This window comes from Mchenga conophoros, linkage group LG20 (genome assembly GCF_057382185.1).
Source record: "Mchenga conophoros isolate Kocher_MC1m ecotype Shallow Benthic linkage group LG20, M_conophoros_male_GT1.1, whole genome shotgun sequence".
NCBI classification, from domain to species: domain Eukaryota; kingdom Metazoa; phylum Chordata; class Actinopteri; order Cichliformes; family Cichlidae; genus Mchenga; species Mchenga conophoros.
In genome coordinates, this window is record NC_140545.1 from 30,844,822 (window position 1) to 30,963,472 (window position 118,651).

General features: G+C 38.8%; 4 protein-coding genes and 1 long non-coding RNA gene across 10 annotated transcripts; 2 read left to right on the plus strand and 3 right to left on the minus strand.

Moving 5' to 3' along the window:
- Positions 1-27,421: 27,421 nt before the first annotated feature.
- On the minus strand, positions 27,422-35,616 carry cbln4 (cerebellin 4 precursor). Of its 3 annotated transcripts, none has more exons than XM_085259980.1 (4): positions 35,213-35,616; positions 34,227-34,622; positions 32,831-32,947; positions 27,422-29,782 (listed from the first exon to the last, which is right to left on the minus strand). In XM_085259980.1, exons 2-4 carry the CDS (start codon positions 34,491-34,493, stop codon positions 29,585-29,587), a joined length of 582 nt encoding a protein of 193 aa, XP_085116106.1. In that variant the 5' UTR covers positions 34,494-34,622; positions 35,213-35,616; the 3' UTR covers positions 27,422-29,584. The 3 variants fall into 3 exon arrangements, with proteins under 3 accessions (XP_085116106.1, XP_085116105.1, XP_085116104.1); XM_085259979.1 differs by having other exon boundaries at positions 35,197-35,616; XM_085259978.1 differs by lacking the exon at positions 35,213-35,616 and adding an exon at positions 34,746-35,182.
- Positions 35,617-43,084: 7,468 nt separating this feature from the next.
- Positions 43,085-100,235, minus strand: LOC146551134 (uncharacterized). Its single transcript, XM_085259996.1, has 17 exons — positions 100,034-100,235; positions 99,256-99,372; positions 98,048-98,119; positions 97,255-97,428; positions 96,886-97,043; positions 95,486-95,659; positions 94,268-94,850; positions 93,810-93,972; positions 85,358-85,469; positions 82,652-82,742; positions 70,399-70,485; positions 64,322-64,474; positions 60,112-60,241; positions 59,960-59,992; positions 59,463-59,560; positions 55,868-55,951; positions 43,085-45,877 (listed from the first exon to the last, which is right to left on the minus strand). The coding sequence occupies exons 1-17, from the start codon at positions 100,103-100,105 to the stop codon at positions 45,776-45,778; spliced, it is 2,403 nt and encodes an 800-aa protein (XP_085116122.1). The 5' UTR covers positions 100,106-100,235; the 3' UTR covers positions 43,085-45,775.
- LOC146551135 (uncharacterized) lies at positions 74,641-78,413 on the plus strand. Of its 3 annotated transcripts, XR_014890172.1 has the most exons (7): positions 74,649-74,990; positions 76,485-76,616; positions 76,734-76,833; positions 76,952-77,011; positions 77,116-77,195; positions 77,362-77,519; positions 77,892-78,413. It is a non-coding gene; the product is annotated as an uncharacterized LOC146551135 (long non-coding RNA). The 3 variants fall into 3 exon arrangements; XR_014890171.1 differs by having other exon boundaries at positions 74,641-74,985; positions 76,952-77,195; XR_014890170.1 differs by having other exon boundaries at positions 74,647-74,990; positions 76,952-77,195.
- Positions 100,236-105,102: 4,867 nt separating the features above from the next.
- cd40 (CD40 molecule, TNF receptor superfamily member 5) lies at positions 105,103-111,732 on the plus strand. Of its 2 annotated transcripts, none has more exons than XM_085258692.1 (9): positions 105,103-105,258; positions 105,779-105,860; positions 106,962-107,081; positions 107,205-107,351; positions 107,450-107,543; positions 108,880-108,938; positions 109,374-109,463; positions 109,558-109,583; positions 110,594-111,732. In XM_085258692.1, the coding sequence occupies exons 1-9, from the start codon at positions 105,211-105,213 to the stop codon at positions 110,852-110,854; spliced, it is 927 nt and encodes a 308-aa protein (XP_085114818.1). In that variant the 5' UTR covers positions 105,103-105,210; the 3' UTR covers positions 110,855-111,732. The 2 variants fall into 2 exon arrangements, with proteins under 2 accessions (XP_085114818.1, XP_085114820.1); XM_085258694.1 differs by having other exon boundaries at positions 109,561-109,583.
- A 1,296-nt stretch (positions 111,733-113,028) lies between these two features.
- irx7 (iroquois homeobox 7) lies at positions 113,029-114,454 on the minus strand. The gene is made up of 2 exons (XM_085259598.1): positions 114,214-114,454; positions 113,029-114,028 (listed from the first exon to the last, which is right to left on the minus strand). The coding sequence occupies exons 1-2, from the start codon at positions 114,433-114,435 to the stop codon at positions 113,279-113,281; spliced, it is 972 nt and encodes a 323-aa protein (XP_085115724.1). The 5' UTR covers positions 114,436-114,454; the 3' UTR covers positions 113,029-113,278.
- Positions 114,455-118,651: the final 4,197 nt, after the last annotated feature.

Sequence of the window (118,651 nt, forward strand, 5' to 3'; positions counted from 1 at the left end):
GTGTCGCTAGCGATCGCGTAGCATATCATTATATACCACCTAGTCCAACTTCAGTAACCCTACAAACATCACTGCTGTTTAGTTTTCTGTCTTCATTTATGTTGGAAGTGATAGCAGAGCTGTACATTTTAATTCTTTCAGAAATCTCTCTGTCAGAACATGCTATATCATGTTTAGGTGGAAACTAGCGAGCTAACTTCCTGCTAACTTCTAACTCCGTTAAATTTAATAAATTCTGTTTTCATGAATGCCTGGATGTTAAACTTAATTGTTACACCTGGTAAAGCAGCAACACTGATCATTTTATTACAGATGAAAGAATTTAGACAGTTTTTCAACTCTCAGTAATGCTGCAGTGATCGTCTGACTTAGGGACCTGCAGCGGACTTTGGGCCCAGACATGGCTAATGACGTCAGACTTCAAGACCGGATTGGCTCCTGGATTCCATCTGACCGGGGCCTTTCTTTGTGGAGTTTGCATTTTCTCTCGTGTTTGTCGTGAGTTTTAATGCTTACTATAATCATTTAAAACTTCCCATTTATATATAAAAAAGTCACTTTTAATATATGACACAGTTTAGTATGTGCTGCATTACTAAAGGGGATAAATAATTATTCAAACACATCATTTGTTTTGCCAAAGAATTTGACAACTCTGGAATAAATAAAGTGTATTTGATATTGTTTGTGATAAATTGTATTTAGCAGGTCTTCTGTGTTGATCACTGTCAAAATCTGATTTTATTTAACAGTGTAATAGAACAAAACAGGAAAAAAGACTTTTCCAGCAATGTACAGAGATTAACCAGGGTTTTAAAAGGTTCACATCACAGAAAATGAAATGCATCCCGACGCAGTCTCAGCCATCCAGTGTACTCACTCCTGCGGGAATGGATTTAGTTGGATTTTTAATTATCCAACTGTGATTGCTAAATTAGTTTTTTATGCCAAAACTAATAATAACAATAGACAGTGATGGATCTTTGGAGATTTGAATATGCTTATAAGGAGACAGATTGTTCTCTCTAGCCAAGCCGTCAGAGATTACCACCCCCACCTAGAGGGCTACAAGCAAATATAAACACTTGTAAGCCAATTAAATGACACAATCAAACCAAGGTCTTAATTATTATTCTTGATCGTATAAGTTTAAGTATTGCATTTACTGACATCATTGATAGCCTTTGGTTTGAACTGTAGTTGAAATATTTTAGAGGGACTCTCCATGGTGTTTCCACAGTTCGATCTCAATATCAGAGGAAAATTTGCTTTTGTAATAACTAGGCTGCGTACTCACACATCAAGCAAATATGCTGACATGATACTGCAAAATAAATATGATGATTTCCAGAAATACAACACTGCAAGTGAAGCAATCCTGCATGGAGGAGACACTGTCTTCAAAATGCAGCAATACGTCTCCCTCTCCAACTGGGTGAAAGCCCACCCATCTATCCTCCCCCCCCCCCCCCCCCCCACACACACACACACACACACACACAGTCTCACTGTCACTCCTGTCACACACAAGACACACATAGATTTCTAGACAAACCTTCATCCTTCATTTACTGGCTCCGTTTCTGTCTGTGTCCCACTGTAAAGCTGTACCACCCCACCAATTTCAATTTAATTTGAACAAGCTACACCTCAACACTGTCTCCGCTGGTGCTCTGAGGTGAAAACACACGATTATTACCCAAAGACAACATACTGTAACCCAGCAGCCTGGGAGTCAGCTACAGAGAATAGACAGATTGATATTTGCAAATTCTGCGTGCTGCAAAGAGACCGCATTGTCTGCTCTGGATGTCTTCTTGTGTACCATCACTGGGTTTGAGTCCGAGCCGAGAGACCCTGAATAAGCACATCCTCCTGCTCACTTCTCAGGAGACTTAATTGTTGCCGGACATATTTTGTGATTCCTGCCAAGCTGCAAGAAAGTTTCCCTCTCTTGCAGCTTTTGTAACCTCCACACAGCAGGGTTCCTTTTCTGTTATTCTCATCCCATCATCTGATTCATGACTATGGAAAAAGCTGATCAGACTAAAATAACCACTATCTGAGGGGCATCATCAGTCACATTTCCTCCTCAGGGTCAAACACACAAACCACTGTACACTGGCCACACTTGCATCTTAAATTTGCTCTGTTTTTCTGCATGTCTGACTTTTATGCAGTCTATAAACCGGCAAAGGTTTTCTGAACTGCACAGAATTATGTAACGGAAGTGATTAGATCTCATCTCTTAGTGCTCTTTAGGATTTTTGTGAGGATTAGCAAATAATCAGGCAGTTTTGCCAAGAAAGCAAAATGTCCTCAAAATTAGGTTAAGATTAAAATCTATAAAACCTATAATGATTTAAAAAGAACAGCATGATGTGAACTATAGACTCATTGTGCCACTAAGAGTGAAATAAGTTTAAAATAGCCTACTATATGCATGTTGGGTTAAAATTAAGAGGCACACTATTAACGTAAATATTCTAGATCATACTGCAGTAACAGACTAAAGGGTCCATGTTACATTTATTTTCTCTCATATATACTGCTCACATTAAATATGGAAATGTTCAAAATTAGCAATATTTGGAGAGCTATTTGATGTTTTAATGTGATGACGTGCAAGCACTAAAGTTATCAGAGCTCATCATGTGAGGGAACATGAATATCTCTGTCAAATTAAATGGAAATACTACTATTAAGAAAGTTAGAAATTTTTAGCTGCAGGGATTTTAATTAAAAAAAAGAACTCAAAACTGGATAAGCCCAAAACCCTGATATGATTTGACCTATAAATTTCATGAGGTGCAAAGTAAGAATATTTGCAAAAACATGTCAAAGAAAGAGGAAAAAAAGACAATACAACTAAATTCCAAAATAATTCAGTAACTTCAAGCTTCATGTTGCGACGTAGCATCTTTACCACATATTAACATTAAAATGTTTTAGACAACTGTAACACTTATAATATTTCCTCTAACAAATAGCTCATTTGGGAAGAAATGTTATGTTTAAAATGGAAAAAAACAAAACAAAAAACTTGTTATTAGTAGAAAATAGCATTTCCCTATTTTTTAAAAACAAATCCCAAACTGGGGGAAAGACGTGCAGAGCATTTCAGTGACTGATAAGTGAAGGGGTGGTGTGAATGATCAGGTAAGATTAAACAGTGCTACAAAGTGTCCATCCTTGGATGTGGTACAAAGAAGAAAAGAGGAATTGACGGTGATGTTTATTACCTACTTAGCAAATACAGAATTGAGGTACTAAATGGTGTGCTTGTTGTGCATGAACACTACATGGACAAAACGATTATACCAGCGGTCCCCAACCTTTTTTGTTCCGACCGGTTTAATGTCAGACAATATTTTCACGGACCGGCCTTTCAGGTGTCGCGGATAAATACGACAAAATAAAATGATACAACCAAGACAAAAACTGTGGTCTTTTGCAAATATAATAATAAATGCAAATTCACTGAGTAATTGTGTAACTTTATTAGCAGCATCCTCCTGAAATGCGCCAACAACATTGAGAGTAACATCCTCCTCTCTGCCCCTTAATGCTCCCTGGTTGTTATGGTAATGCGTAAATAGTTCTTTCAAAATACGATACACAACTACAATACGGGAAAAGGCCCAGGGAAACAGAGTTAACAATAAAAATCCTGAAAACCATAAATTTCACACCCGAGCCTCAACTCTCGTGGCCCTGTACCAAACGATTTGTTTGTGGCCCAGGGGTTGGGGACCGCTGGATTAAGCTACACATTGGAATCATTGAATTTAGATGTGTTCAATCCCAATGCCACAAATGTATAAAACCAAGCACCGAATGATGCAGTCTGCCTTTACAAACATTTGTCAAAGACCAAGTCGTTCTAAAGACCTCACTGAATTTTAGTCTCATCCTATTCCCAGTGTTCACTTTTGTCACACCAACCATCTGCATTTTTTACTTCACTCCATCCCTGAACCTTCTCTGTGGTCGTCCACTTTTCCTCCTGCATGGCAACACCATAGTTAACATTCTTTGTCCAATGTATCCATTGTCCTTTTTCTGCATTCCAAACCATCTCAGCTTCCTGTCTGACCTCATCTGTCACCATGTCCATCACCATTGCAACCAAGAAGGGGGTCAGAGCAAATCCCTGATGTAATCCCACCCCCACTTTGAACCCATCTGCCACTTCTACCTTACACCTCACACTGTCTCGCTGTCCTCGTACATGGTCTGTACCACCTTCACATACTTCTCTGCCACTCTTCCACAGTTCTTGTCTTGGCACTATATCACATGCTTTCTCTAGATCCACAAAGGAACAGTGCAACTCTGATCTTCTCTGTACTTCTCCATCAACACTGTCAATGCTCGCATTTCATCTGTAGTGCTCTCTCTTGGCATGAAGCCACACTGCTGCTCACTGATTGTCCCCTTTCTCCTTAACCTACCTCCAACAACCATTTCCCTTCATGGTATGGCTCATCAATTTTATTCCTCTTTAGTTACTACCAGTGCTGGTCAAGTTACTTGAAAAAAGTAATAAGTAACTAATTACTGATTACTTCTCCAAAAAAGTAATCCCGTTACTTTACTGATTACTTATTTTCAAAAGTAATTAATTACTTAGTTACTTAGTTACTTTTTAAAAGCACGATTTACAACCTGAATAGGTGATAAAGCGATAGATCTTTCAGCCCAATTCTACTTTTTCTACATAATCCATCATACAAAATGTAATCAAATGGAAAAGTCTCTTTTTTTTAAAACTTGTTTTATCAGTTTTAATCTTTTAACTTTATGCATCAAGCAAAAATTTAATTATATGCAACATTCTCTGACTTAAATAAATTAGTTTAACATTTAAACCTATTTTCTGCACATTCCAGCACATAAAATAAAATATTTTTTGTGTTTACACTCACTCTTTCAAATAGATGCAAGTAAAACACAGCAGAAAATAAATAAAGTCAAAGACTCAGCGGTCCTGTTGCTCTATTTTCACCTGTAAAGCAGGACTGGGGGTAGGCGGAGGTTTACCCTGGTGCAGGTGTGCCGCAGTCAGTTGAAGAATCCGCGAGTTTCTCTGTGAATTTCCCATTACGTGGTAGCGCACTCGGTGCTTGCTTGGAAATTTAGGGGTTTTTTTCGCTGTAAAAAGTTTTCTTCCCACGCACAACAGACGCTAATGTTTTTGTCACTTTTTATGGAATCAAACTCAAAGTAAGGTCAGTGCTTCCACGCTTTAAACGCTGCACGCTCATACTCTCTCCCACAATCGACTTATGATCCATTGTTGATCTGCACACAGCTGTTGTCACCAACAGTGCACTCGCTTACGTCACTGTCATGAGACATTCTCGCAAAAAAATCACGGTTTTAGTAACGCAATAACGCAGCGTTCCTACGGGAAAGTAACGGTAATCTAATTACCGATTTTGCAATAGTAATCCCTTACTTTACTCGTTACTTGAAAAAAGTAATCTGATTACAGTAATGCGTTACAAGTAACGCGTTACTGCCCATCTCTGGTTACTACTACCCAGCACATCACCCTTGTTTTTGAAAATATGTACCAGTACTCTCCTGCTTCTTGTATCAAGCACTCATCATTACAGAAAAAGTCCACTGCTCTCTCTCCTAGACATCACCATACCTGGACCAACCACCTTTCCACTCTTCATCTTCATCTTCATAGCTGCCTTCACTTCCTCCTTACTAATCCTCTGCACTTCTTGATTCACTAACTTTCCTCCATCCTCCCTCCGCTCTCTGCTAGTTTCTTCATTCATGAGCTTCTCAAATCTTCTGATTACATTTCCTTTTCTAAAATGATATAATAGAATGCCACCTTTGCAACAAGTCAGTTCATGGACGTTCGTTCTTCCTGATTATTCCACAGTAACATGTATATTATTGCAAAGTGCAAGCATTTAGGAACCACAACCGCTTAGCCACAAAGTGGCAGATGATGTAAAGTGACAGAGTGAGGTCACCAAGAGCTCGGGCACATGCTCTGATGGCTCAATAACTGCAGTATTCCAAACCTCTGGCATTAATATCAGCACAGAAATTGTATGTCAGAAGCTTCATGGCATGGTTTCCATGGCCAAGCAGCTCCTGTAGGTGCAATGTGCAGGTGGCCTTGTACTTTTGTTCATATAGTGCATGTGTATCTAAACTGTGTAAAACATGGATGTAGCCACTGTTGTGTCACCTTTTTGTTTTAAGAAGGTCCAGTTCAGTGTGTTGAAATATAACAGAGATGTTACATAAAGCAGCTATGCCCCTAACTCTAGCACATGTCCATCTGCACCAGGCAGCAAACATCCTTTTTAATGCTGTGCAATGGGGTATGTTAAGATGTGAGTCTATGCTTTCTGAGCAAGTCTCAAGTGGCCACAAGGACTTACATTTTTGAGCCTTTTCTGGAAGCTTAATGTTTCAGCTTTGGAGGTTGGCACTGATGCATCTGTATCCACTGTGTCTTAACAATGTATCTTAGAACAATGCCACCACCATTAGGGTTCAGAGCAATCCATCCCATAGCTGCTAAAATTGTTTATTCTGCATAACTAAGTACAAATACATTTCAGTGTTCTCAATGTTAGTAAAACATTGCTGTGAAAAGCCTGAGAAAACATGTTGGGGTAAACAGTGCGATAAAAGGACTGAGGCGAGGCTCCTCAAAGCATTCCAAGCGTTTGAACTGATCTTGGCCGGTTTATCAGTCTGAAACAACAATAGAAACACATGCATACACTGTTATCTACCCTTATAAATATCTCTGTGGAAAAACAAAAGGAAATTAGCTCTCAACAGTACAGAAAATAACTGCATTCTGTGCCATAACAGACCTGCATTCCTGCTGCTTGTCTCTTAACAATAAGCTAGACTTTCACAGTGTCTTTTCTCAGTTTCCATCCTTTTTATGTGGCTGTATTGTATCATATGATATTCTGGTATTAGCTGATATTTCCCTTTTTATTGTGCCATTTAAGATATCTCACCACGAGCATGATATTTCTGCACAGGATGTTTTAATTTTATTATAAAGTTATGACAGCCTGGCACATACAGTAGGAGACCTCAGAGCTTGTGTTGCCATCCACTAGCACGCACCTCACGTTTGACATTGTTTTCATATTGTGTGACTCAGATCCCACTTGGGTTGGCAATTATAATAATAATGATCTGACGATGTGTTATTGGTCCCGATGGGGAGGTTCTCTTTTGTGCTCTCTTTTTAGAGACGTGCGAGTTTAGGATGCAATGTGTTGCTGAAGGACACTTCAACAGGATGGATTGATTCCTAATAACGAAGCCCAAATCTAGATGTTGAAACTGACGGGGCTCTGGACACCACTCAACTAACCTGCTTCTTTTCATGTGGTGCAATGCAGGGATAGAAGATAGTAGATGAGAGAGAGATCTGGTGCGGGGAAGTGCTTAATGTATTTGATCAAACACTGAATTTGTTTACTCACATTTTTAATTTAGTAATATGGTGAGGCAACAGCAAGGTTGCTCTAACCCTAAGCAGGTGAAGGAAGACACAGCAGACTTGCTTACTATATGACAAATTGATATTAACCTAAATTAGGAGTCACAGAGGCGATGTCATTGATCCTGGGGGCATGTTAGATTGAAGTGCCGTCGCAAATGGAGGGATATACTTACGTTGGATAGCTATCAGCCTGATGACTAAAGCCTTCAGTGTCAGAGATTTAGTAGTTGACAAGCCTGTCTCCATGAGGCTTTGCCGAAACCGCTAACAAGAAAGGTCTTGATAGTTATTCACTTTCTCATTTACATTTCTGCTTAACAAGAACATCCACATTAAGGTGAATTAGGTTAAACCCAAATGCAAATTCTGACATGTTTTAATTCAACAGAAGGTGCTGTATAATTGGGCTCTTATTGTATTAAAGTCACATTTTTAGCCCCCATCAGAGGAGAACACCACAGGAAGCAATAAAAACCTGTGAAAATGTGTGCTGTAAGTGACTGCCTGTGGTGGAGCGTTTCTTTACTTACCATTAAGATTATTGCTCCAGAAATCAAAATCCATGAACCACAACTCTTGAACGTCACTGGAAACTATTGTACAAGAGTCACGTCTGATTATTAAGTGGATGTTATATAAGTTACTTTAGAGAAATACATGTGTGAGCAATCTATAATATTCTATTTAAATTCAAAGCACTTTTCTTGAAAATGGTATGCTTTAAAATCGCACCTTTACAGTGTTGAACCAGCCTGCGGAGAGAGTTTGTTAACTGTAATGGTGTTCGTACTGATCAGCGCTAACGGGGAAAAAAAAAAATCAAGGTAAGAAAGATCTGCTTCGTTTGTGAGAATGTAAAGTGTCACTCCAGGATCCTAGAGTGAAGTGAAAGGCTGTCGGCATGAGAAATTGTAACCTTTTTAATTGAACTATTCAGTGTTGTTAGTGAGCTAAGTATGGAGTAGGCAAAAGGTTTGGTAATCAAGTTCAAAGAATTTATTTGGTCTTTTCAGCTCTGACAGCATCTTGTTCGTTAGTGTTCTTAAACATTAACCTCCTAAGACCTGGCATCCACATATGGGGACGTCACATTTTGGTCTAGACCACAATACCAAATTTTGCTCTTTCAAATGAGCCATATTGCTCTAAGGCAGCGGTCCCCAACCCCCGGGCCTCGGACCGGTACCGGTCCGTGAGTCGTTTGGTACCGGGCCGTGAGAGTTGAGGCTCAGGTGTGAAATGTATGGTTTTCAGGGTTTTTATCGGTTTTCAGCGTTATTTTGTTATCGTTTTTATCGTTAACTCTGTTTTCCTGGGTCTTTTCCCGTGTGTTATGAATAAATCTTCTTTTTTTTCAGTACTGGTACTAGTTTTATTTTGTTGTATTTATCCGCAACACCTTAAAGGCCGGTCCGTAAAAATATTGTCAGGCATAAACCGGTCCGTGGTGCAAAAAAAGTTGGGGACCGCTGCTGTAAGGGGCACAATTGTTGTTTCTTTCTAACATTATTAAGCCAAATAGCAAAGAGAAATTAAAAATGATTGCAAGAAATTGGGTCTTAGGAGGTTAAGGACTCTGCTTGGGCTGTTTTCCAGAAAACACTGTACCTCAGATCAAAGTATGTAGTTTTTTCATATTGGCATGATAGCATCTCACAGATGCTGCTAATTTGTCAGTTAACATCCTGTTTGTTGTGAAACCGCCACATCCCAAAGTTCCTGTTTTGGACTAAGATCTGGTGAGGCCATTTGAATGCAGTGATCTAATTGTCATGTTCAACAAACCAGTTTGAGAGCTTTGTGTTCTCCTGCTGGAAATTTTCACCCTGACCCTCGAATGTCAAAGCAGAAATCGAAGGTCATCAGACCAAGCAAAATTTTTCGATTTTGGGGAGCCTGTGTGAATTGCAGCAGTAGTTTCCTGTTCTTCACTGACAGATTTGGCACTCAGTGTGGTCTTCTGCAGCTGTAGCCCATCTGGTTCAAGGTTCAAAATGTTGAGTGATGCATTCAGAGATACTCTTCCACATGCCTTGAGTACAAGGCTTATTTTACTTATTCTTGGATTCCTATCAGCTCAAAGCATTCTGGCCATGGTTCTCTGACCTCCAGCATGATTAAGGTATTTTCACCCACAGTACTGCTGTTGACTGGATATTTTCTCTTTTTCAAACCATTCTCTGTAAACCCTAGAGATGGTTGTGTGGGAAAATCCCAGCAGAGCAGAGGTTTCTGAAATACTTTGGTTAGCCCATCTGGCACCAACAACCAAAGTCACTTAAATTTCCTTTTGACTATGTCTGCATATCTAAATGCACGAAGTTTCTGCCATGTATTTGTTGATGAGATATTTATGTAAACAAGCAGCAGAACAAGTGTGCCTAATTAAGCAGCTGATGACTGTACGAAGCCTGAAACAAGAGCCAGGTTAAAGCAGTCGGCTATTTTTTCACACTGAATTCCTGATTCCTGAGGTTCCAGTTTAAATAAACTGGTACCTAATTTACTGTCATAAGTGTAGACCTGAAAGAAAAATGAGTCATTTTTAATTCAGAATTTTGAAATTCTTTTTCTATTAATATTTAGAAATTAACCAGAGTTATTGTGTGCTCAAGTCAGTAGCACACAGTGCAGATGGTAAGATATTAACTGCTATCATGGGAAATATCCATCCTGAGGTTTGGAGCAAGATGTTGTTTCCACAACAGCTTAAAAATGTTGTAATTTTTTTTTATTATTATTGTTTTTTCTATTAAATATTGTTGTTAGGTTATGCAACATCTATTTATCCCTGCTCTGTCCACTCCGCTGCTGTAATAATGCGAATTTCCACTACTGGGGGACTAATAAAATCTCTCTTCTCTGATCTTATTTTACATTTCTATGATTTCTTTCACAAGTGAAAAAAAAAATTGTTTCCATTATATATTTTAGCTTCCTGCAAAATCGCTAGCCCGACGTCCCGGAGTCTCCAATAATACCAGAAAAATTTGCCAGATTTGTTGCTAGTCGCTTTTTAGAAAAACAGTCGCTAAGGGGGTCTGAAAACTCGCTAAATATAGCGACAAAGTCACTAAATCTATCTCAGCCTCGTCCGTCGGGCTATATGATAACCCGACGGACGGGGCTGAGATAGAGTTTGGTCGCCCGACCGGAGATATCGCTAGCTCTGGGACATCGGGCTAGCGATTTTGCGAGCCCTGCATTTATAAAAGCAAGTTCAGAGTGCAGATTCCAAACAAACACAATGGATGAAGGCAGAGTCAGGGGAAGAGGAATTCGATGCAGAGGAGGGAGAAGAGCTGGTCCTGGAAGAAGAGGAGCAGGCCAACGAGGAAGAGGAGTTCAAATCAGTTGTGCCTGTATTGTAACACATGTCAATTGACAACACATGTTTCTTTCTTTAGAGTTGAAAGAATGCCACATAGAGGTGGGAGGGTTGCCATACTTACAGCGGCACAAGAAACCCTCATTGTGGATATGGTTCGTGGGAACAACCTCATCAGACTCCGGGAGATCAGAGACAAAGTCATTGCCGATAATGTCAACTTTGAGAGCATTGACGATGTCAGCTTGGCCACAATATACCGAGTTCTCCGACGCAAAAAGACGCGGATGAAACAGGTCTACAGGGTTCCCTTTGAGCGCAACTCTGCGCGACACAAAGACCTACGTTACGAGTATGTGCAAGTAAATATACATCCATGTTCACAGTACAGTTAGTGGACATACTGTGTTGCTCAGTGGCCTACATTACTTCTGGACAATACTATGGTACCTGATTGACTGTTGTTCTGAACACCTGTGCACTTTCACATTTCCACAGAGGATGTTACAGTTGGACGCGATGGCCAGACCTCATGAGTACCTCTTCCCGGATGAGGCTGGCTTCAACCTGCAGAAATGAAGGCAAAGAGGCCATAACATCATTGGCCAAAGAGCCATCACTGAGGTCCCTGGCCAACGGGGGGTAATATTACCCTTTGTGCGGCCATGGGTTTGGAGGGGCTTGTCCACCGGCATGCTGTCCTTGGGTCTTACAACACCCAATGTCTCTTCACCTTCACAGAGGAGCTAAAAGACATCCTCCTGGACTGCCAACAACACTATCCTGGGCCCGCACATCACATTTATGTAATCATTTGGGACAATGTCCGCTTCCACAGAACAAACCAAATCAGCGAGTGGTTCACCACCAACAGTGACCACTTTTTAAACGTCTGTCTGCCACCCTACTCCCCTTTCCTGAACCCTATAGAGGAGTTCTTCCTATCGTGGAGATGGAAGGTTTATGACAGACAAACATACACAAGAGAGAACCTCCTAAGGGCAATGGAGCTGGCCTGTGTTGACATCTCAGCGGAGGCCTTCCAAGGATGGATTCGCCATTCCAGGGCATTTTTCCCGCGGTGCCTGGCAAGAGACAATATAGCCTGCGATGTGAATGAGGTGATGTGGCCCGATGCAGCTCAGCGACATGATGCCACACAGTGATTGTGATGTGTGTGTGTGTGGTGTGAATAACGTAAATAAAAAAACTTCACACCCTGATCATGTTTTCAGGAGTACTGTTGTGTGCAATAGATTCTGCTTTTGCATTGAGTTGTGTTACAGTAGTGTACGTACATGCAGGATTTTCTATAGATTTATACTCTTCATATGAAACTCACAAATCTAAATGCCTAATCCTCTGCAGAGATCTACGACGATCCGTTACTGTATAGTTTCTAAAAATATGCATTGGCAGTTATGAAACAAAGAACCTTCTCACAAATTGAGTATTGTGTTTTCAATTGTTTTGCTGTAGTGTGTAATGATGTGTATAGTGTTTACAGTTTTGAAAGCTTCGAGCTGCTCTTTTGGTGTGAAAGTCTGAGTTTTGCAGTGGGAAGGTGTGGTTGTGTTTATGTAGCTTTAGAAAAGGGTGCTGTGTTTAGACATTGGGGAACATGGTGGAAACGTTTGTGAAATGTGTTTCAGCATTTGAGAAAAACCGTAATATACTGCAACAACGTGGGAATAGAGCAGCTGCGAGAGAATTCAACATTAATGAATCAAATGAATCAATGGTACGGATGTGGAGGAAGCAAGAAGAATGAGTTGAGTAAAGTTTGACTTATCTGACTGTTTTGTTTCGCTTAATGCGTCTTATAATCCGGTGCACCTTATGGTCTGAAAAATACGATACTCTTGCTGCACAGTAGTTTGCATAACATTTACTTTTCTGGGAAGATGGATGTCAAACCATAGTGTAAGGTTAGATGGATTGCAATATTATTTTTTTAAAAAGATTGTTATAAAGAAAGGTGTCCTTTTTCTATTTCAAATGGAGTCCAGTGAGTAGGTTTTAAAGGGAAAAGTGGTTTTGTGCTAAACTTTCGGCCAAATCTATCGACTCAAGCTTTAGAACTTCAGTTCTTTTTCTTGGTTGAATTATTTTTGGAGGAAAAATGATTAATTGTTGGATTTGAAAACGTTACAGGAATCCATGTATGACTGCTTTTGAACTTTTTTTTTCTGTATTGATTTTCAGAATGGTTACAAGACACTTTGAGCTCTCAAACACAAGTGTGGGTAATTGCCAAGCCTAGGAGAATGAGTAATCTGTTATTGAAATTCAAAGAATACTTTCCTTTAAAGTAGACCATCTTTTACAGATTGCAGTAAAGGTTTCAGATGTTTACTTGCATGGCTCAAGTATTCTCAAGGCACATCATTAAAAGATCCCAAATCATGCTGTTCCATCAGACTCTCACATACTGTAGGTGCTGTGCCCTGTGTGATGCTGCAGTTATGTGTCAGAAAATCGTCGGCAGACTTCAGCAGCTCTCAGTTTTGAGTGATATTTATTCAAGCTGTAAAGGAATTTGAATTAGTATTGTAACCGTGATATGAGCTCCCCTAATCTAAACAAAAAACGTATTTTAACGTAATGGTAGCTTTACTTGGCAGAGTTTTCAATTGACCGGTTTGCTCGTAGCATTATTTAATCTTACATACAACACATATTTTAGCTTTTAGTCCATTCCATTTAACATCAGAAGTCTGAATTTTTGAGTTCCCAGTTGGAATATTAATTCAAAATGCCCCCTCAAGATGGATTTCCAACTCAGAAAGTCAGAGCACCACCAACCTCAACTTAACAATCCACGAGCATTGAGCAGCGGTAGTAGTTGTACGTCATGTACTACCACACTCATCAACTGAGAGAAAATAAAAATGTTATGAGAACTAGTTGGATAAGCCTTTTTAAATATTTGAAAATTGTAAAAATATGACCTTACATAAACTTGCAAACTAATGATCACCCAACATTTATCAGAAAAATGTTGATCAGTTGAGTGGGCATGGCTGCATATTTTGTTTCTAAGCCTAACCCATGAAACAATTGCCACAAATTTAGATTTTTTAAAATTGTATTACAGTATTTACTGAATCTTTTGACAAAAAAGCATATATGACTTTTTTGTGTTATATTAGTTATAACAGGCATTTTTGTGCAATTTATTCCTGTGCCATTTCATGATGACTAGAGAACTCACAAAAACTCAAGTATGATACACTTGGCATTACAATATTAAACTATACCACTTGTTCTATCTTATACTCTTGTGATCATGAAATTCGTTTTTTTGAACTGGCAATGCTCAGTGTGCCAGTTCATAATGGGAACTCAAATGGATGCAATGGATGTTCAGAACATAGTATCACTCTGCAATGGGAGACTGAGACTATGGATGAATTCATGATGCACAACCCTGTGGATGTAAAAAAGAAAAGAACCAGCAACCTGTTTACTCATAATGATTGTTTTTTGCTGCAAAATGAAAATATCAAGCATACAAACACTCTCACTAAAACTTAAATGTAGCCATAAGACAGAGTCATGCTGTTATCAGTCTGCAATTGATTGGGCTGAAATTGACAATTTCATGCATTTTTCTGATTATTCAGCAATTACAAGTGATTAATCATTGAAAATCAATTATCAGCAACAGACATTTAAGAGAAATTTGGCTTTAACTGTTGTATTTGCCTGCAACCTTCCTATTTTATAGGGAAATAATATTGTAGGGTAGGATAAAAACCCTACTATGATTCAAAGAAAACAGAGAAAACCATAACAATCATATGATCCCCCCCACCCCATGAGCAAGGACTATGGCAACAGTAGGAAGGAAAAAATCCCTTTTAACAAGAAGAAACCTCCAGCAGAACCAGGCTCAGGGAGGGGTGGCCATCTACCGCGACTGGGTTGGGGTGCGAGAGGGAAGACAGGACAAAAGACAGGATGTGGAAGATAGCAAGAAACTAATAATAGCTAATGATTCAATGCAGAGAGGTGTATAAACATATAGTGAGTGAAAAGGGTGACTGTAGAAGAAATACTCAATGCATCATGGGAATCCCTCAGCAGCATACACATATTACAGCATAACTAAGGGAGGATTCAGGGTCACCTGATCCAGCCCTAATTATATGCTTTAGAAAAAAGGAAAGTTTTAAGCCTAATCTTAAAAGTAGAGATAGTGTCTGTCTCCCGAATCCAAACTGGAAGCTGGTTCCATAGAAGAGGGGCCCGAAAACTGAAGGCTCTCCCTCCCATTCTACTTTTAAATACTCTAGGAACAACAAGTAGGCCTGCAGAGCGAGAGTGAAGTGCTCTAATGGGGTGATATGGCACTATAAGGTCATTAAGATAAGATGGGGCCTGATTATTTAAGACCTTGTATGTGAGGAGCAGGATTTTGAATTCAATTCTGGATGTAACAGGAAGCCGATGAAGGGAAGCCAAAACAGGAGAAATATTCTCTCTCTTTCTAGTCCCTGTCAGTTCTCTTACCATGAAGCATTTTGGATTAACTGAAGGCTTTCAGGGAGTTTTTAGGACATCCTGATAATAATGACTTACAGTAATCCAGCCGAGAAGTAATAAATGCATGAACTAGTTTTTCAGCGTCACTCTGAGACAGGATATTTCTAATTTTAGAGAAATGGCACAAATGTATTTGCAAAACAATTCGATTCAACTCTCGAGGCAGCAACCAATTTTATTGTTTTGTTTTTTTATTTGTTGTAGATGCAGAGAGGTTGTCGTCTTCTTCAACTTGTGTGACTGAGCCATTTCCTTGCTCTGAATTAGGAGTTAGCTTTGTCAAGCTAAGTGTGTCCAGTTTTGAAGGGTTTTGCTTTTGAGCTAATGTAAGTTTGCTGGTTATGTCAGGATGGTGATGCAAGAGATGAGCCCTCTTGTTCCTGGTATTCCCTTATTTTAATATATATATTTTTTTAAATCAACATTTAGTGTCTTTGTATTGATACATAACACCAAGTAAAGTATATATACTGTATCACTTTTCCCACCACCTCAAACAGGCACACGTGGTTTTATTTACAAAAAATGTTTAGGGGCAAAGCCTGTGAGATTCAGAATTGATCAGTTCATTAGAATCACTTGTGCTGGAACAAAATAAATGCTGCAAAACTATCAAGAGTTAATTTTTTAAAGACGACACTGGAACAATGACACTTGCTACAGTGTTGCATAAGTTTTTATCTCGGCGCGTTGCGAAGATCTGTTAAAGTAAAAAATAAATTGGTAATATGTATGAGATTACAGCTGAGACATGATCACTGCAATCAGCTCAAGTTGAAAGAGTGTCATCGAGATGCTCAGTGTGTCAGTACACTCTAAGCTCATCATGTCGAGGACCTGCTGCAGACATTCACAGCACGCTGCAATTAGGTCTGTGACACCATGTGGAAACACAGTCACAGGGCAAGAAATTAGAGGGCCTGTTTGCATCTTTGGATAACAGCTCTTTAAAATTCAGATTTAGTTTTACATTTTTAAGATTAAATGTGTGTCATTTGAGCAAGTAGGAGATGGTTTTCATCGATGATATGCAGCGCAAGGAATTGGAAATTAGTTGTTAAACTCTGGCCTGTAGTTTAGAAAGTTGTTAGGCTGCTTAAGGACAAACATCGAGCTCCACTTTTACTCGGCTGCATCCTGTTCAGCTTTGGTGTAGTCTTAAAGGTCATCGTTTGAATGCTATTGCTATTTCCTCATATATCCATCTCCAGATTGTCTGAATGTTGGTCTTTTCAGGCTGGCTGATGTATTCACCACCTTTCACAACTTTTAGTCTTATTGTCCATCAAAGCCATTAATGCACTTTTGACTTGAGTCATTACTGAGTCCCATGTCAGTAAGTACCCACCTCACCCCCACCTCAACTTCTACCACCCACCTACCTCAAGGGTTCCGGGTTTCACAGGAGACAGATGAAGAGACAATGGCAATTCATCTTTGTCGTGGCATCCACATTACCATTAATGCGCAGCTTCTTTCCTTATGAAATGCGGCCCGTCTTGCTCACAAATGCATTCAGAGGAAAAGTACAATATCCTGAGAGCTGGGCATGTCATCTGTGGTTATTATCATCAAGTCATCCAGAGGGAGTCAAGCGGAAGACGACGGAGCTGTTTTACCCAAAATCGTCCGTTTTATATGTGTATTTAACACAAGATTTCCAACTATATCAGCTAAATCATATTGCAATAAGATTTATAATATAATTTCAAAAATAGCCTATATAGAAACATGAAGTGTATATACTGTCAAAATGTAATAAAAAAAAACACAGAATATTGATTTATTCTGTGGGGACAATCCTCTGCGGCTGCTCTACTCCCACTCCAATTCAGGTGTCTGTGTGAGCCCACACAGTACACAACCTGGATTTCACAGTCTTTTAAACATTTTTTTTTTAGATAAACAGATGCTAAACATTTTTTTTTCATTGGTTTAGCAGGGGTATTTGCTTTGTTTCTTTCTGATTTATAGAAAATTTAATAGATGTATAACCATGACAAAGGCAGCATGTCTCATGTGTTAAGAATGTATTTGTATATCTTTGTAAAGCCTGAAATAGACGCAAAGAACAGTGGTATATAATGCAATATAGACAAAACTCTCTGTATGTTCTGCTCTCTGACATGGTAAATCATGGAGACTTCACAAATATTCACAGTTCTATAAACCCCTCCTGGAACTGATGGACATATTGTTATTTAGCTCTTCCATTCTTGCTTTCCGATTCCTGAGAAATGCCTCGCCAAAAATATCTAGCATCCTCTCCTCAGCACTCAGTCCCACTGGATACTGACAGCTGCCTGAAATACAAAGGTAGCAATGTGAGTAATGAACCAACTGAAATCTCATCATATAGAGCGACTTTGAGTTCCCCCGTGAAGCCCCCGTGACCCTAACCCCAGCCTCTGAGCCTCACCAAATGAGCTTTTCATTTGCTATTCAGAAATCAGAATGAGACATGTTGCAGGCACAGAGGTGCTCTGAAAAATTGCACTGCATGCAAACGTGGCTTTGCAATCTTTAAGCCCAACAAACTAGCAATTCTCTTCCAAGCTTATTTGCATACAGTATTCACATATTCTGCCTATGTGCACAGCATGAAAGTACAAATTTCACAGCAGCCTTGTTTGATGCCTATGAAATTGTTTGGAACTCAGTTTAGACTGAGGTTCTATACACACATTCATGCATATCTTGTCTGGATTTGAGGAAGGCAAAACATGTTATTATTTAATGACCATTACTTTGATTCGGCTAATGTATAATGCAATGGTATTAAAGACCAAGATTAGCAGATCTGATTAGAGTATGCTGGCAAAGGAATCCGCCGAACATTCATGCTTTGATTGAACAGTGCCACATTTTAAGGTAGTAAATATCGAAAAATTTTCTAAAGCTGATACAATTGGAAATGATTCCATTAATAATCGAGTTACAGAAACAAAAATGAAAGGTTAAATAAGGATAAGAAGTGCTGAGGTAGTTTGTTTAGATGAGGGAGGCATCACAGAATTATTCTGGTGAACATCAACAGGTGGAATTTATAATAATAAGTTAATTTTGCTCTTTTTTTATAATAAAGAATCTCTCAATAAGCACAACACATTTTAATAGATCTCGGAACTTGTTAGCAAACGTAATATTTGATGAACTTCTATTGGGTGTTTCTGATAAATGATACACTTTGCACTTGTATCCCACTTGTAGTCTACACCAATCACGTTTTAGCTGGCTTTCGCTGCAACACAATTTGTGAGTAAGAAAGCAAATTTTATCCGCATTAATAAAAATAAATGAAAAACTCACATGCAAGATGTTCACCTTCCAGAGATTTTTGGCTGTTGCCCCCAGAGGCCGAATCGTCAGATGATAGCCGATGGACTACCAGACTGGTCACAAAATCTCTGTTTGCCATCTGGTGCTGGTTAGGTAGTGCAAAGTGGGATATTAGAGTTTCTTCACTAAAAGCTACCATCTGCTATTGGGGGAGAATGGCACAGATGACAGCTGCAAGAGTGAACCAAATCTGCAGAGTTGTGAACCAAATAAGCAACGAACTGAAGTGCATCATAAAGCTCAGCGAAGCCTAAGGGAACTGCAGAGTCAGGTGTAATTCTCTGTGGGTTTATGAACACATAGTTAGTCATGAATGTGTGTTATACCTGCTTTAAATCTGGTTTGCCATCAACATTACTATTACTCAAATGACGCTAAAGCTGCCTCACTACTGCAGAATTGTAAAAACAATCTTCAGAATATTTTGCCATGTACTCATTTTCAAAGTTAGGTGGTAATGTGGTATTTTTCCTTCACAACAGTCAAGTATTTTACAGACTGATGCCATGACAACAGCTGTGCGGTGGTGAGTCTTTACTCCACCAAGGAGGAAATCAAAGCCTTCAAATCTCACAAGTGACCTGGCACCATTTCTAACAATGAACATTGGAAGGCTGGCTGGCTGCAGCTGATTTTTGAGCAGAGATATAAACTGCAGGCTTTTCTTTTCTTTTAGAATAGGTCATTTCATCTTTGAATTTTCTTAGATTTTTTTTAAAGCAATGAGGATTGTAATTTTGACTCCAGGAACAATTCTACAATATAATGCACACTATTAAAAAACAGTTTAGTGACACAGACATACTTTCTGCATCTCCATATTGGGAGATTATTCTGTCACAGTAGCTGAAGAGAAAACACCAGACCATTAACAAAACAGAGCATCTCGAAAAAGCAAAATGGCCCAATAAAATAACATACCTGTAGCATAGATAGTAAAATGGCTTAATGAGTAGTCCATCTATTTGTTTTCTTAAATAATAGTGCACGAAATACAATAGCATCATAAGCTTGACGAGTACTATATATTCTCTGTCTGACACATGTCTTTAGCTGTACTGAGCTGTGCTTCGCCGTAAGCAGTGGATAAGGTTTTTTAGGATTATCCGTGACGGATAACAGCTTGTTAGTGTTCTTCTCCGCCACAACTGCAAATGCATCTGGCTTTGAGTCATCAAAAAGACAGCCTTCTTGGTCAGTTTCTTAAGTCTATTGGTGTTGCCGGCTCTGATGCTGCTTCTCCAGATGACTGTAGGAAGTTAAACTCCGCTGGTCACGCAAAATCAAACACTTTACAATTTTTCTACACATGTAGATCTCAGTTTCTTAACAATTTGGTGTGTTAATAGCACACTAAGTTAATTTAAGTTGATATCTTTTCTATACTGCATTTTCTTTACTGGGCCAGACCAGTAAAACCAAACTCCTCTGTTCTTTAGATTTAAAAAAAAAAGAATTTTGAAGGTATCAATATCAGATTTTCATGTCATCATGTTGCCAGGCAACTGCCTAAAGTGACCCATTTGTAGCATTTATGCACATATAACATCTTATAAAGGCAGTATATAATTTCAAGTCATGACACTAACATCTAATTTAGATCCACCAAGCTTGAGTTATGCTTGATATATTATCACAGACCAAACAATGGGGTAGCAGCGGCACAAAATAAACAGCAGTGCATTTCATTAAAAAATGTAAAAAGAAATCATCCAAGGCCAGATACAACCTTTTTTTGTGGGTTGTTTCTGATGTCTGGGTCATATGTTTGACACCACTGCCTCACAGCTTCGGTGTTCTTACACTTTCATCTGTTGTTAAAGTGGATGCCTAGGTACTTGTAGTCCTTTGCCACATTAACATCGCCTCCCAGAATACACAACAACTATGTAGACATCCTTTTCCTTCTGAAGACAATCACCCTCTCCCTGGTCTTATCCATGTTCAGAGCAGACGATTTTCCCCAGACCACTCCTCAAAATCATCCAATACTAGTGCCCTGTACTCCACCTCCGAACCCTCCCACACTTATGCATCCTACAACTAAAGAGCCATCAGAGAACCTTCTGCAAATAGCATGGCCCTGAGTAACACTAAAAGTCTGAGGTATAAAAGGTGAACGGGGATGGGCACAGCACACTGTGTGCTCTGTGAAGCTCCTGTATTGCTCACTTTCTCAATCAGACAGAGCTCTGCCTAGTCAGACGACCCCACAGTCTGTCAAGTAGTTGACAATCCAGGGGAAGGTCATGTCTACTCTTATATTCTCAAATGAATGAGCTTCTCTATGGTAGTGTTTATTGTAGAGCAGTTGAATTGTATTGCATTAACAAGTTCCTTTATTCCTGCTATTGTATTCACCCCCCCCTTCAAATTGAGTCAGACAACACAAAGATTTAGATACTACTCATGACTCATGTAACCCTCATCTTCATCTCTTGCTACCTGAAGCACGTAGCTGTCTTATCTCCAAAGCTGTTTACTTATTCAAGAACTGAGTGATGCCTCCAGTCATAGAGAGGAGAAGATTATAAGGAATTAACACTTTTTTAAAAACACCACGGGATTGTCCTTTTTGGATTCAGTCAAGGATGTAAATGTATGTAACACGTTTTAAGCCTAACGTCATACCGCTGTACTGTCATACGGTGTCTTGAAGGTTCAAGGACAGAAAAGTCACCTTCAATAAAGGAACTTACCTATATTTCATTTGAGTCTCTGGCATCAAGAATATGCTAACTGACTGTCTGCTAAGACCCTTACCATGTAATTCAATTATTTAACAGCACGTAAATCTCTTAAAAAACTAGACGTGGACATTTCAAATTTCAACTGCTGATTAGATGGCTTTATATAATATTGATGAGGTGTCTCAGTCATGACATCAAAGAGCATAGGCTAAAAATGAGTTTGTTATGTAACCAGTAAGAATATTGTTTTTGATTTTACAGGTCAGACTAATTGTTTCCATTAGCACAGTGTGAGTATGTCAAGTAAAATAAAATTTGAATGTGCTTTGTTTTTAAAAACATACTTGGGAGGCACGGTGGTACAGCCCTAGGCTCTGTCGCCTTACAACAAGAAGGTTCTGGGTCCAGTCTTTTCCAGGCCTTTCTGTGTACACATTGCACGTTCTTCCTATCAATCAATCAATCAATCAATCAAAATTTATTTCTATAGCACATTTAAAAAGACCACAGTACATCAAAGTGCTTCGCACAAGTGCCGTAGTGCGGATTAAAACAATAGACAAAGAAAAGAAAATACAGTAATAGTTACAGTAACAATTACAGTTATGGAATACAGACCGGGTGGAAGTCCGAACTAATTCGCTTCAAAGGCTAGATTGAACAGGTGGGTTTTAAAGCATGATTTAAACGATTTAATGGATTCTGACATGCTGAGATCAGGTGGAAGATTATTCCAAAGTTTGGGTGTGGCGATAGCAAAAGCACGGTCTCCTCTGGTCTTTAGTCGAGGCCTAGGTTGCACTAATAGCAGTTGGTTAGAGGATCTAAGCGCTCTCTTAGGGCTATACAAGTCAAGGAGGTCAGTTAGGTAACTAGGTGCCATGTTATTTGGAATTTTGAGAGTATACAAAAGGATTTTAAAAACGATACGGTATTTGACGGGGAGCCAGTGAAGATCCCTATGCCTTCAAGGTTTTTCATGAGTCCTCGCCTCTTCGGCTCCATGACTGGGACTCTAAGTTGGATCGTGTTTAAAATGTTCAGAAGGAATCAGGGTGTGAATCAGATGATGCAGCTTACAATGTAAAGTACTTTCAGTGGTCAAGATGCTATGTTTCATTTATGCGGGGAACATATCACTTAGTCTCAGAAATGTACTGCTGTCCCAATTGAATAAAGCACATGACAGAGTGCACATGACAAATCTATATTTGTAGACTTTTCTTACTGCTATTTGTATATCAATAAAATAATGCAATTGGGCCATTTGAAAATTATTCTTTCTTCTGCTAAGATGGGCGTAAAAATAGAAATTAAGAGCCAGTTTTCCCATATGCTCTCCAAACTCCTCACATAACAAGTATAAGCTGCTGCTTGTTATAGGCCATACACATTGTTTTCTATGCCTGGTGAAAGCTGTGTCCAGGAGGAGCATTAAACAAACTGTCAATTGAATGCTTGTAGAACGTAAAAGAAGAAAAATCTGCTGGGCAGTATAGAAGAAGGAACTAAAGGTCTTTTGCAATGTCTGCACTTTGCTTTACTTTGATGCTCAATAAGGAAGGAAATCTTAGAGTAGCATACAGAAATGTTTAAAATGTGCACCGTTCTTTGTTATTGTGTGAAGCTATAAAAAGAGACCCGTACTGGAAAAAAAACCTATGAAAAATACTGTTTTGTAAAGGTTTTTCTCACACCTCTGATGATTTTTTTACGTTTAGAAGAAGCTCGTGTTTTGTTTTACTCGGGTTAATGCTGAGTTATAATTCAGTTCAGGGGTTATGTGTCCCAATGGATACAATCAAAGTGAATAGTGCTCTGCATATCTAAACCCAAGTGCTGAAAACAATCTTCTTAAAGTGCTACACTATTTAGAGACAGTATATTCAATCACATCTCAATATTGTCCTCTGAAATGCCGGTAAAGGTCAGAATTAGGTTTGAAATTCAACACAGCACACCTGCCACCATAGCTTTGAGCAAAGCAACAACTTGTGTTCCTTAAATCCTCTTTTCTGCAGCAGTTTTGTCCCACAGCTACACAAACATAAAATTACCATTTGGAGTGGATTTGAAGTGTAAAGTTCTCAGGATGGCCTTCTGTCTGCTGTTTAATGAAATTCATGTAATTCGAGACATATGCAGTTTACCTAAAATTGACTCTGTGGCAGGATATTTATTATCTAGTAAACAGTCAATCTAGAGCCTGAACACAGTCTGAAACAAATCAAGCTGCAGTGGCAGATAATCTCTCTGCAAATGATTTTGGGATCAGATTCATTAACAGAAGGTATTATTATTGTTTCAACACATAACACAAACGTTAGAGAGCAGGATTCAACATGTTTACCACCGCTTGAATTTCAAATAAATGCCCTTTAGATAAAAGGCCACTGAAACCTGTGTTTGGCCATTACTCGTACGACATAACAATTACAAATGACACGACTTGCACATCTTCTTTTAACTCAAACAGTTTGCTGTTCATAGAGATATAGCTGCACAGTTTTTCCTGCACCAAACAACACTGGCTGACAATGTAACTCATGTCAGATTACTGACTTAACGCGCATATTCATTAAATAGCTCTATCTCGGAGTGGTGATATATAATCTTCTTTGTTTTGGTCTAATTCATCAGGTCAGCCTGTTCCCTCTGAAGTTGCACTTGAAAGAAATTTTGTCTCTACTGTGTCATTAATTTCCAAAATATCATCCTCTCATAGGCTGTTGTTCACGTCATTTGAGAATCGCTTAAAAATGACAATTTTAAACCCCCCTGTGGTTGTTTCATAGCATGTTTACACCATTCCTTGTGTTTTAAATACCACACTGCATTTGCCATCCAATAAAACAGGGAAAAAACTAAAATTTCATTTTATAAAAACAGCTATGTGGAAACTATTAGACTATACAGAGATAGTCTAATAGTTTCCACAGAGCCTGAGTTAGAATATTCCTTTATTCCTCTTTGATTTTGGACATTTTCCTGAGTTCAACTTTTACACATCGTTGATTGAAGTGAATAACCCTGGCCTACCTCACATCGTTTTAAGTTCTTTGAAATGTATAAAATCATATTTTAATGATATTTTGTGTGATTTGGCTCTGAGAGGGAAAAGCCATTACAACCTATAGAAAAGGCAACCACACATGAATCAACATTTTTGCTTTTCTTGTTTCAGAGGATAAAGAAAATGCCATCATCACCTAGCAATTCATTCACATGACAGCCTATTTCTGCTGAGAATGAATGAACAAAAAAATGCAGTACTGCTCTGTTTGTGGTAAACGGCAAAGTAAAATACTTTCAAAACACGTGAAAAAAACACGTGAATTTCATTTATCATGCAAGAAAATTCTGTGCAGATACTAAATAAACGTCCGCCTTTAATAAGAAGAAAAAAGATTTTTGCTGAAGAGCAACAAGAATGAAGAGAGATTTCTATTTACTAATCTGACCTGATGAAAGCTGCACAAATTAGCATGCCCGCCTTACCTGGAAAAAAAAGCATGACCTTCAAGTTTTCAGATGGCACAAAATTAGTTTCAACCACAGTGTGTGAGATGCCAACCACCACACCACATCCAACTGCTTTTTCGTTACTTATATATTATACCATCTATGGAATGTACTTAAATATACTGAGATAATTTAGTTTTGTAAAAGTAAGGATGGATTTAGCTTTGTGGTTTTACGTGTAGCCAGGGAAAAAGTTCTTTAACCCTGCATTCATGTTTAATGGCCACCAGTGTGACTGACAAGTCATTAACCAATAAGTATGCAGTTTTCACAGTTAAACCCACTCCTTAAAAAAATATCAAGATGGAGATGGTGAAAATTTTCATGGGAATGGGAATTCAGAATCTAATGGGTCATATGAGAATGAGTACACTCTGGCACATGTTAGATGAAAATTCATGAAATTTCAGAAATGTAATGTGTGCAGTTTTTTATTCATTATTGTGTGAGCAGCATGGTGGTGTGGTGGTTAGCAGTGTTACCTTATAGCAGGAAAGTCCTGGGATTGAACATGGTCTGGGGCTTTTCTGGAGTTTGCAAGTTCTACCTGCGCCTGTTAGGGTTCTTTGCTGGACCTCTGGCTTCCTCTCACAGGCCAAAGACTGTGAGGAAATTTAGAATAACTTCGGTTATTTTCAATTGGCTGTAGAGTGGTGACCTGTTCGTGTTGTACCCTGCCTCTCACTAGCAACAGCTCAACAGCTGGGATAAGCTCAATTTCCTTCGTGACTCTGTGGACAGATGTTAAAAGCTTATCCAAAATTGACATGAGGTTTCTTTTATACTTATTTCACATATACTGTTTATAAATGATGGACATAACTCATGGTTGAAAAGTGAAACCAGTGTAGTTGTATCTTAAGCCTGCATCCTTTGTAACGGTGAGATAGGGGTGATTATTGTCACTGCAAAACTATACAACCAGGTTGTATAGAAGTCTATGGCAAAGAGCTCTCACTGCCACTGTCCACCTTCCTGATGGGTTTATGGGCTCATTAGTTTCAAGTCATATGAATACAACAGGAAGTTTTATATTCTTTACATTATGATAAATCATATGCCTTAAAGCAGAACTCCATCACAAGCAACAGCAGCATAAACTCAGATTTTTCCAGTTTTTTTGAGAAAAATAAAACGTAATAATGCTACGTCTTTTAAAAAAACCCACAATTTTTATTTGTTATTTAACGGCAGATTCGTCAATACATTAATTATACATTAATGTATACAATTAATACATTGATTAAAAAAAAGATGATCAGGATAAAACTTTTGAACACATAGATTTACATTTATATGTTCAAATACAAAATTAAGGAGTAAAATTATCACCAACTGATGCTTTAAGCATTTCAGGGGCACAGTCCAGCTTCCACAGTCATTATGATTCCACCAATGTGAGCAAACACAAATGTAATTTAGACACCAGAAATATTATTTCAATTCAGCAAAATAAATATACATAGTGGAATTTAATAAATGCTGCCAGTCTTGCACTTTTAAAAAACTTTTAAACAGAACTCTCTCGGTGAATATATTTGCAGTATTAATTTCGGCATTATTTTCTTGTGCAACTGTCGGCATGACAGTTACACAACTGTAACTGTCAATTTTCAGGAGCCTTGTTGAGTTGAACATTTTTTTTATTTCATTCTTAGCTTTAACTGAAAGATCAAAAATTGTCCTCTTCAATGTTCCCTTTCTGGTTACAAAATGTGACAGTGATGCCAAGGGAAAGTTATCAATCACTGACAAATAATACGTGAACAACCAACAGGCAGAAACGTACGCTCGAAGAGTGAAAGTGAACATCTAGAACACTTCAGAGAGGCTTAAGCTGATGAGGGTGTAGCTTTTCATTTCAGGACGAAATAATGATGGAAATAGGCTCTCCTAGGGTTGATTTTTAACAGCGCAGATGCACACTGCACCAGCAGCACACACTGCAGCAAGGGCTGTAACTACTGTAGAGATGAAGAGGGGAACCATTATATACTGTAAGTGCACATTGAGCTGGAGTAACAATTAAGGAGTTTATTAATTCATCAGTTATCCCAGGCCACCCAGTGGAAACGACTTATGCTCACAGACTGTGACAGGAATCTGTTTATTATCAGCATGTTAACTAATTAAGGTTCTCAGATGCCCATTAAACTTTATTAGGGTCCATAAACCAGTTGACTTGTGTAAGATCTATTAGGAGAGCACATGTAGGAATTTTGTTTTTTATGCTTTGAATTTTGAACGAGTGCATTTTAACACAAATCCAATTATCTGCAGGTAATCAGAAACATATTTGCGCTCTTACAGTACAATATCTGCAGTCGCCACTGATTCATTCTTAACACTTTCCATGGTTGTGTGGAGGCACTCAGCATTTGGTTAAGGTCAGGGAGAGATTATGGTCTTTGTTCACTATAGAAAAAAGGCAACAGAGACATGAAGCACGATTTACTTTATTCACATTTGACCAAAGCCATAATCTTTCCCTTACTGCAGTATCTAATTTCTTTTTTTTTTCTATTTTTTTCTTATTTTCTTTTTTGCCCTCTGGGCAGAAAAACGAACACACTGTAAACATAACACTGACCTATGCCGTCATCGTAGTTGATTTCGTGAGCTTTTTGGCACACAGTTGCCAGTTAATTAAACAATTAAGCAAATCGAGCACAGCACTAGTCCTCATTTAAAGTCATGCTTCTGGCCACCTGACATATTTAAGTCTACCATCTTTCTTGATTTTTGCTCTGCTTTGGTTCTCCATTAACTCTGGGTTAGCAGTGGTGCCTTGACGCATTGGATGAGGCAAAACTGTACTGCTTGATTATGCTATTATGTTATCTTGACTATTTAGCATGGTCAACTTAACAAACATCATGCATTTACTTAAAAAAAAAATAGTCCTTTATTTAAAATTCAAATAAAAGACAAAAAATAAAGGCATAGAGTTGGTTCGGGATACCAGGATCTCGTACAGGACAGAATAGGGAGTGTTTTTGACCATAAAGCCTTTCTTGTAAAGGCAACCGGCCAGAAGCTTCCATCACAAGATATAAGAAGTTACACACAGGGCACAACAAAAGGCCCAGGCAGCAGAGGATTTCTGCGCCTTCTGAGATCTGCGCGGTAATCACAGGAAGAGTGATGGAAAGCTGAAGCAATCAACCGCCACCTCGGCTGCACACTGCTGAAAGCAGATTGGTTGAGAGAGCCTTGGAGACAAAAGCAGCTGAAAGCAATCATTAATGGTCCTTCTGCTGACTCACCTAAAGAAACCTTTAAGGACTTTTACTTCTTCCTATTGTTGACTAAAAGCTCTCGTTTCTTAATTTAAGCTTGTGCTGAAATAAACAGCACGAAACTTTTGGCTTCTACAGAGGGTCAAAAGCAAAATACCACCAAACAAAAGGAGAGCTTCACAGCAAAAAGATTAATGCAAAAGAATTGTTTTATTAGATTTGTCTTGCTTTCATTGTGGTTGAAAGCCAAATTCCTACCTGAAATAAGTCTGACTGCCCGGCGTAACTGAACACGGAGAAGAAAGTGTCCTATTAAAACAGTTGGCATGAATCATATTTCCCTGACAAATGTGTTTTATTCTGTTTTCGCTTGTTGATCGATTAAGTTTAGCTACCAAAACTCAGTTAGGTATAGAAAAACATCATGGTTTCACTTTTAAACAAGCCCCTGTGACCTGATGCGTCACTACACCAAAGGACACCCTGTACTTATCTCACAACTTGAGCGTCAATGTGCCAGGAATGAGATCCGACTGAAAGCAGACTCCTCACATTTTCTTTGTGTGTCCTTTCAATCAGTTTGTTTTTGTTTATTTGTATGTTTTGTGCTCATTTTGTATCTTTTTGTGCTACTGTGGTTTAGCTGCATGTCTTTGTGGATCATTTGATCTTTTTCTCTTCATGGTAATTTAAAGCCCTTTGTGGTCATTTTCTGTGTTCGTGGGCCTCGTTTAGTAAAATTCTGAAGGTTAAGCCTGCGAGGTGATGTGGCTTGTGGCCACTTCAGCAATTTTTAAATCAATTTTAAATTACTTTGTTTGATTAAGGAATTTCCAATAGCATTGTTTTAGGCAATCGGTGACCTACATTACTCCTATCCCTCACGTATCCTGGAACAATTTGGTCCAGAAAAGACATTCCCCATTACTTAGCAATACAAATACTTGGTTGATGACAAGCTACACAGGTAACAGGCATACGGTTTACTCTCAAAAGGCAGATGTCTTTGAATGCAACCGCTGTCATGGGAAAAAACATCAGTATGCTAAACATATTCCGACAAGTGAAAGTCTGAAAAGTACTTTTGAGATGTTTTAGTGTTCCTCTCTGAGGCTGCTTGAGTGACAGGAACATACAGTAGCGATAGGGAACATTTCAAGTCTCTCTTTCATCTGGACGGGGACACAGCACTTCCAGCGAACGTGAACCATTTCCAAAGTCTTATTTTCCTCTCTATGTTGGGATCCATTTCCATCTATCATTTTTCAACATTTTGGCAAGATCCAACTGATGCAGCAGCAATGTTTTGATTATACTGTGACAACACATTATGAAGAAGTCAGTAAGCTTACAATCTTCTTTTCTTTTCTTTTCTTTTTTTTTCTTTTTTCTTTTGTTTTTTTCTTTTTTACAGAGGAAACACAAGAAAGCCAGAAAATGTTGAGTATTGCCATCCACCAACTAGGTTTCCTTTCTCCAGCTTTAGGTAGACTTTGTCCTCTTTTTCAAGATAGAGCAGAACTCCATTAGTGGCTGCCTCGCGAGTTACATCTTTGTCACCCGCAAAGGCAGAGATGACTGGTTTCCCATTCAACATCAAGTTCACCTGGATGATCCAACAGAAGTAACAATTAGCAAGAGTACAGCAGGAAAAACGGAATCTAAGATGTGGGTCAGCATAGTTTATTTCTTATTTGTAATTATGTCACTTGACCTCTTACATGGAGACGGTAATGTTAAACCCACTATACAAACACTTAAGTGCACTTACTGTGTACAGAGTGGAAGAGGGAGGAATATAAAGTCTTTTCTCCTTTTTTTTTTTAACCCCTTTTGCAGCAGTGAATATTTTTTAAAGGCAACATTGAGATGTACATGAGATTATATCTGCATGTGTTTTATAAGGTAGCTACAGTGGCTAACAAACAGTGCAAAATTGACTTTAGGAGCACTTTGCCTTTTGGATCGCTTTATCCTCTAATGTTTTTAGCACCTCGTCATGTGTCAATCAGCACTATCATTTTTGTGTTAATGGTAGTTGCTGCAACCATCAAGGAACTGTTGCAAAGTTAAATAAAGTTAACTTTATTTAAAAGCTGACTTTCTTCTAGAGTTTAGCTTGGGACTGGTCTGCTTTGCACTGACAGCAGTTCTTTCACCAATTATCACTCAATGCCACTGAATGTCATTGATTGTCTGTGGTCAGTCGTCTTTAAATATGAAGATGCTAATTATGGCAGATATATGCTGATTAGTGAGATTAGAGGGCTACCTACACATTACACCTACAGGAGCGGCTCAGCCCTGGAAACCCATACCACAAAGCTCCCCGCAGATTTTTTTTTTTTTTTCCCCCTTTTGGCTGTCCCGTTTGGCTCTTTTGCCATCAGAATTATTGTCTAAAGGCGAAGAAAGATGCCCAACGGATGCCCGGCAGATTTTAATGCCAGACGAGGTTTGAAACTCTGCAGTTACTGAGTCAGTGTGTTGGTGGCTTTTAGGCACCATTATAACTCAGTCATTTAAATGGTTTGTTGTGATTCCTAAATGCTTCCACTTTTTAATAATGCCACTTAAAGATGATTGTGGAATATCTTGGAGGGAAATTTTTTCACAAACTTACCTTTTTCCACAGCGGCATCCTATCGCAGTATTCAAATTCAGTGAATTCTGTAGAACGACTCATTCTTTGGCAAATGTTTGTAAAGGCAGTCTGCACGGCTATGTGTTTGATTGTATACACTTGTGACAATGGCAGTGAAAACACTATTAAGAGGTCTGGTCCAATACTTTTATCTGTATAGCTTATCTGTACTTTGTGTCAACGTAATATTGCACAGCTTTGATATAATGTATAAGTGAACCTGATTAAAATACTAATTTGTTAAGTGACGAGATCATTTTAGAAGCTAGCCAACTAGCGTTTCTACTTAAATGTATAGTTCGTTATTTCGTGAGGAAGTTTTCAAGCAACAGTTTCAATAAGCAAGGACGCTACAGTCTGCTAGCTACAATTTAGTTGAGTCTGTTTTGCACTAGTTGATGATTAGTAGACTTCATTTCCAAGGTAACATTTGCTATTGTTGCTCACTGTTGTCACTCTATTGGAGTGGAAGACTTATTAAATGAGGCATCAGAGAGCCAGAATTAACATCATATTGTTCTGACATAAAAGCAGTCTACAGGTTCTGAGAGAAGTTACGTTACTACTCATCCATACACTGACAACTGGCAAAGCACTTTATATAAGGAAAATTCTCTGTAGTGCTCTATTGAAAAAGTAAAAGGTATCAAATACCCCACCAAAACTCAAAAAGAGACAATTACTCTTCAAAGTAATGAAATAAAGGAGTAAAACATTAAAAATGTTCAAATTAGAAAAACAAAACTTTTAGCAACATTAATTTTTCTTTTGCTTTTACAAGAACGCTGGCTTGCCAGTAATGCAAACTCGGGTGTTACTAACTCTCAAACAACCAAAATTGTAAGGGGGAAGAAATGCTGCACTAGTTTCCTGTTTTCTGTTCTAAGCAGCATCGCTGGGGGCAAAGGAACATCAAGCAAATTGGTTACAGATGTGCTCATAGACACATGAATTTTGCCTATCAGAATCCTCCAAAAAATTGTTATCGCACCAAAGAAAATCATGTGTGCTGATGGGGATAAAATCTCTCCCTTAAAATCATCTTCATCATAATACTTTAATGGAGGAATCACTAGGTGAGATAGTGTGATCCAGATTAACCTAAAATCAGAATTTGACAGCAAATTACTTATTAAGAAGCTTCAAACTGAGGCAATACAAAGGCTCATGATACTAGTGAAACAAATGCACTGACATGGGAATGTAGCACGTGTATCTGAGAAAACCAAGAGCAGCAATGATGCATATCACCAACTACTGTGTGTTACCTTCCTAGTTCATTTTTTTTTCACTTTAGCTACTTAATATTCTTATCAAGGCGGATGAACTTTGGCATTTGTACAATTAAATATTTGCAGAGGTAATTGTATTTTAAGCCATTATATTTCAACATGGTCATTTTAAATTCAAATGAAATTCTCGTTAGTTAGTCACCGAAAATATAACCTTGGCATCGAGCAGGTTTATTCAAACCTTTAACCTAACACATTTTTTCAAGTCATATCAGTATGAGGTGTTTGTGCTTTTTGTTTAATGTGTGTGGGTGTGGAAATGCGGTGGTGGTGATTCATGGAATAAAACAATTAATCCAATCAATGAGGTTTTGATAGTGAGACAGCATTTTTTTTTCAAATGTCGCTGAATGTTTTCTATTGCAGATTACATGCAAAAATCTATTAAATAAATAAGTAAATAGAAATAATTATCTTAAAATGAATTTTAGGTCCACCTTGCCTTCATTAGTAGTTGTTCGTAGTATTAGTTGGTGCCAGTGCTTTTCTATTGAGATTTTGTGTGATGGGATTTGGAGTCAGTGGTAGTGTCCGAATAATAAATTGGAATAATAATGCAATTTATTGTTTTCCCTTTTCCAGAAGTAAGGTGTTCTTCCCTGCGCAAATAATTTCTTTATTGTCCCAGAGAAAGATATTTTGTCCCAGCCAGACACTGAAATGGGGTTTTACAATTGAGTCAACTGCACAGATGTGTAAAATGAACATAAAGTGATACCTGTATGGTTTGGCTCTGGTACACTTTAATCACGTGGAAGTTAAAACTGTAGACTCCTTTCCTCGGGGACAGAAATACTGATTCAAATGTGAAGTAGTTTCCTATATTCACAAGAACCTGTGAAAGGAGGGAGGAAACAAAGAATGCGACAAAGGTGTTTATATACTCAGCACTTCAATAAAGGTTTTAATTTCAAATGGGCTTTGGGATTAAATATTTAAATAGGACATCAGCCAAGCACACTTCACTGTTGTGGCTACCAGGTCGCTTTCCTGATCAGACACAAAGTGAGTGTGACACACTTCAAAAAACATTTAATTCAGGCTTCCTTCTCGAGAGACCTAAACCTAGCAAGTGAATTTCCAACTCCACAAAAAAACAAGTGATGCGTAAACTAGATGATAGCCGGAACCCAACAACAGATTTTATAGATTAATTCCACTTTGCAGCAACAAAAACAAGAGAATTTCTTTTGTTCAGGTTTAAAGTGACTGAGAAACTATTTCTATTAAGATACAAACAGTAGAAATAACATTGGCTACTTCTGTATGTTAAAAACAATTCAAAATGAACACACTGGTATATGAAGGAGATATTTTCATCCTACGGTCATATAAACATAGAATATTTAAAATAATATGGAATGTGAACTTGACTGGGTTATCGCTGTAGGCATGAAAGGCTCCTGCAGAATCTCATACACTTGAATTCCACCTGTTAAGACTCAGCCAGGACCTTTGACATGGGTTGCTTTCATGGCAACAGCATGCATGATCCACACCAATCATATCTCTGGTAGTGCAGTATGACACCAAAAGATCACGTTATGTAATGTCATGTAAATGAGAGGGCAGAGGATCAGTTGTGTGATATGGTTACAAACACCTTACACTGCCCACCGATGCATGACTAATCGAGTTCTTGTTGTTTTCGCTGCTGCTTGATTTGTTTGGGTGTATTTATGTAGGTGAATGTGTGGATGGCGCGCGTAGTCGAGTGCGCGCGTGCGTGGCGGGGGTAGCTTGAGGCAAAATGATGGGTGCGTGTTCAGGCTCTGCAGGATGCCCGCCCTCAAACATAATCCAGTCACTTTCAAGCCTGCTTGCGTGTGATTATGTGCACTTGAACGGTGTCCACATGCCAACCGATGCCACCAGAAACCAGCTTCAAACTAAACTGAGCTGCAGCTATACTTAAAGCTGCAAACATGTTCTGTCAAAGTCAAAACTGGGCTTAAAGATAAATATTTGTACTAAAACAATAGACCCAAGTACCTTCGTTCATAGGGAAATTTTATGGAAAAGACAGGAAAGATTTTGAAAGTGCTATTAATATATATTTAACCACTTTTGTCATTAGTGTTGTTCATGAAGAAAAAAAAAAAAACGGTCCTAACCTGATCGAAGTAGATTATTCTTGTTTTGTTGCTCATTTCCGACGGTTCGTGGTTGTTGCTCCGGACTGCAGAGAAAGCCACCTTGGAGTTGGCGGCGCGCACCGAGATGCCGAGCGGAGAGGATGAAGCCTTCCAGTCCGTTGCCGGATTAGAGTCGCAGACCACGAGACATTTGCCCTCCAGGACGATCGGTTCCGTGTCATTCTGAGCTCTCACAACCTCAGAGATCACAGTCCAGCTGAGCATCAGTAGGAGTGAAGTAACCATGGCTCTTCTCTGTCTGTGACAACTGTGGCAGCGCAGATTCAGAGACCGTCTCCTGCACCACACAAGTTTCCGTGTCCCTCCACTGCTCTCCCCCGCTGCAGACGCGTCTGACGCTGTAAAATTCGCTTACTGGATCCAAAGATGTGCCATATCCAAGTGAAACACAAACAAAAAAGCAGAATCCCTTTAAAGTCTAAATCTTCTTTTGAAGAAACCCCCCCACAAAAAACCCCTGAAAAACACGAAAATCACCGATTGTTTTCTATGCGTCTCATTTTCAGGTAGACTTTATTAAAAGCTCGTGGATCAGAAAAAAGTAGACCATCCAGTGCGTGAGGGGATCAGTCGATAAATCGTCCATAGCCTTCACTCCCACTCCAAATAACGCGTCTGACAATATCTGTTCCGCAGTGATATGCTGCTTGTGTGCGCGCCCAGCCATCCACTTTACGCACGCACGTGTGCTAGAAGTTATAATTAACGGTCGCTGCGTAAATTCCCTAAAGCTTTCATTCCTCTATTTCCTCATTAAATAACCACAAAGCAAAGTATACATTCAACAAATGACCGTATTAATGATGAAAACTGAACAGACACTGAACATATATTGATAGTTCCTCCGGTCCTTTCCTCTGATCCAGAAACAAACTCCTCAAATAATTATCCCAAACATATTTCTGATGATTTCACAGTTTTAAATTACTCTATGATGGAAGTACATCGCTGCATCTGTCACCAAGCAGGAGTTTCACTTCCCTGGTATCTCCCTGTCCACTCCGGCTGCAGGTTTCACTGTAATGTGGTGACTCATCATAATCTCATTGCACAGGTGGGCTGAATTTGACTCATGGTACTATGATCTTTCACATAAGTCATTGATGGGACTTTTATGTTGTTGCTATCATTCTTGAATCCAGCACTGTCTTCACTACTTGCAGCTTTAAAATTAAAAAATAAACAAATATATAAAAAAAAATTCAACTTATTTCTGGATCTGGAAGGCAAAAACATTCCACACCTACTTACAGACCTCTACTTTAATTTCACTAATTTTACCTGCATCTCTTGTGAGCTGAATGGCTGTTTTGATTTGGTATAACAGGATTTAGGCTTCATACATTTATCACTCAGCATCATCTGATGTAAAATTGTACTTGTCTGTCTTTGTATGCTGCATTAAATCAACAAGACACCCAAAGTGTCCTGAGAGAATATTGACAAGAGATTAGAGATGTGAGCACGTCACCTCTGTCCTTGTGTCACTATATGCTCTCCATAAAAAAACAGATCAATTTTAACATCCTTCCTCTGACTTACAAAGTGTTACATGTTTTACTCAGTTTTAATTGAGCTTGCTGCACCTTAAAAGTCAACAATAAATCGCTTAGAGTTTCAGTTAGTTTCAAATTTTTCTGAGGAGAGGGTTCATAAGTCAAGTCAGGCTTTGCAAACTGATTAATTTAGCTACATGGATAAAGTACTATACAGATAATGAATCAGTTGAGACCATTACAGACAGTAGCCTTGCAATATACCACAGTGCAATTGCTAGATAGTGAAAGATGTAGACAGTGTATTAAACTAAAATAAGCCTGAATTCTAAAAAGCACATTTGGTGTTAGGCTTTCATTTGCTTTATCATTAAATCCTCGCTTATGAAAGCCGCTTTTTGATCTTTGTGGCTGAACAACGAGAGATCACAAGGTTGCACTGTTAAAAATGATTAAATGGTAAAATCAAGCAAGCATCCAACAACCAAATGGAGCTGAACCCTGACACAAATCAGCCCGCTCTAATAGACAATATGGTGACAAGTGTTTAACATATTAATGCTGCTTAAAAACAGAACATGCTGAGAGCTTGTCATTAACAGATTTCAGGTGCAAAGCACATGGAAAAAAGCAGATATTCATAATATTTGTTCTGCCAATGGAACAAATGGAAAAAAAATATGATCTGGTTTTGTTTTGGACAGTTTTACAACACAAAAGAGCATGGTGACACCGTGTTTTTTTTTTTAAATCTGAAAACGGACTGAAATATTTGCTGTCTGGACTCAAAGCTGTAGATCTGTGAATGCAGATGAATCTGTCTTTACCTGTCAGGCATTTGGGGCATCAGTCCATTTGACAACCTGAGGACATCACTACCCTAACCTGAGTAGTAGCTGCCATTGTGTGAGATTTGTGTCATCACCAAGCTCTGACAAATGGTTGCTTGCCAAATGTCGTGCATGTCAATATGTTTCCATGGCAATGGAGTTTGCAGAGCTGGGAGAGGATGGCGTGTAATGTGCTAAGAACCACTTTCCTTTGAAATTTTTCACTAGGCAGCAAAGTTGTGCGGATTTTCTGTTGACAGACCGAGACTCCAACTTTAGCCATTAATACCTGAAGTGAATTTATGAACTAAAAGGAGCTTCGGGTTACTTTAGCATGATGAAAATTTTAATAAAGAGCTGTGAAATACAACTCCAGTGCATCATATTATGAAGAAAACATCGTTTGGTCTCTGGAGGCATTGTCCAATATTTCAGGGCTTCCGGTCTATCAGCAGGATATTTGGGCAAATGATTTGTGTTTTAACCAACAGTCACTGTTAACAAATGTAGATACATTATGAAAAAAGCACTTATTAAAATAAAGCTTCATTAGCCTTCTTAAACATGTTTGGTCAACTCAGAGTATAAACAGAAACCAGAAAACTTTCTGTACTCTGTTGCTCAGTTCTAAATATTCGTATATCTTTTTATAGAGATTATGAAAAAAGCAACTGCAGATGCAAATGATCAGCATAAAGTCAGAGAATGTGCTGTGTATAGTCAAGCTTCAGTGAGCTAAATATTCAAAGTACATCTGTGCATGTGAATGTTGTAAAAATCCCATTTCATGCTACTTTCTCCCCAAACTATTATTAATAATAATACAAATGCTGAATGTATAACACTGTCAGAGACGGATCAGCTGCCTAGGTGCCATATTTTTTTAAATTAAATTTAATCTTTATGTAATTTTAATTTAAAGTCATAGGTCTCTATTTTGTTGTCAAAAAATAAAGACTTGATGAAAGTGCATACTCTCATCTTTAATTCAAGCGGATTAACCCTTTAAAGCCAAGCATATCGTATTTGATACGTGTTTTTGTGAGTTTTTGAGACTTCTGCATCATCAAAAAATGATATAAATTTGACAGATTTTTAATAGCTAAATTGCAAAAATATGGTTAATGTAGCAAATGTGATACAAATTAAAACTTATACATGCAAATTAAAATTTGATATATATTTTTTTATACATTTTGTCTAAAGGTTCAACAAACACTTCATTATGAAAAAATTAAAGATTTCTGGCAGTTATTCCATGGTTCAAGTTTTAAAGGGTTAACATAAGATTTTCATTGGGAATGACCAATGGACGAACAGGATTGGAAATGAGTATGTCAGAGGGTCAGCTCAGGTTAAGCAGTTTGGAAACAAAGTTAAAGGAATAGCTGAGATGGGCAGTTCATATATTAGATAAAGGATGATTAGATAAAGGCAGATTACACAGAAGATGTAGTGCAGGAGGACACACAGATGGTTGGTATGACAAAAGGAGGATGAGGTAAGATGGAGTCAGCTGATCTGCTGCGGCGAAGAAAAAAACTGCATTTACTAGAACCTAGAATTGGGAACTGTGTTTATAAATGACTATAGTTCTGAAACAGCAGTGATGTTTCTGCAGGAAGCCTTGTATGCTCTCCCTTTTCAATTCTTAATAAAGAATTGAAACGAATAATGGCATTGGCATCAATAAAATCCTATCCATATCCGCCTCCTTTTTATTCCATTAAGAATTTATGCAAAGGACATAAAAAAGCAAACAAACAAAAAAGAAAACCTCCCTGGGCTAATGATTTTGTGGGCTGCTTACTAAAGCAGACCTGTTGGCTTGTTTGTTAATGGAATTTCGAGTTCACACAGTTTATTAAAAATAAGCCGATGTGTTATTGTCTCATAAGTGTCCTCAAAGCGCCCCCTGTTTATGAAGCTGTTTACACATTGTGAATAAAACAAAAATGTCGGTGACACACAGTTAACGAGTTACAGTAGCTTCCTCTAGTTTGCACTCTCCATTCCCACATAGGTTAACGCTGTCAGGTAACTTTGCCACTGAGATGCAAAGCAGAGGATGAATTTGAGTGGGCCTGTATCTAGAAGTAAATGTTCAATATATGTCTTTCTTGCAATGCCACATGACTCACAGTTGGATCACTTCGATAGTTTGGATCGGCATGAAAAGTCTCCTGGTTAAATGATCACAGAATATATCTACTTCTTTAAATACAAAGCCAAAGGTAAAGTCTTCACGTAAACATCCAGTCACCGAGCTTAAAGCTGAAGCTATCTTTGCGCAGGCTGTGCACACAAGTGACTGTGTGGATGTTCTCTCAGAGATTTGTGTTCGAAACGTCTGTGTCACCTCTCCAGTGTGAATTATTTGAATTAGAATTTTTCTTTTTATGAGAAGTGGAACTCATGATTGCTCTCATAATCCTTCTTTCACTTTCTCGCCACGATGATTTCTAAATTATTTTCGAGAAAATGAATTATTGTATATTTTGTTGGATATCCACGAAAAATCTTTTCAAGTGTCTCTGCCAGCGGAACAAAACCAAGACCTCCAAGGTCAAGAGACTCAAGGCCCCTTCTTTGTTCGCTGGGACATAATTGTAAATTTGATTGAAGAAGCATTTGAATGTGGAAATGTTGTGGAAAAAGAATCAATTTTTCGGAAATAACTGTATACAGCCTTTGTCTTTCACTCAGTCGTGTTTGGAGAAGGGGGAATCACCAGCAGCTATTAGAGTACCTGGGTCTGACCTTGCTGTTCCCATCAGTAGTGACGGCCGTGCTCCTGCTGTGAAAAGCCCTTCACAATGGAACACATATAACATTATCTCAAACGTGTCATGTTGTAAATCAGTGTCAGGCAGAGATGAACTTTAGTAATTCAGTGTTAGAAAAACCTGACGAATCTAAAACACTTTTCATCAGTTTCAGCAGACCACGGTGCAACTAAACTCACCCTAAAGATGAGATGTCTCTACAAATGCTTAACCCTGTAAGACCCAGCCATCAAAAAATAGCCAGAAAATTTTTGTAACTGAGATGTTTATTAACCCTTGTCTTTATGCATGTTCAATCATCCAGGTAAGTAAATCCCAAAAGGTTGATTCTGTTCATCTGGATGTAGCGTTTTCAGTGGGAGAAACGTTTCGTCATTTTTTGTATCGCATTTGATACATTGGGTGTTTTTGGCAATTTTTTGTTAACAACGTTGTTAATTTTAGGCCAAAGAAGAGTTTTGTCCATAACATTTTGAAATTATTACAAGTATATATATTGTTGATGAGATAGAGGTCTCAGAAACTAATGTAGCAAATATGATACAAAGGGTATTATAGGGTTAAATTACATTAATATTTTACCTGTCCCCTACAGCAATTGTTTCCTTTTTAACAAATGCTGTCTATAGGGGACTTAAATTGTTACATTATCAGACATGGAAAAATAAATTTTAAAAAATAAGTCCCACCAGTGGGTCTTTAAAAATGTCTCTAAGGAACTTAATTAGTCGTTAAAAGGAGTGAATGTACTCTGAATTTAAGCTACTGTATTGACACTTCTGAACAGCCCTGTCGCACACAAGGAACCACTTTGTTACTCTTCAGAAAAGTTCATGTTCATTTGTCATTGCATATAATATAAAACTAATTAAGCATAAATATGCCACTTTTCAAAGTAATAAAACAGAGAGCAGGCCAGAGGCGATCAGGGATCTGAGCTGTCAGTCACTAACAGAGGCTGCCTGGATCTGTCAGCAATCTTTTAACATTTGTCTAAGGATATTTTTCTGGGGTTGTATCAACAATTTAGGAGTATATGTCTCCAAATCAATATCAGCCAGACACACTATTCAGTGCTCTTTTGAGTCTTGAACCTTGTAAACTTAAAGCGAAATGTCTTCAGGTTGCTCCTTCGTGGAGAAGTGGGATGCTATTATCAACCTGGATTTTCAGGTGTGTGGGGGTTTTTTTTTAACATGCAGAAAAAAACAACAACTTTCAAACCGCTTATTTTTTATCAAAGTGTGATTAAATGCAAAGCATGTATCTCTCGATCATTAGCAGGCATTTGTTTAGGCCGTGTGACTCAAGAGTGCCTGCCTCATGTGCTTTCATTGGACACAACAATTTTTGTGTAAAAATAACTTTGATTAGCAGCGATGCCTGCTGCTTAATCATTATAAAAACCCAACCCTATAATCGTAGTTTTTGTCCCTCTTGGTGCAGAACAAGAACCTTTTAACACCACAGTGAAATTATTGTTATTACCATTTGCACAGAGCTAGTTTCTGTGTTTTTTTTAATGTTCACCTTTCTTTCAAGTGTATTTAGGTAGTGGAAATTCTTTAAAAAACTATATTGCACTTAGCTGTTAAAGCCCCATCATGTTGGATGTGTGTGTGTTATGACTTACAGAGTAAATGCTTAAAGGGTTTGAGTGTAATAAGAAAACAAGTAAATAACCCAAGAAACAAACTAAATGACATTGCATGATAGAAATCTATGACAAAATGACCCTGCTTCTCACTTTGTGACAACAGTAAGGCTTCTCTAATAGGTTCACGTTGTCAATCACTGTTTTGAAGTCTTATTGAAGTCAACAAGATTTCATTGCTGAAAGACCGACAATAATTCAGGCTAAACTTTAGGTATACTTTGTGAGTGTTCAGCTCAGAGTGTCCAGAGGCGTAAAATAATGACGATTTGTCAAGTCCCGCGGCGTTTCTGAGGAACACAAAAGGTGGACGCGGCCACTTTCTTATTCTACGCGTCGGGTTATGGATGAAATCCAGTAGAATGACGCTCCCATGGTAATTCACGTGTATTCCAGCCCTAACCCTAACCTGATCCCTAACCTTAACCAGCACTTTAATGACGTTAGATAGTGTTTGCATGTTTCCTCATTTTTCTGATCTCGTAATATAGGGGCGTGTTGGGTCCCCGGAAGCGTAATATATCGACGATTTGTCACCTAGCATAAAATTTTATGCTTTGATAGTGAGAACGTGTTGGAGTGTCTACCATATGCCAACACAGAGCCTCTCAGTTTCTTAGAACCACCTTTTCTATGAGTTTTTAAAAAAATAAAAAAATAAATAAATGTTTGTGCTTTCATAAACCATGACTCAGAACAGGAAGTCTTAATCTATCCACTGGCAGCACTGGAAGCCCAAACATTGGCCACAGTCCCCAGGGGCTAAGTTGTCGGGCAAAAGGGGATGGGTTATCAGATTAGTATGCCAGCAGACAGTTTTTAATCTCTTGATAAGAAAGGCTTGCACATAATCATAGCTTCCACCCTGATCTAAAACACACCTGTACTCTCCCTTGTTACTCTGATCTCACACATCTCATTTTCCTCGCAATGTAAGCCCTTAAAACCTCTGGAGATAATTCTCAGAAGGTTTCTGATATAAGTGACACGTTTCACATTAGAAAGTCATTTGATCCAGTATTAACATAAAGTATTGATTAATGCAGCTTTAAAGTTTTAGGCAGGTACACAGAAGCCGCCGAGATGTGACCCTGAACAAGTTTACTTTTGGTCCAATGCGAATTTGTTTTATTCCCTCTGCTGCCAATTAAACAGGCGGCGTACTCAGACTCAACTTTCCCAAAATAGAACTGCGGTCCAACATGGCACCACAAAACAAATTTTCACAGCATGTGCCTCTGCTAACATTTTAAATGGATTTACACCATGTCACCGCAGTGCACAAACACGGAGGAAGTCACCGTGATCCAGTGGACAAACCTCTGTAACAATGCCTCCTCCTGTGGAAACAGTCAGAGGAGAGAAAGTAGGTCTGAGGGATTCAAGCAGTACAAACTACAGACTCTCAAACAAATGTGAAGCTTTGTTTTCTGAAAGAAAACTGTTGCCAAATTGTTTGTTGTTGCAGCAGCAACAACAAAATGAATAATGAACACCTTCACACGGGCGCCTGTTAATGAACTTTCTCCACAGGAGTTCATAGGTAAAGAGTGCCTCGCTTAAACCAGGATTTAAGATTTATATATTGTAAACAGAATTTAGTTCTACAGCGCTGTGCAAAAGTCTTGAGCCACCCCATTTCTTTATACTTTGCTAAGAAAATGGGAAATAGGCCCATGATTTAGGAAAACATGCGCAATCATCTGTGTAAATATAGTGTGTAAGGTAAAAACAGATTGATTGAAAGTCAATATTTGGTATGACGACATTTATTCTTCAACATAGCCTGAACTCCTTTAAACAAGCATTCTTTTAGTCTTAAGGAATAGTTATTCAAAGCTCTTATTTGGGTGTTGGCTGCTTTTGTTTTCTGTCAAGATGATCCCACAGGTCTCTGGGGAGGTCAATACATGACTGATAGTGTGTAAGCTTTTCTGTCCATGTATGTTTTCACTGTATTGTATTGGATTTAAGCCCTGTGGGAGTGTCCCCCCAAGAGGGACAATGGACCCCCTAATGATCCTCTACCCAATCACAGCCCTGTGGGGGGGGACACTTAAATCTGGATGACTGAGAACCTTAACAGTGTTAGGTACCGGCTGTGTGCAAACAGGAATAGGACCCAAGGTGCAGACTCCGGAGACAGAACTTAAACCAAAACAGCTTTAATGCTGAACTCAAACATAACATAACTGGAAAAAGGTCAAAAATAAACTAACACCAGCGGATTGACAAAACACACAGCAAAATAAACGGTAGATCGCGACACGGACACAGAGAAACACAGGGCTTAAATACACAGAAGGAGCAATCAGGGAATGAATAACAGGAGGGAAACACAGCTGGGGCAAATCAGAACTGACGAGACAAAAGGAAGCGTAAACTGAACACACTGAGATAAGACAGAGACCTTCAAAGTAAAACAGGAAACACATAACACAGACTCACATGCAGGCACTACAGAGGGAACAGAGACGTGGGACCAGGGCAGACACAAACACTGACTGAACACGGGGATATAGGAACTAAGGACACACAGAGACGCGAACTAGACAAGGGGATACAGGTGATAGGGGAGACAGAGCAACTAAAGAAGACAGAGACATAAACCATAAGACAGAACTCAAAGAAACCAAAGACTAGAAAGTATAAATAATATAATAAACTCAAAAACCCTGGGTCAACGACCCAGGCATCCTAACAAACAGACGTTTAAGATCATTGTTATGCTGAAAAATTAAGCTATTGTGTCACTTCCCTCGGCCTTTTCTCCCTGTTTCCCTTCTTTAAAAATGGCTTCTTGAAAGCCACCCTTCCACTGACACAGTTTCTGATGAGGCTTCATTAGACAGTAGATGGATTGTCAGATTTTTCATGTTTCTTAAAAACATTATTTTCCATAGACAGTTATTTTAGGTCTGACTACTACTACTACTTTTGTCCTTCCCTTGTCCAGATTCCTTCATTTCTTTAAACACGAGGTACACCACATGAAATATAATTCAACTAAAGAAATGGGAAGAAACAGTGTGTTAAATGAGTTCTTTGCTAAGTTGTTTATTTTGTAGACATAACACTCATTCATCCTTTGACTTGGGTGTCTTTTTATGCTTGAATGATTCGTAGATCGGTGTTAAGTGGCTTAACAAACAAACAAAAAAAGGATTCCTCTGAAAATTGTCAGATACAAGGAATGCACCAAAAAAGCAGCCACTGTCCAAAGTAAAACTTTGAATGACCTTTAGAAAGCCTGGAGAGCTATTGCTCAATACTACTTTTAAAAAGATCCAAGAAAATCTGTTTCCTTGGAAGCAAAATATGAAGAAAACATAGGTGGCTCAAGATTTTTGCACATTACTGTATCTTAGATGTCACATGGCTGAAGGGAATAATAGTTGGGAAAAAATGTCCAATCATTTACATTGCAGTTAGGATTTTTTTTGCACAGCCTTTTAAATCCCACAACCCGAACTCAGGTTAAATGTCTGTTAAATGAATGAAAGCTGCAGAAACACAAGGTTATAACAAGGGTAGAAAAAAATATAGTTAATATATTTATCTTTTAGTTTTTAGAACTAAAACTAATTCAGAGCAATAAAATAGAAGGCCACATAATCTGAAATAACTTTTAGTATTGATTTTTTTTTCTATATGCTAAATGTTATGAGATTTATCAGTTTTCGATTTCAAATGCAATACAAGAGCATGAAGTGAAGAGCACAAAAACACAAAAGCCAGTTACAATTCTGTATGAAACAAAAGCTGCATGAACTAAATATTTTATAAAGCCGTTTTGTGTTTCCTGCTAATGAATCACCCGTTTCTACAGATACAGTTTTAATTAAAATAATTGGTTTCTCCTTTTAGAACGGAAAAATATGCAACTTTTCCATCTCAGCGAGGGGTCTTCTTCATTATGCCACCACCGTTCACAGTTATGGGTATAAACAGTGTTTTTTTCTGTTAACTGATTAAAATGTCAAACACACAAAGGCACATCAATCAGTTCCAACTGGCAATAAGAAGACCTTTCTTCTGTTTGAAAGCGAAATGTATGTTGCTGATCATGTTTTTAGGGGTTTTTTTTCCACATAGCAGATGTGAATCACAGCCAGCCTTGGAGTTTCTAACAGAGAACCAGAACAGGCAATGTCCCCGACCAAAGAACAACCGAATGTTCAAAATAATCACACACCCAAAGAATGCCCACCTCCGCTGGCCTCTGATGAGTTGTTTTTAGGGGGTGGGGGTTTGTGCTTCTGCCAGCAAAGAGAGCTGTGAGTTTTCACAGCACACTTCAGCATCTGGGTGTTGGCTCCAACCAAGGGCTTTTACATCCTTCATTACTGATTTGTCTCAAAATAAATGTCAGTAAACACAAATCAAACCAATCTATGATATGATACGATGTGACATAAATCACTTTGTATTCACAAAATTGATTTCCGTGACATAGTCAGTCTGTCAGGCTGTCCAGGGATAGGATTTGCTACAATGAATGCATTGTCCATTATCTAATAAAATATCTGTACAACTCAGGAAATATATATATATTAAAAAAAAAAAAAAACTAAATCAAACCATCAGTTTGAAAAAACTAATTAAGTTACACTGTGTCATATAGTTCTGTACCTCAAACTTCTATAATTGTCACAACAAAGATGGATCAGTTTCATTTAGTAAGCAACACTGCAGTCTCTGCCCTCACTAATGTAAGTACTCTGTGCAATAACTCTATAACTCATACAGCTTCAGCATGTGCCCTTTTGAAGTCATGCACAAACTGACAAAGCAAGCCAAAGAGCTCCTGAGAGTCTTGATCCGCCGGTTCTCCAAATTTCACCTATGCAGAAGAGAAAAAAAGGTTTACTGATTTATAAATAAATAAATAAATAAAATGAAAATAATGTGGCAGCAGTTACATCTTCCATGACCACAGGGCTTGTAAAAAAAATTGTTTTACAATTAACAACTGCAATCACTTTCATTAGTGAAGTGGTGCCTGGCCCGCGCATGTTCTTCTTAACAATAGTCTTTTGATTTAATTAGCTCATATGCTGCCTCAGCATGCATCCCAATCCTTGAGTGCCCTTATACAATGATGCAGACATGTACTGCCAAATTAATAGGTAGACCTAGGTGGTTAAAAGGGTCACTGGCATACTAATGTTAGTCATTCTGAAGCCAAAGTTTATTACAAAGGGTCACAGTGGTTAAACGTACTAATTTGCTGACTGCATGCTGTTGACTGTGCAGGTTAAAGTTCAGACTGAAGCCATATGCTGTTACTCTTTCCTGGTATTATTTTTGTTATGTTTTACAAATGTGTAATTTCTCTAATGAAATTAACCATAAGCTTACTTACAAGCAAATATTATGTACTATAAATCTTATAACGCACACCAAACAGCTGACTTGAACACACACAGGATGTGCTCACTAATAATATGAAACAGCCTTCAGCACAGTTGGGCTTCATCTTAATTGAATTTGTTCCTTTACATCTTGCTCTTGTAAAGACATTACAAATTATTACGTGTTAGACATGCTGCGCTGGAAGGCGAGTTTCTTACCTTTTCTAATGATCAAGTCTTTTCAGTTTTTGTGCTAAGCTGTCAGAAATGACTAAAGCGTCTTAGAGACTGGCCAGCGATCCCCTAGCAACCACTGGTCCCAAGGGAAAATTGCGTGTTCCCTGAACACTTGGCAGAGCTGGCCACTTGCAATCAGTAGGTAAAACTGGTGGCAATGAGGTATATCATGCTACACAGAACCCCCTTCAATTAATACCCGATTGCCACAGTTTCCTTGCATTTGCATGGAAGACAAATACTATTCGCCGAGCAGTATTGAAACTGTGTATCCAAGTTTGTCTTCAAAGTTAAAGTCGCACCTTTTGAAACCTTTTCTTTTACTTTAACGGCAAATACTACTAGTGTTTGTTTCAGCGCTTTCCTTGTGACTGTGTACTGCCATACTTAGAGGTTGCCACTGGGTCGCTGACCATTCACTAAGACTGTGTATATGAGACCTAACCTGGCTGTTGATTCTATTGCTATACCTCATGTCAGCAAAAAACTAAATAAATATACTTCCAAAGATATCACATTTCAAGCTGCTGAAGCAAAGCTGCATATCACTGCATGAAAAAAATCGCAGTCAGCCTAATAAAAAGCGAGCTTGCCGTTGTTATCACTTATTTACTGCAGTTGGAATATCATACAATTTGCCACAGTTAGCTAGCTCACGCTTTCACAGTGTGATTGGCATCATTTTATGCTTCACACTTATTCACAGCTGTGTGGCTATCAGCCGACTCAGTCATTAATATTCACCCAGATGTACAACATGTATATTAGAGCTGACACTAATGACTTTAGCTCTGCTAATGCACTAACGCCAGCCCTTGTTTTTGTAGCTCCCTGTAGCATCCCATCTTTAGTTGCTTATAGTATCTGCTATTTTGTTGGTACTGTAGATTTAATGACAATGTAAAAATGTAATGTTCATGTTTGTATTTATGTAGATGGAGAATTAGGTTTCCCAGCAGAAACCTTGTTGCTGCTAAGATTAGTTGAGAGCTTCATGAAGGAGGACCTCGGACTAAAATAAGAAAATTCCCATGGCAAATATATCCAAAGATCTACATTTAAAGACAAAGAGTATTTGTAGTGGCTGCTGTTTCAGAATAAAAATGAAGGAGGACATTGGCGCTGTAACACAAGCCTTGCTCTTCCAAATACTTAAAGCGTAACAGCTGACAGTCAGTGCATTTGTATTACTGTGTGCTTTCAGTTCGTAGAAACAGTTACACAGGTGTAAGATTCAGCAAAGTCCCCAGCAGCAAAAGGAAGATGTTAGCTAATGGTTAACACTGTTCTCACCATGAAATATTATACTCAGATGTGCAGATTAGTCTATTTGCATACTTTTATCCTCACATTTTTCACTGTCTGCCAGGGATGCTCAAAATTATGTATAACTGGAGCAAAAGACTTTCTTTTACTTGGTAAAGTGTAGAAGTTTAATCCTCTCAACAGTGTTTTAGCTGATTCGCTTCCTTGTCTTTTATGCACGCTGAACATTTATGAGTATTTTCACAAACACATGCTGGGCCCAATAAAATCAATTTACTAACCCATATGGATAAATATGTCATCCACCCATTCACACACAGGTAATGGCAAGCTACATTGTAGCCACAGCCACCCTGGGGCGCACTGACAGAGGCTGCCGGACACTGGCGCCACTGGGCCCTCTGACCACCACCAGTAGGCAACGGGTGAAGTGTCTTGCCCAAGGACACAACTACCAAGACTGTCCGAGCTGGGGCTCGAACGGGCAACCTTCCGATTACAAGGCGACCTCCCAACTCTTGAGCCACGATCGCCCCATTGTAAATTGTATACTACTGAACTATCCTTATATAAAAATATCAACATACCTAAAGTATGCCTGCTGTTGATTTTATTAATACAAATGAAGTTACAAAACCAGACCCAGGAATGTTCATTACACACCCGACAGGCGGGTCTTGGATAATGTTTAACCTGTAGGTCTGAGCTGTGCTCGAAGAAGCAATATTAAAACTTTTTATCTGCAGAACCTGAGGTGGAATTGATTTTCTTATATCATGTCTCACTGACATGGTGCATTAAACATGTGCATTGTATGAAAAAAGGCTGGTAATGTGACACAGCTGATAGAGTCTAGTCTTCATGTTTTTATTTTTGCTTTTATGTATTAGAAAAATTGGAGCGCATGTTTTATAGCGTATTATATAAAATGTCTCCTTTTATTTAGTACTTGAAGTGGTTTTAAAAACACAGCAGGCATACTTTAGGTATGTTGATATTTTTATATAAGGATAGTTCAGTAGTATACAATTTACAATGGGGCGATCGTGGCTCAAGAGTTGGGAGGTCGCCTTGTAATCGGAAGGTTGCCCGTTCGAGCCCCAGCTCGGACAGTCTTGGTAGTTGTGTCCTTGGGCAAGACACTTCACCCGTTGCCTACTGGTGGTGGTCAGAGGGCCCAGTGGCGCCAGTGTCCGGCAGCCTCTGTCAGTGCGCCCCAGGGTGGCTGTGGCTACAATGTAGCTTGCCATTACCTGTGTGTGAATGGGTGGATGACATATTTATCCATATGGGTTAGTAAATTGATTTTATTGGGCCCAGCATGTGTTTGTGAAAATACTCATAAATGTTCAGCGTGCATAAAAGACAAGGAAGCGAATCAGCTAAAACACTGTTGAGAGGATTAAACTTCTACACTTTACCAAGTAAAAGAAAGTCTTTTGCTCCAGTTATACATAATTTTGAGCATCCCTGGCAGACAGCGAAAAACATGCTTCCAGTGTCTGGGGACATCCGCAAATCAACTGCCCCAAAATTTTATGAGCTGCTTCTATGTTTAATACATTTGCATGTTGGCTATTTCAGGGCATCATTGTGAATTCCCTCCTTCCGCCCCCTTGACAAGATGTGACTAAATATGACACCTTTTCCCCAACCTGCTGCTCCCTTGCACTACACCACAGCCCAGTCAGTCTTAATCATTTTTCCAGCGCTCCTGAAGGGGTTTATTGTACTTTTAGGAAGTTTCAGAGGCACAGTCTTAGTACTCAGTAAAATGGATGGGACACAAGTGGGGCAAGTGTCTACAGACTGTCCTGTGTTAATCCTCAAATGACATTGGTCTTTTCTTTTTGTTTTTTTAAGAAAAAGGATGCTTGATTGCTCTGTGGTCTTGTATTTAAAGAAGACTACGAGAATAGCCTGAGAATGGTTCAACAAAAAACATTTCAAATATAAGGTATATGAAAAGCACCACCATTTAAAAACCACTGAGAGGTAAAGTGAATAATATTAACGATCTTGTAACAATAGCACCTGTCACAGGTTGGGATATACATATATATGTATTATGTAGAAAGTGACCAGTCAGTTATTAAAGGTGGAAGAAAGAGAAATGGGTTTGCATAATGATCTAAGTGACTTTAGTAAGTGAAATTATTTCTTAGATTTCTTGTTTTTTGTGTTTCTTGGTCTCTTTATCCTTCTGTCAGTTTCACATCTTTCTTTTGCTCAGTTTTTTTTGGCACACCTTCATCATCTATCACCCCAGTTCATCCACTATTTCCTATTGTCAGAAAATCTTAGTGCTTTAGGGTTTAGCACTAGTACAAGTTTTCCCCTGTTCTCTGTATTTTGTTGTTTCTTTTTTTTCATGAATTTATCTTTTTCCTGCCTCCTGCCAGTTTTGTTCACCTATTCAACTGCCAACACATGTGAAATATAATTTTTTTGTATACTTTATTAATCCTACCTACTGAGCTATCTCCTCCCCTTCCCTTATAAGAAAATTAGGTACTAATAAAGGACCAGAGAGCTAAAAGGCTGGTCCAGTCCACCACTGGTCCACCACAAAGCAGCTGTTGTGGCACAAATTTCTGAAAATTCTAATTCTGCCAATGATTGAAAGATGTTACAGCATACAGTCTATCACAGCCTGCTTTGTATGGGCTTCCAATGCCACAGGCTGATTGAAAGTTCCCATGCTGATCCCTGTCCACTAGAGAAAGCACCTATGGTAAGAGGGCACATCAGCAGAGGCAGTGTGACACTCTGGGAGTGTTCTGCTGGGAATCGTTGCATTCATGTGGAAGATAGTTTCCCAAATGCCATATTTTTTGCAGATCACAGTCTTTCATAACATCTTTGTTCCTGATACCACAAGTTGCATTGCAAGATCTTGTAGAAGCCATAGTTTGACAAGTCATTTGTCTTTTATCCTGTCTTCTTTCTCTCACCCCGACCAATGGCAGGAGATGGCCGCCCCTCCCTGAGCCTGGTTCTGCTGAAGGTTTTTTCCTGTTAAAAGGGAGCTTTTCCTTCCCACTGTTGCCATATTGCTTGCTCATAGGGGGTTATATGATTGCTGTCTTGAGGCGACTGATGTTGTGATTTGGCGCTGTATAAATATAACTAAATTGAATTGAATTTTGAAAGTCCAGGGAAAACGACAGCATATGAGGAAGAGTTTATTTATCTGCAATAAAGTAGCAAGCTTTTGAGGGTGTACTTCACCTCTCACCCTAAATTGGAGAGTTGGATGGACAGGTGGATAAATGGATTGACAGATGTAGCTTATTCTTAACAACAAGCTTCCAAAACTTTGATCAAACATTTAGAGATGATGCTACATTTAAGCAGCACTGCCTGATGATTAAAATATAACTCCCTGCCTGAAGGGGACAATGCAGTTAAAGGTCAGCTAGTTAAACTTTAAAAAGGCCACAGCCGATTCACCACCAGAACATTTTTAATAATAGTGGAAGAGTGATTTATGTTAAGAATAAGGTATAATATTGGATTAGGATAATATTGAGGTAAATTAGGATTTATTGTTCAAGGATGTTCATTTAAAATGTTCCTCATTTAGAAAAATATGCTTATTTGCTTTCTTGCTGAGGTTTAGATGATACTGATATGATTCTAATATCTGCACATTAAATGAAAAGCTGCAGCTGGGGTTACATCAGTATGTAAGAGATGTTTCTCAATTTCTACATGAGCTTATGTATAAATTAGAAATGCATGATATGCATTTTGCATTCTTCACAAGTTTAGTCAACTTTTTGCACTTTTGATCGAGCTACACTGTCTGCTCCACTGAAAGCATATCTACCACATGAAGTCTTGCCTTCCATTGACCTGCTTACCTGCACAAATTACACGCTAACCTCCCTGACAGGAAGCGGCACGCCTCTGTGGAAAAACTGGCTTATTGGTTTTTAAACTTCGTTGTGGAATTACATTAACTGGAAAATCCATTGGACCTTTATCACATTGATTAAGTGGTCATGACCAGAGCCTTTACAAACTAGAGGCTGTGAGAGCAAATCAACTGCAGCTGGTGTGAGCATCAACAGTTAGCTCTCTTAAGGCAGAGACACACCGGAGATTGATTTTTCAGTCATCCATGTTCGTGCAGCTTACAAAAAAGATACATGGCTTGTTTAGACAGCTGGATTGATTGAAACAGTTTTTTTCCTCCACATAAGCACAATCAAATCAAAACATTTTACAGGTTTTATGTAACCTGATCTGTGGATATTGGCTCATTCTTTCCCATTGTTAAATTCAAAAGCTGAATTCCTCACTGTGATGACATTGAAGCAAAGCAGCAGCATGCTTAACTTGAAACCATTGGTTTCCAAACGTGATGAAACAAAATGGAACAAATAAACATTTTAAAAAATCATCAATAAATAATGTATTCGTGCTACTCCGCTATTCCTTCCCCCCAATTCAGTATGTTTGTCCACCTGGAGTTGTTAATTTGGTACAAAGTAGATAGAATTAAAATTTTTAAATTGTGTTTTCATCAATTCCAGTTCAGGTAACTACTATTTTAGGCCACTGACCTTCAAAAAGGTAAATTACCTACTTTACATGTTGGGCCATCTTGAATAGCCAGCTTCTTGTAGCCATGGGTGAGATTTGGACAAGAAGAACTGACTTACTACTACTACAGCCCTGAACTGAGCAGAACACATAGCAGCTTCTTAGTAATCTTAAGCTGTGTCCAAATTCTTTGGCCACCTCGTACTTCCAGCCTTTTCGGTCTTCGGAGGACCCGGCCCACGTAGACCACAACGGCCGGGTCCTCCGAAGACCGAGAAGGCTGGAAGTGTGAGGCTGTGAAATTGGGGGGTCTAGCCTTCAGGTGTGTGTCACCAGCTGTCTTGGTGGACTTTAATAAACTCAGTTGTTTGCTCCTTGCTATCTAAAATATAACAGGACTTTGGCGTAAGTTTATTTTGTGACCCAGAAAGAGTAATAAGAGTAATATTAAAACTAAGTAGCTGCCGCCATTGTTAGAAACTGGAATTGGCTGGGCCGCGCTATGAATTCTGGGATATGGTGGGCCACGAAGGATACACCCGACCCATCCTTTAAATCTGGGGTAAAGGAGGAAGCATTTGTCAGCCGTGTGTGGAGGATTCTTTGAATTTGGACAGCCTTCGTTGCGTCGCTGTGACGTAATCGGCCTACAAACGGGCCTCCGAAGGATGCAGCCTTTGAATTTGGACACAGCTTTAGGCTCCAAAAGGTGACCTCTCTTTGAGCATACATAATTCGAAACAAGTAGACTTGAAGTCAAGTCTACTTGAATATTATATTATATTGAATATTATATTGAAAAAATATTGAAAAAATTATATTTTCTTACCAGAGTTGAAGGCTGCCCTGGAAATTGCTACGATCTTGAGTTTTTAATTGAGATTTTTTAAAAGGGCACTCAAAAAAGAGCATTTGTGTCAATTGTGGTATTTGTATCAGGTTGTAAAAGATTTCCCTGTAATGTTAAGCTAACTGCTGCCCTGCAGGGTCTTCACTGCGCTTTGCTCTTATATAAAAGTGTGATAGTATTTGCATCCTCACACACACGGAGCGGAGCATACAAAAGACATGACATGATATTAATCAAGTTGACAGCAACTTATTACAGTAATTACAAAAAGAAATTCCTGCCAGGTGTTAACCCTGATGTAATATAATGAAAGACAGGGAGCAGCCAATTGGCAAAGCCAAGTGCCTTTCAATATTTGCCTACTCACTGACCACTGTTTGCAGTCAGACTACTGCAAATGATTTGCTACCTCTCCTTCTGCTGCTAACTGTTCACACAATACAACATAGAACTGAAAAAGTATAGATCCATCTACTTATTTTCTCTGATCTGGTGATACTGGGGTGACCGTGGTTCAGGGGGTTGAGAAGCTCATCTGTAACCGGAAGGTTGCCGGTTTGATCCCCAGCTCTCTCTGTCCTGGTTGTTGTGTCCTTGGGCAAGACACTTTACCCTACTGGCTGTCATTCTGTCCCAGGGCAGCTGTGGCTACAACTGTGGTTTGCCTGCACCAGTGTGTGAATGTGAGAGTGAACGAGTAGTGGAATTGTAAAACACTTTGGTTGCCTAGAAAAGTGCTATATAAATGCAATCCATTGTTATAAATACTGGATTATTGCGGTGTTTTATGTTGTAAGTATCTTCAAAACCTGCACAACAAAGGTGCTGCTTTCACTGTCCAGCCTGTTCAGACACTGTGTTAGTGATCACAGCATAACGGCTGTTTGACAAATGTGAGGACTCAGAAGGAAAATGAAGGAGAAACAATATCTGCCTGGCTGGAGCTTCAAAGAGTCTGTGCCAGACAAAATCAGCCAGACTCAACGGCTTCAGCCAGACGAGTTGTTTGTTTCCAAACTTTGTGCTAAGCTACATCAACAAATTGCTGTCTGTTGCTTCATATTTACCATACAACAACATGAACGTGGTATTAGTCTTCTCATCTTGCTCTGACGCAGCAACATGTTAAACCACTCCTTTGCTTTTAAAAGAAATTACATGTAAAACACACTAAATGATCCCTTGTTTCCATTTCTTATAAAATCTACACCAAACACAAAGGAATCGATGCAGATGATTCTTTTAAAGGATTTAGAGAAATGCTGAATGGCACCTTTGTTTACTTGTGAACAAATATTTTGAGTGCACAGGAATCTAATTGTTTCTCTAGTATAACAAAATTTCCTACCGGGCCTAAAGCTCACAGCTCATGCTGTCATATCTCAGCTCTCAAATACAGCAGGAAGGGTAAGTGGACTCTATGATGATGGATTGTCCATAGAGATATGAGAAAGGTGAGAAAATAGGCACTGCTTTTGTATTGATTGTTTTTGGTGGGTGACTCCTTAAAAAAAAGACATAGCCCCTGTTAAGATGTCAAAAGTGGGATTGAGCTCTGAAAACCTAATTTAACCAGGCTAGTAAGCAAAGAAAAGGTTCTCTTTTATGGACAATGTGATGAAAGAATACACAGGGACCAGTGCTTCCACTAAATCTGATGATATGTGTGACAGAGGTGTTCGCTTTATGGTCGATCTCACCATGCGACCAGAGCTTTTAAGGCAGGTGCATTTCTCATTAAAGAACATCACCGTTTCCAGAGTCCAGTCCACACAAAAGAGCCCTTAAATCATAAAAGGTTCACGTACGAATGGATGTATTGTACATTCAGATATACGTATAAATGAGATGTCATCAAAATACAAAGAGTCACAAAGCAGTATGAAGCTCAAAAACTATGTTAAATTTATGGTACGCCCCTTAAGGTCTAACAAATGACTCAAAAAAAAAACTACATGAGAATCCCACCAGGGGTGCTCCAACATCTCGTCATTTTTCATCATTTGTAGAGCATCCTAAATCAACGTGACATTGCACATTAAGGGTCGGGATGAACTTGTCTTTCACACTTTCTGCCTGCAGGAAACCAATGTTCACTAATCCTCCTAAAATTATCCAATGAAGGAGGTATAACACTCCAAAACAGCAAATCAGCTGTGGTGGGTTTTAAACGACGTTGAGATCATTGTTATAAGGTATAAATCACATACATTATATGCGCTTGTGGAAGCCCTCAAGGACACGCGGTGCAAACAAAGTAACCTTGTGGATTCTTGAAATAATGTACTCTCCCAGTGTAGCATGGGGAAGATGAGATGACAAATAACTGAAGAGGGCCATCTAGACATTACTGGGACAGGGGACCATCTGTCTTTTTTCTTTTTTTCTTTTTGTGTCCCGTTTGGATCTTTAGCCATCAGAATTGTTGTCTTAAGGCCAAGAAAGATGCCAAGCGGATTTATTTTACCAAGTGGATCATCATGGCCTTGCCATATTGGTCCATTTGATTGACCTTTATTATAATCAACCATCTGTCTTTGACGCTGAGATATTGAAATAATAATTCAAGGATTACCAGTATGTCAGAGTAGAGTTTCTTCATCTCCTCGCATGTCTTCGTCAGGGCCGAAAGATCTGCGTTATATTTCTCAATCGCCATCTAGGATATAAGGAAAAGCACAAGAACCTCCTGGTAAGTTTGTCAGTCTTCACGCTAACCATTTAATTAGAAATATTCTGCTTATAAAAGGAGGAAACTAAAGATCTGCTACCTGGATTTTTTTTAAAGGATAATTGTACTGTTAATCAATGGCATATAGGTACATAATATATAAAAATAGATGAGTTGATTCATTAAAGGTGGATTTTCTTGTCTTTATTCATGGAACTCACTACAGTCAGAGTTAAAAAATTTATCTTTATGTCATGATAATCCTCAGTGTAGCCCCTTAATTTGAAGAGCAGACGAGTGAGACTTCTGTAGTCACAGCCAAGTCGAGAACAGAAAAACTGGCTCTACCATTGTAACAGCGCGTATATGTGTGCATGAATGACAGAGCATTAGAAAAAGCATAAGAGGCTGGCTTTAAAGAGACACATTTAGGGTGTCCAGGTGTCCCACTTTATGTGCGACTGCACTCCAGCACATGGCAAGATACAAAAGTCTGTTTTCTATTCACTGGCTGTGAAGAAAGTATGCTGTTATTATGGGTCAAGTGCAGCTTAACCTGCCACATCCTTTCGCTGTCAACATTAAGTCTCAATAAGGTAACATGTTATACAGATTTCAGTGGAATGTGATGGGAACTACCACAAATAAGGAATGCAGCAAAATAAAATCTGGGAAAATACTTTGGTAAGTGCAGAAGGCAATTTACAGAGATATGTTTTCCTTTTTTTGCCAGAGTTGTTTATAACTTTTGCATGGCGGAAGAATGTGACTTACAGGTCAAAATCCAGGTGGCTCAAAATGAGATGTGCACGTATATGGATCCATCCCCTCTTAAACTCAAAGATTAGATTAGACAGAACCGGAGCTGAAATAGCTCCGGTTCTGTCTAGTAACTGTCAACAGTTTTGACAGTTAGTGGAACAGAAAAAGAATGAGACAGACGAATTTAAGAGGACTATCCAGGTTTGCTGAGAAAGTGACATTCAAATAAAAACATGTTCTTCAAGTCCTAAAGGCCAAAATTGTAAACTGCATAATGGTCTTTATTTTACTGCATCTCTGCATTAGTGATGTGTCCTGTATTGTCCCACACAAACATATTTAATCCATTTCCACAAATGCACTACAGCCCTGAACCTTTAGACACTGGCCAAATTTGGTGCACATGTCAGTGCAAATATCCCACATGGACAGATGGGGCTTTAAGCTGCCAGTTCTCTGCTTCAAAGCCTGTGTGATTTCTGCATGTGCTGATGTGAGAACAGCACAGATATTAGTTAAGTGGATTCAGAGCTGGTGAATGAGTGTCCCGTGTACTGCCTCTTGTGCGCTTTACTCAGGCAGCACCCTCTTCTAAACAAACAGAGCATTTATAGCAGGGAGAACATGGCTGGTGCAAACTGTCTCCTGCTGTGGTCTACATGTGAGAAAGGACTGGTTTCATTTGTTCATGTGAAAAACAGCTTTCCTTTGTGAGGATCTAGTCACTCCATGCACGTTTGAGTTTCCAACCTGGAGTTGAAACTGCTGTCTTCGTAGTCTTTATAACTTCGATTGCAATAATTATATTGATTTTAAAAATGCTTTTAAATATGGTCAATCTTTTAATTTTGTTTATTTTCTGAAGAACCACATTTGTAAGGAAACGGTGGAGTTAAAATGTATATACAATGTTACTACCTGATTTAATTTAATGATAAATTTAACCTGAGGAAAAAAACAGTAATTTTTACCAGAAACATTGACTGAGGGAGAAAATTGAAATGAAAAGATTCATAATAACATTGCTTTAGCAGAGCAGTGAACAGAAATTTAACAACATGTTTGTCACAGTCTGGCGAGAGCAGACTGTATGAATTGAGAAAAGGACCCAAAACGCAGACTCCAAGGAACAGGGAACAGAACTTGAAATGTTAACAAAAGGCGAGCCGTTTAATATGGCTGGTAGAAAAGGTACAAACAAAGGGCAAGGCAAACTGAAGCAAAATTAACACAAACCTAAACTGGGGAATCTAAACAAACAATAAGAAAAACCTAGACAAGAAACTTGGAAGCATGGCATGAACAACAGACGACCTGACAATCACACACTGAAAATAGAGGACTTAAATACACAGCAGGTGATTAGGGGAAGTGGGAACACATGGAGGAACAGCTGACTGACATGAGCCTAATGACAGGACAAGGGAAGTGAAACTAAATACAATGAACAAAGAACACACGACTCCTTCAAAATAAAACAGGAAACATGAGACAGACATGATAATACAAACTTGATAACATAAGACACGCAGCATGAAACACGAAGGTTGAGGGGAAACTTAAATACAGGGGAAGAAAACACAAGGAGTCTAATAACCAAATGAACTTAGATAACCTAATGAACAAAATAAACTCAAACTTAAAACGCTGGGTCAAAAGACCCAGGATCATGACAATGTTATTGTTTGCAAAAGTTTACAACTCGGTTTTCGTCAGGGTCTTTCTGTGTATTTTTCTAACTTATAATGTTTGACAGAAGGTCAAGTCCACTGCGACATGATTGAAGCACCCAGCAATACTTAGATATTTTTTTTATCCATTTGCAGAAATGATTCAGTCAGAACTGTTGAAAAGATTTCCTAAACATCTTCCACACTTTTCTCAACCCATTCTGATGACATTATGCAAATGAATTATTTTCTCACATAAAGCATTCTTCTTGTAGGATGAACACACACATTTGTGCAGGCGTCTTCTCTTCCATCACTGCTCCAACCTCAGCAGCAAAGCTAAATAAGTAAAAAGACTTTCTTTTGAGCTGCATTGTTTGCCTGATATGAAAAATCCTCATTGGGTGGTTTTAGTTACGTCCTTAGCCTTGGTAAATACCCCGGTAAGCTGAATAATTATGATGTTGCCAAAGTTTGTGTTACTGCAAACAGTTTGCAGTCGGCTTACTAAATATTTTCTAAATGTTTACTAAATTTTGAAGGACAAGAACAATTTATGTCTGAAATTTCACGTATAAGCAGTTTGCCATGATAATGGGACATGCGAGGCATTTACACACATGACCTGTAGGCTGGAACCAGCCCGTGAAAGAATCTGAGCTGGGCTACAGGATGGCTTTGCAAGATTAAGAAACAAAACAGGAGGAGCATAATCATTTTTACTTTTGACTATATTGTGCAGCAGATAGCCTTGGATTGCAAGTCAACAATAGATCATATCGTCCAAAATGATCAATTTCACCCAAGCCTTACATCTGATTCACAGATTTCTTACTGCTAAAAGCAATATCCATGCCCTGCAAAACCACAAAACGTAAGATAATAAGCCAGCAAACTTGAGTACTTTGTTTTCTTTGCAGAATTGAACTCTGCTTCTTTACAGTAACAGAAAGTTTATTTTTTTTAGTTTTGTTTGGACGATATGTGGCCTAAAACTTTAAATGACTGACAGCCATATTTTAAATGATTATTTAATCTTTATGTATGCAAAATGTTTTCTACTTTACCTTCAGGTCTTTGAAGAAGTTTGGATTCTGAGCTGCTATATTTTTCTTCTTGGACATTTTTCTATACTGAGTGATTTTCTTTAGTTCATTCTTCAGGACTGAAGAAAAGAAACACACACACACACACACACGTCTTGGTTACCGTCCATGATATTTGAGCACCGAAGTAAATAGCTGCTTTAAATCAGGTGCTGTCTCCTGTGTGATCTCGTGGAGTGCAGTATTTGTGGCTTGTGGCAAGTTTTTGTAAGTCATCATATAGACAATATATTGGATTGAGACCTTACACTCCCTAGACAATGAGATCATGGCGTTTCAACAAAGTATACTGAAGCTACAATCACAGAAGATGGAGTAAATGTTACGATCACACTTCCTCACAAATAACTTTGTTGGCACAAAAAAGGAGGGTCAGTATTACAGCAATCTCAGCAAATTTAACAGTCTTTGGACACAGTAGTAAAATGTGACACAGTAGTAAAATGTGATCTACTCACCATCTACTTCTGCGGTCAAGCCTTTGATGGAAGCTATCCAAGAAAGGGGGCAGCGAAACACAGAGAAAATACACGTTTCATTTAACAGACCTCAACTAAAAAGTGCCACGCAGATTTCTTTCAGGTTTGATCAAATCTTGTCTAGCAAATACCTCCAGGGATAGTTTCAAATTCTGCCAACTCCTGGGGAAAAGTGGCCAAGCACGGTTCATGCAACATAATCTGCTCCACAAGGGCATGAAGCAAGGTGAACTTCTTGTCTGTCCCACGGAGCTGGACGAGCTAGGGAAGGAGAAAACACAAATTGAGAAAGGGAAGAACAGAGCTGTGTCCCCTTGCCATGCAACATACTGATTCCAACATAAAGGACAACATGTACGTATGTTCTTTATATCCATGCCTGTGTGTGCTGATGCAAACACGCAGCTTTGTTACTCTAGGTCCAATGAAGAATTGGAGGATAATGCATAAAGTGTGTTTACACCCATGGGAGGTTTGTGTGTGTGTGTGAATTTACAGTCATTTCCCAAGGACACTTCTGGCTGTTTTAACATGTCTCTATACATACATTTGATCCACTTTTATCTGAAACTGTTTCAAGGTTATAATAATACACGACTGCAAGGAACAAAAATAAATAAATAAAAAGCTTTATCAGCCTTTTGTTCAACAAAAATGTCAATACATGTAATATTCTTCTGTGGAAAAGTAGGTGCCCCTTTGGCCTCAGAAGGAGAGCATTAACAGAAATAACTTCTTGTGAGCAATTTGCAGGTTTGTTCACCAGCCTTTGTTATCTAATTCTGAAATTTCTGACGACTCCTCCATGCTGACTTTATTCAGTTGCATGATGTTTGAGATGTTTTATCTTGCATGTACTGGGTGTTTCAAATTCCCCCACAACTTTTCAGTGGATTTCAGATCTGGGCTTTTTTTTCTAAGCAATTACACAACCCTCAGTTTCTTCTTTTTGAACCATTCCTAGGTGGATTTATTAGTGTGTTTTTGATCTCTTAAATTCTTGTTAAAAGCTCCACTTTGACTCTTGGACAGATGGCCTCAGATTATCCTTTGATATGATGCAGAGTTGTATCAATAACTGCAAGCTGCCCAGTCACGGACACAGTGAAATAACCCCAGTACGTAGTGTTTCCACCACCATCACTCACACTTGGTGTGATATTTCTGTGAGAACCTGTGTTTATTCTGCCCAAAGCATGTCTGCAATCCTATCTTTTATTTGTCTGTCCAGATCACATTATTCCAAAAGGCCCAGGGCCAGATGTATAAAACACTGTGTTGATTCAGGGTTAAAAAGTAGCACAAAGGCAGACACATGTATATTACAATATCTCTGTCTGATTTATAAAGCCGTGCAAATTCAATAATAGCAAGCATGCAGACAAGCCTATTTTACACTTTAACCATGGATATATGTAGACACTACGTCATCCATTGGATATAAAAACACCCATCTTTAGAATGTTGTAAAGTAAACAAAGGATTTAGAGCAAATGTGAAAAGGAAGGAAGGAAATATGTTTGCAGGTCTTGGAAATACGACTAACATCTTTATAAGCTTGGAGCAACAGTAACACACCAGCAACACCAGAGCAGCATTTCTTGCATGTGACAATCAAGCAGAGCTATTTATAGCACCAACATTCAAATTAATATTGCAAGCCCTAATAAAATGTGGAACACAGCTGGTTAAAGTTGGCTACTTTGTGGTTACAGTGGCAGGCTGTGTATCTGTAAAGAGAAAACTACAACTACAAAGTTTAATTCTGCCTGTCAACCTTATTTCTTATTTTCACTTCACGATATCAGTCTTGCTCCCCCCAAAAATTGTGTGGCTAAAATATCCGTGTGGTGTCCATATTTTCACAAAATATTATTCCTTTATTCCTGTTTGTGTTTATTCATCCGATTGCAGGTCTTTGCCAAACTGTAGCTTCACTTTTTTTTTCCAGGCACATCTCCATTGTAAGTCAAAGTTGTGCATTCTCTAGGATATAGGGATTTGTAATAGAACATATGTACTCAGATGCCTGAATTAATTATATAAAATCTTTTACCCTGGTGTAACGATGCCATTTCAAACTCTGTTATGAAATACTTGTTTTAACAGGTTGTCACTTCTGTTTATGGGAATTATTTTGAATGGAGTTTAATAGTAGTAGTATGAATGAGGCTTACTAGCTATCTGTGACTACTTTGAAATTGTGCTGTTGGTATGAAATGGTAATGATGACTCTCGGATTTAAGCTACGCTACATTTGATGGTGCCGCATAATTAAAATTCAAGAACGACCTCTCTTATCCTGTGAAAGCAGCTCCCAATGATTTTTTTTCTATTTAGGTTATGTTGTTTACCAATTTAAGGCCAAGGCCAGCCTTTGAGGACTGCGTATACAAGACATGCACAAAGTATTGATGCTCACAAGTAAAAGAAAAAAGAACCAAAAAAAGATCTGAGATAACCTCGATGCATTTTTCTTGGAGGCAGTCAGCCATTAATTTGAAGAGAGTCTGTCTCAATTAGACCTGGAAACACCTCTGAGGCAACACAAGGCCTCGGCTTCATTAAATGGAGCAGAGGACGTTTTACTTCTGTGCCAAGAGCATTGCCCCTTAAACATTCCCAGCAGAGAGACATAAACACAAAAGAGTGATTCAAACTAAATTAAAAAAAAACACAAAGACAGTGTCGCAAACCCTAGACAAAAGCTGTGCATTCATCAGTTTAATCAACCTTAGAGGAATCATTTTGGAAAACAAACTTATTTGCTGTCTTTCCCGTGTTAGATGAAAAGATTGATGCCTTTCGCTAATCCGTCTGTTTATAGTTTAAAGCCACAGACAGTGCATATAGGATACAGGAACCAACATGGCACATGCTGGCTTGGAAAGTATTGCTTTAAAGCCTTGAGTGCTGCATTTTGGTTGTTGTCACTTTAGTTTTTATGAACCAAATGTAACTCTTTTTGAAGATAGTGTCAGGTGATTAGCCTATGCTAGTGCTCAAAAGCATGGTTTGCAAATGTATTCACTGTGATCCCATTGAAGTGGGATGCTAAAAATGAAAAGTGATAAACAGGCTTAAAACAGAACATACTTACCATTTGCCTTTTATATACTGTCCACTACCAGCCGACAGCTGGTACACTAGTCTGACATGATGAATCATATTTCTAACCATCAAGTAAATAATTACGTTTTGGAGGCAGGTTTGGGCAAAGCTAGTAAGGCTGTTTCTACCATTTGATAAGGCCTCGGTCACGCAGGTCTAGACACTGGTCAGCAACCCCCCTGGCAATTTTTAGTTGCTGGGGAAAAGTATTCCCCAGCTGGTTGGCAAATAGTTGGAGAGTGTTTGCATACAAGCCATCACCTTCAGTGCCCACTGCTGGGGTCCACAGCAATCTCCTAGTGACTAAACGGTTCATTAGGATATTTTTGATATATTTTTCATGTGTAAATAGACCTCTCTGCTGAATCACACTTGATATTAATCTCTGGCTCTCTTCTACAGCATGTCCTTCATCCTGTCTTCTTTCTCTCACCCTCACTGGTCCCAGCAGATGGCCGCCCCTCCCTGAGCCTGGTTCTGCTGAAGGTTTCTTCCTGTTAAAAGGGAGTTTTTCCTTCCCACTGTCGCCAAAGTGCTTGCTCATAGGGGGTCATGTGATTGTTGGGGGTTTTTTTTCTCTGTATGTATTATTGTAGGGTCTACCTTACAATATAAAGCGCCTTGTTGTCGTTGTGACTGTTGTTGTGATTTGGCGCTATATAAATAAAATTGAAGTGAATTGAATTTTGATGCAGTGCCATACACTTCTTTGCAATCAATTTCACACTAGGAACTCCCAACAATCTTCAGCAACCACCTACCAAATAGTCAAGGAATACTGTACACAGTTTCCCCCAATGATCAGCAGTTACCGGATTGTCACCGGCCAGTGACAGTTTAGGCCTGTGTGACTGAGGCCTGAGCTAACCAGCTCCTGCCATCTATTTACCAGATACATGTGATATCCAGTAAATTGTAGTTTTGATATTCTCATTTGAGTCTCTACATTTTTTTCAAGCCTTTTCATCCTGCTCCACTTCTTTTCATTTCTAAGACACTGAGCCACTAAAGGCGATATTTTGTGCAAAGTTTCATTCCTCCTGCGAAGCCATTCATCGACACAGTCACACAACTGTTAGAGTGAATATGTTCAAAGACCTGAGTAATCCAGAGCGACTGAGAGAAAAACTGAAAGATGCACAGAAGCCCTGCTGTGTATGTCAATGAGTAGTCTTATTAGCTCTGTGCTGCAACTCAATCAAAGGTCAGGCAACAGTGGTGGACTCGTACTTTAGTTAAGGAGGAGAGACGGAATCCCTTGGCCTTTTCCTTCCCGGCATTCTCATTGAGGTAATTGCCAATGGCGAGGAGGTACTCCAGCACGGAAACAAATGACCTGCAGTAGTACAGCTGCATGCACATTCTGATCTTCTGGTTAATCAGCTGGAAGACAAACACAAGGGCACAGAGCAAAGTCATTTGTTCTGAAATCCACCCATATACAGGCTCTCACATTCATTTTGCCACACAACAATAATGCAAAGTGGAATAAGGCCGAAGCTTGTTTAGAGGCTCTCTGTACTGACAAAGAGTCGAAAAAAACAACTCCAGGCTTTACAATTTTATATTCTAAACATAAACAGCCATCTCACTACACCTCATTTGACCTCATAAAATGAATAATCAGGACCTGGTTGTTTGGCAAGATTATTATTTTGTATGCAATTGTGTCAAGTACAAATATCCCCCTAGAATATCACACAATTTCTGTGTCTAACTATCTCTAAACAGATCCCGTTGAATATGCATATGCATTCATATTGAGAAAAAATTAAAGTGGAATTTAAGGTTTTGCCAGTGATGTATTAGAGGGAAAAAAGGAGCTGATGCTTTGGGAATTATAGTCCTTGACAAAGAGTTAGCTTCTCTAAATAAGCCCGTGCCAGCCAACAACATCCCCCACCATATGCTCCTGTTTTAAGAATAACTTCCCAAAATCTACCAGTGGGACAACCTCAGTTACAAGAGAAAAGAACGCAGAAAGCAGATATCCAGATATCCAGATATCCAGATACAGAACACATTATATAAACCTTCTTTGCACAGGACCATCTGTAACATGGAAAACTATTGTAGCTCCATGGCATAAAGACCAACTCATAGTGCACTGTAACCTGTTTTAAGAAGATTCTCTGATTTGATATACACTATTTATATTTACTATATTATTAACGTCAGTTAAAGATCTGAGATATTGATCTGGTTGGTTACGTAGCAGAGGGTACATCAATCCATTCAAATGGGACAAGCTTTGCTGTATCTCCTAGCACAGTGTCAAGAACATTAAGGAGCTGGAAAAAGGTTGTAGAAGGCCCTTAACCCATCAGAAGGACCTGTATATGCCCCTTTGTGCAAGGAGGAACAGGTTGAGCACTGCCAGAGCCTTACAAAATGACCTCCAGAAGGCCGGTGTTGTCTCTGACCAAACAATCAGAAACAGGCTTCATGGGGGTGGCCTGAGAGCCCAGCGTCTTCTTGTGAGCCCTGTGCTCAATGCCCGGATCTGTAGAGGCCAGATGCCTTTTGCCATAGAATTTCAGAATTGTAGAATTGACAGGTCCACATCTGGCACAATGTGGCAGACATGAAAGGGTGCGGAGAAGCTGTGGAGAATGCTATGCTGCTTGTAATATCATTCAGCAAGTCTGGTTTGGTGGTGGGTTGGTGATGGTCAGGGAAGGCATATCTACAGAGGGACACACGGACGGTTCAACTTAAGCCGCCAGGTTTCTGATCAGAGTGATGCCCCGGTCAAGGTCTAAGAGGAGATGCCCCAGGACATCATCCATCGTCTCATTAGAAGTATGTCTGAATGTTGTCAGACAAGCGTGAGGGCCGTACAAAATACTGAATATTATTGTGAGCTGCTGCAAAGAAATTTCAGCGAAACGGACAAGCCTGCCCATCCTTTTCTAACACATTACCCAGTTCATACCATACTAGATATCCAGTATGGTATTTTTTCCATTGAGATTTGATGTGTTTTCAATGTGTTACTTTAATTTTTTTGAGCAGTTTGATGTTCTAATCACTTTAAAGCCAGAAAAAAATATTTTTTTTAAAAAACATAGCCATGATATCACTGACAGAAGTGTTCATGAAAGTTGACATAAGAGTTGTTTACTTTTCCAAAGGAAAAAAACTATTGTTTTCTCATGTATTGTTTTCTTCTTTCTCTACAATTTTTGATCAAATAATGTAGCAAACAGCAGTGAGTGGAGGCTAGCCCCGCTGCATACTGTCTCCTTCATTGTGTGGGAGGTGGATGCTTCCCATTGAAAAGCTAAGGGAAGCAGCTGTGTGCTGTTATCTATTGGAGGTGGGGAAGTTAACTTCAAGTGCATTTTCCAAATCAACAACTTCTCATCCTTGAAAAGTAATGTAAAACCAGAAAATACAGTTTGAAAATAAAGTTACTACAGCATAAGTCTCACATTTACAGTATCCTCATAAGTTGCTAGACATTTACACTTTTTTAACCCTGTACATCACCACAAGGGATTTTAAATCAAGCAATCGAGATGTGATGTGCAAAGTGCAGACTTTCAACTTTAATTCGAGAAGTTTAACAAAAACATTGCATCACTTCACATTGAATCACAACCCTTTTTATTCATAGTCTCCTATTTTCAGTGGCTCAAAGATAATTAGACAAATGAAAGTAATTTTAAATATATATATATATATATTTTTTTTTTTTTTCAAATAAATTGATTAAAATCCTTTGCAGTTAATCACTGCCTGAAGTGACATTACCAAAAGCAGTGTCTCTTGAGATACTCACTCCAGCTACCTTAAGTTGCTGCTTGCTTGTGGGTCTCTCTACTTTCAGTTTTGTATTTAATAATTGTAAAGCATGCTCTATTGGGTTAAGATCAGGTGAATAACTTAGTCATCCAAGAATATTCCCTTTCTTTTCCTTGAGCAACTCTTGAGTTGCTTTTGTAGCACGGTTTGGGTCATTATCCATTTGCATTGTGAAGTGCTATCCACTCTTATTACAGCCCAGTACATCCTGTTACTTCTAGCAGCAGTCTCACCATCATTAAACACTAGTAGCCTGGTTTCCCTCATAGTCTTACATACCCATGCTGTTAACATTGCCTCTTCCATGTTTGACAGATAATGTGATGTACTTCATATCATCATCTGTTTCTTTCTTCTTATCATACTGATACAATTTATTAATCTTGTTTCACTTTTCCAAAGACTTTTTTCCCCAACCAAGCAGGCTCTTTAACATGTTTTCTGTCTAATCTGGCCTTTCTGTTCTTGAGTAGGGATGGAAACTGATAAGAATTTAGCCATTCCGATTCCATTATCGATATCACTTATCGATTCGATTACCAATTTAAAATCTCTTATCGATTGTCATTGGGTTCTCATTGAGAGTCACCACCATCGCTAAGCAGCAATAAAGAAATTACATTCATGCAGATTAATTGCACGCTGTGGGTCAAATGTTTGTGCGTGTTTGTTCAGGTATTTCCCCTTTTTGCTGTTATCACTGTTGGAGATGCTACTCAAAAAAGTTATTATTACACATATTACCTGAACACTTCCCTTAAAAGTAAAGCAGTACATAACTTAATTTCTCCTGCAAAAGGTAATTTGTTATATTTCTTGTTACATTGCTTTCATGTTACTCTGTAATATCTGAAACACACTGCTTCATAATCACCATTTAACAATATAAACCTGAGGTTATGAAAATGTTAGACTTTGTATAAAAATGGCTTTAATTCCTAAACAGTTAATGCAGTGCTTTTGTTAAACCCCTTGAATTAAAGCTGCAAGCCTGCACTTCAGTCACATCTTGATTGTTTGATTTAAAATGCACTGTATTGGTGCACAGAAGAAAAACTACAGAAACTATGTAAATGTCCAAAACTTTATAGACCTAACTGTGTGCGGCTTGTCCAGATACGTTTTCTAATATATGTTCTTTATTTCATTTGGATGCTGCAAGCTATAATAGGCTCACTGCTGGCTCCAAAAGCAAGGAGGCCAAGAACACCCACTGGTAATTGAAAACCGCAGTTACAAAGAGAAGACAATTAGCCCAACCTGAACTCAAAGAAGAAAAACAGAGCCGAGCCTCCCAGATTGTCTCTGTTTTCTGAGGAGAAAAGATTTACCATTGTTACAATGGTGAATGTCCACGTTAAACCTGAGTTTCATATAATTGGATCAATGTATTTACAACTAATCCCTTTGAACCAATGCTCCAGGAGATGTATGCTGTTAAAAAGGGGTATGCCAAATATGGCTATGGCAGGCACAGAAGCCCCGCCCACCTACTAAAGAAACCTGGCTTAAAGGGACAGTAGCCTTAAAGTGGGAACTAGAGTGGTCTGAAGAGCTTTGGTATAAGATAATAAGGATTATTTTTAGTTGTCAATCATTTAAAGTCTAGTAGAATCCAACAATAAAAACATGGAGTTAAAATTAGAATAATAAGTTCCCTTTAACGGATAAAGTCAATCTGGTAAACATTTGTATATTTCTTTAATGCTAAAGTTGCTAAAGTTTCATATTCATATTTGATGTTTTGTGCATTCAGATGAAGTCTGCAAGGCTTTCTTTATTTTTGTGTTTTTTTACTACAGCAAGGCTTTCTGTCAAATTACACAAGATTGTATTGTGTCTTGTTTTAGAATAGTTCACCATTTATATATCTACTGAAAATACTACATTTGGTTTTATCATTCTGTACATCACAGCTTCAGGTGATGCCTCCCTGTCTACTGCATCAATGGCTCTGGCTCTGTGACTTTGCATTTCTTATATGTATATTTGAAATAGCTGCACACAGAGCACAGCAAATGTTTAAAGAAAAAGCTAGGGCCACAATGCAGAGTAAAAGCTGTCATCCTTGCAGTGAAACACCAACAAGCACATCACAGGTGAGAAGCATTCCCACAGTGGTGACTTTGCCATTTTCCCTCCTCAAGTCCTGTCTGTCAGGTGGCAGGTAAATCCTTCTTAATGTTAGTGCCTTAAGAAGCCTGTCGTGTTGGAGAATCCAAGGATTTGCAACTATGTTGCGACTACGAGGACACTGTACTAGGAAGGACCTAAATCTGAAGTGCACCTTACCTTTTTGTCACAGTGTACCTGTACGCAAATACCAAAGCTTTTGATTGAATGACCTTTTTAATAACACAGTAGAAAGAAAACAATATCAGAAGCAAAAAGCCAAGAGTAAATTGAAACTTAATGAAATTGCTAATCTTTCTTGTCGAGTCATCTTGCCGGCACACAATATGTTTGTCCCTGTGTGTTAGACAAAGAAAAATTACTGTCACAGTCAATGGATTACAGTGCCATCATTCTTATCCATTGTTTCTCTTCATTCTCAGACAGTCAGCAGACAAGAGATTAGGGTTGAAGCACTGATGCTGAAAGAAACAGAAGCTTGAGAGAATCACATAAAAAAATGGCTGAGGTGCTGGGGGGCATTCTTGTCTGCCTGCAATATCTTTACACCCTGTAGTCCCCAGTGCCAATAAACAACAATGCGCGATAAGAGTGTTAACGATCAGTCTGACTAATGATGAACAGGAATCTCTGGATACTCGAACTACACAAACCAAAAGCATTTCAGGTGTTCGTGTAAGGGTTAAGAAGATACTAAAATTAATATAGATATAGATATATATATATATATATTTGAGTTGGAACTTTGTGTGAGTGTGTGTTTTTTTCATTTGATTTTACCTGTATTAATTTAAAAGTGTCTGTCTTTGAAGTGGGTCTAGAAGTTTGCAGAAAGAAGAAAAAGTCATAAATCTTTCCACATCTCTTCCTTTGTGATAACTCCAAAGTGAGTTTTCATTGGGTTTTTTGATAAGGATTTTCTTTTAAACTTTGGTGGTTTTAAACCACCTGCAGAAAAATTAAACTTGATTTGATTAAGAGCCATCTTTTCTTCTCCGTCAAATGAAGAAAAGTGTCTTAAAGTGCTTCTCTGTTTTCAAGACTCTTAACATTCCAGCAAATAGAATAGAAACTACTTCACCCGCCACATAAAACCTAAAAGTCAAACTGAAGAGGGGGGAAAAGCTTTCATGTATTAATAGTATTTTGTGCACAGATGTTCTTTTCATTTATGTCTAAAGCTACGATGTATCTGGGCATTAGCATTTGCATTAGAGAATAAATTTGCATAGAGGTGTTTGATTATGTGCTGTGCAGTCTCGTGGTTTTACCCTTTTTCAGCCTGTAGAAATGGGGCAGACTTTAAACACAGCTCAACATCTAATTCGACCTTTGATTTGACTCTGCTGGTGATCGAGTGAACTCACGGGCTGCAGGTCGTTCATGCTGATCGGAAGCTCTCTCAGAGTCAACAACAGGTCGAGTTGTGTGCTCAGGTAGGCGATGTTGCACATCTGTAGCAGAGAAAAGATGTAACGGTAATGAGCTGTGGATATACAGAAGAGAGCGCAATTATCACATCATCACACAGCCTATTTCCATGTGATTATTCAGAATTATCTAAAAAGCAGAGCTGCTGGGAGATGCTGGGGGGAGATACAGTCATCGGATGGCTGAGGCTTGTTCTCAGATTCAAGATTACCGCAGGCAAAAGCAGAGAGCTGCAGGCCTGTCGACAGGCTGATTTAACTGAGAAACTGAAGGCTTGACACTTTGAAACGATTGGCTGAGCTGCCTAGTCGACCTTTGTGTCTGTGCTAACCTCTAATAAATCATTCTTCATTGTCAGACTGGCTCGCTGATGCTCAGGTACCATCTCCCAAAAGGCAAAGGGCACCTAGTCTGACGGACAGTTACGGATAGGTATCAGGATTAGTGTTAGAAATCTATACCATGTAATAATTTCCCCTGTTGTGGAGGATGACACATCTGTGTCAGTCTAATACCGCTAAAAGGACATCACCCTGGGCTAAAAACTAAAAGTGTTTGCTTATTTGTCACTGTCAGATTTTCAGGTATTTTGACAACATTTTCTATAACGCACAAGATGAAATTTTCATCTTCACCAAATCTGATTATAAAAACGAAAACATTGCAACTTTTCTACTGCGAGACAGCACACTTTCGCTTTGTGAAAAATAGCCAGCTTTCATACATACACCGGATAAAACCTCCTATACATTGTAGCGCGAGACAGACTGCTACACAGACAGCATGAGTAGGATTTGATTTATTTTAAGAAAAATACCTACGCTTCATCCCTAATATATTTTACCTCAATGGAAAATATGCTTCGAGGATGCCACTCTTATGTCCACAAGCATCCTGAGAGGGAAGTGATTACTCAGAGCTGTAAGGCAGATAACCAGACCATTTCCAACTGTCAACAGCAAAGACAAGACTCTGCTGATTTGCAAGCTGCTCTGTAAAGCTGTATTTACAGCACGGAAATGTTTGCTGGGCACTTAAACTGTATACTATACACTGTAAACAGACTTTTAATTCACTTTATTATACAGTGCACCTACTCTATATTTAATCAATCAATCAATCTTTATTTATAAAGCACTTTTCATACAAAAAACAATGTAGCACAAAGTGCTTTACATAGTTAAAAACAGCCCACCCCACCCTCCAACTCACTCCCCACACTCTCATTAACATAAAATGAGAGTGACATAAAACATTTACAAGAAAAAGAGAGTGGACAAGGCACTGTTTGCCATCTAACTACTGTATATATAGGGACTAAAAGAAGACTGATTGTACAACTTTATTAATTCACTAGATGTACTAGAAGAAGCCATTGGGAGCCATCTGTACAATTATTTGAAGATATATTTAAATGACCTTTAATTTAAATGGTCAATTAAATATAAAAATGTCACAAAATCCAAATCTGATAAAAAAAGACTTCAAAGCTTTGATGTCTTTGCCCCAAAATAAGATTTTAAAAGGCATTTTTTTTCCCATTAATGTTTTTCTACCTCCATCTTTGCTGTTTCCAAATTCTCCATAGATTTTAGGTTCCCTGTCTCTCTGATGTTGTTACTGGCCTCATTTTACTTAGTAGGATGACAATTGAGACTTTCATAATGTTTGCTTAAAACGTTGCAGCTGTGGGTACATCTAAACAGTGGATAGAAGGTGTAAACTAACTGAATCCTAGAAAAGGTATAAGGATTGTAAAAGATGTTGTGCTTCTTGGCTCTGTTGTTCTACCAGATGTTGGGTGTTGGAAAAAAGCAGTTTTGTTAAATGAAACTGCACAAGTTTCTAGGCACGTTTGTCATCATATCCAACACAGAAGCTTAACCGTCTAATGCCCTTTGTATCATATTTGATACATGAGTTTGTGAGACCTCTATCTCATCAACATGATCAATGCTTGCCATAATTTCAAAATGCTACGGACAAAACTCTTTTTTTAAATATATGATACAGAACATGATATAGCAAAAAAAAGGATTTTGTTGTAAGGGTTAATAAACATGTCAGTTCCAAAACATCTGAATTTTCTGGCTATTTTTTGATGGGTTGGGTCTTACCAGGTTAAGAGATGCTGAAGTCATGTGACCACAGTGTAGTTTGTTTATATTCTGTCACGGGCTGGATCTGTGACCCAGCATTTTATCTTCATTTTGGTATTTGTTGAGTTATATTATTATTATTATTAAACATGTATTTAGTTCTTGTTGTTGCTGTTATTAGTTTGGATTTTAGTCTTCTTGTATTTTGATATTACTTTATGTTAAGTTCATCTAGTTATTCCTAAAGCTCATAGTTGCTCAGTGTTTGTTTTGTTTACCTAGATCCTTTCGCGTCGTCACCCCTTATGTTCCAGTCCCCCTTGTTGGTTCATGTTGTCAAGTTAGTATTATGTCTCCGTCCTTCATGTTTCCTGTTTTATTTTGAAAGAGTCTGGTAATGTATTTAGTTTCACTTCCCGTCCCCTCATTAGGTTCATGTGTGTCAGCTGTTTCCCCTCATGTGTTTCCACTTCCCTAATCATCCACGTGGGTCTTTAGTCTCTCTGTTTCATTCAGTCTGTGTTGAATTGTCTGTTTCCTCCCACCACGTTACCTCAAGTTCCATGTATGTCATGGTTCTGCTCAGGTTGTGTTCATGTTTCATGTACTTGTTGTTCATAGTTTTTTCGCACATTCCTGGGTTGAATCATGTTCATGTGTATCACCATAGTTATCACAGTTCAGTCACGATTATCATAGTTTAATTTTCCCAGGATAGTTTTTAGGTTAGTTTACGCCCTGTTGCCTTTGCTCTATTTTGTATTCATGTTTTATCAGCCAAAATAAATGGCTCGCCTTTTGTTTAAGTTTAGTGTGTCTTCTCATCTGTGTCCGCACCCGGGTCCTCCACACACACCCCACACAGTCTGCCCCGCAAACCGTGACATACCCCTAATATTAATGTTTTAATGGTGTAGTGGTTAACGCATCAAGGGTTTGAGATTGGAAAGAGAAACAAGCTCAGCTTCATAAGCTGGCTTACTTCTTGTGCCAGTCCCAAAGCGGAATAAATGTGAAGATAGTATCAAGAAGGGTATAAACTCAAACTGCAGATCCATCCACTGTGGCAACAACTTAATAAATAAGGAAGCAACCAAAAGTACCTTATTTACATTTGATAAAGTTTCATCAAAAACAGTTTTTCTCCCACGGAACTTTTTATTTTGCCGTTAACACAAGAGCTCATTTGTTATTTATTAAAAAAAATAATCTAATTTATCATTTTATCAAGGTGATTCCAACTTCCAGGTTACTGTACAAAAATACGTCATCTCTGCGGCAGCCTACACTGTAAAAAAAGTCAGTAAAATATACAGCAAAACACCGTCAAATTCCAACGGTAATGGAGCATAAAACCAAAAACTTCCTTTTACTGTATTAAATAGATTGAATAACCGTTAATTGTGAGACTGGATAAAACTTTGTTTTTTACTGTAATAAAATGTTGAAATTATAAATATTTTCTGTGAAAACAAATAAATATACATACATTTTACAATTACATATTGTAATGTTGAAAATGTCTGAAAAACTTAGATTTTACGGTATTATTTGAGTAAAACTACATCTTTTGGGGTTGTGCACATTGGAATTCACAGTATAAAGCTGTAGATTTTTAAGCAAACAAAAACATTCATTTTTACAGAAACAAGATGTTAAAAAATAGGGTCCACCGTAATAATACAACCAGTACATACCATTAAAAAAAAGCAAATATCAGCAGTGAAAGACAATAAAACTGATAGTATTTTTATTTTTTTTTAAATTCAGATACTGATATACAGATTAAAAGTTAGGCCTGCAGTATATCATTGTTAACCTTCTGATAAAAAAATCAACAGCAAAAGAAGATGTTAAAAATAAAGTTTATGGTTGTGAATAAAATTGATTTCAATAATCTTTTTTAATCATTATTTTAAAACAACTTTATGTTGTTGTGTTTCACGCCATATTATCAGACCACCTTAAGTGGGTCGGCCTTAAATTTTGAATTTGTGTGATCGCTGTTGATTGGTAGCTAAACTGCTGGTAAACTGTGTGTACAGACGTTTTACGTTCGAATTGCAGAGAAAAAAAATCTGGTAGCAACATTGTGCAGTATGAGCGAACCATTTCACCAAAAAAGGGGGAAGCAAGGCAAGACGTGGCTGCAGCGGTCTGCAGACATGACTTCTGATCAAATTCGAACCTCCTAAAGAAACAAAGAGCGACGTTACATTGTGGGATGACGTCACCTGAAAATGACCAATAGCGTGGCGCGCTGCTGAGCTGTGTGCCAACCGCCCTTTTTTTCATGCAGGAGACTCAAGTTGGCTTCGCTAACGGACACAGTTTTGAACTCGTATATTAGCGCCATTTATTGCTGCTTGGACCACAGCATCTTCGGAATTTGTAGACATCCTGGCAGCTTACAATTAGTTCGAGGTGAGGTGAGTACATGCAACTTCAAGTTATCTCTGTTATAAAAATCCACCAGCCCAGCGTTTATAGATAATTTTAGCAGTTCGTTTTTTATGAGTGAGGTTGTGAATTTAGTTAGCATTTGTGAGTTGAGTTAGCATTACTGTTGCGAGGGAAGCATTGCTCTGGATTAGTTTCTGTATATGGCGTGCTTAATTCGCTAGGGAGGAATTACCAAAGTACATGGAGTTATGTTAACGTGTAATTTCTGTGGTAAGGTAGTTCAGTCATCAAGGGGCTGCGTGCTTCATTGTAAACTGCATCGGAATGAGCCACGTTGTTTCTTTCGGTGTATTGAAGCAGGCTGCAAGCAGACATACACCAGGTATGGCGCGTTTAAGGCTCATTTTTACCGAAGACACTCTGCCCCCACCCATGTCACTGGTGTGGTGGTGGTTTCTTCGTTTACATGTGCAATGGCGATGTGTGAACGTCAGTGTCAGAACTCTAAAGAGTTAATAGCTCATCTGAAGAGCCATATTGTGGAAGGACACGTGGTCACTTGTCCAGTAAGAGGATGCACAAATACCTTTAGAGTTAAATCATCTTTTGCTGCTCACATGTCACGTAAACACAGAGTTTTCAGACAGCAGCATTGGTGATTTATATAGACAGTCTGCATGTCAATCATCATCTGTTCCAACCACATCAGATGACTTTGTACCCTTGATTTCCGAGCCTGCTGCACAGTCTATTACAGATGAAGATAACATGGAAATGCCCCCTGAATTCTGTGATCTTTTTCTGAGAAACGTTTCACTATTCTACTTAAAATTGCAGGGTCAGTTTCTACTGCCTGCTTCAACCATACAGAACATTGTAGAGGAAATGCAGAACATGCATGAGTTGGGACAGACATACAGTTTGGGTAAACTTGCATCACTGTTAAAAGATGACACATCATTATCAGAGGAGGACATCAATAAAGTCTGCGAGTCTGTCAAAAGCTATGATCTTTTTTCTGCATGTCATACCGGGCCATTGAGGACAGTGCACTCCAGAGCTCAGATCTTTAAAAAAGCCTTCAACTATGCGGAACCAAAGAAAATATTTTTAGGGAGAGATGAAAACAGAAAAGATAGGTTTGCCTATTATGTGCCTTTAAGAGAGACTTTGAGATGTCTGCTAGAGTCTGATCTGTGGCAGAAATCAGAAGAGCCCTCTACTGAGCCTCCTGCTGATGTTCTGTGTGACATAAGTGATAGTAAGCTGTTTTAAATAAAATGATTTTTTTGGTCAAAACCCACTGACTTAATTGATTTCTATCCATTAACATCTTACATGAAGTATGGGTACCAAATGGTTCCATTGAAACACAGTGTGCTGTCACAATAATGGTGCTGTTAGTTTGGTACTTACGAAACACTGTATAAAAGTGTAGTATCAAGCAAGATCAGCTTCATATTTTAAGACCAAAGGTACCACTTGGTGTAAATTGACCTTTATTCACATTCTTTTATCAGACATCTTGGAAATGGGGGACAGCATAAGGAGTTCCATTACTAAGGTGCTGCCGGACCTGTCTGCCTCAATCCTTGAAATTGTACTGGAGGCACTACAATCATTAGGAGTGGAGACATCTGAGAAACAAACCAGTAAGTATTATGATTTCATTGCACAATAGCCATGAAGGGCTTTCTGTTTTTTCGATTATGCTTTGGCCAAGGTCCAAAAAGTACAATTAATCTATTGTTTGTGATATTGTTTTACAGCACCAAATATGGAAATTTCAAGCCAGGCCAGCATATCGTCTCCATCTGTTTTAAGGTTTAAGGGTGGTGGCACAGCTAAGACCCAAGAGTCTCTTTCAAGGTTAGTAAAGTAAACAGATTCAAGAAGATATTTTACACATTTCTTTGTCGTCTGTCTCTAAATCTTATTTTGTCTTTATTATGATTAAAAAGGTTTGTTTTGTTCCTGCCCTTTTCAGACACTGAATTTGAGCAGAAACCATAAGGATACTCAAAGGACCTGTGACTCTCAGGAAATGGTGAGATTTCAGGTCATAATCTTTTTTTTTTTTCCCATTAAATTAATTTTCCTTTTCCCCTTTACAATATTGCTGTTTTGTTTTTGTAAACGGCATCAAATGAGAGGGACCAATGAAACAGTTTCAAGACAATGGCAGGAAAAACATGCTGAAGATTGAAACAAACCTTGGCTGGAAATATTTGGTATGTGTTTTACCGTAAATCAAATTGTTGAAAAACATTCAGCTACACTGCAACACAGGGAAACTTGATTTGCACTTATTTTGTTACTTTAATTTCTTGTCTCATTATTTTTGTCAGTTATTATTGTTTATGGTGTATGCCCTTCTTGTTTTCCTTCTGAATGCAGAAGGTATCTAGCCAGTCCACAATGAAAGCTTCGTTGCACCCCATGAGTCTTCTGGCAGAAATGATGGCGGCTGTATTCTTTGGTTTCCCTAAACATCACACCCTGCCTGTTTATACGAGGCTCTTCAATTAAGTCTGCACCCAAAGATTCAATGAGAGGTAAGCAGTGGTATTATTCAAGTTTTGCTAAAGAAAGATGGACAGGAGACACTAATCTTAATCAGCCGAGCTCAGGTTCATGTCCAGGTGAGCAGTTTCATACGCTATAAAATGTAAATCACGGTCAATCTCAAAAACGGCTCGTTTGTCGTAATTATGCTTTTAGATATATGTTTGTCTCGTTTACAGTAAAAAAAAACAACAACAAAAACAGCCCAGGTTGCATTTTGACAATAGCTATCCTTTAAGAACTGTATATTTTACACTTAAGAAATCATTTATCATTAGATCTGTTTTTGGCAGCACGTTTTGTTCATTTCTGTGCATTTTGCTCAAGCACTGATCAAACTTTGTCCATTTTTTTTGCTGCAGAGGGGATCCTGCCACTCCAAAGTGAACTCCTGATGGACATTGAAGTACTCCTGCAGAGCTTGTATCTTCAACACCATGCGCATTAGAAACTCCACCGAGTCCTTTCCTTCACCAAGGCAGGACCCAGTGACTCATTACTGTTGATAGGTCAGGGGCAGGTAATATTTTGTTTCATGTTTATTTATTCCTCCATGGATTACCAGCCATATATATGGACACATGCTGTATTCTCAAGATCTATGCTGTTTTGTAGGAATAGAGAAAATGATATGTTTAGTCTGTTTTCAAATGGTATGTCAAATTTTCTCATTGTTTATCAGTAATATTCTCTACCTTGGTTGTATATGAGCATCTTTAGATTTTTCTATATTTAGCGGTTGCAAATGTAAAATGTACGGTAAACCATTTATGTTCCTCATATTGTACTGTATTTTTAGCGGTAAAATACCGGCAGCTGTGGTTGCCAGGAATTTACCGTAAAATGTATCTGGTCAAAATAAAATGCTGTAATTTGTTATACAATTTCACTGTGTTTTTTACTGTCAAAGGTTTTAATAAGGTTTAACATATTTCTGTTATTTTTACAGTTATTTACAATAATAGGGTCTATCCTATTACTGTTAAATTAACAACAAATTACTGTAAATATTATTATATTATAACTTTTTTTTTTACTGCAAATATCCGTAAAAAGCTATGGAAAGTTGCATTTTTTACATTAAATTGCTGTATAATTGACAAATATATTTGTTTTTTTCTATCATGATTTTGGTAAAATAATACGTTGTCTACCTTAAAAATTAGGGTTACAAAACCAGTATACCGTATTGTCTTTTACAGATTCCACATTTTTTACACGGTATATTCCTGGCAACCACAGCTGCCGGTATTTTACCGTAAATTTGACAGATTTTTTTTTACAGTGTATTTCTGCTGTTTAAAGCACCATTAGGAAATGTCAGTTAAGGGAAACGACAGAGGTCAATACATGTTTGGGAACAATGACTGCAAAGGAGCTGTGGAAGAGTCATGCTGGCACAATAGTGCTAATGCCCTCTTTTCACAGCGCAGCACTGATGAACAAACTGCTTGTGTATGAAAGAGTTTTCAGTGGGAAATCTTACACACACACTAATCACAAAAGTCAATGCCTGAAGAAAAAGTGATGTTAGAATTGAGTTAGTTACTGGGGGGTTTGTATTGGGTTGCTTTTTTGTTTTTTGGGGGGATTGGCCACAATCGTTATGTTTGTAGAAAAATGAAACTAAACAGTTTCTGATGGGGAGAAATGTCAGCTGTTAAACACTGGGTAGAAAATTCTGCTTCAAGCAGCCTGTAGCACACGAAGTAATGCAGGGATAAAGAAAAGAATGGATTTCACTAAATACCAGTGCATTCTGAATGCAGTTGTCCTGCAGTCACTCAAGACACTGCATACTTCAAAATCCAACATACTGTTGAGCTATTCAAGAAAGGTAAGAGGAATTCCTAATTCAGTACAGAAGGACTGGCTTCAAAAGGTGCCTGTTTTATGCACCAAAATTACTGATCTGAAGTTTCTCAGATAAAATAACAGCAGTGCAAAGAGTATTCCATTTTAATGTCTGCTTGCTGCAGGGCTTGAGTTTTCTTTTCACTTCAGAAATCAACAAATTGAGCAAATTAGCTCAGGGGTTCCCAAACTGTTGCTTCCAGCTGTATCCAATAAGTAGTTTTATTGATACTCCGTAAACAGAGAATAATTAAACAGTTGCTTGAAGGTTCCAACATAATGTTCAGTTTCAAAATACAATAAAGCACCAGAAGACCACACATGTTGTAAAGTGTGTACAAGGTGTGGTGCAAAAGCATAAATACTGACTATCACATGTCTTGCATAGAAAACATATTCAAATTGTGTTAGGATGGCACGGTACTTTAGATTGGTTTGGCTCACAGAAAGAAGGTGCTGGGGCCTTTCTGTGTGGCGTTTGCATGTTCTCCCTGTGTCTGGGTGGGTTCTCTATGGGTACTCTGGCCTTAGGTTAGGTTCACCTGTGATTCTGAATTGGCTAAAGGTGTGAATGCAAGAGCGAATGGTAGCTTTTCTCTCTGTGTGAACCCTGCCACAGTCTTTTGGCCTATCCAGAGTGTACCCTGTGCCCCTGTGGGATAAGCTCCACCTTCCCCATGACTCTGTATTGGATAAGCGTAAGAGATTGGATGGATGGATCGATGGATTTATGGGGTGGATGTCTGGAATGAATAAACCCCGCAGAACATTAGTTAATGGTATTTTAGTTTGAATACCTGTTAGTTGACAATAATAAATAAAACTGATTTTGTTGTTTATTTAGTAGAATCCAGCCTGTCTGCATGGAGGTTTGAGCCTTCAGAGCCTTCAGAAGTACATGAGGCTTACGAAGGTGTTGCCACTCAACCCAGGCTTGCATACGAAATCCCATTTTAAAAAAAACACACTGTCAAATATTCCTGTGTGGCAGTGTGGGCTGCTCTGGCTGTTCATCTGCTAACCCTGCTGCAACCTCGAGCCACCATATCACTGCCAACCTTGCTGGAAAGTGATAACCAGATGATGCCTGCCATGACAGCCGTGGTGTGTGACTGAGAAGGCAGGTGACTCAACAAGTTCTCGTGAGCAAAGTGCTAAATGAGCATGCATTGGATGCTGCTTTAATCGTGAGATCTGAAATTTGCTATTTAAATTCTTGTAATTGTAATTCTGGTAGGGTAGAATTCGTGCAGTGGTTAGTTAACTGTTATGTTATGCAGGAATGTTCTGGTTTTCATCCTGCTGCCCTTTTTTGTTTACAGTTTGCACGTTCTTCCGCCCGCGTGGGCGCAGTATAAAGACATTCACTGGTTTTGCGGTGATTTTAAAATCGCTGTAGGTGTAAATCTGAGTGTGAATGGTTTTCTTTCTGTCTGATTTGGTCTGTGATGAACTGGTTACCCAGTAACCAGCTGGGATAGCCAACAGCCTCCTGTATCATTCTCTAAATCAGTGCTTTAGACTATCCTAGTTCAAACTGGGTTAAACAAAAGTCGTGTTTTTCTTTGCATTTCTTTGGGAAGTGAAAAGACAAACTGCAGTAAGTTTTAAAAAAAAAAACAGCATAACCAATCCTTCTTTTTGTAACTGTAGTATGGCTGGTATTCCTACACAGAATATAAAGAACAGAGTCATCAGGTGCTGCCTGTCACGGTTGACAAGAGCACTGCTAAGGTACAGGGTACCAAGAGCATGTCTCCCAGCATGGCGGGGTCACATTAAGGTAAAGTTCACAGGAAAGGGGAGAAGGCTCAGTGAGAAATGACACTCCCACCTTCAACTTTAATGCTCAATTTCAGTGTGCTCCACAGCATGTTTCTGTGTGTGTGTGCAATAGCATTCCCTACTTGGAGGGATTGCATGCACAGAAAAACACTACAGTTTTTTCAGTGATACTTCTGAACGTTGGTACTGATGTGGTCACTGATCAGGTACTTGCTTTACTATTTCCCAACCTTGTACTACTTGAGAAGTGGACAGGATGGTAACAAAAAGTGGTGCTGGTACACCTAGCGAGTAAAGCATAAGGTATTGGTTAATTGGCATATTGGCTATTTTGTGATCTATTAGTATTAGCCACAAAGACTAATAAATTTTTAAAAGTAAAGTAAAGATGAGAGAAACATCCTTCAGATAGCAAATGTGAGAAAAATCTTTTTATGTCTCATTTGTTAATATATTGGAATATCCATTCATCCTCTTCTCCTTGTCAGGGTCGTAAGTAGGCTGGAGCATATTCCAGCTATCTTAGGGCGAGAGGCAGGGTACGCCCTGGACAGGTTGCCAGTCTTTCGCAGGGCTAACAGACATAGACAGAAAACCATTCTGGTAACCAGAGTTACCAGTTAACCTAACCCCACTAACTACATGTGTTTTGGATTGTTAGAGGAAACAAACACGAGCAGACCTGAACTCAGGACCTTCTTGCTGTGAGGCAATAGTGCTAACCATCATGCCACTATATTGGAATATCATGTTTCTAAATGACCAATTATTGGTTCCCAATTCCTAAAGTAATAAATTATAATTAGCTCAATGAAGTGGAAACTTGAAAAAAATAAACTGTTATAAACTATATTCTATTTTCAACTGTATTCCTGTTTTTGATGCAGTTGTTTGTTATCTATTTCCATTCCCTGTGAGTGGAAATTCAGTTTTAGCCATTTAACCAAAGGCAAAAGAAAATCAAGAAATCCGAAATGTGTGGTTGAAACGTTGCAGCATTAGAGCAGAAAACAGAGAAAGAAATGATCCACATGTGCGAGTGTGTGTGTGTGTGAGGATTTCTACAAAGCAATGAAACAGGCTGCGCCTCAAAAGCAGTTTGATGACTGCAGTCTCCCCTGCCACCGAGAATGAAGAAGGCCGTCAATGAAGCACAAGCCCGTGTTTCTCATTAAATTTTAAGTGCAACTTATAAAATAAGAGTGCATTTGGTGCAGCCACAATGTCACGCTTAGTGTCAATGCAGGATGTCAAAAAACTGGTTTGTAATGAATTTAGTGGTAACATTTGTACAATTTAAAATGCAGTGTGTGTATTGATCAGCTACAAGTTAGAAGTTTATTTTATTGAACACTGATGTTTTAGGCCTGCATCTTATTGTAACCATTCCTATTGTTTTATGTTAGCGAGCTTGTATGTTATGAGCGTGTATACCTAATTTTTAATTGCATATGAAGATGATACATGTAACTAAAAATTGTACCTCCATCATGTACTGGTCCACAATATGCAGTTCAGCTACAGGTCCTTTGTAGGATTTGTACCTTTCCACATCTTCCATGGTGGGGACATACCTTAAACATAAAACAATAAATAAATAAGAAGAAAATGTTTGCTGTTCTTTTTACATACAGATGCTATTTACCTGTTAAAATAACCAATCAGATGGTTTCACAATGAACATTTCTTGCCAAACAACAGTTTTAAACATTTTTTGAGTATATCATTGTCCTGCTATTTCCCCCCTTTCTCCTCTGAGGCTTAGTTCTGAAAAGGTGATTTCATACTCTTTTGAGCTTTAATCAATCACTTGTCTGCTCTCTGTCTGTCCGGTCTAATCAAACCACACTCACATAGTCCTGACACTTCAGATTATCCGAGTCTTTTGAGTTTCATTTGTAATCAGTAATACCTAAATATATTCGTAAAACTCGATGCTTATTTAGTCATTAATATTCATCTGGTGGATAAATACGGAGCCCGTTTAGAGGGCTGTAATAGTCTGGGTCCTTCAATTTTATGTGAATTTGCCAATCAGTCTTTTCTTTCCTACGTGGTTGGAAAATAAGTTCCAGCTGATTTGGGAGACTTGCTTCAACATCCTGTAGAAATCTGCTGCTGCTGGAAAAACAACAGTGCCAACGTGATGTCTGATTTCTTTTTTGCCTCTGGGCTTATATGCCATATGTCATATGAGATGTCTATGTTCATTTCCCTTTTTTTTCATATTTGCCTGTATGTGTGTGTCATCTGGGACGGTTAGTCTTGTTAGGCTTTTATGCCTCTCAGTTTTAATCAATTTTACACATTTTTCTCACCTACATTCATATCACGTACATTCCTTTACAAAATTTGATGTTTGATTTGTTTGCTTTTTATGTGCCTTTTGTCTTTTAGTCATAATGTGTTCAGGGGCTGAAGATAAAAGATAAGCTATGTGGTTAAATCTGACAGGCAAGTGTAATTAATGAAGATTAAGTCAATTTATTTAGTAATTTGTCATTGTCCAAGGTCAATAAATGTTCAGAAATGGACTTTTCTGGCCACCGACAGCAATCAGCAATTATATATAAACTGAACAAAGGCAGATTTTTTTTCTAAGTTGATATGGTGCTGTCAACAAATACACCCTAATATCTTCCACACGTGGAGCTACAATATGTCCACCTGATGCATATATAGTTCCCAGTGCAAGCATTAGGTAAGAGTGGTGACAGTACATCACACAAATAACAGAGTTTATAGTTTTCTAATTAAAAATGAAAAAAAAAATCATAAAATCAAGAATGAAGAAAACCTTGGCAACAATCAAAAGCAGAAATTTTCATTCCAGAACTGATATCTTTTTCTGTGCCACGGTGAATATTTTATTGCCAAGGGGGAAAAGCGCCCATCCTCAAACAGTATGCTGTATGTGGAGCTATGAATTTATTTTCTACTGGTTAACAACACTGTGTCAGCTGTACATATTTACAGTCTTTTGTTTTTATTTTGATAGAGATATTTGTTAGTATGGCCCGTGTGTGAAATTTAGAGCGACATTTGACTAAGAATAGTAGTACTGTATGAACCTGAGAATTATTTCAACTTATTAATCTTTAAAAAAGAGTAAAGAGTTGAATATGACGTGTCGCCATGTCAAAAAGGTAAAAACACATCAAGTGCAGCTATCTCTAATATCAGTCGTTTAAGCATCAGAAAAAGACGCATACATTTAGACCTTTAGACTGACTTTAAAATTTTATGTTACATTTCCTTTTTTTGTCATATGTACTTCTCCCTTTTGATCTTTGTTCAGGTATGTCATCACATGTTTTCTTGCTTGGCCCCATGAAGCGATGCCATTAGACTGACTTCTAGTAGCCAAGGGAAAGGCGAGTGATTAAAAGCCAAGTAACGCTGATGGTCCTCGTGAGCTTCTATAAAGCAGCGAGACGTTGATGGGAAGAGCCATTTATTCACTTGCACTGAATTTGAACCTCTCTCTCATCTTAAACTGGGCTTCCTACTTCTGTCATTCCTGTGAGTTGTGACCTCAAACCATAGACATTCGCCTTTTCACGAGTCAGCCTATGTGCCACCGGAGTAGCACCGGTCATCAATATTGCAGCACCTGTTGGGAGTGGTTCTTTCAAGATTGTATTCCTCAGGACGACGCCACCACGCATTAAAATATATATTATATTTTCACAGAATATATAAAACCGTCCCCACAGTACATTAGATCAGTTTTGCCTTCCAGGAGGTCAGCACACAGAGTCACTAAGTAAACTGCAGGTAAGAATCAGGAAGCATTTTACCCACTTGCTGTGTTTTATTCCTGAGGGCATGTCAATAGTTTCCATCTCTGCAAATAACCCGAGATAAAACTTTTATTAGTGAGCTGCTCTAGTAAAAGGTTCTGGCATCTGCTCTTTAGTATTAAAACACAGTGAATACTGCTGTGTTTCTTCCTCACATGAATTGGCAGCGGTTTCCCCTGTTTCACATTGTCCTGGCAGTAACATGGACCCACATCCCCGTTGATGATTTGTTTAGCATCTAGTTTCCAAAGGCTTTACCTCTGCCAATGAAAACACACATCAACCGCCCACGGACTTGGGCACAAAAAGATGTTCACCTCTCAGCTTCAGTTGTGACACTATAAGGAGTGAATACAAATCAGCGTTTTTTTGGCACCAAGTCATACCTCCTCAGAGAGGTGATGTGCTCATCAGACAGGCCTCCATCTTTCTCATTAATGATGAACAGTTTGTCCTTCAGCTCTCCCGGTTGCACCGGAAAACTTTTGAGAAAAATGTCTAGGAGAACAATAGATTAGAAAAAGTCAACACACTCAATGGTACATGAAAGCTTTTCTCTTGACAGATAGTCCTCTTATCCTGCGATGAAATGACTCAAAAAGCATTCTGAAGACAAAGGGTCCTTTGCTTAATTACTTTCTTCCAAATGCCTAAGGGAAATGAACAAATTTGCATTCTATCAAGTCAAAGCTGATGTGATTTTTTTTTTTTATAGGAAATGCCTCTGCATAATTCAGTAGCTGTGAGAAGACTTCATTATGAGCATCAGCGTTTAGACATGTATGTAATATGAACAGTGAATTCTATAAAATACACTCACTTAAGCCAGTCTGACACACGGGCTCTGATTTGGCAATTTTAATTTAATATGTTATGAGGCTAAGTAACAGAAATCCTCGACTCTGAATGCTGATCATGTTGTTTAAGACATGTTGACTGAATAGTTTGATCGTCTGTTCACACATTTGCTCTCAACGGTAGAAAAGATCGGGTGGACTGTCCCGGGCTCTGTGGGGCCGGGCGGTGCTGCTGCACTGGGCCCCGGTCTGGATGGGCCTGGGCCCCCTTTCCCTGGCGGGTCGCAGAGAATGGGGGTGCCTACTGGGGTCAGTTTGGTAAAGTAAATCCGTTGGGCATCTTTCTTTGCCTTTAGACAATAATTCTGATGGCAAAAGAGCCAAACGGGACAGGCAAAAAAAAAAAAGAAAAAAAGATCGATACCACTCTCATGTTTGGCTGCTGGTATATGAAACTGCAACAGCAGTTTATCTTTAGAATAATGACTTGTTCTAAAATGTGCACACACGTCTACCTCTAACATTCACTTAATAGTGGATTGTATTTTGTTCTTTTAATATGTCTATCCATCTATCTTCTTCCGCTTATCTGGGGCCGGTTCGTGGGGGCAGCAGCCTAAACAGAGAAGCCCAGACCTTCCTCTCCCCAGCCACCTCATCCAGCTTGTCCAGGGGAACACCAAGGCGTTCCCAGGCCAGCCGAGAGATATAATCTCTCCAGCATGTCCTGGGTCTGCCCCAGGGCCTCCTTCTGATGGGACATGCCCGGAACACCTCATCCAGGAGGCACCCAAGAGGCATCCTTGTCAGATGCGCGAACCCCCTCAACTGGCTCCTTTTGATGTGAAGGAGTAGCATATCTCTAAGGGAGACGCCAACCACCCTTTGGAGGAAGCTCATTTCCGCCACTTGTATCTGCGATCTTGTTGTTTCGGTCGCTACCCACAGCTCGTGACCATAGGTCCCTCACCTAGGGACGTAGATTGACCAGTAAATTGAGAGCTTTGCTTTTACACTCAGCTCTCTCTTCACCACAACACACCGGTACAGCGTCCGCATCACTGTGGCCGCTGCACCAATCCGTCTGTCGATCTCCCTCTCCTTTCTTCTGTCACTAATGAACACGACCCCGAGATACTTAAACTCTTCCAATCAGGGCAAGAACTCGTCCCTGACCCGGAGTGGGCACTCCACTCTTTTCTGGCTGAGGACCATTGCCTCAGATTTGGAGGCGCTGATTCTCATTCCCACAGCTTCACTCAGCTGTGAACCGTTTCAAGGCGAGCTGGAGGCCATCACCCAATGAAGCTAACAAAACCACATCATTCATGAAAAGCAGAAATGAGATTCTGAGACCATCCAAGTGAAAGTCTTCCACCACTTGGCTACACCTAGAAATTCTGTCCATAAAATTAGGAACAGAATCGGTGACAAAGGGCAGCCCTGGCGGAGCCCATGACCCACCAGGAACGAGTCCAACTTATTGCCGGCTATGCGGACCAAGCTCTTGCAACGGTTGTATAAGGATTTAATGGCCCGTAGCAATGGGCCAGACACCCCATACTCCCGGAGCACCCCCCACAGGACCCCCCGAGGGACATGGTCGAATGCCCTCTCCAAGTCCACAAAACAATGTTTAAAAAATAACAAATTAAAGCAATAATTGAAAAGTTGAAAAGCCTCCCTTGTTATGCTTGTAGAGAGCTAGGCTAGCTCTTCAACTGCCTCCAGCATGTAGCCAGTCGTAGGATAAGCTAGACCGCTGCTTGCAGGCATACGATGCAACTAGTGTCAATCTTATGTAACTCTAAACAACTGTCCATAAAAAGGGGGACTTTCAACATTTGCAGTCCGAAGTAGTAGTTGAACTGCTGAATCCAAACCATCAAACTGATTAAAAATGGGCTCATCATGTTAAATGAGGAGCACTGAGGTACAAAGCTGTAATCATCACGTCTCTAAATCCTTGACATTAAAGACTTGAGACAGTAATTCCCTTACCAGGACCAACAGAGGACAAATCATAACATCAAACATCCAAAACAATTTTGAAGAACTACTAGTCTCCTCGTGAGTAAGGGTTAGGCTGTCTCATCTAGCCTGAAACACACACACACACACACACACACACACACACAAGTGCAAATTAAGCCCTTTGTTGGCTGGCACTCAGACAAACTGGGCAATGCCCTGGCAAATTAGAGTATGGAGATGGAGAGTGTTTCCCATCGGGTGCATGAAGCCACAGGTGTACTTTTAATTAGGAGTGCGACATTTTCAGTCATTAAATAGGCAGCATGCAGTGGGGCTCTCAAGGTAAATAACCATATGAGTCAGACACACAATCTAAACAGAACTGCACTTTGATCATACAAATCCGCAATGGATCTCATCTAATTATGGAACTGTATAGCTCTATCACATTAATTCAGTACAATTTTGAGGTACTTTGAGTATCTCCATTTAATGCTACTTTCTGCTTCTACGCCATTTCATATGGCACTTTTTACTCCTCTTCTGTTATCTGACCAGGTATCTGGTAGCTTTATTGTTTATAGTTAATATTATTTTTTAACAAATATTCACTTGAAGCAAAATGTGCGCATAACAAAGCAGTTTCACATTATTTTCACCATTCAGCCAACAATCCCTCAAGTCAATGGATTCAGTTCAGTTCAGCTTTATTTATATAGTACCAAATCACAACAATAGTCACCTCAAGGGGGTTTATAGTGTAAGGAAAATAACCTGCTATAATACAGTGGCAACTCCTTGTGAGCAAGAGATAGTGGGAAGGAAGAACTCCTTCTTAACAGGAAGGAGGTGGTCACTTGCCGCAAGACACACAGACACACTGTGGAAGAGAGCCATTTACTAACAACTAACAATTGAATGCAGAGTGGTACACAAACACATTGCAGCAAGAATAAGGGAGGACTCTGAGTCACCTGATCTAGACCTGAAAGCTTTAAGGCTAGAGAGGGTGTCTGTCTCCCAAAACCAAACTGGGAGCTGGTTCCACAGAGCAGAGGCCTGAAAGCTGAAGGCTCCTGATTCAGCCCAAATCAGTGCTTAGACTAGGAGCAACTGGGCAACACACTACAAAGAGTACTGATACATTTACCTAAGGAAAGCTGTGGGTCCATCTTTCACATCAAAAACAACACTTGACCTGGGAATAAACCATTCTGTATGATAACATTCAGAATCTTTTATAATTTATTTAAACATTGTGCTGGCATCCAGAGAGGAGTCACGGCTATTAGCGTTTAGAAATTCCTAACACATATTCACAGACAAACCTTGTATCAGCGTCCTTCATGTGCTCTAAAGATAGTTTTCAAAAGAATGCAAAAAACATCAATATGAGCTGCAATCTTGCTGTGAAGGGTCTACTGAATTTCTGTAGAGTACTTAAATGCAGTGCACAAGTACACAGATCAATGCAGCATTGTTCTATGCACGCTTGATGCAGCTGATGTTCCGGCTTGCCCATAAGGATCATGCTGATTACCATATTAAACCCCTCAAAAACACAAAACAATAGTAACACAACTGCTCAAGCTGTCTAGTTCCATCTGCCTCAGTGTGTAACTGCACTGTTTTTAAAGACACTGTGGATACAGTAAGGGAGCCAATGTATGTCTGATGCTAATTATCACTTCTGGGTTTGTTAATTAATTATTGATCACATATCTGTGATGTTATTATATTGAGGTGGAGTCTCACTGTCTACTGAGGTGAGGTGTTCCTGGCTTTGTAAAAAGAAAGTGAGACTTTGCATGCACACTGGCTCCCAGTTTAATGGGATCAGATGAATAAATAGTGTGGCGAAAAATGAGATATGAGACGAATAAACAGCATGAATTTAGGCAGGTGATAAGCATGCAAACAAGAGCGGGAGGGGCATGTCGCTTATGTGTGCATGTGTGTCGGGGGCGGCAGGGACGGGTGCTATGGGATAGAGAGGGACTGAAGGAAAGAGGAGTCTGATTCCCAAATTATTCCGTTTTATGTATCTGGGTGGAGATCATGTGTTTTTAAACAGGCAGAAATCACCTCTGGACTAAGTCTGTTCTAAATTACAAAAACAAAACTCAGTGTTTAAAATTTGCCTCAAAGTCAGATACAAAATGCAGCAGTGCAGCAAAGGTAATTAACCATTACTTCTCAAGATGCTCTTTCTTCGGTATTAGCATTTTATGTTACTCATATATCACTGCAGTTCAGATGTTAGGCTTACACAATACAATAATTTAAATGCATTGATATAGATCCAAAGTGTCAAATTTGGCTCCACCGTGGCCCACTGCGACCATAAAATACTATTTACAGATGAGCCACAACATCCAGTGTTGTGAGATGAAGCCAAAGCCAAGTCATAAAACTGAAACCAAAGTTACAGCACAAAAAATGATGTTTTGCAGTTACATAAACACGTTTATTCTTACATTTCATTTACCAAATAAAAATTGGTGATTTTTTTTAAGTCACCCTTTAGAATTTTATAAAGGTTAAAATTTTGCACAATCAGCAACTAAATGCATTTAGCCCAGATGACCTGCTGAAGTTCAAACTGAGCTTCAGAGTGGGGATAAAAGGTGATTTAAGTGACTTTAAATATGGCATAGCTGTTGGAGAATGGTCTGAAAAGCAGGAAATATCCAGTGAGCAGCAGTTATCAAGGAGAAAATACCTTGTTCCTGCTAGAGGTCAGAGGAAAATGGCCAGAGTGCTTTGAGCTGTTAAAAAGGCAACAGTAACTAAAATAACCACTCGGTACAACATAAATATACAGAAGAGCATCCTTGAACAAACAACACGTCGAACCTTGAAGCAGATGGGCTACAACAGCACAAGACCACACCAGTCAGCTAAGAACAGGGAACAGAGGTTACAGCTAACATAGACTCACCTAAACCGGACAAAATAAGATGCCTGGGAAGGTTTGAATTTTGTGTAAACGGCAGGAAATCTTGGATCCATTGACTTAAGCATGCAGACTGAAGCAGTCAGGGACCGAACCACCAACCTTCCAATTACTAGATTATAGAATCGAAAGTTAGGCTGTTAGTGGCAGTGTAATAGTGTGGGAGACATTTTCTTAGCACACTCTGGACTCTTTAGTACCAACCAAGAAATGTTTAACCACCACACTAGGAATGTTGCTGATCATGCCCATTCCTTTATGGTAACATGTACCTATCTTCCAATGTCTGCTTCCAGCAAGATGATACACGTTACCAAGCTTAGATAACATCAAACTGGTTTCTTGAGCATGGCAGTGAGTTCACTGCATTCAAATGCTGTCTACAGTTGCCAGATCTCAGTCTGATAGAGCACTTCATGATGTGATGGATCACATTATCGATGTGCAGCTGACAAACCTGCAGCCACTGTGTGATGCTATCATGTAAATATGGGCCAAAATGTCTGAGGAATGTTTCCAGCAACCTTGTCGAATCTATGCAGATCTTCAGGTAACGGGAAGTCCAACCCTAATAATGTGCATCTAATAAAGTTTCATAGTGTATTTACTGAACTGTACCTCTCAACTGTTTTTCAGGTAATTATGTGGGGCATCTCTGCTTAAACTGCACAGAAAATAGAGGGATTGATAGATCAGTGGTTACCATACTGGCTACCAGTGATGGGAATAATGGCATTAAAATAAACGACATTACATTTTTCAGTAATGGGTAATCTAACTAATTACTTTTTCTATTATTACAATGCCGTTATCTTTACACATGACTATTTTTTAGCACACAATGGGTTGAAGCTGTCTTCCTCCTACTGGGAGCTGGGGGGGGGAGAACAATTGCATGAGTGCTGCTGATGAAGTGAAGTAGTCATGGTAAACCAACCAGAGGTAGACTTGGGCGAGTGTTCACATACAAACATATACAGACAGAGGCACAGTCATGGAGATCCCAGTTAATTCAAATTTAGCATTTTTTTAAGTGGAAGTCCAGACATTATTTTTCTCTCAAAGAGAGAAACGTCAAGAATCTCTATGTGAAATGGGATTTATGTCCTGGAACAAAATGCTTTTCCACATCAGCTGTAAGCAATTCGACTACTTTTGTTGCACCTCTCAATGTCAAAGCTGCAACAAAGCTGGTCACCAATAACGACGGTGTTGATGCTAGCAGGCGCAGACCAAACCCAGGTGAGGCTATCGTGAGCTCAGCAAATAACAGAAATGGAGCGACGCCATCTAACAGTCTAAGCTTGGTTTCTCTTCTCCGCAAACATCTGTAGCACAGACTGAGTTAAAAAGACTGATGCTGCCTTTGTCAACAGTCTAGTCAAATTTCTTTAAGTCTCTTATTGCCAAGATACCGGCCAAGGAGGGGTAGGCCCACCAAGCAGAAAGACTTTTTCCAAATACGTAGATACCCAGTACTTTAGTGTTTAGTGTTTGCTGTTAGTTCCTTCGACTAAAGGGCCCATTTATTTAATTATATATTCAGTTTTATAATAAACAATTGAATATGCACTTTAGTATTTTCAAGTATATTTACTAATTTATATTTTAGTATTTTACTTAAGATGGGATCAAAATTATTTTCCATATTTAAACTTTTTTTAAAGTTACTTTTCCTGGTAATTAGTTACTTTTATAATATTGTAACTCATTTGTAACAAGTTACTTTTTGGAAGAAGTAACAGGCAACTATAACTAATTACTTTTTCAAAGTAGCTTGACCAAAACTGATTAGCACTAATTAGCAGGTATCTGTGTCTATCTTACAGACAAGCTTGCTATAGTTAGCATTTCACTCTCCTCTCCATATGTGCTCACTTCTGGTGACAGTTTCAAATCAAGGCTTCACAAACCAATATGCAACATCATGAAGGCTACAGCAGTCTTTCATATAGATTCTACACTTATACATAGTTGTATTAATAACTATAATCCAGTAACAGAAAACTAAAACACACATGCACAACCACTTTTCTTTCCTGGGAATATACTTATCGCCTTTCACTTAAGTGACATTTTGAACTTTTTAATTTTTTGTATTAAAAATGACACTTTCAATAGTGGTATTAATAGGACCAAATAAATAGGAACTGAAAGGAAGATGCTTTTCCTTGTTCTTCAAATGTTTTTAAAGCTAGCAGCAAAAAGATGCATGGCCTTGAGTTGCCTTCGGGCTCTCATCTCTCAGCTCCTGCGCCTGACAGAATCAAAGTTTCCAGGTCAGGGAGGAGCCCTTGATACAGTATTCTGTATCAAGGCAGGAAATCACTGCCGTTGTCGCTCAGATCCCCTATCCATATTTTATGAATATGTGAACTCTAATTATGTTGCCAGTCTGCACATTCATGCTGATTCCATTTAGCAGCCCACCACCACATCTGTATCGGTTCACGGTAACTGTGCTACTTGGAGGACCTGTGAGAGGAAGCTTCTGAAATGTTCTCCCCTGGCATGGCTCTTGAAATATACAAGCCACATACACTCAGTTAATCAAAAGTGAAAGGCCATTAGATGAGAAATAGAATATGTTCCAGTCCACAATCACTCTGCAGAGTCCATGGACAGTCATGTCACTGCTGGATTGGTGACATACTGCCCCCTGCAGACACAAATACAAATCATATATGTGCTTTGCACAAAATGTGTCTCAACTATTGTTTGAAGAGAGAATACTGGCAGCATTTTTAACCCTGAAAGAAAGTTGTCAGGTCAGCTTTCTCTTAACTGGGCATAAAAATCGAATTTATTAAAAATTCAAAGGACCTCCTGACAATAATGCTGTTTCTGCAGAGAAGCTGCTCTCTCTGTGTAGTGCTTCCCTCTGGTGGTTGTGTAAACACATGTTCTCATTTCTAATTCACTGGAGAAATAAGCTCCTTTATTTGACTTAATCCGGAAGAATGGCTTTTCATTACAGCTTGGAAATTATACTTATTATTTTGCAGAGGAAATCTAATCTTCTTCTTAAAATGCTGAAAATTATATGTTTCTGTTGGCAATATTTATGAGCAGCTTCACGTCAAAAGTCATAGACATATTTATTGTACTCACTGAAGTTGTGTGCAATCTTCTGGTTCAGCATAATATGTTGGGTATTATTTGGCTCAACGACACCAAATGTCCGAAGATCTTTAACAGCAAATTGCTTGTGTAAGAGTGATGTGTCGATTTCAATCCTCCCCATGCGTTCCTGTATCCAGAACGATTTTGCAATCTGCCAACAAACAAATGAATTCAGTACTGCAACAATTTAATTTTATGAGGAAATCAATGTTAATATTACAAAAGAACAGCACTTGAAAGAAATAACTGACAGACAAAACAAAGAACAATCGCAGCAATAATGAAGAAAAAAACAAGCTGAAACTGACCTTTCTGTTTTTGCCGAAACAATAAAACATGTCATTTAAATATGAAAGACTCACACTAATGGGAGCCTTTGTAAGTGCTATACTTGGCTCTGAAAATATGATAATTCAATGACTTGTAATGAATGGAGACAGTTTTACCTTGTCTGGGCCAATAAGATCCCAGTGGAAAACCTTGGTGCATGCTTTTTTTGAATTTAGGTTGAGGGGTAAAGGTGGAGGAGCTGGGATGCTTCGGGGGGGAGGCCCTGCCTCTTGGGCAGGAGACTCTGGGACTGCGGGAGGGGGCTGAAGGATAGCACGGAGACTGTATGGAGGGGAGGTGGGAGATGTCGGACTGGGAGAGGGCAGTGATGAGACCTGAGGTGGGATTATTTGGGGAGAATTCCTCCTGCGAGGTTTAGGAATAGGCTTTGTGTGATCAGCTGGTGGATGGGTTTGCTGAGCTGATAAATTATCTCCATCACTCAGGGGTGGATCTACATTTTTATTATCAGCTGGAGGATAAGTGATGCTGCCAGCACCGAATTCACCACTGGACTCGAGATCTGTATCGTTGTCCTCTGTGTCTTCGGTTATGCTCACTTGTCGAAAGGACTTTTGTTCCATGAACATCTTGGACTTCCTTTTCCACTCTGAACACAGTTTGTCAATAGCTTTGACCCATGCATCCCGTTCCTGTTGCACAGTCCCCAGGGCAACTGTTTCATCTGGCACCTTGAACCTGCAATAAATAAGCAAAACCTAACTAGCATTTCTTATTTAGATGACAAAAGTGTGGTAATTAACAGTCCCAGACTCCATCCATCCATCCATTCGCTTCCGCTTATCCTTTTCAGGGTCGCGGGGGGCGCTGGAGCCTATCCCAGCTGTCATAGGGCGAGAGGCGGGGTACACCCTGGACAGGTCGCCAGTCTGTCGCAGGGCCAACACACAGGGACAGACAACCATTCGCACTCACATTCATTCGCACATTCACACCTACTGTTACAGTAAAAATGAACACATTACACAAATAGACTTTTGATCGAGAATACCCACTAATTTCCCTCGGGATGAATAAAGTATTCTGATAGGCAGATAATTAATTAACAAAGCGCTTTACAATTCCATTATTCATTCACTCTCACATACTGGTGGAGGCAGCTACAGTTGTAACCACAGCTGCTCTGGGGCAGACTGACAGAAGTGAGGCTGCCATATCGTGCCATCGGGATCGAACCGGCAACCTTCCGGTTACAGATGCGCTTCCCAACCCCCAGCGCCACAGTCGCCCCACAAACAAATACAGCTGGTGTGACAGAGTTCATTAGCTGCTTGCTTTTGTTATATTTCCACATCTTAATAAAACTCACTCACTGGTACTCATTTTTGTGGGTGATTAGACTGAAAGTGTCAGAGTCGTTACATTTCTGCACTCTGGTGTCACCGTCTGACAGGTGAATCACAGTGGAAACAGGCACCGAGAGTGTCATCTCCCCATCCCTCAACGGGACCAGCGTTAGTTGTCCTGGATGGAGCCGGGCCTCGTATCTGGAATAAAATGGAGGAGTCATGTTTAGTGTAAGCTTTAGATATATCATAATGTATGCAATTTACCGGTGTCTACTGTTTTGGAAGAAATAGAAATGTAAAAAATATAAAACAGCAGCTAGAAATATAAAATACCCAGCCTGGATGTATTCTAAGATAAGCTCATCTGCCTACTACTTCACTGCTAATACCTTCTAGTAATGGGTCAAGTATGAAGAAACATAGAGGAGGAGCCAGTTGTAGGCTCAAATCCAGGAAAGGTTCAGTTAGAGGAACTTTTCTAACTGAAGATAACAGATAAGAGGCTTTCGAGAAAAGAAGCGAGTTAATGTAACACCTGGCTCAAAGATTGTATCAATTTTCCATCAGCAATCAAAATGAAAGCATTTTTCAGGAATGTACTTAAAACTGCTCTCTGGTAATGAATATGTTCTCCTTATTCCTAGATTAATTGAATGCGCTGACTCTGGCACAAAAGGATTCGTTTTTCATTCCTCTGCTGTAGGGCAGAGGAAGGCAATTGCAAATATGATTTTGATTAAACTTTATTTACATATGCAGTGATCCAACGTTCTTGGGCAATGGGGAATGGAGGATTGTGGACTAGAATTGGTTGGATAAACATTTCGGGGTTCAGAAATACTGTAATCATTTTGTATGACTGTAAAACTGAAATAAAACTCAAGTAAACTTAAGAAACTCAAAACTATCCTAGAATTAGCTTGTAGCATGAGCTACAAGGATTCAAAGTTTATTAAAAGGGATCAATTATGCAGTACATTGATTTTATTCCATAAAATAAAGTGGTGGGGCGTGGCCTGTGGTGCCGCTGTAGGGGAGGCGGACGCACCTGAGCGGCATCTGCAATCACGCCTCGCCACACATATACAGTTATGTCCATAACTTTGACAATGACACATAGTGTACTTATACAAAGTCCCCCTCTTTTGAAGGCTCAAAGGTACTTGTCCAAACTCACATAATTATTATTATGAGGATTTTTTAAATACTTGAATGAAAATTCTTTGGAGTCAATTGGAGCCCATGAACATCGTTAAACGCTGGGTTTCCACTTGAGATGCTTCAGGCACCATCAACTGAGGCTTCTACACTAGTAGCCGTCAAATATTACTGACAAATAACTTGTCATGACTAACAAAACTGTCAAAACTGTCCTGTGGCTGTTTTGTGAGAGCAATGCTTCAATAATAAGCGGACATACATACTTCATCCATTTAAATGATGCCAAGCCTCCTCTGTGCAGCAACAACATCCCTTCTCGAATGCTCTGTGGTGCCTGAGATTGCTCTTGGGATTCTGCATTTTCTTCTCCATGATCATTGTATATGTTATTATAAATTATCTTATTGACAAGCTCCATCATCTGCTCGAAAGAGAGAATCACGAGAATGAAAAGAGTCACTGTGAAACCATCAATGAATGATATGAAATGGTATAAAAGTAAAAGCAAGGCTGTTTTGCATTTATTTTTATAGCTTAAGTGTTTGCAATCAAGAGTCTAAATTCAAAGAGCAATAATCACATCTCAGTAAATCTCAGCAGAAATTGCCTCGGTGAAACAATCTTATTGTCACCTTATGTTTATCCTCCAGCGACGTGGCCTCCAATTCATAATCATGATGTCCTTTAAAGGAAATAGAGTACCTGGAACCCTCTCCATCATCACAACTCTTGACAATAGAGAAGGGAAGTTGCCGCTTAACGATTCCTTTCTCTATGCTGCACACCATTTTGGTCCTGAAATCAATCTGGATGTTCACAATGTGAGTGATTAAATGAGCATGTCTGAAGTGTGCACTGTGTGGCATTAAAACATTTATTACTGCCTCGCTTTGGTGATTAATCTGCTTTCAGTAATGTACCATCGTGATGTAAAAAATCTAATTTGGTCATTACATTAGATTACACAAATCGACAAGTACAATTCCCATCAGCCCAGCCTGACTTTATCTTTAGTGCTAGTTAGCAATGCTAACATTTTTGTGTGTGAAAGAGAGAATCTGGAACTTGCAGAATCCTCGGCCTCTACATTTATATGGATTGCCTGTTAAATTTTTTACTACTGCACTCTGCCAGAGGAGCTTTGCATGTTTCAAAGAGTAAAATAATCCTTCTTCATCTTGTACCTGTACCTTCTTCAGCCCCTGTTCTCCTTAAGCCCCCCCTTAAAGATTCCTTCTCTGGTGCCTCGCAACAACAGGTGGGTGGAGTACAGCCAGAGCACGCAGCTGACCATGTTAAGGGTTGCTCTGTCACCTCAGAGAGCTAAGAGCAGCCTGAAGCCTGAGGTCATGGTCTACATTCCTGTTTCATTTGTTATGCAATTGGATGCCTACAGTGAGTTTTTTGCTTTTGTTTTGAACTCACCTGTAAAACCCGTTTCTGCCACCTGTAGCGGCCATGCTTGTAAACGCTAAAGTTGTACTGAGATTCTAGTTCCTGCAAAAACAACCAATAAACAACATTACATATATGAATACTTAGAGGGAAATCACCACTTAAGGACAATGTAGAACCACTAGATTACACTATACTGGATTACACAAGGACACTGCATTATTGTTTCTTCCTAAACCCTTGGACTACCTTCCACAAAATTGTGTTTGAACTGATCCAGCAGGCTTTGCAGCTTATTAGCAAAACAACGTTTATAAATAGCAGAAGAAGATGCAGTACTATATTTTTTAAAGTCAGGTTAACTCCAGCATCAGACTTTTAAAGCCATCTGCAAAGTTTCTGGTGGTATATCTACATATAAATTACATTCCTTTACCTGTGTCTGTCGCATGTTGGTTATTTGCAGGGACATGTCGACTATAACAGTTTAGTTAGTTAGTTAGATCAGTAGCTTAAGGGCTGGTGTTTATAATTTGATTCTTACATGGAATATTGTTCGTTCTGTTGTCCACTCATACGGTATTATCCAGGAAGAAGAGACATTAGAGGGTGAATTAGACATTAGACAGTCCATTTTGGGTTTGCTTTTAAACCATATCTGGCTGTCTTGAATGGATCGTTTACTTCTTGTAATATTTGTGAGAATTTAAGCTTTATCTGTGCTATTAAAAAAACCACTTATGAAATTATACACTTAATATAAACGGAGCAGCAACCTGGAAAGTTTACTTTAAATTCCCAACTGACTGTCATTTTTCTTTAGCTTTAACTACGACACACTCCACTTAATCCCCCACTCATCTGGAACTGTTTAGTGTTGAGCACATGAAATAAAACTACACATATCTACGTATAGTGAATATTTAAACACTTTCAGGGAAAACTGAAAACCTGCAGGTTTCACTCTCCATCTCGTCACATACTGGTGGTCTGGACACATGGGGAACCCCAGATCCTGTTTACGGTATCTTGTGTTGTGTTATGCTACTGCATTATGGTCAAAGCTTGTTTCACATGACTCATAATACAAAACAATGCAAATTCTATCCACAAGATCCCTTTTTTTTCTTCTTTCTTTTTAATTTTTTGAGTTTTCAACATTGAAACCACACCCATGTCACACTCAAACTGAAGTCACCATGAAAATCGTGTACCTGCTTAGGAAAAATGAGGGTTACCTTGTCATCTGTCATCTTCTGTTCTCTGTCCATCCTTGCCTGCTGCAGAGCGTCATCGATTGATAACTGTCCACTCTTCACCTTGTTCAGGATGTCTAGTTGCATCTCATTGCTCAACTGAAAACATAAAAATGTAAATAGATGAAGACTTTATCTTTGTCTGGTTGATTTTCTTTCCTTTTTCACCCACATTTCAAAGGTCATCCCAATCTCAAAACAAGCATTCTGTGTGTGATTTATTTCTTCATATTTTAAAAAAGTGATAATATTGAAAAACCACAGAAAAATAAATAATTTAATATCACAGCAAAGAGCTGTCACGCTCTCACCATAAGCACTATCCACAGGTGCACTGCTTAAGTTTTCCTTTAGATTTTCATAAAGATGGCACTGATTTCTCAGCATCGCAGTATGAGCAATGCCAACATCTGTCTGTCTAACCACACTGATAAGCCATTGTGTTGTAACATTATCAGAAACCATTTAAAAGGTCTATTCCAGGAACATACTTTCACACTTCTGAGTAATGTCTGCTCCTATCTTTGGGAAATTTCTATCAAAAAGGAAGTCAAGTAAAATTGAGGAAGTAAAATGCTAAAGAGACACTGGTGTGCTAAAACAGAGAATTGTCTGCTCTTGCTGTGGACCTGCACATGTGACGTTAGTGAAAGCAAGGCAGCTATTCTGTAGAATCACTATTACAGTAAAGCTGTTGTTATTTAATGACTCATCTGCAGAAAGAGCTTGGCACTTCCTTAATTCATAAGCTGATTCTTACCTGTGGCATGCCCCCAGTGTACTTCTCCATCCTGGGTGGGTTGTCTTTTCTCTTTGATCCTAAAGTTGGCATCCTAGCTGGTTTAGATTATCTACAAAATGCTACACAGTTTCTCACTTCAGCAAGACGTTTCTCCTTTACTGCAAATATAGATTCACAGTATTGTGTCTTGTTTTGTTTGTCATGCAGCCTAAACAGAGGTATACTTGACGACTGCGGGAAAAAAAGAAATGTGCTATGATTTGTAGGATTCCTTCTACCACCGCCCACTTTCAACGCAGGCTAAATTTGTTCCTGCTTAGGTTGTTTAGCCACACCTACAGCAGCCAGCGCAAAGACTTTATCTCCAAATAGCATACATTTCCAGGCAGGTTACATGTCTTAACTGGCAGGACATGGTTTTACCTCTTCTGTTGTTTTTTCTATCCATTGGAGAGTGCGAGGGAACCCATAATTTTGAGTGTTCATATGAAATGCAATAAAAGTACTAAAAATGTATCTCCTTTTTTCAAAGAAAGAATTACTTTGTTTGAATTATTATAGCATAGGTTTGAAAATATGTATTCATTAATTTAAAAGTTAAAATATTATGAGATGTACAGGATTTAAAACTTTACAGTTCCAAATCACACAGTGCAAAGACTGTAAACATCTGGTTGGGATTCATAGTGTGAGGTGTTTTTCCTGCATAGGTTTGTACACATGTCTTTATGTACACATGTCTTTATGTACACATGTTCATTGAGTACATGATTATTGTGTTTTTTGCACTGCATACATTATACTGTAGTTTTAAAAGCTAACTTTGAGTACTGTTTATTTGCTGTGTACATCAATTTTATGTCATTTTGTACCATTTTCTTTTTGTAGTTCCTTTTCATAGAGATTGCATCTGAGAAGTTCCTTTTTTTATTGTTTTAATCTTCATAAATCTATTGCTATGCTTTTTTGGTGTCGTTTTTTTCATCCATTGTTCATCCAGTTTCCTCCTTTTATCCAGTTCAGGGTCACAGGGAGGGGACTGGAGTCGGTCTCAGCTATCACAGGGTGAAAGGCAGGTGCACTTGTCATGGCCCTGGCCATAATGTGTCTTGGTGGCTGTTTCTTGTTCTGTGTCTTTAAGTCTCTGCAGGTCCCTGATTGGATTAGCTGATGGCTGCTAATTGGTCCCCTATTCATGTGGTTGCTTTCAAAATCCCTCAACAGCAGTTGTCCCAGGGCAGCAACTGACAGCAGCAGACCTGACCCTGGCCTCAAAACTCTGTGATATTTGTGATTCTCGTGACCTATCGAGCTTGTATATAGTGTGTAAATCAGCCTTCTCTTGTAAATAGTCACTGAAGCCGAAGGGGTGAGCTGCCTTGTTGTTTTCTGTATTGTTTCCTCCTGTTTATTCAGTTAGGGAGTTAGGTGTGGCATTTGTCTTTTGTTTGTTCTTTTCATCACGTAGGGTTTAGGTAGCACCTCCTTTACTGATTAAGCTGGTTTTGTTTGTTATGTTGGCCTTTGTTCACCCCGGAGTCACGCTTCAGTTTAAACAATAAACCACTGTTCACTAAGAAATCGTTTCTCCTCTGTGTATGGTTTTGGGGACCAGGGCGGGGTCAATCTTTTCAACTCTTATGTTACGTTCCTGTACCCCTAGACTGGGGCGTAACAGCACCCTGGAGAGGTCACCAATCTGTCACAGGATAAACATACAGAGTTAGACAGCTATCTCACATTCATACCCTGAGACCATAAGCCTAACTTCATGCATGCACCTTTTTTTCTGACCATGAAATAATGTAATAAAGTTATTGTATTGTATGTATTGTGTACAAATTACTTATCTGAGAGCTAGTGTACAATAGAGTTATTTTACTGCATATTTACTTTTTTAATTGATAGCTGAAAGTATACTCACACTAAAAAAAACTGTAAGTAATGAAGTTCATCTCATCGACTTTATCTACAACAAAGTTTATGAAGAAAATCCATTATAGTCAGTTTAGGAGAGGAAAAAAAGCTTCAAAACAGATAAATGGATAAATGGCAAAATAGATAAGACAGTATCTAGACCTTCATCACTTCACCAGTGAAACAGGCTATTTAGAATACAGAACATGATTAGTTTGCGCAAGTACAGGGATTTTTTCTAGGCACACAAATCCCCGTGCATTTAAATAGGAAAAAAGGGGGCAACGCCTTCATGTTATAGTATCTTAAGAAGTACTTTTTTGCTATGGATAGATATTCTGTGATTAGTAAATCTGAAATCTGTGAAACGAGTTAGCTAAATGGGGTAAAAAAAAAAAAAAAGAGGAAGAAGAAGAAAAAAAAAGTACCTTTCAAAAAATTCCAGATTTAGTTTTGTTAATGTTAATCTGTTCATATTCCTCAGAAATTTACAGGACAGTGGTGACATTTTTAAAATGGGAACAAAGCAGGACACTGAAAGGGAATCTGTACTGGAATTTCCAAAAACCGCAGTGCTGTGACGTGGTGACGTCGCAATGATTTTTGGCTGCTTACGGTACCTGTACCGTAATTGCAAGAGTATAGCGCAACAGAATGTAACACCTGCTGCTGTTTCATTCGATTTGGCGAAGAAGCAGCTCGCGTTGGTCATAGATATTTTAAAAACGTTACATATAAATATTTTACATCTATATATAAGAGAAAAGCAGCCTTTTAAGACAAACAATGTTCAACAGCAGCTGCATTGGGGAAAGCCCGCTCACGAAACTCTTATAGGGAAATCCCTGGTGGTGGTGTGGTGGGTTTAAGAAACTATCACAGAGTAGGTGTGGTCAAAAACGAACAAAACAACAAAAGTCATTGTACTTTCCACTTTTGTTAGATAAATATAAAGTGCTTAAAGTCCATTAATAATCATTATTATTTCCTTACAATAATAATCTCATCATTTCAAAATACTGCATGACTACTATGAGTAAAACAGTACCATACATGTGGCTTATATGTATATATAACATAACACATGCATCATATGTATAACATATAAAGAGTGTTTGAGCTTCAACGTGCCGATTATTAATATTCAGAATGTGATAGAAGTCTGTTTTTGTATTCACCTGGAGTGGAAAGTGTCCTGGAAATCACCGAAAATCTGAGGTGCTCATCTGAAAGTACTGTTATTACGTTGTGTGAAACAGTTGTAAGGACACTGCACATGCCAACATCAGGACAGGAAGTCATATATGAGACATCAATACTTTTTTTTTTTTAATTATTGCATTTTTGAAAGATTTATAGAATACAGATCTTTCAATAAAAATGTACATGTTTTTTTTTCCACTTTGTGCTACCTAAAATAAAGCTTTAATAAAGACTGGTGGAGTGGTGTTCCTATAACAACCTGGACCTTAACATCTCAAAAAAAGAAAGAAAAAAAAGATGGTAATTCACTTCAAAATATCAAGGTGTGTCTGCTATCTGTAAACATGGTGGGCAAATTGAGAGATTTAAGTGCAACATGTTTCTCGCATCACACCTCTGATATCACCTCATCAAAAAACATCTCCCATTAGGTAAAAAAAAAGGCCGAGCAGAAACTCTTCTTCCTGGGAATTCTCAAACAGGACCACCTCCCTGCAACAACTGATAATTAGTAGCCATCATCACAGTGGTTGTAGAGCAGAAACCTGGAATGATCTGCAGAGGGTAGTAAAAGCAGACGAGTGTGTCATCTACCACTTCTGATTGACCAAACCTTGGCACCGCACTGAGAGCCAGGGCAGGAATGCAACCCACCCTAAATGCTGGAAGATTCAAAGCTATAAAATGCAGACCAAAACAAACTAAAAGCAACTGCTTTAACCCAAAATGTATCACCCCCTGCAAATGACTCAGTGATTGCAATATGACTGAGCTTGACTAGTGCATCATTTGTCTATTAGCATTGATTTTAAGGAGAGTTATACACAGGTAATACACAAATGAAAAGGTAATGGTAACACCTGTACGTCTGTGAATAGATCCCAGCCACATGAATCCTAGACATGAGTTTTTGGGGGTTGTACAGATCCTGTTACAAATGGCTGTACATACACAGAAAAGCTGATGCCAAAAACAGCCAGCTGCTGCATAATAGAACAGTACTTTCTGCCTAATGAGCCTCAAGAATAAGAAACAGTACTTCTAACAGTTAGGCTGTAAAAAAGAAATCAAAAACTGGAAATAAAGTTGCAGCCACTTTGTTGTAATTTAAAAGGGAAATTTGTTACAGTCTATATATGATATATAGACAGGCAAAGGTAAAGACCCTACAGAGAAACCCCCAACAATTAGATGATCCCTTTTAACAGGAAAAACATCATTTTAACAGGGAAAAAAAATCCCCCCAAAACAAAACCAAATCTGGCTCAAGCAGGGACTGCCATGTGCTGCAACGGGTGAAGGGAAAGACAGAGAGAACAGATGCAAAGTGTGGGAGAGAGAAGACAAAATTCAAAGCAGTATTGGTATATAAATACATAACTGGAGAAGAAATGCTCAGAAGTCACATGGCAATCTGAGTCTAAAGCAGCATCACCAAAAATCCAAATATCATAAAATGCACTGCTGTTCTTGGTGGGGATTAGCACACAGCTGTGAACAATGTTTAAATGCCAGAAGTAGCAAGCTTTTAAAATAATAAAGATTGCTACAAACCTCTACATGCAAAGATGGGTGACTTTCCAATACACTGTGCTTTTTAATTTCTTTCCGTTATTTCTAAGGGGTTTGGTGAGGCGTGATCTTCAAATGGGTGCTATGATTTCACTGGGTCGGACCTACTTTTACTTTCAGAACTGCCTTAGTTCGTCCTCAGACATACTTAATACTACTACTGGAGTAAAGCAGCAGAGTAGCTCTTCTTACTCCATCAGAAAAAGACCCACTCTTTATTTGTGCAAACAATGTGCCAGTCAAGCGTGCTTCCTGTTGTGTGAAACAACGCTTTGTCGCAGAGGAATTCTATTTAAAGAGGATTTAGTACTACTTCTGGGTATTTTAGAAAATAGCTGAAGAGGAGTACAAGCTTCACGTGCTTTTACAGGAAACGGTCAAGGAAAAGCACCGCGCGTAGCTCCTCCCACACCGTATAAACAGAACACGTCGCCTAAATAAGTTCACAGACAGACTGTGAACACTTACAGAGGTGTGCGCTGTTGTACTCGACGCTATTCAAAATGGATTTTAAGTTTATAGCGCTGCTTATACTGATCGGGTCTTTCATGGTGAGTAAACCGATTAATGCTATGTTTTTGTTTTTACAGGGATCGGTTTTGACCTGCGACAACTTAAAGTAGCACGATTTCAGATTATTTCTTCTTAACGTGTTATTATACGCTATAATGTGTGCTAATTATCGTATCCATCTGTTACTTTACTGTGTTATATTATTGTCAAAATCCTGCTTTTCCCCTGTAAAGTCAAAACCTAATGCTACAGTTACGTTTCATGAGGTGCTTTCACTTTCGATTTCCCGGCAGTGGAGGGTTTGGACAAAGACGTGACCTTGTGTGAATCCCGATTTGCGAATATTTGTTAGTAACGTTACGAACAGCGGTGCACCTGGCTGCGTGCATTTAAAGCAGTTAACAGTTGGCTGAATCTTTGGGGCTTTCCACCACGCCCCTCGCAGTCTACCCTGAGGAAGTGAATCTAACATTATCAACATAGAGAAACTCAACCGATACTCGAGATCACACAAGGGCTAACTACCTCTTATTTAAATGTAATGCTTTTCTTTTGCAGGGAATGACTGTTGCTCAGGCCAGCTGTGACCCAGAAACACAGTATGAAAAGGACGGTCAGTGCTGTCTCATGTGTAAGCCAGGTACGAAAACACTTTTCCTATGAAGGAAATTAAAATAAAACATCTGCTTTCTTGTTATTTATAACATATTGTCACCAAATTGAACTTGACAGATACATAAACAACAAATACAAGATTAAGAGCCATATCGAAGGCATAACTGCACTAATAGCATCCAATCTTTCTTTTTTCAAGTAATAAACATTTAAAGTAGCATGTATAAGAAAAAACCTAGCAGCAGGAAGCATGTGGTCGACAACTGTCTTTTTCAGACAGCATGATCACTGTTACTAAAGCTTTGATTTTGCTTTCATTTTGGCTGCTTTTACACAAGCATTTCAGCTCTGAAAATGTTCCTCAGGACCTGTGTGTCAAAAGGCTAACATGCACATCAAACATTTCAAAAGATATACATATTATAGCCAAATGTGCATTTCCAACAAGCTAGTTGTTGCCTTTAGTCATGCCTCACTCATGGTCTGTACTAGCAGCACCCTCACCTAAAACAAACTGAATATTTGCACCAAGTGAGAATTCATCTTTCCTGTCTTGTGCTATGTGTCCGTATAAAAAGAAGGCGAAACTGAAACAGTTGATTTCTTACACTGGAGGCAGACATTTTGACAAAAGACCCTTTCATTCATTTTTTGAGGAGAATTACTTTAGGTTGAGATTTCCAAACGACAGTAATTACTCTTCTTTAATTTATTATCAGTGTGAGTGTCTTCCAGCTTTATGGACTTTTGGTGGAACACAAAAGACATTTTAAGATGACAGCAGAGACACTGAGAAGTTGCGATCCTGCTATTTTAACATCTCAGAATAGAGTAGCTTATAGAAAAAACAACCTAGTAATTGCTACTGGGAAAAGGGGCCCTCGTAATCCCAAAGACAATGTGAAGCATGGAAACAAACCAAATATAACGTGTTGATTAAAAGGTGTTAGGGTTTGTTAGAACCAGATAAGCCAACCATCACCTAGTTGACTTGACTTTGTCATATTTCCCTAAAAGGTCCATTGATTACCTAAACTCAGAAATCCCAATTTACTAATTACTCAGGATAAATAAAATACTTGCAAATAATATACTTGATTCTAACTCTGCATATCTTGTTTTGCAGGGACTAGCATGTCTACAGAAGATTGTAAGAATCCTCAATGTCAACCTTGTCTGGATAATCACTACCAGGATAAATACACAACGAAAAACAAGTGTCTGCAGCAGCCTTACTGTGATAGAAGTAAGAAATTGTGACAAATTACCTCAAACTGTTCCGATATAGTGTGTCTGTGTATACTGGGACAGAGAGAGGCTTCTCTTTAATGTTGCTCGCCTTACAGCGTAAACCTTTTTTGTCATTTAGATAAAAACTTTGAGGCTCAAGTCCCAAAAAGCAAGACAGAGCGATCCATCTGCAAGTGTAAAGTGGGATTCCACTGCTCCAGTGAAGAATGTATTACCTGTGTGGAACACACAGTCTGTCAACCAGGATATAGAGCTAAAGTCATAGGTACCAACATCCTCGTGACTGAACATTTGTTTAATTCGTTTTAAGTTTTTTATTATGCGAATGAGTCTCATTTTTTGAAAATGATTTTTGATATTCAGGCAACAACTCACAGGACACTGAGTGTGAAAAATGTCCAGACGGGACATTTAACAATAATGCGTCGTGGTATGCTCAGTGCCACAAATGGACAGAGTAAGTACACATTTACATTAACATGTGAACTTAGAGATGATCTTTATTAAAAAAAACTTGAAAAAGGGCCTTTGTTCACCTTCTGAATTTAGTTATGTGTTTCAAGAATATTTTTCCTTCTTCCTGTGACTATGCCAACAAATAGTCCCGCAGAATATCCACCATAGGTCAAGGTCAAGTTTATTTATATAGCACATTTCCAAACAGTCAATGCTGCACAAAGTGCTTAACAATGTAGAATACCACTAAAACAAATAAAATGCAAATCAATAACGATGCAGTAAAATATAGAAAAAACAAATAAGTAGATGAGATAAGTCAATAAAAACAACTAAGGCTGTTAAAACCAAAATGTTTAGGTCAAAGTGTGTTAAAAGCCAGACCATGAAAAATGTGTCTTTAGTAACGATTGTGTTTGTGCTGATCTAATATTAAGAGTCAGACTATTCCACAGAGAAGGCTGTCGCCACGAGACTGAGTCTGTGGAATAGTTACGGTTAGTTTCGACCTGGATCTCACGGTTCTTTCTGGAGCATAAATAGGAGCTCAGACAGAAAAGAAGGGGCTCAGCCGTTAAGTGACTTCAAAAAAAAAGTAAGAGTTTAAATTGGATCCTGTATGGAACAGGGAACCAGGCTAAATCTGGGGTTATATGCTCCTTCCGCAAAGTTACTGTACTAACAACAATTTATACACCTTAATTTTTTATCATGAATTTAAAAAGCTGATGTGAGCTGTTTGGCCACAAAATCTGGAATTTTGTACAGGAATTTCTTCTCAAAAACAGGGATCAGGTGGTTGTTTCAGTTCTTCTGAAGAGCCGTGCCATAGATTATATTTTTCCTGACAATGATAGAAAATGCTGCTTGTAATTGACACCCGGAGACCATTGTTTATTCACTATTGATGTAGGAAGACCTTGTAGAGCTGTGTTTGTCTAAATCTGTCAACATGAAAAAATAAAGCGAATCTGAGGCATTGTATTGACTTGCTTCTTAAGTTTGTGTAACTTTAGCAGTGATATATTAAAGGTGTGAGTCTGACTGAAAAGGAGATTCTGTAAATGAAGAAAAGGGTGTTTCTAGCTGATGGGATTTTTTTACTGTGTTTCATGACACAACCAGTTGGTTAAACCAAAATATGACCTCTGGCGTACTTACCTTTCATTGGGCGCAAATACAGTAACTTACATAAGCTTTAATCTTTGTGTAGGGGCAACAAATCAAATGAAAATAGTGGTATTCAAAGTGGAAATACAAACCAATAACGAATTATTGAAAAACAAATGCAACACTGAGGCAGGAATTCTGCTCTAATACTGTGAAATTCATTGCAGATGTGAAAAGGGATATCAAGTTGAAGAAAAGGGAACGCACACCACCGACAACACATGTGGTAAGTTGTATGTAGGAAGATGAATTGCAAAGGTTTCTCACCTTTCTCGCTGCTGCCGTGTGCAGCTGTGTGGTTGGATGCGGTGCATTGTTCAAAACGAAACTATGTCAACTGTGAGAAGGTTTGTCTCATAAATCTTAGTTGGTCTGTGGTTTTCAGTGTGGCTTTGTCAGCTTTCACTTACTATGTATCGACGTGTAGACTCCACAGTCTCCTAATTTACTGCTAATGTTAGAATTACAACTGAATTAATGATTTATTTTCAGTTTTCCACAACGCTTCTGAATTTATGCTTCCTCTGTTTAATGTGACTACGTGTTTGACATGAAAGTCTCTTTTGTTTTACATTTTGTCTGCACAAATACCCATGTTCTAGACAGTATCAGAGAACTCGATGTATGTTTAACTGTGTTTTTATTTCTTTTTCTCTTCCAGCAGGGACACAGCGGGGTCACATAATCGTCATCTCTATTTTATCTGCAGTTTTTATGGTCACTGTTGTAATCCTGGTTTTAGTATATCGAGGTAAGCTGTGCTCTAAAGCTCTAAACAAATAAATAATAATAATCTTCCTATGTACTTATATTCTGTGTTTCTTCTTTTTTATGAATCGGTAAAGCAGAATGCATAAAACAAAGGACAAAGGTAAATATGACTTTTTAAAATGTATTTATTTGTTGTTTCATAGACGCTTTTTAATGACAGTAAAAAGATACCCATATATATATATATATATATACACACACATGTAAATTTTGTGTTGTTCGATACATATGCGTACTGAACCGAAAGCGCTGTATCGAACAGTTCAATATTGTGTGTGTGTGTGTGTGTGTGTTTGTATATATTTGAAATTATGGAATTTAGAATCAATTAGTGTCTTTTCACCAGGTAATCAATTTCTAAAACTATTTCAGATATGTTACTTTAGCACTCCAGTGTACATCTGTAAACTAAAGATGATATCTTAGATTCTGAAAGATTAGCTTAGTTTAGCATAAGGCCTAGAAACAGCTAGGCTTTATGCTAAGCTAAGCAACAGCTAATGAATCCAGTCATAAGAGGTGCACCTACAAGGATCTGTTAAAAATTTAATAATTTCATACATTAAAGAATTAAACTATAAATATTTGTTTGGTTTTTTTTTTTTAGGCTTTTCACAATGTAAGACTGCTTGTTGCTAATCTTTAATGCTGACCAGAAAAATATAACAGCAATCAACACGTTTTTTTTTTTGTTTTTTTTATGTACACACGTGAAAGCGATATGTGGATTTTAACTTTGAGCAAGAAAGAAATGAAACAGTTGCACAAAATGAAAGCCTGTTCTTTTAAATGAGTGCTGAGGTTTGTCCTCAAGTTTAATCAGCTTGGGTCATTTTGTGCGGTCCCTTTTAATAGGTTTGCAGTGGATTTATATACACATCCTGCTGATTGTGTGACATGTCTGTATTTCTGATGTACCTTAAATCCTGTTTCACACCTTTAGACACTGTTTCAGAGAAATGCACTGCATAATTCAACACAGGAACTATAGCATAAAGTTGTACATGCTTTGCTGTGAGAGGAAAAAATGTGCAAAGCACCAGAACTGTTGACTTGATCAAAATGATTTTATCGTTATTATAATGTTTGTTATTTCTTTAACTCTGACAGAAGTATTATGAACCACAGATGTGTGAAGAAGACATAACAGCCCATAAAGAAACAACGTATAATAATCAAATGACACCAGAGGAAAATGAGGATGAACTGAGCCATGAGCTCTCCTCAGAAGGATTCACAGATAAAGGGAACCAGGTGATGCAAGAGAGAGGCAAAGAAGAAATCGTGTCTCGTCAGGAGTCTCAGCTGGAGTCTCAGTTTGAGTCTCAAGAAGATAGTCAGTCAATGGATCAATTTTACAAGCAAGTTTAAAAAACGACACAGATTGTCCAAAGTGCTGCACAAAGTTAAAAAATAATTACCTGATCTGAATAAGAATCAATGAATTAGTCTCCTTACTAATTCATTTTGAATGTTTACATGAAGTTACAATCATTTCATTTGCACTAAATTGTAAAAACCTAAACACACACACACACTATATATACGTGGTGTAGACGTTATCATCCGGCAAACAAAACATCCCTGGTTTGTTTCCAGCTAGGAAGGACATGCGATTTAAAACTCCACCAAATGAAGCGCCCAGTGCGACCCCTAGTGGCAAGTGAACAGCCGAAAGTAGCTAGCTATAAGTCTAAATGTTAACAATAAAATGTAAAGTAAGATGTATTATAAAGTGTAAAGAGAGTGTGTGATTTACCTGCATTAGTTTTGAGGTTGGTTGCAATTTTTAAGTTATGAATTGTTTATTTTTTGTTTTGTTTTTGTTTGTGTGTGTGCGTGCGTGCGTGTGTGTGTGTGTGGGGGGGGGGTCCAAGACGGTATTGACAGGTGTCCTGCTCCTATGGACATGTCACATGGACCACTAGCTACTGTTACCGTGTGCATTTTGTTTGTTTGTTTTTTAATTTGAAAACATGCAACATGTGGAAATAACAATCCGTGGGGTTGTTTATGTAAGCACAATCCCACTCCCATCAAGATCAAAACAACAGCGAAGACCACCCCACAGTGGACACCACCATGCTGAGCATGCTTACATCCTACAGTTAGCTTGTATATGATGTTGTGATCTCATTTGTTCTGTACAGATGCTTTGTTAGTATTTGCATGTACTAAAATTGTGCCGTTTAGCATGAAAATGGCATATTGTTCACCGTTTCTGCATTAAAATTTGTGACATTTAATAAGATGAGTTTGTTCATTGTTTCCTGCTCTTGGTTACCATAGCCTCCCACAATTCCCATAATGCTTTTGTGGGATCCGGAAGTATAATGTTCAGCGGGCTATACCATGCCATTTTGACAACTGGGTAGTATTACGTGTAGCCAAATTAGTTCTTAGTTGTTACTGTTTGTTGCTGAACCGTGGGCTTTCATGGTCTATGTACTTATGGTGACGATGCTGATAAAAATATTAAAACGTGATGTCTTCAACCGAGTTCCGGAGATGAAAGGAGCGTCTTGTTTCCGTTTCCTGCATTGGTTTATGGACGTGGTAGCCTACGTTCTCCTTTGAAAGTGTAAGTCACAATTAATTTAAAAATGTTTGTGCTGTGCCTTTGCAATTAGTCCTAACATGAATTGCGTTTTATCGCTGACAGTTTAAAGAGCCTTAATTGCCTCTTACCTGTGTCTGAGTACATTTGTCCTTTTCACCTCTGCTCTCTTCTCAGTGATGACTTTATGTTAAAACCCTGCAGGTTAGTAGACTAAACTGTGCTGTAATTGCTCTTGATTTCCACAGAGAGGCGCCAGATGATTACTCTACTTTGAAAATTCAGTTTTTAAGTTCAAACGGTAACTTTTTAGTGCGACACTAGAAATATGAGGCAAAAAACTTTTGTAAATATCCAAAGCAGACATACATTTATCGGTATCGAATATTTTAAGGTTCATGACATGATATCAATTTTATTTCGTGTCGCTTGTGTGAGAAATCTGGGAGTCAGGTTGGAGCTAATCTGGCCTCTGTGCGTTACTGTTTATAGGGATTTGCATAGAGAGTTGAAGCCAGAAGACAAGGCATTTCGGACCAGTTCCTCCCAGGAGCTTTTTTCATTATGTGTGGATTAATGGAGGTAGGTCCCTTTTGAATGTACATGGAAACTGGTGTGATTGATACTAAGAACCTCTAGAAGACCCTAAGCCCCGCTGCTGTTAAGTTTTAGGAAATGGAAGTGCCATATTTAGGAAGGGGATAGTTTGTTTGTTTTCTTTTAAAAAAAATCAAGTTTAATTGAATTAACTTGCAATATTCTATCAAAAAACTTATAGAGAAAGACACAATAGACGTGTTTTTGATGTGTAAATTTTCCCTGAATCTCTTTGAATTCTTAGTCTAATGTCATAGTCTCTAAGTGATAGATTAATGTGGTCCTGTTATCAGACTGTTAATGTGGGCTGTCATCAGTGTGATCGGAAAAGCTCAAAGCTGTATGCAAAGTATATCAAGAAGTAGGGATACAGACCAGTAAAACTGCAGAATTTCGCCATAAGTCGAAGTTTATTTAAGCAAAAAAAATATTTCTTCATGATTAGACAAAGGAAACATAATTTACAGTTTGTTGGTGGAAAAATACATCTACATTATTTACAGTAACACAAACATGTTCATTCTTTGGTTTCACGACACATTTTCGTTTCAATGCAAACTTCAGGAAATCCCTGAGGTCTGAAAGTTTAAAGTGCAAAAGCTGTGGGAAAGTGTCCTTTTTATTCGTGCACAAACACCGGCTTAGACGAGTTCGCGAGTCGTATAGCAGGAGGGAACGAGCAGTCCGTTTCTTGAAGCCCAGTCTTCCCACAGTTTTCCGGCAGGGTGGTAAAAACTGTCGACAGGTTTCTTCACAGTCTCTGAGGTGGCGGTCTCTGCCAAAGACCAGATTTTGGGTTTTGGACTGGCGATGTTTTCTTTACTTTCCAAAACTGATGGCGTGCGGTCAGAGTCACGCTTTTCTGTCTTCTTGACAAGTCCGAGCTCTTTGTCTTCCTGACGCGGTATCTCCAAACGCGCATCCAAAGGTCCCGCGCTATCCAACGCGCTCTCGACCTGCTCGTCTGTATCTGTGCGCTCTGCTTGAGGCTCTGCCTCGTCATGCTCATCCAAATGACACTTCTGCTCGTCTTCATCGCTCTCCCCTTCTTGCTCCTCATCCTCCTCATCAGATTTGCCCTTTGACGCCCAGCTGACCCTGTTTTCCTTCTTGAGGCGCCTCCTTGCGTTGGCGAACCAGGTAGAGACCTGCGTGAGGCTCATTTTAGTGATGATGGCGAGCATGATTTTTTCCCCCTTTGTGGGATACGGATTCTTCAGGTGTTCGTTCAGCCAGGCCTTGAGCGCACCGGTACTCTCTCGGGTGGCCACCTTGGCCACCCTACTGGGATCATCGGCTGCTCCCGGACGGTATGGAGGGTAGAAAGCCCCGCTGCGAGCCAAGAGAGCGTGATGGTAGGGAGAGGCTGCTTTCAAGTCAAACCCGCTGCTCTGAAAAGTAGAATAAAAGAACGGTAAGAACTAAAGAAGAGATTCGACACTTTTAACTCAGTGTCGCAAGCATCACACCCAGAATTTGTTTGACTTTACGCATCACAAAGATGCAATTTAAAACAAATCCGTTTTAGTTACTCGAGATCAGAGTGAGAGTGTTAATCTCTAAATTATCAACTCACCATGTGTGCAATGTGCCTGTGGTGTGGATAGGGTATAAAGTTATATCCCTGTAGTCCTGAGTATGGTATGGGAATCCCAGCTGCCATCGCAGCCAGATGCTGAGCCTGCTGCTGCTGCTGTACACCCGGTGGACAGCCCAGCACCGGGATCTGATATCCAGTCGGCATAGTGATGTTCCTCTCCAAGAAGAAGTTGCCAAATCCAGTTTGCGATGCGGGCATCTTTTCTGCGTCCAAGCTGTTGAGGTCTGAGTTTGATGCAACCTCCTAGGTCTGTTTATATAGGCTACACCCAGCTGCCAGCGGAGGAGGGCGAGAGGGGAGGGGAGGGGAGGGGGGGAGACGGGGGTATCCCACTGACAGCCCATTGACTGACAGCTACGTTCAAAAGACCTACAGCTTTCACTGGCAACAAATCCCATCAAAGAAGCCCTCCGCTGTTCCTTTTAGCGTTTTCGAGGAGAGGCTAAATGTGTGCTGCTTATCGCAACGCTGTGATTTCTGGAGAGAACCTACGTTTCAATTCAAATGCGACCCTTTGGAGAGGTGACTAAAGACGCTCGTCTCTACATGACAAGCAAAGATCTGTTATTTATACTTTATTTTACATCAAAGTGTCCAGCAAAGTTTATTTTTGTTCATTCGTCGATGTGACTCGTCATTTTTATTTATATTTTACAGCCTCCAAAAAGGCAAAACTAAAAATAATAATAAAACTAAAAACTAAATAAAATAAAAATATTGTCTGTTTAAGTTGTAATGCTTACCCTCTCAATCCGTAGTTTGCATTATTTTAGTTTTTCTTCCATGTGATATATTTTTATGACAAGTTTAACACTTGTCATGTCTGGCACTAATCAACCGAGAGGGGTTTTTTTTTTTTTGTTTTTACCTGAATTCAGTTAACAGTTAACAGCATCCTGCCAGTCTCTTATTGCCGCTTCGGACACTTCACCGCCTTCGGATCTGTCGTTTTGTGAATTGAATTAACCATCTCACCAGCAATAAATTACGCTAATAAGCCAAAAGGAGACGTTTACGCACGAGTAAAAGTGTCACTACGAGAGATTTCTTGAAGGTCTTTCACAAAATAATTAAAAATGAATGAAGAAAACATAAAATATAGTTGTCCGTTAACCTCTCAAGCCCCGGAGCAACGTCTTTTTATTTGTTAATTTACTGACTGAACCATAAGACACTGCCCTTCATGTCGGATGGCATTGTTTTGAGCGCAGGGCAACGTTTCAATGGCTCTAATTAAACGAGGCTAAGTGAAACAGGTGTTGACTAATGTATATGATAATTATAAGATAACAGATGCTTGTGTGTGTGTGTGTGTGTGTGTGTGTGTGTGTGTGTGTGTGTGTGTGTGTGTGTGTGTGTGTGTGTGTGTGTGTGTGTGTGTAAGGGGGTTGTTAGAGATAAGAGGTGAAGATTACACCTCTTATTCTGCTGTCCTCCTTCATGCCCTTCAAAAGAGTCGAAGTAAAGCTGAGTGTTTGTGTTCAAAGGAGCGCAGCTCTGTTATCTGGCATAAATTTGACTATCTTATTAACAGCATTAGAGGTGTAGTGTTGGTTGTGATAGCAGGAGTGCTTGTATTAAGTGGTAAAAGAAGTGTTGAAACAAGCAGAGCTGACACTTTAGAAAAGATTAAATTCAGTCTTCTCATTTTAAATTGACGACCTTTAATTTTCACCTGCAAGTTGCTATTTTTGTTGTTGTTCTTTGGTTTTCATTTGGCTTCTTGGGTTGTTTTTTTGTTAGTTTTTTTTTTACAGTACTTTCAGTCAGCTTTGATTTAGCTATTTTTGTTTTAATTTGTTTTTTATGATGCATTTCTGTAGCAGCACAATGTTCTTCTAAATCTGAATAACCTCTAGCAATTATCTCACTTTTTGCACTGTCTAGTATTTATTTCCTTTATCTTTCACATTAATCTAGGCTACATATGCAAACATGCTGCATATTTTTACAGATTAAAGAGAAATTTAAAACTTTTTACTCCACTGCACTTATTTGAAAGCTTTCTGTATTTATTCTTGCAGTGTAAAAGACCTACTTGTTTCATCACAGTTGGAAGTTTACAATAAAAACAGAAGATGGACAAAAGCGAATAGCAACGGCATTTCTCTGAGTGTAAATACTATTGTGTATGCTAAATACAGTGTAAGAGATCTTATGAGGGTTTCTGCTGCTGAGTATGCTGATACTACGAGCCAGAAAAAAATAAGTGCATTGCAACTTTTGGTAGTTCTCAAGCAATAAGTAAGAGAAAAGTGATGCAGGAAAGAAGTTAGTTATTATTAATTTAAAAAACAAAACCTTAATTAAAATGTTTCTGTTCTTTCTCTCTTACTTTTATTATTTTTGGTAAACTCTGTATTATCTTAGAGGTATTTGTAAGATTTTGCTAAACAGGGTAAGTATGTAAACAGAGGTCCAGATGTAAAGAGAGTGGGAACTCTTGGGGGTAGCATTAGAGGGGGAAAAAAAAACGTAGGAAAGGTGGGGGAGGGAGGGGAATTTATTTGGGTGCGGTCCACATAGCCTAAAGCAAATTTGTACAAGAGTAACAATGGGTTGACTAGGGAGCAAGGAGAAGAAGGCTTATGTCTTCAGTAGTCTACATCTCACAACACAAACAGCTCAGGGCAGCAGCCTTTGTCCCTCCTGAAGAACGTCTTTTCATTCTCTTCCTCTTTTGGCAACTCTGCCACAATACAGGTGTTGGTCCTGCTCTGACAGGTTTGGCTTGCACTGTTTGCTGTTAGGATGTCAGTGATTTACAGGAGAGAAAAGTGACCAAATGGAAGACGATTGTCCTCAGTACCCTGAGAGATAATGCAAGATAGCAGAGAGGATGAACCCATCTTCATCTGTGATAACATCTGAGCCCGTGCTCTGTGCTGAAACAATGCTCTATATCCTCCTGCTATTAACAAATCCTCTGCATATTTCATATTATAGCTCACTAAACACGATGTGAAGTTTAATAAGACCCCTTTATTTTCTTATTTTGGGAGCGTAAAATGCTGAATAACAGTGCAAGTGGTCTAATGATCAGGTCAAGACAATAGGTGTAGGTGTGACCTCAATTACAGGCCATCCCATACCCTCAAGCTGACAAAGGGACTAAACATGCAAGTAGAATAGCTCATATGTGGGTGCGAAGAAGACAACAAAAGCCTAAATAAAAGCTTTAGCAGCTTTAACACCTTTTGCTTGTTAGTTTATTTTTGCTGCACTCGATACGGAAAAAGGAGAAAGTTTACAGAGATTTGTAGAACCAGAAGATGGCAGTTTTGTTTCAAGTTTACCGTGTAAGATATTGAAAGGTATTTGTATAAAAGAGGCAAAATGAAACGACAAAGTTTGCGATTTCTTTTGTATAATTTCACACACGAAAAAAATCCCAGCAAATCCAAGGGTGGATTAAAAAAAAATCTCCGACGGTCAATTGGCAATAATTATTTAATGCTTCCCAGGCAGAACTCCTTAATGGGATTTTCCTGGGGCACCAACACAAATGGAGAGATGTAAGTAAAATGTGAATGTTATCAAGCTCTCCCACCTCTTTGCTATCTGACCCCCTCTTCCCAGACCCCCTTACATTCTTTGTCCTTTGTCATTGCTCTTATCAGGACCACTCTATCATTCTTTCAAAATGGTAGTGGCGCTGAAACCGCTTGCAAATGTAAGTATGTCTTTGTTTAGGGCCGGGCAGTGGCCCGCCTCCCAGCTCCCTCCTGGGTGTTGTCTGATTGACGGCTCTCCACTGGGTGAGTGACAGGCGGCGTTGGTTAGACAGTGACGGCCAGTGTGACAGCTGGCGCTGCTGCTGGTATCTCCATGCATCGGGCCCCGGTAGGTGGGTGCTGGACCCCCAGGATCCCTCAGCTAGAGGCCTGGCCAGTTTGCCGTGAGCTCAGTCAGATCAGTTCCCCGGTGTGCTTGTTGTTGCAGATCAGCTTGTTAGCTGGCTGCAGACTTTTTCTTCACCACAGCTGAAAATTTCTTCCACACATGTGCAACAGAAAAAAAACAGGACGGTGACATCAAAGTTAGATGAAGGGTGAGAAGATGAGAAATTTACAAACATGCATATTGTTAAAAACAGTCCCTATTTTGCATTTTTATAAGCAGAATAAACAACTGATAAATGGATTCTGACACAATGTAACGGTTAACAAAAAGAGCATTTATTTAGCGGCTTTACTGTATCATGTTAAAATACTTGAGTAAGCACTTTTCTCTGGGTGTGTATCTTAAAGTAGTTTATATACTGATTATGAATGCTAAATACTGGGATTTAAAGTACAATCTTGTCTTTTTACCTTTGTAATTACTAATATTTGTTATCTCACATCATCCTCCAGTTTCCCTGTAGATATGTAGAGTTAAACAATAAGGATGACATCTCAAAGTTATATTATAG

Excerpts from the sequence above, each read along its gene's own strand:
- cbln4 (XM_085259980.1), bottom strand. The coding sequence starts at position 34,493 with ATGGTTACTTCACTCCTACTGATGCTCAGCTGGACTGTGATCTCTGAG. Across the intron at positions 32,948-34,226 it reads GAATAATCTACTTCGATCAG|GTTCTTGTGAATATAGGAAA; the intron begins GTTAGGACCGTT and ends CTCCTTTCACAG. Across the intron at positions 29,783-32,830 it reads ACCAGAGCCAAACCATACAG|GTGAACTTGATGTTGAATGG; the intron begins GTATCACTTTAT and ends TGGATCATCCAG.
- cd40 (XM_085258692.1), top strand. The coding sequence starts at position 105,211 with ATGGATTTTAAGTTTATAGCGCTGCTTATACTGATCGGGTCTTTCATG. Across the intron at positions 105,259-105,778 it reads TACTGATCGGGTCTTTCATG|GGAATGACTGTTGCTCAGGC; the intron begins GTGAGTAAACCG and ends TTTCTTTTGCAG. Across the intron at positions 107,352-107,449 it reads ATATAGAGCTAAAGTCATAG|GCAACAACTCACAGGACACT; the intron begins GTACCAACATCC and ends TTTGATATTCAG.
- irx7 (XM_085259598.1), bottom strand. The coding sequence starts at position 114,435 with ATGCCCGCATCGCAAACTGGATTTGGCAACTTCTTCTTGGAGAGGAAC. Across the intron at positions 114,029-114,213 it reads ACAGGCACATTGCACACATG|AGCAGCGGGTTTGACTTGAA; the intron begins GTGAGTTGATAA and ends TCTACTTTTCAG.
- LOC146551134 (XM_085259996.1), bottom strand. The coding sequence starts at position 100,105 with ATGCCAACTTTAGGATCAAAGAGAAAAGACAACCCACCCAGGATGGAG. Across the intron at positions 95,660-96,885 it reads GCATCATTTAAATGGATGAA|ATACGAGGCCCGGCTCCATC; the intron begins GTATGTATGTCC and ends ATTTTATTCCAG. Across the intron at positions 93,973-94,267 it reads ATCTTATTGGCCCAGACAAG|ATTGCAAAATCGTTCTGGAT; the intron begins GTAAAACTGTCT and ends GTTTGTTGGCAG.